Source organism: Diadema antillarum, unplaced genomic scaffold (genome assembly GCF_040938485.1).
Source record: "Diadema antillarum isolate AM-2024a unplaced genomic scaffold, OU_Dant_1.0 scf00000143, whole genome shotgun sequence".
NCBI classification, from domain to species: Eukaryota; Metazoa; Echinodermata; class Echinoidea; order Diadematoida; family Diadematidae; genus Diadema; species Diadema antillarum.
In genome coordinates this window covers 1,104,317-1,221,717 of record NW_027271032.1, presented here as the reverse complement: position 1 = coordinate 1,221,717, position 117,401 = coordinate 1,104,317, and the positions used below count along the sequence as shown (strand labels likewise).

Genomic DNA, 117,401 nt, shown 5'->3' with positions numbered 1-117,401 from the left:
TGCTGAGATGTCGTGAGTTGTTTGAAGTGAAAAGTTCCATTTGAAAGAGTTTTATTTATTTTTATTTACCTTTTTTTATTCATTCTTTTTAAATCAATTTTATCCTCATTGGGATGCGATGACTTCTACAACATGCCTGTTAGCAGGAAATTAGTCCTGAAATTTACACATACTTGTACAAACTAACATCTTGTTATATTTATCTCCCAAGGAAATGTGTGTAGTGTTTTACTCTCAAGAGACTTTTTTTCTTGCAACTGTTTAATATTAAGGTAAGTTTAAATGCAGAATGAGCCTAATACCTATATCTGCTATAGGGAAACCTCCATGTACATGTAACAGTCTGCTTGGGACCACTGCCACTTGAATGTCCTTGTTTATCTGGAATCTTGTAAAAAAAAAAGAAAAAAGAAGAAGAATATTAAAGAAAAGGGACCTGCAAATTTACCTCATTATAGTACATATCTCACTATATCTGACCTCGTTCTAACGGCGTTCAACTGTACCGTCATCTTGTTGGTCTGCAGTTTAAAGGATCTGTACGACAGTGTTAGATACAGTATGTGATTACATCATTACTTTGATTTCTTCATGGCAAGTGCACTGGTTGACTTACGGGGGAAGTTTACTTAAATGTCTAGTACGGATTGAGTAAATGCTGCAATATCGATAGAACACATCAGTGAAGGTTGAAGGAAATTGGACGATCCATTCAGAAGTTTTGAATTTTTAAAGTTTCAGTGCCACCATCACTGGATGAGAATACAGCTTGTGACATCACTGGAGGACGATAATAAAGAAAATATATTGAGAATTCCACAAAGTTTCATATTTTATGAAACATACACATTCCCTCTACTTAATATTAACTGACACATGTTAGGGGCAATATTGTTCCCCTTACTTTCTGAAAGAGAGAAGTTAGGGTTTTTTCACTCTGCTGGAAAAATTAGAATATGTGAAATTCTTTTAATATTTTCTGTATATTGTTCTGCAGTGATGCTGTGAACTGTGTAGTCTTGTCATTCAGCGATGGTGACATGAAAACTTTTAAAAAATTTGTAACCTTTTGAATGGATTGTCTGATTTTCCACAAACTTCACTGGTGTTCCTGTACTAGTATTGCTGCATTAAATCTGTATATATTTGGGTAAACTACCTGTTTACTTTATATGTCTTGTTATTCTGCTGGATTGACTAATTGCCTGATTGAGAATGAAGTATGTTGATTCTTCAAAGAAAAAGAAAAAGTAAACGATAGGAATGTCACTTCTTTCAGCTTTGATAGTGGTCTTTCTTCCCCCCCCCCCCCCCCGAAACAACCAAAAGCTAGCCAAACAAAACAAATAAACAAAGCCAAGAAGTAAGTCAGGAATTTGTAAGGAGAGGGTGCTGAAAGGCAGAGAAATTCCATAATGATGGCATTGTAATGGTTATGGGGAATATATCTTTGGTTAAGCTTGATGTTTCTGATATACAAATGTATATTGACTTAAATGTATGATTTATATATGACTATTGTGCCTTGAAAGCATGTTGTTCTAGGTGGGGTTGAAACAAATTGAATTCTCACTTTTTTATTGATATATTTACTTATTTATTTTTTGCCTCAATGCAGAGTGGCTACATCGACTATCCAAAGATTATCGCAATTTATGGTTTTCACATTTTTATGTATTCTTTTCATAAGAATTTTTCATCTTATAATTTCATGTCAGATACATATGCTTGGAAAATCCTACACATCAGCAAAGTTAGTGTAATGCATAGAGAAATGAACAGATAAAACTATTTATTTTTGTATAAAATAATATTAAAAAATCTGGTGTGTCTGCCAGTTAAGTATGTATTTATTCACTTATTTTTGTCGGTTAGTTTATATTGGATGATTTGACATGGTAAGGATTTTTCCTTCCTGTTTTGAACATGCTATTTGAGCTCATAGTAATATATACTGTTTGCTACTTTTCCCCTTCTTATGTTCTGTACTTGTGTGTAAATCTAGATTTAATTCATTAAAACAAAACCTTGAAAATGAAACCATGCTCTTCAGCAAGTTTTGAAGATGTTTTGTGTGTTGCCCAAACCATAGTCTGATTCAAGTGTATTGGTATTCACACCTTCTCTTTGATCGAAATAGATCTGAGTTTGATAGACTGTATTGTTGCCTCAGAATTGTGTCACCGTGGGGGTGTTACCTTTTGCCAGAAATGAAATTTGTTTCATCGGCTGCTTATGTTTTAGTACCTCCAGGAAAATTTGCTGCATAGTAGCATACCAAGGTACTTGCATACTCTCATAGTAATTTCAGAATATGGGTAAATTAAGTACTGTGTGTGCTATGATCTGTTAGCATATCTTCTATGATTTTTTTTTTTTGTTGAATGGATGTATTTGGAATTCAGAATTATAGCGATGACATGAGAAGTTAAGTATTATCCCTTTAAACAAACAGTTGGCAATACAGCTGTAGTTCCAACTTGAAGACAATAATGTATATATAGCATTTCTGACACAGGAAGCAAGTTTTTTGTGAGTTGTTGATTTCATGCCATTTTTGAAAATAACACTTTGAAATGTCTGTCATACACATACTCTAAATATGTATCTGATGTAGAATTTGACTGGAATGTGTATCAGTGTGAATCCTGACACTTTATGGTTACTGCCAGATGCAGAACATGCTAAGCTGGACTGCGTTCACACAAGTTGAAATTTTGAGACTGCCAAGAACCTGCAAAGTGTATGCCATTCCCCTCCCCCCCCCCCCCCCCCCCAAGTTTCCCATCCTTTATATGACCATGAAAATAAGATCTAATTACAGTGTATGTACTGTTATGGAGCCAAGTGGTGGTGCTCTGCTGATTACAATGGATGTGACTTGTGCATGGTTGACTGTATGAAACATGTTAACATTTGTTTGTGTGTACGTGTGTAGGTTATTATTGTACCATGTTAAGTTTAATTAGCTGTATGGTTTCCTTGTGCCACCTCATGTCAGGTGAAATATGGTCCCTAACATATTTATCTGTGTCCATTTGTGTGAGCATTTGAAGTGTTTCAACAGATATTTACAATGAATTCCAGTGCAAATAACTGTTGAGGAAGTTTGCTGTTGTGTTTTTCATTATGAGGCTTTGAAAAGAGTATATATGTAATTGTAATTTGAATCTAATTAGCATGAAAGAGTTCCTCCTTGTTCTTTAAAAAAAGACAAAAATAATAATATCAAAGGGTCATATTTGATGAAATAGAATGAATACTAGTAGTGCTTCCATTCAATGTTGTGCCCCATTTGTACGACTTGTAGTCAATATTAGATGGCATAGCGGTTAAAAGTATAGAGGGAGGGGGTTGCGTTCCTTTGCTGACACGATAGCAGGCATTTATGGTATGAGAAACAAAAGTGAGCAAGTTAGTGCCGCTGTGATTGCAGTAGAATGATATTCCTGTTCATTAGCTTCTGTTTTTTTGATGATGTACAACTGAAGCTACTCCGAGCCCACATATTTATATATCAAAAAATCTTATTTACTCAATTTTGTGTAAGGCAGAACCACCAAAGACATATGCTATCATTATTTTGCTTACTTTCATTTAGTCAGTTTGTAAACAAAAATAGTTCTATTGAAGTCCAACTGGTGTGTATTCTATTCTGGACATTTATTGGTATTTACAGTGAATGGTTATCATGAATTATATTTTGATAATTGTTTTGAAGTTAAATGTACAATGTATATCAAAAGTGTATCTCTGTGAGAATGTTCAAGCTGTGTATGAATGACCAGCCCAACTGATTTGTCAATATCAAGAATTTCAAGAATTTGACCATACCACATCCATCAGCACTGTAGGTTGGGATGAATTCTTCAAAATCAGCATTTTGACCTGCCAGTGAACAACATAACTTGGCATTCAGTCCTTCAAATTTGACACAATTCACATCCCATATACCACAATTTCATTGCACAAATGGTATTAAATATGAACATGGTTAACTTCTCCTTTTCCTATGGTGGTTCCTTTCAATCGGTATTTTGCAGGGAGTTTTTCTTGGGATATTAGTCGACCACTATAATGTCTACCCATTAATACTCTGTAAAAAATAAAAAGCAATAAACGATGTTAAGCAATGAATGTCATGGATTGTAGACATAAAAATGGAATAAATTTAAGTGAGTGTGTGATGAAAGATATTGTTGAAAAAATTGTTTTCCATCCATGATTTTTACCTTGTGTGTCTGTGTGTGTGTGTGTGTGTGTGTGTGTCTGTCTGTCTGTCTGTGTGTGTCTGTGTGTGTGTGTGGGTATGACAAAGAATATTACTTGCCAGGGAAAGACAAGTTCATTGTTGACAATTTCAAGAGCAAGAACAAAAGAAGAGTCGTGTTCACGTGCTTGTAAGCATCTTATATTCTTCCGCCAGTTTAGTGACATTTGCAATTGATGTAAGATGCAATGATTCTACAGTAGCTACCACAATGAAGTTATTGCTACTTTTAACAAATGCATGACAACTCTTTTCATGACACGATAAAAAAACCCACATTTATGGGCTCACAGTACCATAATACATGTATTTGTTCGTACATGTACAAGAGAAAGACAGAGTACAATAACAGTAATGTTATTCACAGTCCAGATGATAAGTGTATCTACCCCTTTATAAAGAAAATGTTATTTCATAGTTCACAAATGGCCATGACAAAAATGTGTATTTGTGAGAATCATTTTTAAACACTTACCCATTACATTAAAAGGAATTATAAAATGGGTTCAAGAATGTAGCCAATTGGAAGCGCTGAAATGAGTCACGTGTGCGTGCATTAATTTTTACTATCATGCACGGCCTTGCAAAATGCGTAAAGTCACTGCGTCACAATGTTTACACTAGCAGTGCGCACTTAATCAGGTGTTACAAGTGCGTCGCGCGCTACCATACGCGCTGTCAATCCTGTAAACAACTTCTCGTTCGGGCTGCCAGCCGGCCTTTCTTGTGCACAACAATCATGTGGCGTACGTATACGCTTATACATGTACGTACAGTACTTACATGTGCGGGATTTCCGAGTGCGACGTGCGTAAATGTTTGGGACGAACATCCTCGGACGTCTTGACCCACAAAGGTACGTGAAAAACGCTGACAAATGCTGTTAGTTTTCGAATTTTCGACCCATTTTATAAAACAAATGATGCACAGGATTATTTCGTGGCGTTAGTGGAGGCGTAGCTCACTCTCGGGTATTTACAATGTAGTGCAACATGCACTCGGCTTCGCCTCGTGCATGTTTCACAATTGTAAATACCCTCGAGTTCACTATACGCCTACACTAACACACTCTATCCTGTGCATCATTTGTATAACAACAAAGAGCTCATACATGTCATGCACTTCATTTACACTTAACTGTTCTGAATAGAATAATCATGTCTCACACTCAGTTTCTGATATTTTTCATTGAAAGCCATATTTGTTGATGTTAAAGATATTATGTGATCATGACATTTTGTGCAATGTTTTGCTGATCATAAGTATGGTTTTCATACACCCCTATAAAGCAAAGCCAATATAAAAAATTAGAAACTTCAAACATTATATGCGCGGTAATGGTGATTTGAACCAATGATGTATAGAACGTGTCATCACTTCTCACAGAACTTTAACAATAAAAAAGCACACGGATGTTCTAAAGAGTTCTTCGTTTTTCCCCCTCTCTGATTTGAAAGGAATCAGAGGGCTTTCACATTACGTAACTGCAGAGGTGCAATCATCCTTGCAATGATGCACACGTTTCAAGAAAAGTTAACAGTCGCTAGATCACATTGACAAGAAAGGGTTGTTTGAACAGTTTATTTTTGTCAATAATGTACAATCAATGATAAGACTGGAGGTCATGGCATCGCGGCATCATATTGCATGGTACTCCTGTATACATGGTATGTATGTAAGTAGGAATCAAAATCAATGTTTCATTACGACAGGTGAGAAACCACTTTAAGAAACCACTTTAAGTTTTGTGACATCACAATACATGTACAATGCTTATTGCTTTTACTGTATTCATTTATTGTTGATTTATTCATTTTTATGCCTCCGCCACGAAGTGGTGCCGGAGGCATTATGTTTTCGGGTTGTCCGTCCGTCTGTACGTACGTCCGTACATCTGTACGTACGTCCGTCCGCTTTTGTTTACGCGATAACTTGAGTAATATTGACTGGAATTTTACCAAACTTGGTCCAAGTATAAAGTATGATGGGGCAATTATTTGATAAGATTTTGGGTGAAATCGGCCAAAGGTCAAAGGTCAAGGTCAAATCATGAAATTGTATCTGTTTACGTGATAACTCAAGACTGGATCGAGCAAATTTCACCAAACTTTGTGGGAGGATGATGTATGATGGGGCAATTACTTGATAAGTTTTTGAGTGAAATCGGACAGAGGTCAAAGGTCAAAGATCAAGGTCAAATCCTAAAATTTATCTGTTTGCATGATAACTCAAAACTGGATGAAGCAGCTTTCACCAAACTTGGTCCAAGGATGATGTATGATGGGACAATCAGTTGAGTAGATTTTAGTGACATTGGCCAGAGGTCAAAGGTCAAAAGGTCAAGGTCAAATGCAAAAAATGTTGCTATTTCCCCCATATCTATGCAATGCCCAAAGGTATTTTCTTGAAACTTAGTGTAGACATGTACTACTGCATAAAGATTCTCCAAAGAGAGTTTCATGTTATAAGGTCAAAGGTCAAAAGGTCAAAGGTTAGGTGAAAATGTTGCAATATCACTTTTCTCACAAATGGTTCAATGTATCTTCATGAAACTTGGTGCATACGCATGTACTGACTGGCAGGGATTATCTAGGGAATTTAGGGGTCGTGGGTCAATAGTCAGGAAGGTCAAGGTCAACTCAAAATTTTACTATTTTCCTCATATACTAGTATATGCAATGCTTGCATTATTAGTTTTAAAACTTAATACATACATGCGTTACCTAATGGAGATTCTCCAGGAAATTTTCAGCCAGAAGGTCAAAGGTCAAATGTTAAGGGTCAAAGGCCAGGTTTCAATGCCCCCCCCCCCAAAAAAAAAAAAAACCAAACAAACAAACAAAAAACAACAACTATTTTGTACTGTAATTACACTCTTTCTTCATACCTTGGAAATTACTCAATGCATAAACTTATAAAAGGGTCCGTCAGAAGTCAAGTAAAAATTCTCAATTTCCTAAATATGTGTACATGCACTCTTAGACAATTATAGCAAACCCTGTTCAAGGAAAGTGAACATTCAAGATATTTCTGTCAAACCTGTCTTTTCAATATTTTGCCAGTTTTATATGAAACTGTCATCACACATTGTGAAGACATTGTACTATACACCTATTGGGAGAATCATGCATTATGGCGGAGGCATCAGTCGCCATAGCGACATTTCTAGTTTTTTCAGATTTTATCTATTTATATCATACTTATTGATTATTTATTCACTTATTTATTCATCTATTTATGCATTATTTTATTCATTGATTGATACGTTCGTTCGTTCGTTCATTCATTCATTTGCTCGCTTTCATTCTAATTACAGCGTTGCCTGTCGAGCGGTGGCGACGCGTAGTACACGTATTCGGTTCCTGGGGCTGACGTGCTGAGTAACCATCGCCGACGTTTCTCCTTATACGTACCGGTACCGGTAGTTCATTTGATGATTTTCTTAACGTCACATCTTACTGCAATGTGGCTAATCAAGAGGCATCTTAATTTCTAAAGTTTTCTAAGTTACATTAATACAACAAAAATAATGATAGGCCAAGAAATAATATCAATTCTCTCTCCCTGTCTCCTTTTTCACACACATACACATACACACACACACACACACACACACACTTTACTTCGAATTTATCTTTACATAATATACTGTATAAAAAAATGTAGCTCAGATACAATAGTTATTTTCGGTTTGAGATGCAAATCAGATGGCAAGCCGCTGCAATAAATGGCTTGATTACCGCGCTACTATGTATACGTCACAATGGCCACACGTTCACCCACTTTACACTTGTGCTGGTAACGCCGGCGGAACGTTTCCAAAAATGGGGGGGGGGGCGGGGGGGGGGCCACTCCCGGGTTTCATGAGCTAAAGGTCGTGTCACACCTTTCCGGGCAAGCCTTGCTTGCGACTTGCGAAGAACAATTTTTACTACCCGGAGGTCCCCGCAGATGACCCGCATATGACTGTACCTATAGCACGTATCACCCGTAGTCGCCCGGTGGAGATGCGCACGCAAATCTTTTTACCCGCAACCATGTTTAGGCCCTGTCACACCTTTCCGGGCAAGCTACGCGGGCTTGTTGCGTGTAGGGATTTTCCAGCATACCGGACAATTTCTGAGGGCGGACAAGGATTTGGGTGAGTCAGTGGATGTGTCTTACTTGCTGGACGCGTTCTACTTAAATTCTACTTGCGGGTATACTGTGTGAACCTGTGTGCCAGGCGCGTGGGGCTGACAACTCAGTGAAGGAATTCGTCTGAAGGAATGACAGAAGTCCCACAGAATGTCATTATCTTGGCTGCATACGGGAACTGCGAAGTACCTGCGTGGAAGTTGCCTGCGAAGTGCTGCTGCTAAGGGCCTCCTACTGGCGTTCTGCGTGGACCTCTCCGGGCATCCCCGCGGTTCACCCGGAAAAAGTTTTGGTCGTGCTCAAAAACTTGGCTGCGGTTAAATCGGACTTGTGTGCGCACCTTGATAGGCAACTAACTACAAGCGAGATACGCACTAGATACTGTCAGGTGCGGATCAACTGCGGAGAGCTCTGGGTGGCAAATTTGTTTCCCCGCAAGTCAAGCCGCAAAACTTCCCCAGATACGGTATGACAAGGCCTTGAGCATGCTCAAAAACTTGTTCCGAGTGAGTCGTGGGGGTTCGCTCGCAGAGGTACACGCAGAACACCTGTAGGAGACCCTTACCGGCAGCACCTCGCAGGCAATTCCAATGCAGGTACTCTCTCAGTACCCGTAAGTCGCTCGTAACAAGATAACGGATCGGTTTCAAAGTTCTCACGCAGGTCACAAGGAATACACACAAGTAGAAGGTAAGTTGCACGCGTCTAGCAGGTAAGAAACAAGTGCAAACTCGCAAACATTCTTGTCCGCTCGCGGAAAATTCTCCTGCGTGCTGGAAAATCTCTCCTCACAACAAACCCGCGTAGCTTGCCCGGAAATGTGTGACACGGCCTTAACAAGCAAAAAAAAAAAAAAAAAAAAAAAAAAAAAGGCCTTCAGCCCAACTTCTAGTGCCACTTCCAAGTTTCTTCAGCTGACAAGCAAAAAAATAAAAAAATAAGGTCTTCAGCATCTTTCTCATTCCACTTCCTGGTTTCATGAGCTAACAAGCAAAAAAAAAAAAAAAAAAAAAAAAAAGATCTAATTTCAGCGCAAAAACAAAGCTTAAAGGGTGTGTACAGTTCTGGTTGAGGTGAGGATTTAGCTTTTAAACGTTTTGCAAGATATTCAGAAACCACTCTATGAGCTGTTAAGGAGCATGCAATTCCATGGGGTATCAAAAGTTTATTTGATGAAAATTGGTTTTGAAATGGCTGAGATATCCAAAAACAAGGTGAAACAAAGAGATCCTAATAAAGTTGTGGCCTGTCGCCTTTTATTATTATCACTTTTTTGGATATCTCAGCCATTTGAAAACCAATTTCCATCAAATAAACGTTGAACCCTTCTTAAAATAACATGCTCTTTCATATTTCATGACAGGTTTCTCATTATCTCACTTAGGAATGCGCAAAACATGAATCTCCCACCGCAACCAGTACTGTACAGTCCCTTTAACCGCGCTCACACTTCATGGTTTCTATTTTTTTCACTTACGCACTTCTGGGGTAAAAAAAAAGTGTGTGTGTGTGGGGGGCAAAGTGGAGACACCTTATGACATTGTATGCCTTTGTATGGTGAAAAAGGGCCAAACCACGAATTTTACATAATGATAATCATGCCTGTGCCGAGATTTGACACGGATTACTCCAGTTCTCCAATCCCTCCACTGTTTCCCCATATATCAACGTATCGCCTTTAAAATCCTTCTCTTTGTTTGTAAGATATGTAATAATCTAGCCCCATCTTATCTCAAAGACTTGATTTCTCTCCGCTCCTCCACTTCAACCTGTTCTTTCCGTGCTTCCTCCACTCTGTAACTGTCGCATGGTCCCGCACATGTACCCGTTAAGGTGAATGGACTTTTTCTGTTATTTCTCCATCTCTTTGGAACAATAACTCCCTCTTTATATCCGAAATGCTGAAAGTGTTGATAAGTTTAAATCATTGCTGAAAACTCATTTACTCAATCCTATTTTCTTTTGTTATGTAATATTACATAATGCTGTATTTTAACTTGATTTTTTTTTCTGTATTAATGCGCTTTCAATAGAAATGTCAGTATTAAGTGCTATGTAAGTGTTATTCATTACTATTTATTATGATTATTAAACTATACATAGGACGTCAGGGGCCTCATTGCAGTGAACTGTACTGTGTTACCAATTCACTTTGCGTGGCTTGAACGTGGAAACAAATGGAAAATGTAAAAGACTAAATGATTGCGTCCTTAAAGCCAACCAATGTGATCATAAGGACAGTAATCCCACAAACTATTAAATCAATGTCCACAGTAAAATATATAAGGGTATCTGCATCAATATTCACACAAAAATGTTGTATGAAAGAGCGCAATTAACCTTCGGAGTGTCATTTGTTTGTTTGTTTGTGTGTTTGTTTGTTTGTTTTCTCAGCCACTGCGAAGATTTTAATCCCTCGGATGGCAAATTTATTGTCTTCTCTACTACTACTATGCTACTAATTCGAGGGCATGTATTTATAGCTTCAGCCTATGCCAACTCGGGTTCCATAAACAAAGTTGCACCTCCAAACCTGCCTATCTAACATGACCAAGGAGGAGAGTAATACCTCCTTGACATGACTGTCCTTAGTTCATTAATACCATAAAGGCCTGCGTCCTTCTTCAGTAAACTGATCAAAGTGGCCCTACCTCTTCCTCTTTTTGCAATTCCCTGTTTGGACTCCCACAGACAGTACGAGTTGTCTTCTAGAAAAACATCAGCTTGAGTTGACTCCGGCAAAGACTATACTCGGCAGACAAATGAGTCAACCGTAATGTGTGGAGTTTCTGACGATGAGATAAGACATACATACTGTTTGTCATCAGTCCGCCAGGATCACATGAAGAGCCATAAATAATAATCTAACGATTATGTGAACGTGGCACGTTTAAAATTAAATCAATATTCGACTCGACGTCTGTTGTAATGAGCACATTCAATCAATGCAAACGACAAACACTGATAAACGCCTATAATTCACATTGTGTAGGCCCATAAAAGTCACACCACAGGCTGCATTGTATTGAAAGAACAAAACTTCCTTTGTTGTATATTCCCCCACACATCCGGAGAAAACACATTTATTTACCGATAGGAAGGGGAAAAGGGCACTAAATACAAAATCTGCAACGCTTAACGTGTATACGCTACGCAGTAGATAGTACATCATTAGCAAAATTTCTTAATAAGGAATGCATTTGACAGATAAAACAAAAGTTCCCTCCAGTCTTCGCAATAGGAGAGATGTCCCATGAAATTAGATATTAGTAGTTGCAAAACATCAACCGAGAGACTGCCTCATCGGAATGCCTTTTATAGTTTTGACTTATATGACCCTATTTTTCACTCAAGAATCCCATATATTCACGTTGTAATCAACACAGTAATTGGTTGGCCACAATAAAGACTATTGGTGATCAAAATACCATGAGCAAATACAATCATAGAAAAAGATAGCCGTATAGACGAATAGCTACACAATAAAAAGTGATAAACTCAGACAGCGTCAACAAACCATCAGGTTTTAAGTCACTATAGGGATTCGTACTACACATACACCACAACCTATTCACGAGAGCGTTTGCATTGCGATTTACCTGACATGTAATTGCCATGAACTTTGTTTGGGTTGTTTGTTTATTTGTTTGTTTGTTTTGGGGTGGAATTTCCAATAATGTTGCTATAGTGAGAACAATTCATGAGAACGTACGTTTGATTTGGAGTATGGACCATCATAATAATTAATGAAAGACATAAAAACACTGTGTATTAATTATAAATTATGATTATAAATTAATCAATTCAACCACTATAAACACACTATTATTGCTTAACAAACCACATGTATTTGCCGGTAACCATCAATATCCAAAACATAATCATGATAATTTTTATACATGATAATATTACCGATACAAATCTGGAATGTTAAAATATCAGCCACATTTCTGTCGAAGTATACCGCTTCTTTACTAATTATTATGGAGTTATATGGAAGAAACGAAAATTATATTTTAATGTGTATGGAACAAAAGTAATACAGGGCCTCTTCAGATAAACATGAGTTCACATCATGCGACACCACTCCCCCGTCACCGTTGCTAGTGGATTAAAACTCATCGCCACGTCGTGTCCTTCAAAGTTAATTTAAGATATTACAAAAACGAAGGAACACAGTGGAAGAAGTTCTAACACTGCTTACACGGATGAGAGAGTTCTGGAAATTCCGAGTTTCAAATGTTTGAACATAGCATTTGTCTTGGAATAATTGTGCTCGGGTCACTATTGGAAACTTGCGAGGCCATTACGTTATCATCTCTCATTTGCATAATATGGCTGCAACCAATATCACCGTATATCGAGGAAATGATGTGAAAGTTGAGAGTCCCATCCCATCCCGAATGTTTGGCCGATTGTCGTAAAAATCCTTTGAAATTGTTTGCTTGATTTTTCTTTAGGCTTATACTATATTACATTTACTGAACTTGAATATGAAATGGAGTGTCATTCAAGGATCACACACATTTATCCGAAGAACCATCTCAACACAAGATGAATGCAAACCAGAAGTAGAATGTGTTATACTAAAGATTGTAGATTGTCTTGGGATGTACATGATACCCTCAATCGTGAATCACCCGAATCAGCTACATTATAATCAACGATGTGGAGTACAGATACCTCATAATTACCACACTGCTTAAACGTACCAGAATTGCTCAAACAGATGTCAATGGGGTATATAGGTTTTGGTTTGTTTGTTTGTTTGTTTGTTTGTTCGTTTGTTTGTTTTTGCTGTTGTTTTTTTTTTACAGTTGATTCTATCTTTGAAATATGGAGATCTTTCATGACTTTTCGAAAGATTCTATATTTAAATTTCAATCTTACTTTCAGAATATCCAATCTCACTAAGGCTAAGCACAGGCTCCTACGTGAAGTTTGATCACACCGAGATTGTGAAGTTGAACGAGGAGGCTGAACTCTTTGTCCATCGTGTGGTGACTCTTTGCAAAGGCGTTTGAAAGTTTGTCGTAGTAATGGTACGGCACGGGAATTTCCTCATCCTGGTTATAGCGAACGGGAAAGGGCCAGAAACCATAGAGATTCACCTCGTCACACAGCTGAATGGCTAGTGTCACCAGATAAAATCCTGCAATATAAAATAAAATGGATAAGACTCTTTTACAACTCAAAGTGGCTGACTCTATGTAAACAATGTTATTGACCAATCATAAGCCAGTTCGTAATTAGCTCATGTGGACATTATACATACTGTATAAGCTTGCCCGACGTAACAAGTTGTGGAATTCATGTTCAAAGTTCAGATTCAGTTCAGTTCAGTTTATTTTATTTAATCACGGCAATTTGCTTCAGCAAAGCTGTTCTTCTGCAAATCCGTGAACAACATAAAAATAGCAGAAATACATACAAAATGCATGTACAATAATAAAGAAAGGAACAAGTGTCAGGTAACAACAAAAACAATGATACATTGGAAAAGTATACTATACACACACACAAAAAGAAAACGGAACAAATACCTACGGTAACATGTTATTTTAACGATATCAAATAGAGAAAGAGAGAAAAAAAAATACATATATAAACAATCCTGGGCAGTTGCTTAGGCTACAGCAGAGATATATCAAGAGCTCGTTTGAAACTGGTGAGAGAGAGCATACTTTTCAAGTCATAGACTAACTGATTCCAACTCTGGACTCCTCTAAAGGAAAGAGTTCTTTTTCCAACTTCTGTTTTTACCTTATACAATACATATTTTTTCATATTGTTTCTCAGAAAATAATTTGTTACACATTCTTCAAAATATTGCAATACATATTCTGGAAGCATTCCATTAGAAATTTTATGCATAACATGTAGTAATTGTTTATACCTTCGTTTTTCCAAAGTATCTAATGACAAACGATTGTATAGATTGCTAAGGTGGAGTATCTTGGTTCAACCAAAAGGACAGTTTTCAAAACTCTCTTTTGAATGATTTGCAATTTTTCAGAATCCGTTTTTCGCAAATTACCCCATACAACGCTGCCATAATCGAATTTGCTCTGAATAATGGACTTGTAAAATACAAGAGCAGTTTTTTCAGTTATACAAAATCTTATTCTTTTCAATAAATAAAGACTTTTCACTGTGCTTTTTATCACCTTATCCACCTGTTGGCTCCAATCAAGATGTTGGTCAAGATAAACTCCTAAGTATTTACAAGTAACACCTCAGATTCATCAATGCTGACTCTCAATACCTTGTTCCTAATCCTCTTTCTGGAACCTATTGACATCGCTTCACACTTTTTCACATTCAGAGCAAGTTAGTTTACTTCCAACCATTGTGACAAGCACGTCAAGTCTTTATTGAGACCTCTTTGTATTTGACCGAGATCTTTGCCAGGTAAATAAAGGCATGTATCGTCAGTGTATAAATGGACCTTACATTCCTTAATGCAATCAGGCAAATCGTTGATGCAGACATTGAATAACAAGGGCCCTAACGTAGAGCCCTGTGGGATTCCACATGTTACATACCTATAGGCTCGGATATGGAGCCGTCAATAGTAGTACAAGTATATTGAACACGATCACGGAGATAATTACCAAACCATTTACATGCATTACTATTCAATCCAAGGAGAGATAACTTATGAAGAAGTGTCGCATGATTGACTGTGTTGAATGCCTTTTTGAGGTCAATGGAGACCATTCCAACCATTTCACCCTTATCTAAGCTACGAAGCATTTCTTCTGTGACACAAAGTAAAGCAGTCATAGTGGAATGGGCAGGTCTGAAGCCTGATTGATTTGGGTTAATAATATCATTTCTATTCTTCAATAGGCGATGTCTCGGTCGGCTGACCAGTGGTACCTTCCTTCACCCCTGACGACTGGTCAAGCCCCCGGGTGCTCCGCGAACGTGTTTTCGGCACATCGTGCTCATGTACTCTCCGGTTGGCTGACATTCTGTCCAAATTTTGTCTTCAAATTCCACGAAACATTGAGTCAGATATCACGAACAGTATGGTTCAATCAAATCCATGTAGCATTAGCAGCGTCCAGGTGCATAACTTCGTCCTCACAAGTGAATAATAAACGATGAAATTTGGGGTGTTTTTCTGGTGACTCGAAATTAGCTTCTGGCTTCGCGCAAGATTATACAGGATGAAATTGCATAAATCATACAGGTGACCAGAATGATCAGATGCATAACACTTGGGGAAACATCCCCAGTTAGTCCATGGGCCAAGACCCGAAAAATGGGTTATTGGTACCACCTGAGGTGGCAAAACCTTTTTGGGGTCATTTTGTTTGTCGGACATAGATATGCTTATCAAGCTATGATAGCATTTCCAAATGAGTCATAGCTTAGTCATAATAAATTAATTTTTAACCAATTTGGTCTCGTTTTTATATCCCTATACTTCTGAATCGAAACTAAACCGCTATACAAAGAAGAGCACTGCCTTCTGTATGTCCACATGTGTTCTGTTGTAAACGCTGTGCGCTTAGTCTTTATTCAAGGCAGCGAAGGGAATATCCAAAGGGTTATAATGTCCACAGCTGTCACGCGGTGCGCTTAGTCTTTATCTAGACCAATGTACCGTTATCATATCTAAAGTTCCTAATAGAAGGGATTATCTATACTGTTTTTATACCACCCTCTCAACAAATACATCAGTTTTAAACAAAATTCACTCTGTTCATTTACAACATGATTTATTATAATGTATTGTAGTGTACCGGTACATTGTTTTTGCATCATCTTTCATTGTTGGATGGAAATAAAGCGACATTGGAGTGGTATTAGCGTTTTCACCGTAGCGTTCTAACCGGAAAATGATAAATTATTGAAAAATACGGTAAAATTCACGAGGAATTGCTTTTTTGTTGTTGTTGTTTTTAGATAAAGGAATATACACTGTATTATAAGCTTTGGCTATTCCCTTCGCCGTCTTGAATATTAGACTAAGCGCTGTGGACATCATAACCCTTGGATATTCCCTTCGCTGCCTTGAATAAAGACTAAGAGCACCGCGTTTACAACAGAACACCTTTGAATATACAGAAGACAGTGCTCTTCTTTGTATAGTGGTTGGTCTCGATTCAGAAGTATAGGGATATAACAACGAGACCAAATTGGTTTAAAATTCATTTATTATGACTAAGCTACTCATTTGTAAATGCTATCATAGCTTGATAAGCATATCTATGCCCGACAAACAAAATGACACCAAAAAGGTATTGCCACCTCAGGTGGTACCAATATCTGGCCTGGCCCATGGACTAAGTTGAATGCATGAGCAAAAACGGTTTTTTTTCTGTCCAAATTGCGTAATACTAGGCGTTGACAAACACTTTGTTCCTGTCAGGTGGATGTTTTGGCAAGCACTATAAGAATGCATGAATATTCATTGCATCTCAGAAATTTATCTCGGTAAATTTCAGAACCAACGTGCCTGCTGACTTTTGTTTTTTTCTGCTCATTCGCAAAACGGAACTATGAATTGGCTTTTTTTTTCAGTCTTGCAATCTCGTGATTGAAACCGATATCATTGTTTCATGAAACGTGTGACAACATTTTAATGTTTATTTCGTCCGCTCTAAACGAAACTTAACATGTCCTGCATGTGTGATTTTATACTATTCAAATATGGAAAGAATTGTCCTTTCTGGGTCCATCATCGTTACGGAAATGTTAAAGGAAAAATTGACTAATGTAGATTATCATTCATCCAGTCGAAGCGTAACCTCCAAAATTCGTGTAAATCAGGCATGAGTGAACACTTACGATGTGCAACATTTCGGTGATTAACAATCAGCTTTTCCCGACGTCCTTTCAGCGGAAGAATGGTCCTTAGAATCAGAAGAAGATGACTGTTAATCGGCGAAACGTCGCACGTAAAGTTTTTAATCCAGTTTTTTTTTTAGTAAGAATTTTGGATGTTAAAGGAAAACTTCTTTGAGTAGCATGGACTACAACCCCCTAAGCATTTGAAGTTGATTGATTTTTTAATCTACCACTGAACAACAATTCGTGAATACAAGCACTGAATGACTAAAATAATGGAATGAGTACACAAAATATCGTGAGGACACAAAAGTAATAATGAAAAAAAAAAGGCCGGGGTGAAAGAAAAAGGGAAAAAGGTGAAAGAAAAAGGTCCACATCAAATCAAACTGGACCACATGGAAGTCCAGCTAGGCAGCTGATTATGGGCTACCCAGCCATCTATTCAGATAGAACATGAAAGAAAGAAGGAAAGAAAGAAAGAAAGAAAGAAAGAAACAAACAAACATGGAAGCGCGTTGTACCTGAAGAAGTCCATCTGATGTGTGCCCTCTCTGTCCAGAATGTACCAGCATACTTGAAGTGCTCGGGGTGGCCACAGAGTACAGGCGGTTCGTGTCCTTTCATCGCCTCGACTACCTTCGTGAAATAGCCGAAGTTGCCGCCAATGACCAGACAGGGCATCCATATAAACCCGTGATAGGACGATAGGTCACGAAGCAGCTTCTCCTTATTGGTGTCATCCCTCACCTTCTTATACCTGTAATCAAAGGAAAACAATCTTAGAATAGGGAACTTTCGCAAGCAAGACGCGGCCGCTAGTTGAGCGTGCCGCGTACAAAATTTGCTCAGTTCGGCTCAAATCCGAAAAACCTCCCGTCCTGGGGAAAATGAGAACGGTTCTCAGCCAAAATAGCGTCCAGTCCCGATGTTGGGCACGATTGAGTAGTCAGCAAATCAGCTGTCTTGTCGCTATAGATAAATCATCGCCAAAGATAATCAAATCTGAAAACGTTTAATGTTTGTCGTCAACTTATATCGACTAACTGAAGATGTTAATGCCTGTAAGTAATAATGTATCATGTGAAAACTGAAAATCTGGAATTCTTGGGAGTAGCAACTAGTTACAAATCTCATAAATGACAAGTTTGGCGATTATAAACATCTTTAATCTCGCTTATCGAATTTTGCAATCACGATCACAATGTAGTATGGCCTCGCAGTGGATGAAATCACAAAATCGACGATGTTTTGGTGATGTCCAACGTTTATAGGGCAGAGTGTTAGCTCTCTTGTTCTTCTACAGCTCATAATAGTTTTATCGCCGTTTCGATCTATGTTTACTCAAGGAGGTTCTAGAAAATGGAGTCACAACCGTCTTATTTCCTTTAGTCCATGGGCCAAGACCCGAAAAATGGGTTGTTGGTACCACCTGAGGTGGCACAACCTTATTGGTGTCAGTTTCTTTGTCGGGCGTAGATATGCTTATCAAGCTATGATAGCATTTCCAAATGAGTAGCTTAGTCATAATAAATGATTTTTTAACCAATTTGGTCTCGTTTTTATATCCCTATACTTCTGAATCGAGACCAACCGCTATACAAAGAAGAGCACTGTCTTCTGTATGTTCACAGGTGTTCTGTTGTACACGCGGTGCGCTTAGTCTTTATTCAAGGCAGCGAAGGGAATATCCAAAGGGTTATGATGTCCACAGCTGTCACGCGGTGCGTTTAGTCTTTATCTAGACCAATGTACCGTTATCATATCTAAAGTTCCTCATAAAAGGGATTATCTATACTGTTTTTATACTACCCTATCAACAAATACATCAGTTTTAAACAAAAATCACTCTGTTCATTTACAATATTATTCATTATAATGTATCGTAGTGTATGAAATGTATGAATGAATGTATGAAACCTCCTTGGTTTACTCAAACAGGGTCATCAAGGGTCCATCAAGGCAAGCGCCCTGTGGCAGCTTGTTTGAGAGCTCTGCAAAGAACACCTGAATTTGATGCATCTACTGAATATTTCTCTGTCAATTTTATATGGATGGATTTATTATATCCTGGAGACTCTGCTGGGAAAACTTCCATGTGGATTGCTCACCCTGTTTCTTCAAAACTGATGTGAAATATTGGTTGATATTTCACCTTCAACATGAGGTTTGTACATGCACCCATATACAGAGGCATTGGAGCACGACCGCCTTGCTGGGTGAGTGGCCTTGGCATTGTCCTGGTTCTTCTCCTGTTGGTGCTGCCTGAGCACAAAAAGAGTTCAGCTCCACCTGTACCCTACTCTGAACAAACAATGGCATCCTATTCAAGGACTGATCTTCTGGCCATTCAGGACTTGATTCCAGAGAAGAATAGGATCTCTTCGCACCTGATGCATCATTTAAGGACCCTTGGCATTAATAGGATTCCGGCAACAAAGCGGGGATCCAGAGCCGGAAAGAATAGGAACAGGACACTAAAGGACAATCCAGTGGAGTCACCTTTGAGCAAAGAGAAGCATTGTGCCTGCCATAACATCGCTTTTGGTATGCTGAATGCCCGCTCTGTAAGGAACAAAACTGCTGATGTGGTTGACTTCATGATTGATAATACATTGGATGTTCTGGGTATATGCGAAACATGGCTCAACACAGATGACATTGCAGTGGTTGGTCGATTAAAGCAGGATATGTTTAACTTCAAGCATGTGCCGAGACTTACTAGACGGGGAGGAGGAGTAGGTCTTTCGTACAGAAATGAGCTCGACATTCATTTCCAAGACCAGGCTGATAATGACATGAAATTCAAGTCATGTGAATTCATACGAGCTAACATTGCATCTAAATCAAAATCTGTGCAACTTGTCATCATTTATCGCCCACCTGGGACAGCATGTCCATTCCGTACATTTTTAGAGGAATTTTCAGACCTTCTTGATTATTGCCTCTTCCAGCCAGGATCATTGATAATTTGTGGAGATTTTTAACATCCACTTCACTGTTACTTCACCAGATGTTGTGCTATTCAAAGACCTTCTGTCTTCATATGGTCTGCAGCAGCATATTAGTGAGTGTACACATGAACGTGGCCAAACTCTCGACTTGTTCATTTCGCTGGAGACTGATAAACATGTGTTCTCCAACCTCAAAGTTATTGGCGGCCTGTCAGATCACTCTGCAATTGTGTGCAATTTCAGTCTCTCAAAAACACAGCCTTTGACAGAGAAAGTATCATGTAGGAATTTTAGTAAGTTAGACACAACAGCCTTTATGAATGACCTTAAGGATATGTCGCTGATTGAGAAGTGCAGTGTTGACAGTCTTGAATTGGCAGTCGGGAATTACAGCAACATCATTGAGGAGGTCGTAGATCATCATGCCCCGAGAAAAGTGCGAGAAATAAAACTCAGACCAAACACACGTTGGTATAATGATGAGATAACTCGTGAGAAACAACAAAGAAGACAGCTCGAGAAACAATGGCGTGAAACCAAACTGGAAATTCATCGGCAGCTCTTTGTCAAACAAAGGCAGGTTGTCCAATCAGCCATAAGGAAAGCCCAGATTAGCTACTACAATGACCTTGTGGATGACTGTGCGCAGGATTCCAAGAGATTATTTCGTCTAACTGATGAACTTCTGAACAGGAAGGCAGATTCAATCCTTCCTGGATATGAAGATGTCCAGTGTCTTGTTAATGAGTTCAGTCTCTTTTATCAGCAGAGAGTTGAATTGGTTTGTTCAGCTCTGGCTACTAGATCAGGATCTCAAACTGAACGTCCATCCCCAGTTCATATCACAAGTGTCCTGGAATCCCTTCATCCTGTCAGTCCTGATGAAGTGCAATCACTCATTGCAAAGTCAGCCACAAAGTCCTGTAAGTTGGATCCTATGCCTACGCATCTCCTGAAGAAATGTACGCCAGTCATGATTCCAACCATCACGAACATCATCAATTCTAGCTTTGAGAAAGGTGTCGTGCCTGATTCCCTCAAGACTGCCATTGTCAGGCCGGTGCTGAAAAAGGCCGGCTTGGATCGAAACTCGTTGCATAATTACAGACCAGTTTCCAATCTACCATTTCTCTCCAAGGTTATCGAGCGTGCAGTTTTCTGTCGTCTAAATGAGCACTTATCATCCAACAACGTACTCGATAATCGTCAGTCAGCATACAGGAGCCATCATAGTGTCGAAACTCTGATGGCTGGGCTGAGTGACTTTGTCTTACATGAGATGGACAATGGAAACCTGATTGTTGTTGTGATGCTCGACATTTCAGCAGCGTTTGATACTGTCCGCCACACAACGCTCCTTGACTTACTCAGCACTTTTGGAGTGACTGGTAAAGCCCTGAACTGGTTCCGGTCATATCTTTCCAACCGTCAACAGCATGTATCCATAGGGGAAGTTCAGTCAAGTGCAACGAATTTCAAATATGGTGTTCCGCAAGGTTCTGTTTGCGGCCCGCTCCTGTTTTCTGTGTATATCCAGCCACTCGGAGAACTGATCCGCTCTCACAAGGTACATTATCATTGCTATGCTGATGACATCCAACTTTTCATCGCATGTCCACCCAAAGATGAGAACCTCCTTGCTGCTGTCAGTCAGCTGGAAGACTGTGTGACGGACATCCGGGCTTGGATGACAGACAACAACCTGAAACTCAATGGATCCAAGTCTGAGGTCATACTTCTTGGTTCCAGGGGAATGATAAACAAAGTTCATACACCCTCTGTCATCATCGCAGGCACTGTGCAGCAGCCAAAGGAGAGCTGCAGAAATCTTGGTGTCATCTTGGATCGCAACATGACTCTTAATAGTCATGTATCATGTGTCACTAAGTCAGTAAGATATCAACTGCGAAACCTTTCACAAATCCGTAAGTTTCTTTCCCAAAAAGCAACGGAAATGGTTGTGCACTCTCTCATATCGTCAAGACTAGACTTCTGTAATTCAATATTCGCCAACCTCCCTGATTATCAAATCAACCGATTTCAACGCCTTCAAAACTCCGCTGCCAGACTGGTCACGCTAAGCAAGTCATCATCCCACATCTCACCCATCCTCAAGAAGCTCCACTGGCTTCCGGTCAATGCCCGCATCCAATTCAAGATTCTCCTTCTTGTTTACCAAGCACTACATGGCACAGCTCCACAATACATCCAGGACTTAATACAACCCTACACTCCACCAAGACAACTACGCTCCTCAACCTCTCGTCTGCTTCACATTCCACGCATACATCACAGTTGGGGGGCACGGTCTCTCTCATACATTGGACCTTATCTGTGGAACAGTCTCCCACTTAACATCCGTCAGGAAACTTCGTACTCTCACTTCAAGACTCTAGTGAAATCATATTTGTTTGATTGTAGTTTTTGTTAATGTTAATGTATTATCATGTGGACTTGGTTTGGATGGTTGAACACAGTATGTGTTGAAGTACGCAGGCTCTCATGCGCCGAGAGTATCATTAATGATAGATACGGCGCATTATAAATGTACTTTATTATTATTATTATTATTATAGATTCAGAATAATTATGCTGGTTACTAGTATTCTGTATTTTGACGGCAAAAGTATCCTAAACTCATTTTCTTTCTGGCGCATTGCAGGAGAGAATTCCGCATGCATGTAATAGATATAATTTGTCTTCAGACCCATTAAACTGATGATATTGTCATCACAAAATACTATTACACACTGAAATCTGCAATGTGAAATAACCATTCACGAATTACAATTCTGTGAATAGCAACATTTCGAAATCTTTACTATCCAAAAACAATTCACTGCGTAACATAACTGCACCATACACATTCACATGTTTGGATATGTAATCGGTTGGTTTTCTTAATCCCCCCTCTCTTTTTTCTTTTTAGGGATAGATTGAATCACATAGATTTGCTAATCTATGGAAATATAGTGTGTGCGTGTGTGTTCGTGTGTGGGTGTGTTGCTTTCTTTGTAACACTTGTTTCGGATGTTCGGGTTTGTTTCAGATGATCTTGGTTCTTTCTGCAAAAAGAGCACTGAGACATATTCACATTCATTTTGGAAGTGTATTGAAGTGCAGGAATTGTGGCAAATTATTATTCAGAAATTGAACTTAGAAGAACTGGGAAATATGAATTGGGAAGTTGTTTATACAGGTATATCCGGAAACTCGTTAAAGGTCAAAGGATGGAAAACAATTACATTGATGATTAAATATATTTTATATTTTGCGAGATCAGAAGGGGAGGTACCAAAGTTTAATGATGTTATGAAGTATTTTAGGATGTGTAAAGAAGAAGAAAATAAGATAGCGATTAAAAGATGAACAATTGGAATGCATTTGTTAAAGTGGCAATATATGATGTATACCGAGGACGAGATGTGATTTTCTTTTTCTGTCTCGATTTTGCCGTATCTGCGAGTTATTGTCACATCGTTGTCATTTTTTTTCTTTTTTCCCCCTCTCTATTGCTTCTACCATTTCCACATCATTTCCACATTACGATTAGGATGTATTTTACTGTATGAGAAAAAAAGGGCAATTTACACGTCAGAGTAATTCAAGTGTGATTAAAACCTGAAACCTGAGGGCTGAAGGCATAGGGTTGGGGGTGCATGTTGGTTTTTTTTTTTGTGTGTGTATGTGTGTGTGTGTGTGTGTGCATGTGCGTGTGTTTTCTCGCAAATGGCCTCGATTTCTTTTTTTTTCTTTTGAGAAGCAATGGAATATGTCCCTTTGTTTTGAGCAAATTATCTATTATGTCCCCGTTTTGCGGGCTTTTTGCGAGAATATGTGTTTAAAAAAACAAAAAGCGGATTTCGCTTCCCTGGTTAAAAGAGTTACAATATAAGTTTGACATTAGTTTGCACAATGTTTGTGTTACTGCATTTTGTCTTTATATAGTGTAAGATTGACATTATTTTGTATAATGTTTGTGTATAATGCAGTTTGTCTTTGTATAATGTTTTGTTTTTGTTTCTGTGATATGAAATTGAACGAAATTCGAATAAATCTTTATTACAGTGTAGTACCTTAGATTTCAGGTAAGCTATACATTCATAAAAGTCATCACAATTTCAATTAAGAAATATCACATTTAGACTTTCATGTGCAAAAGATAACCAACGAGATTTATTCACGCTGGTTTTGTGAAGATTATTCGGTAATGATATGTCTTGCAAAATTCAATATTATTAACAATGTTTCTACTTTTTGAAAGGAGACTGCATGGAGATGAGGGGATCTGACATATCAGAAGAGAGTATTTACATATATATATATATATATATATATATATATATATATAATTTATATATACATATTAGAAATATATACATTTATATTTTCAGAGACCAGACTATATATTTCATTGTTTTTTAAATACATATATACATGTATACATATATATATATATATATATATATCTTATAAAATCAAAGAAAATATATCATATGTATATATTTTCCATCTAGAAAATATAAATTATATTTATAAAACCAACTGATTTTTCTGAATATGCAAATATATAATATATATATATATATATATATATATATATATACACTGCAAAAAGTACGGTGTTAAATAGTGAACACCGAGCTGGTGTTAAATTTTCGGTGCTCATTTATGGTGTTAAATTAACACCCCCGGGTGTCATTTCCAAATTTTAATCTGTTTTTTGAAGAGTTTCTTAGTAACTGCACTTCTTGTTGATTTTTAATTTAAACAAGACGATCAAGAATTTTACATTAAAATACTAGATTTTTGAAAAAATGTGAAAATAAATTTACACCAAAGTAACACCAGCTGGTGTGGTCTCTTATTGAAGCTGGACGGGTGTTAAACCATTGATATTAACACCAACAAATATCAAATCAACACCATGTGGTGTCATTTTTGAATTAACACCAGCACAGTGTCAAAATAACACCAGGTACAGTGTCAAATCAACACCACGAAGTGTCAGGTGAACACTTTTCAACACCATCACAGTGCATTTCTAACACCTGTGGGTGTGGTCCTTTATTGAAGTTTGATCGGTGTTAGATTTAACACCCGTGGTGTTAAATCTAACACCGATGTTTTTACAGTGTATATAGGCCCTATATTTCAGAAATATATATGCACATATATTTACTTGTTGACTCGGGAAGGAAAGGTTGTCAGTAAAAGGAAAAATATTAGCATATGAAATATACCTATCAATATGGCACTGGATTTGCCACTCGGGTTGGTTTGGGATCTGGGACTATATCTCCTTAATTCCATAGCTCAGCATTGTATCCATGCTATCGAAATGAGCTATTAACAGTGAAATGGAATCTAAATGAGGCTATAAAAAATGACGGAATTGAGTAACTTACACTCTCCCGACCATACTCGGATTCAGCGTTGTTAGATTGCTCCGAACTCCAGCATCATCTTTGAAAGGTTCAAGCTTGGGTAAGTTACACCTGTCAGAATTACGTGTAGGAAATTGAGGATCATTAAAGAAAGGAAAGGGGGGGGGGACATGGGAGGAAGACTTGCCATTAACTCACCCCGTATTCATTAATGAATTGATATGCTTATCAAAACACAAAAACAAAAACGGATACACATAATCCAAATTCAAATCATATCTTGTTTCAAGTATCACATTCTATTTTATTTTCAACACACTTACCAAAAACAAACAAAGAAACACACAATATATTCGAACATGATAATTGGCGTGACACATATAAATCATTTACGCTTTATAAATATTGATACGCTTGTCCAAAAATTGATACATATATTTCAAATTCAAAATCAAATAAACATTTATTTCCAATTTCCCATTTTTCGACACAATTTTTTCGACACAATATTACCACCCCAACCCCAAACAAACATGCAATATGTTTGAACATATTGTTGAAAAAGAAAAAAGACGAAGAATGAAAATAAATGAATTGAATTGAATTGAATTGAATTGAATTGAACATAATATATTTGTATTTGGAACTAAAATCATAATTGACATATCAATCAACGTTTTACATCACAAATCTCCCAAGAAGACATCAAATAATCAAATAATAAATGAATTTAACGAGTTAATGAATAGATAGAAATAGTATTTCAATTTGTAAAGCGCATAAACTACATCCGCATAATAATGTACACGTTCTACGCTACAGGAAAGCCTGATTGAGCGTAATGGTGAACAATCAAATGAAAAGACATGTTTTAAGTCTTGATTTAAATAATACAACAATTGGAAATTGTCAGATTTTTGTAGGTTATTCCACAATTTGGGAGCTGCACATGTAACTCGCTCGGCCGAAAATGTTATCTTTGTTTTACATATTGGAATTTGTATAAAGAAAAAGAAAAAAGATTGTCTTAAGGACTGCGCAGGATTTGAGTACGCCTGTGAGTAATAACAGCAATAACAGAACGATAATCTGTGTACGTGATTGTGACGAATGGGTAATGTTTTTAAGAAAGTGGCATACGTATTTCATTTCATTTCATTTCATTTCCGACGAAAGTATACAATATGACATTGGCAGATAAAACGTGAAGTACAATGTGACTTTTGCATATTCAAATGAGATTTAAATGCACGTCATTTGTTTACAATGAGACAAAACATACTTTAGATGAAGAAATGCATGGACAAGCTGTAAATGAATTGTAACAAAGAGAAAAGTCGGAAATGGAGGGGACTGCTAAAAAGCTGAGCTTGTAGAATGCAGTCCCCTCGTGAGTAGTAAATTGTAGTGATATTAATAATCGAACGAAACAATAACGTATGCTTTCAAGAAGGAAAAGTACAACGTTCTCTTCAAAACTTATAAAAATGTAATCAACAGTCATGCTTTCGTAAATCATGTTGGCAGACACTTAATTTGCCCATACAATACTCCCTCCTGTATAGTGACTTGATGGTATACTCGCCTCATGACAAAATCATTGGAATCAATCTCTTTTCCGCATTTACTTCCCAGAAGAGACCCACTGTTTCCAACCACTGCACACGATCTAAACGTCCTGTTTTCTGAGAATGGACCGGTCTGTTGAATGGCAGAAACACATTGAATTTAAAAAAAAAAATGAACATGACAATTTCACCCTTTATGGTAGAAAAAGTCACCAACTCATGCGAGCTTGAATTTAATAAAGATGAAGAACATCCAAGTAATAATTTTGGGCGAAATATAGAATTATCTCTACCCGATCATAGGACAAAGGTATCAATTTTTGTTCGTCCCATGCAAGTGACTAGCAATAGTCAACAAACGGTAAATCAGGCAAATTGTGCCATTTGAGAAGAAGAAGAAGAAGAAGTCTCCATATGAAAATGTACATTTTTTCATTCCTGAAATTTTGCACATAATATAGAAAAAATAACATCTGATATAACATAATAATATATCATAATACATAGGCCTACATATATTATATGCTATATACACATAATTTATTGTTATGTAATAATTGTTAACATATATGTCAATCCCATCAAGTTTTAATCAAACCTTGACGAAAAGAGCAGTACCCATGAAATTAATTTCATGTGGTGTATGTGTGTATGTGGTGTTTATGTGTGTGTGTATGTGTGTGTGCGCGTGCGTGTGAATCGAAACAAACAGCCTCTTTAATTCTGCACTCGGAAAGCGCAATTTAACGTATTAAATATGTTTTTTTTTTCTTTCTAAGGGCGTTTTGGTCGATAATCAAACAAGTCCATTTATTCATTTCCCTAAGAGTAATTATTACCATAATCATTATTATTCATACACTCTTAAAATAGTTGGGCAAAAAATGCCCAACTTTTAACCAACACTGGGCAACATACTGTCCACACAACTATTGGTTAAAATCTGCCCAACTGATGTTGGGTAATGAGTTTGCTATGTGGTTGGGCAAATTAAATTGCCCGTCAGCTGTTGACCAATCAGACTTTACCCAACTTTGCAATTTCCCAACCGTTGGTTATATTTTGAGTTGGGTAATCATTTGCCCAAACAATTTTACCCAATTAGATATTGTTGACAAAATTAATTTTGTGTTGAATTATTTACCGGAACATGTGTATGTCGTGACATTGGTCATATCTAACTTATCATAATCCTACAGCTAGTCGTAAAGCCTATACCTACAAGTACATCTAGGCTTACCCTACATCCTAGACCTAGTTAGTACCAGGGATATTTCATTCACATACATAAGGCCATTTAGTTGTAATGCTTTAAGACATGGTTACCATGTAGATTACACTTTTATTATAAAAATATGAAAATACCTCATCAAAGGTACAAGTTGAAATTGTGAATATCACGGCAATAATATTCAATAAATTTCTAATACATTTCAGAGTTTATTGAAATCATAAAAAAAACATTGAATTTAACAATATTTCATCTCTTTCACGAAGAGAATTTGAATAGCTTATGAATATTCACGAGAAAAAAAACCCAGTAGAAACCAATAGAATTCAACTGGTATCAACTCGTATCAAAATTTCAATGTTTTAGTTACTGGGTTTTAATCTGGAATGAAGTGGTAAGCAAGTCCAGTCAGGTATATGGGTTTCAAATTGTGTCATCTATTTGCACACAAACCGACACACACACTTTTTTTTCGATAATTCTTTATTCGAATTTCGTTCAGTTTCATATCAGAAAGATCAGAAACGTTCACAGAACAAAAACGAGACATCATACAAAAACAGACTGCATTATACACAAACATAATACAAAATAACATCAACTTACACTATATAAGGACAAAATGCAGTAATACCAACATTGTGCAAACTAATATCATACTTACATTGTAACTCTTTTAACCAAAAAAACAACGAAATCCGCTTTTTGTTTTTTTTTTAACACATATTCTCGCAAGGCCCGCAAAACAGGAATATAAGGGATAATTTGCTTTTTAAAAAAGGGCATATTTCATTGCTTCTCGAAAAGAAAAAGGAAAAAAAAAAGAGAAAAAAAAAGGCCATTTGCGAGAAAACATACACACATGCACACAGACACACCCACCCAACACCAACATGCCCCCCTTCCCCCTGCCTACCCCCACCCTCCCCGTGCCTTCAGCCCTCCGGTTTATAATATTATGTACACTTTAATAACTCTGCCGTGTAAGTTGCCATTTTATTTGTCATACAATAAAATACATCCTATTCATAATATGGAGATGATGTGGAAAGGTAGAAGCAATAATGAAAAAAAAAAAAAAAACCCGACAACGATGTGATAATAACTCGCGGATGCGGCAAAATCAAGACAAAAAAAAAAATCACGTATCATAATCGGTATACATCATATATTCCCACTTTAACAAATGCATTCAAACTGTTCCTCTTTTACTCGCTATCTTATTTTCTTCTTCTTTACACATATTGAAATACTTCATAAAATCATTAAACTTCGGTACCTTCCCTTCTGATCTCGCTAAATATAAAATGTGTTTAACCATCAATATCATTAGAAACAAACCAAAATCTCAACAGATTAACTTTTGTATAAAGTGCACCATGAAGAAGTTTAAACTGAAATTCCCTAAGCTTTGGTATAAGAGTTGTGACTCTGATGGATATGGGTCGGAGAAAAATATCTTGGGTCACTTTTGGGGAGAAGGCGAAACTACTCTGTTGATCTCGTACTTCGAATGTATATAACTGCTGTAAATCAGTTTAAAAATGAGTGTAAATCGTTCTCGAAGATATATCACCAATCCTAATTTCTTTTCCGCGTAATTTTAACCAAATATCATCCACTTGAAAAGGTTTAATACTGATTCATGACAAACTAAACCGTCCACTTTTCAAAATAACATCACAAATCCTCCAAACATATTCAATTTCCACACTGCATAAACCTGCTTTTGAAAATAAAATAATTGGCCGTATACCTTTCCCATCAAAGTAATGACATAATCTATAAATATTTTTCCTAAAAATATTTTCATTATATATAATTTTACCTTTAAATAGAAAGAATCTATTATTAAATACTATTTGATTCATATATCCCTCTTCTAAATTTCTCAAACTTCCCAAATCTTGCCACGCTTGTAAAATCTCTTTATAAAATTTCGGAACTTTCACACGCACGTACACACACACAAAAAAAAAAACACACACAGACACACAAAACACAAATTAGCAATATTGTATGAGTATATCCTGTAGTTTGCTCCCACAGACCGGTGTTGGCGGAATAAAGGGAAACGTAAGAAAATTATGTCAAAATACGTCCACAATGTAGCTCTTGCTTATGGATATTAATTATACAGCACTGTACATATAGACAATACCGTGTTTGTGTGTGTGTGTGTTGTCCCCCCCCCCCCTCATTCCTAAAACGGAGAACACCCTATAAGAATTCTTGGTTCCCCCTACAAAATCGTAAGGTTCTGCCATCCTTCCATACGTAGGCCTATACGACACACACACACCGTCTCATACAATTACAAACACACATACACGCGTACACGCACAGACTTTTTTACTTGTCCATGAAAATTTACCAACTTAGAAAGGAACGTAACAAAATTACCCAAGTACTGGTAAGAAATACCCAGGCTTAATGTGCAAAATAATGTCGGTAAATAAGACGAATTTCTACCCAAGTATCAGTTGCCTAAGAAAAATTAGCCAACCACTCACAGGGAATGCGTCAGTTACACAACAGCGGGCCAAAAAGTACCCAACTCTCCATTACCAATTCTGTTGGCAAATATTCGCCCAATATTTAAGTAAGAATAATTGCCCAATGTTGGTTTAGTCACCTAAAAGCTCAATTGGGCGACACTTGCCCAGACTGATGTTTTTTGGTTTTTTTTTACCAACCAACAATTACCCAACTAAATTTACCCAATATTTTAAGAGTGCAGGGTCAAAGTTCATGTCCTTGATATTTAGATCAGAGTCCGCACGAGAACCTCACTTCAATCACGTATTTATATAAACATAATAACCTTCACATCGTGAAACATGGAGTATCACCGTTTGTGCCCGTAAGCGAAAAAAAAAAATGTCGGTTTGACTTTTCTATAAAAACCAAATCGTTAAAAGACACAGTACATATTATACAGACTCATCTGTATATCAATAATTGTGATGAAATTGAATTTCGTGTAAATATTCTGAATAAAAATTAACTCGCCATTCAAAGCTCAAGTTCTCCTCTCTCTCCCTTCTCTCTCTTAAGTATATAATATCAAGGGCGTACCGAGGGGGGGGGGGGGTGTTTTGGGTGTTCAAACACCCCCCTTTGCCAAAAGGGGGGTGTTTAAGGTGTTCAAACACCCCCTTGGGCAAAAGGGAGGTGCTTGAGCTATTCAACACCCCTCTTCAGCAATGCTTAGATGTTGACAAATGAAACAAAAGCTGTCTTTACCGCTTTTATTTCCGTTTTTAATTCCGCCTTTCCTTTCTTTTGCGTTCATTCTCTCTCTCTCTTTCTCTTCCTTGAATGTTTGTGTGGATGATGATACATTATGGAGTTACATAATATCATACGCACTAAAGAACTCGTGTACAGTACGTGTTCATACTACGTTACTGCACCGCGCGCGAAGTTGACGCGCAAACAGTAGACATGCCCGATCCCTGCTTTGCTTTCTGACCGAATCGCGAAGATACATTGCGCATAATGTTCACCGTTTACCGGTATTATACCGTACGCGGTACCGTAAATTGTGTATGATGTGTGTACAATGCATGCTGCGCTGCAGCCTATTATAGGCACATTGCATGCTAAGTCAGTAGTATCACTAACAACAGTGGCGTATCTGGGGGGGGGGGGGGGGGGCAAGGGGGCACGTGAAAAAAAAGAGAAAAAAGAAGAAGAAGAAGAAAAAAAAAAAAAAAACCTCGCCCGGACGGGGGAAGGAGAATGGGGGGGGGGGGGGGGGGGGGGCAGAAAACCAAATCAAACAAGATAAAAACAAAACATGAATTCCATGAATTCCATGTTTTGTAACGCTGAAATAGAAAAATTTTCGGCTCGCTCGCTGCGCCCGCTCGCCAAAATTTATCAAAAAAAAAAAAAAAATAAGAAGAACAAAACGTAATGATGACGTGGAAATATAACAATTTCGGCTCACTCACTCGTAGAAAGTTAGAGTATTTTTCCAAGTCCTAAATTTGTTGGCACAAATCGTTATCTATGAAGCCGTCACTATATCTTGATTAGAATTGTAAGATTTAATAACCAAAAAGTGACAAGAATTCCATGTTTTGTAAGGTGAAATACAAAAATTGTCGGCTCGCTCGCCAAAATTTATCAAAATTTATCAGATTTTATATCACCCTCAAAAAAAAAACCCTTTTAAGTGCTCGAAAAAGCATATCAAGTGGACTTTTTTAAAGTCCCTACCGGGATGGGATTGGGGTTGAACACTGTTGGTATAAATCGTTATCTATAAGACAGTCACTATATCTTGATTAGAATTGTCATTCGAAGATTTAATAACCAAAAATGACAAGAATTCCATGTTTTGTAAGCTGAAATACAAAAATTTTCGACTCGCTCGCTGCACTCGCTCGCCGAAATTCTTCAATATCTATTACATTTAAAACACCCTCAAAAGACCCCTTCTATAAGTGCTTGAAAAAGCACATCATGTGGACTTTTTAAGTCCCTACCGGGATGGGGTTGGACACTGTTGGTACAAATCGTTATCTATAAGGCCGTCACTATGATTAGAATTGTAATTCGAAGATTTAATAACCAAAAATAACAAGAATTCCATGTTATGTATAAAGCTGAAATATAAAAATTTTCGGCTCGCTTGCTGCGCTCACTCGCCAAAATATATCAAAATTTAGGGTTGCCTATTACATTTAAATCACCCTCAAAAGACCCCTCTTAAGTGCTTCAAAAAGCATATCATGAGGACTTTTTTTAAGTCCCTACCGGGATGGGGTTGGGGTTGAACACTTTTTCAGAAATTAGGGGCGCAATTTTCGCGCTTGCCACGGGCGCCGTTTTCCCTAGATACGCCACTGACTACCAAGTACAGTCAGTATAGTAGCCTACTGGAAGCAGCAAGCTCTGGAAGCTCTGAGAGTAGCAAGTTACTTGCTACTCAATGTAATTAGTAATAGGTCATGGACTTGGTAATCTTTAGTAATAGTAGATATGAATTTTTTCAATGACTGATAGTTAAAACTGAAAGATAACTGAGTGTGAGTCTACAAATTGTGGTTGGATGACTTTATTGCGCCTAAAATTCATTAGATATCTAGGTCTAGGAACAGTGGCGTAACTATAAACGGGGGCATGGGGGGGGGCACGTGCCCCCCCCCCCCCCCCCATCCGCTCGTTAAAAAAAAAGAAAAAAAAGAAAAAAGAAAGAAAAAAAAGGAAATGGTAATTCAAGGGTTAGTAAACTGCTTTTGAAATCGACATGAAAGGATGATCAAGAAAAAAAGATATTTTTCTAAGATTTCTTTTAACCATATAATTAAAGAGGTATAACATTGTTTAAAAAGCCCGGAGACGACAAAAGATTGTGATTCAGCGTGATTCCTGGTTGGCATTTTGAATACAAGCAGGATGTGCGCAGCGTACTCAGAATATCGGAATGGCAAAAAGCTTGATCATTGATTTTGCAGTGTTGCTTTACATACTAGTCTATATTAAAATGCCTTGCATTGCCAATAATAAGACTTGACCTTGGCTATTTCCTAACTTTTCCATCTGTATGAAACACACACACTCACAAACACAAACAAATTAGGGGATGCTCTATATAAAGTGCAGATTTTGGACATCCTTCTCCCGCTTGGTCACTTCGACGCCCCGTCGCTGGTCATACCTCCCCCAATCATAAACATAAACCGACACCCTTGACTACCAGTGGCGGATCCAGGGGGCGCACCGGGCGCCCCCTCCCTCCAATGCGAAAAAATATACATGTAGCTACAAACGACAGTTTTTGGACGGTAAAATGTCAAAATTTTCAAGCTCGCTCGCTTCGCTCGCTCGCATTTAACCGTTATATGCCATTCTCCTGATGTTACTGCCAGTAATTGCCAGCAGTTGCGCCCGGTGCGCCCCCCCCCCCCCCCGAATTTCTAAAGCGAAAAAAATATAGCTTCAAACGGCAGTTTGGGGACTGTAAAATGTCAAAATTTTCAAGCTCGCTCGCTTCGCTCGCTCGCATTCAATCGTTATGCACTTCTCCTGATGTTGCTGTCAGTAATTGCCAGCAGTTGCGCCCGGTGCGCCCCCTCCCCATAATTTCTAAAGCGAAAAAATATAGCTACAAACGGCAGTTTGAGGACTGTAAAATGTCAAAAATTTCAAGCTCGCTCGCTTCGCTCGCTCGCATTTAATCGTTATGCAATTATCCTGATGTTGCTGTCAGTAAATGCCAGCAGTTGCGCCCGGTGCGCCCCCTCCCCTTAATTTCTAAAGCGAAAAAATATAGCTACAAACGGCAGTTTTTGGACGGTAAAATGTCAAAATTTTCAAGCTCGCTCGCTTCGCTCGCTCGCATTTAACCGTTATATGCCATTCTCCTGATGTTACTGCCAGTAATTGCCAGCAGTTGCGCCCGGTGCGCCCCCCCCCCCCCCGAATTTCTAAAGCGAAAAAAATATAGCTTCAAACGGCAGTTTGGGGACTGTAAAATGTCAAAATTTTCAAGCTCGCTCGCTTCGCTCGCTCGCATTCAATCGTTATGCACTTCTCCTGATGTTGCTGTCAGTAATTGCCGGCAGTTGCGCCCGGTGCGCCCCCTCCCCATAATTTCTAAAGCGAAAAAATATAGCTACAAACGGCAGTTTGGTGACTGTAAAATGTCAAAATTTTCAAGCTCGCTCGCTTCGCTCGCTCGCATTTAATCGTTATGCAATTATCCTGATGTTGCTGTCAGTAAATGCCAGCAGTTGCGCCCAGTGCGCCCCCTCCCCTTAATTTCTAAAGCGAAAAATTATAGCTACAAACGGCAGTTTGGGGACTGTAAAATGTCAAAATTTTCAAGCTCGTTCGCTTCGCTCGCTCGCATTTTATCGTTATGCACTTCTCCTGATGTTGCTGTCAGTAATTGCCAGCAGTTGCGCCCGGTGCGCCCCCTCCCTTTAATTTCTAAGGCGAAAAAAATATAGCTACAAACGGCAGTTTGGTGACTGTAAAATGTCAAAATTTTCAAGCTCGCTCGCTTCGCTCGCTCGCATTTAATCGTTATGCCATTCTCCTGATGTTGCTGTCAGTAATTACCAGCAGTTGCGCCCGGTGCGCCCCCTCCCCTTAATTTCTAAAGCGAAAAAATATAGCTGCCAACGGCATTTGGGGACTTAAAATGTCAAAATTTTCAAGCTCGCTCGCTTCGCTCGCTCGCATTTAATCGTTATGCCATTCTCCTGATGTTACTGCCAGCAACTGCCAGCAGTTGCACCCGGTGCAACCCCCTTAATTTCCAAAGCAAATATATATATATATATATATATACATATATTATTATATAGCTACAAACGGCAGTTTAGGGACTGTAAAATGTCAAAATTTTCAAGCTCGCTCGCTCCACTCGCTCGCATTTAATTGTACAGTTATGCAATTCTGATGTTGCTTCCATGAGGTGCGCCCCCCCCCCCCCCCAATGTCTTGACCCACGGTACGCCACTGAACACCCCCCTCTAAAAAATCCTGGGTACGCCTATGTATAATATGTATTTATTTTTCTACCTAGTTTGAAGCTCATACATAAATATTGATTATTTATTTTTCATCATTTGACATGTTCTATATGTTAATCCAAGCTATCTAGTATGTATCATCATATTTTGTAATATTTCATGCATTTTCATTGAGAAATACGAAAATAATAAAGTGATGGTAGAAGAAGAGAAAATCGAACAAAGTCAGAAATTATCTATATTCCCACCTCTGGAAACAGGTCATAGATCTCGGGCTTTAGCTGAAGCTTCATTCCACCTCTTGAGTGTCTGATAACAGTATCAACTTTGATGTTTTGATGATGTAACATTACCATGGAGGTCCCGTTGAGTGATCGATGGTGCGCAGCGAGCTCTGATCTGTAAAGAGAACAAAATTGACAGTTCCATATTGATTTATAAGCTATGCACTTGGCATCTACACACGATCGATTGGTTGATTGACTGATTTATTGATTGCTTGATAAAGATATTCCATTGTTATTATTCCGACTATTTAATTTTGCTATCAGACGAGGAAAAAATTAATCGCATATAGATCTGGTATACGTATCCAAGGGATGATACAGGTTGTGTTGAGAAGGGGGTTTCAGATTTAAAAAAAAAACAACAACTGCGAGATAACTAGAAACCACTTATGAAATGTTAAACAACATATAAGTTTAAGAGTTATTCAGTTTATCTAATGAAAATCAGTTTTGATATGGCTGAGATATCCAATAACAAAGTAAAAGAATGTGGTCCTAATAAAAGGTGGGTCCCACTTTTTATCAGGACCTCTTTGTTCCTGGATATCTTAGCCATTTCAAAACAAATTTTCATTAAACAAACAACTTTGAATTCCTATGCTCTTTCATATTTTACTTTTCTCATTATCCAAAAAAAAAAAATGTTGGAAACCTGAAGCCTCATCTTAACTAAAACAATATATCATCCCTTTAAAGTGCTGCGTTACGATGCCTCTCTTACCTGAATTTTAAGACGTTTTCTATGTTGAAGTGAGATTGTTTTTGTAGAAGGCTTTCGTACAAGTAGATCGCTTGATCCGTGTCTTGTCGGAATTCCCACAATTTCTTGGTCAATGATCCGTTCTTCCTAGAGTGGGCGTGGAGCAAAGCATTTTTTTGATGAATAGCTTATGTACTCTTGTGTACTTTTGGACAAAGAATGTTTGCACAAACTGTGGGCACTGTTCACATAAAGAAAACAGGAAAGAAACCTTCATCCCTTTGGCATACCACACACCACTTTTAACGGAAGAAATGAAGATATCTAATGGAAAGTTAGACATACTGGTGTACCGAATGCAAAAAAGGTTTGAGCTATAGAATATATTAGGTGTTACAAAAAACATTTCCCACTTTTGATCCTTAATAGTTCAAGAACTATATATCAAGTAACACTGACATTGATATGAACAATAGCTGAATAGTGTACAATTTTGTTTGAGGTATATGAAAATGAAAGCATAAATCAGTTTTCTGAAAATTAAGATATATTTCTAAGTTAGGTTTCAGATTCTGCTCTATTTTCAACCCTCTGTACAAAACTTTAATTTTGCACAGGGGTCAATTGGTGTGTATGTAATGGGAGTGTGTGGTTAACACCCAGACAATGGTCCTGAACAATGGCCAGGGTTAGAATGCTCCATTACATATTCATGAGAAATTCCACTATCACAGTTAGTCTTTATTCATCCTGAAATGTAGTGTATCCAAGCATATGAAAACATGTGCTTACTTATCTCATGCGCATGCATTTTACCCTTCACAATGAATTCAGACTAGCATTGCTCAGGGCAATCCATCAGGAATTATTAATAAGGCATTCATGTGCCTTGGAGCAAGAGACCAGAAGCCTAGTCAGCAGAACTCCGAAAAGATGGTATTCGTGTAGTATTCATGTCTATTGTTCAAGGTCATTGTAAGCACACACTCACATACACATCATTGGCTCCTGTGTAAAGTTCAATTTTTTACAGATACAAATTTGACCAAAATCGGGAACTTAACTTTAAAATCAATCATTAAAATCTCATATTCAAATCACCTCCCAATAAATTGTACACTGTTCAGCTACTATTCATATCAATGACAATGTTGTCTGGTGTATAGTTTTCGAATTAAGGATCAAAAGTGGGTAATGTTTTTGTAACACCTAGTACAATGTACTTACAAACACTGTAAAAACATCGGTGTTAGATTTAACACCACGGGTGTTAGATCTAACACCGATCAAACTTCAATAAAGGACCACACCCACAGGTGTTAAAAATGCACTGTGATGGTGTTGAAAAGTGTTCACCTGACACTTCGTGGTGTTAATTTGACACTGTACCTGGTGTTATTTTGACACTGTACTGGTGTTAATTCAAAAATGACACCACATGGTGTTGATTTGATATTTGCTGGTGTTAATATCAATGGTTTAACACCCGTCCAGCTTCAATAAGGGACCACACCAGCTGGTGTTACTTTGGTGTAAATTTATTTTCACATTTTTTCAAAAATCTAGTATTTTAATGTAAAATTCTTGATCGTCTTGTTTAAATTAAAAATCAACAAGAAGTGCAGTTACTAAGGAACTCTTCAAAACACAGTTTAAAATTTGGAAATGACACCCGTAGGTGTTAATTTAACACCATAAATGAGCACCGAAAATTTAACACCAGCTCGGTGTTCACTATTTAACACCGGACTTTTTGCAGTGAAGTATTATAACTATCCACAGATTATTGGCCCATACTTTCAATAAGATTTCAATTCATACATCTATTCTGTAATACAAATCGTTTGGATAAACATACACTAACATTTCATACTGTTACAGTATGAAATATTTACAAAATGTAACACGTACAATTCATCAAAAGCAAAAGGCCTATTAAAATACAATGTATACCTTTAAAAACAATATTGCAATTTTAACCATTAAGATAGTAAATGATCAAAGCCAACGTCAATACAAAAGAAGCACGGAGAAAATAATCAATCATATATAGGCCTACTACATAGACGGGTTAACGAATGTTGTTGAAAGAAATGCGCAGCAGTTTGGAATGAACCACTTTGCAAAGCATACGATTTTGGTAGGTTAATCGTCTGTCATCATGTCCTGTTAGTCGATAAACCAATTGTAAATTATAGTGCTTAACACATACAAACAATGTTTAACGAATAAAATGCGTTTTCTTTATGTTCTTTTTTCATACGTTGCACTTATAGTGTATAGCATGGCGAAGGCCAGTATGTTTGCTTACTTATATGAACCATATAGCTATGGCACTATTATAACAGATACCACAGCTGTCGGTTAATTTCGACCTGGTATTGGGTGGTCGTACAGGTATAGAATCTCAGGCTACCGAGCAAAAAAATACATTAAAAACGAGACAAGAATTAGATCGACCACTATACAGGCTGAATACCAACAAACGGAAAGATGGCGAAAACAGATGTTAAACGAATAAATGGCAACTTATATTATGTATTCGACATGAAAAAATAACATACCTTGGTAAGTAAACACGTTTATACATTATTACGTAATCTGATTGAATTCAGCTATTGTAAGTAAGCTTTCGAGTAGATGTATGTAACTTTAACTTACAGCATGCATTATAGCATGCATTTCCATAACTGTGTGCTTTATCATATTAGCATTTTCAAGTATAGAAGGCAAAGAGGTATACAATGTCTTTGTTGTGGGCGCAGACGAATTTTAATTGGGGTACAGGTATAGGGGTATTAAGGGCGTTTTGACAACAAAACTTACGTCAACTTCTGGCTGTCGTTAAATGATTGAACGCTGTCATTAAATGCATGATCACTGACATTGACGTTTTCCTCGATTTCGCCATCGTAAAGGTCAGAGAGATTCGACAGCAAGCGACTGTTGTCAGCTCTTTCACTGGGCACACATGAGCTGCAAATGGAAATTGCATATATATCGTTAACGTCAGTATAGAGAAGGTAAATGATGCATGGGCATTGACGAATCAACGTATACACACTCACTGTCATGTAGGCTTTCTATAATAATAATACACGCTCGATGTAAGCACGTAAAGCTAATGAGATTATGTGCATTTCCTCAAATATACACAGCACGGTAACACAATACGTACGTAAAAACATACAGTGTTGTTTTGGTTCTTAAAGAACCTAAACAAATACCCTAGAATATCTATTTCCCGGATCTATTTACAAATTTTAATGATTAATTCAAGGAATGCAGAATGTTGTACGCACTGAAAATGACAACCAAGGAAACGAGAGTAAATTCTCTTCTTTTTTTTATTACTTTATCCATTAGAGAGGAAAAAAAAGAAGCATTGTTGTTATCGTAACAAGCCACCGTTCATTATTTTCACAAACTAGCTTCCTTGAGAAATTCTCTCGAATTCTTTTTACCCTATTTTCAGAACAATCTCGTGATACTTGTTCAGAGGCGAATCTATACATGTAAAACACAGTTACAGCAGTGGCGGATCCAGAGGGGGCTCACGGGGTGCGCGCCCCCTCTCTCTATTTTATTTTTTTTTAACGAAAGAAATAAGAAGAAAAAAATGGGGGGTGCGTGCTCCCCCTTTTTAATTTTGTAAAGGCGCCTCTCCTTTACGGAATTCCTGGATCCGCCCCTGTATAATATTATTTACTAGAGAACTAAATACAATATACAATGGAGTTACAGATGGTAGGTCCTAACCAAATCGAACAAAAACACAGGGCACTGGAGGGGAAACCACTCCGTGTGAAAAATGACTTGAGCAGAACGTTGGTAGATTCATTCTATATGGGTGCCGTTCTGTCCCCTCTGTAAGCCTTACTAGCCTACTAGCACGGGGTTAATGAAGACCTTGAATAAATTCGCGGGTCACTTGATTTGGAGACTGCATAGCGACCAAAACCATGTGAATACACATCACGATGCCAAATCCTTCCCCTGAACTTGAGTAAGAAGAGAATGACTAAATATTTCGCTACGCCAACAATGAACACAGAAAAAAATACAAGAAAGTTGCATGAGACGGCATGGACTTTGGACAAAGCAATTACATAGCCACAATCAGCGCTGACAACAGTTTACTCTCGACTCCTGCCTACAGCTGTACAATGACAGTTATTAGTCCATGGGCCAAGACCCGAAAAATGGGTTATTGGTACCACCCGAGGTGGCAAAACCTCTTTGGTGTCATTTTGTTTGCCGGGCATAGATATGCTTATTAAGCTATGATAGCATTTCCAAATGAGTAGCTTAGTCATAATAAATGAATTTTTAACCAATTTGGTCTCGTTTTTAAATGACACCAAAAAGGTTTTGCCACCTCAGGTGGTACCAATATCTGGCCTGGCCCATGGACTATGTTTGCTGGTTGTCGTGAACCTCCAGAAAGAGACAAAAATATCTATTTAAGTTGTACTTCAATAAACACAGTAAAATCAAACAGAGAAAATTGTGGATTTTTTAAAAATCAAAATCGATTATAAGAATTCAAACTATAGGCACATTATAAGACAAGTTCTAGTCACAATCCATTATGCAAATTTGATGACGTCATACCACCAATGCGTAGTAGGTCTTTGAATCGCCTGCATATATACAACACAGGGCCGGCGGAGCGTTTTCAAAAGTGGGGGGGGGGGGGCACTTCCGGGTTTGATGAGTAACAAGCAACAACAACAACAACAACAACAAAAGTCCTCAAGGTACTCAGCTCATTACTTTCTCCCTTCCCACTTCCGGCTTTCGACAAGCAAAAAATAGGGGGGGGGGGGGGGTCTTCAGCGGAAAAACATAACCTTACCGCGATCACAATTCAAGATCTCTGTATGGTGCACAAAAAGTGTGGGGGCTCGAGCCCCCACGGCCCCCACGGTTCCGCCGGCCATGCAACATAACCTCATCAATTTTGATCTGTTAAACCATGGACCTCCATCACATAGGCATGGACCTATAGTAGGTCCATGGTTAAATCAAGATCCATATGGTTAAAACGAAATAAAAAGGAATAAAATATTCATACATCCACGGCTGTAAACATGGCATTATCGTGATATTGTGTCACTCCCTCGTTCCACCTCCATAAGGACTTAGTAAAGACGCACACGCTGAGCAAGAGGCAACTAACGTAACATATTACCATAATAATGGTTTGTTGTATACAACAAACCATGACTATTAACTACATTGTATTCACATTTTCCCCGTGTGGTGATACGATTTGGCGCTATGCGCACTGCAGTGTGTGAAAAAAATCCATGTTTCCTGTAATTTTTAGCTCTTTTGTCTGTACAATGTTCGTCTTTCAGAACTTGGATGATTGCGTGGGAAGCGGGGGCACCCCAGCCGACCAGGTGTTGAGTAAGCAGCAGTCACATTTTGAATGGGACCATAGAAACATGGAGACGTGCAGAGTTTGCCCTTTGTACACACAGACGTAGCATGTTTCGACTTACAGCCTACTGCCAAGCGCTGGTTTGAGCATTGTACGGACAAAAGGACTACGAATTACAGGAAACATGGACTCTTATCTAGAGTTCTATAGACCACTGAGGATTGACCTCTAACCCGCTCTGCACATAGAGATTATCTTCCAAATCCATTTTGTTCTCGGAAATATTTCAGGCAACTAATTGTTCTCTATAATATTATTTTTTTAACCTTCCTATAAATGGGATATAGTCAACCAGACATATTACTTTGGCTAAAGTCAAGGCTGTAAACCCCGACCCAATGGCGGCAATGGCGGCACTTTTGAAGTTTTTGCTCACTGAAGGCTGGATGAGAAGACTACTATAACTTGTGATGTCACATGAGTATAACGATTTAAAGAAAATATAAAGAAAATTCAAAATATTTTCACTTTCCTCGCTTAATAAAAGGTCTTTTGACTTCTCTCTTTCAGAAGGCAAGGAGAATAATATTACCCTTAACATTATGTCCGTGACAAGTTGAGGAAATGTACACTTTTTTCAAAAAGTGAAATTTTTTTAAACTCTCTTTTTATTTTGTTGTTGTACGCATATGACATCATACACTGTAGTAGTCTTCTCATCCAGCAGTAACTGCGCAGATACTTTAAAAATTCATAACTTTTGAACGGATTGTCCTATTTTCCCCAAACTTTCACTGATGTGTTCTATTGATATTGTTGCATTCACTCAGTCTACATGTGCATGAAGGTAAACTTGTCCTTTAATTTCTGAGGGGGTGGGCTTGTTCCCTCAATTTTAAAAGCGTATATAAACTCATCAAATTTGCATGAGATTTAACGATGAGATCATTCAAGTTCGAGTGAATTTGAATGATCACCGAGATCAACATTCACAAAGCTAACTAGTTCATTCAATTTAACTTCATCAGCATTCTATTTCATGAATTTCTCACTTGAACATGTAAAGAGCACGTTCAAAAGTGAAATTGCACACGATTCACGTTCACGCCGTGATGAAAGTTAAGGAATTCAAATTTACGAAAAGGCAAACATTCACAGCATTTGGGCAGTGCTTTTCGTTATTGCTCATTTTCTTTGTAGCAGGTCATCTGTTTGAACAAATAGCGTACAGCTGTACTATGAAATGGAACCTATCATTCCTCTGATAAATCGTCCTCCAAAGCAACAACTTTCATACGCATACATGAATGCATAACAAACATTCATTTTTACGCACGACATTGGAGGCTGCTCGAGGATCAGATTCCATAGATATCTATTCTTGAATATGGACTGAACTGTAGTAGCTGAAGCATTTGACAACCAGCAAGATTATATACAACTGTCGATAAACTCTAGGAAAAAGCAACAGGAAGAGCAATGAATAATATAGATACGAAGAAGGTTAAAAAATCGACGAAGGGGAGGATTCCAAAATGTAAATATGGATCTGGACGTGTAAAAAAAAAGAGAGATATGACAATTCTGTAAGGTTTAGATCCATAATGTTGCTAATGAATAAAGTGAGAGTGGAAGAAAGATTAGAAAATATAGAAATACATACTTATAATTGATACTACTGATTAAATGAAACTGTGAAAAAAAGATGAAATTATACATTACAATCAAATTATTTAAGAGAAAAAAAGAATTTGATGTGTATAAAATGCGGTATGATCCATTATAGCTATAGTTTCTTTATGTTGATTGAATTCGAGTTGTGCGTCTATGAATGAAATTTTGATCGGTACTTGGGACGAAATTGAACGTCTTTCCAGCTGGCGCGAAATTGAATGCCGACTTTTCGTCGTTAAATTGAATGCATTTCTCTCTAAATTGAATGAAATGAAATATAATAGGAATGACATGAAACGAATTTGAATGATCAAAGAATTAAAACAAACAGACGCCAGAGACGATTGTTCATTTATTCCTTCAATGTGAGAAAGTAAAGTCAATTTGGAATGAGGTTATCTGTATTATTAATCAGAAAGAAGGTACAAATAGAATCGTTTCAGAGTTTGAAAAAATGTTCGGTATAAATGAGGATAAATTTTTAACTTATATTTGTCTTCTCGTAAAATATTATATTTATATTTGTAAATTTCAGGGTACCACCCAAGAGTTCATGGGATTGAAAGCTTGTCTTAAGACTAACAAGGATTTAGAGTATTTTTTGGCAAAGAAAAAGGGTACGCTTGCTTTACATTTTCGAAAATGGAGACTGGATTTTTAACTTGTATAGTTGAACCCGGAGTCCCGGAAGTGTCACATATGTTGGTCCCCTTTTATTGTTTTTTTTTGTATCTTGATAGACTACGGACCTGATGAAGTAAGGGGTTAATGGTAAAAATATGTTCCTAAAAACCTCGTTATAACACTGTTTTACTTGATAGAATGTATATTGTTTAGTAATTCATAATTGACATGATTGGTTTTTGTATGCTGCTTTTTCTTCTTTTTTTCTTTTCTTGTTTATTTCTATTTGTATAATCATGTTTTTGATTTCTGTTTCTGTAATTTTGTTTGATGTTGTTTAATAAAAAAAATTGAAAGATAAAAAAAAAAGAATTAAAACAAACTGTGAGAGCAAAGCATCGACGAAAATCGCTTGAATATGAGAGCTCTCTCATTAATTCGAATGCAAATTGGGCGATAACACCTAATTCTTATTTTCATATGCATTTGGACATTCCTAAGTCCGGTGTTAAAAATGAAACACCGAGCTTGTGTTCAATTTCCGGTGCTCACATACATGGTGTAAGATCACCTCCGGGTACCATTTCAAAAAATAAAAATGCTTTTTGAATAGTTTCTTACTTACTGTTCTTCTTGTTGATTTTGAACTTCAACAAGAGGATCAAGAATTTTCCGATAAAATACTTGATTTTTTGAAGAAAAAAAAAGGTGTAAACACATGCATTTACACCACAGTAACGCCAGTTGTGTGGTCTTCTATTGAAACTGGACGGGTGTTATACCATTGACCTTGGGCCGAATGCATAAACGCTAGCAATTGCTTGTGCTAGCCTTTTACTCGAATCCGTATGCATAAAAACAAGCAATTGCTTGCAAGCAGAAGCTTTTGCTAGCAAGCACAAGCTATTGCTTGTTGCCCGCAAGCAATTGCTTTGAGACCAAGCATTTGCTTTAAAAGTATGCATAAAACATACCATTTGCTAGTTCTTGCTAGCAATTGCTTAAGATTTTCGAAGCTCTGTAAAATGAGCTTGAGCTTTTGCTTAACCGGAACGTTCCCTTTAAAGTATCATTTTCATCTTTATGAAAGAAAGACCACACTTGTGAAGGAGTGGTATAAATCTACAAGAAATTACTCATAAGTATAGTGTAAGACACTTTTTCATTTCAACAACGGGAATGTCCAGTGGTTAGCACGCAAAATGTGACGAAAAACAGGTAGGATGTCTGACTTCAGTGGAGAGCGAGGAGACCTCTCTCCACGTGCGATCTGGCAGATCCGGGCTGCTGTAAGCTGCAGTGATGGGAATCAGCCAGTAATACGTGTGTGTGTATAGATGTGTGTGTATGTGTCTGTGTGTGCATTTCATAGCTCTTCTGCTATGTCAGGAAACGTTTCCACACACACACATGCCCTTTCAAATACATGCTGCCACACTCGCCTTCGCACAGGCGTGACATCCCTTTTGTTGAAATCTCAAGCTTGTGCGGGACAAGCAAAAGGTATTGGCATAAGCAAAATATTATGCATATGGATTTAAGCAATTGCTTGAGCTAGACCTTCTGCTAGACGAGCTTGTGCTTTTGCTTGAAGCAATTGCTTACAAGCAATTGCTTGTTTTATGCATTCGGCCCATGAACACAAGCAATATCAAATCAACACCATGCGGTGCCATTGTTGAATTAACACCAGCGCAATGTCAAAAATATACGATCTACAGTGTCAAATTAACACCATCAAGTGCCAGGTGAGCACTTTTCAACACCATCACAACATACTTTCTACACCTGTGGGTGTGGTTCTCCATTGACACTTAGATGTTAGGTGCTAGATTTAACACCTATGGTGTTGAGTGTAACACCGATGTTTTTGCAGTGTAGCGCCAGTGATTTGATGGAAATATTATCATTTTACTTCCACCCTTTCTACTGTGGACGTTAGAGTAGAAGTATGCTAGCACTTTTCAATGTGATTCAACAAAAATACAAAGTCAATTAGTACCCACGTGGCCAACGGGTGAATGGATAGAATGATTATGGTTTGTGTTTTTTTTTTCATATTCGTGTTTTCTTCTATTTCTTTTAAATAATTTGACATGGTACGTTGTGTTCCAACTTATAGGGTAGGAAACAACAAAAGAATCAAAGTTGTGTGTTAACCGATGAATCTGCCTCGTGTTCGGTGGCCTCTTATTATTGCACGGTCGGAAATACGGTCGGCCCCTCACTGGATCAAACGTATCATACCACCGAACAAGATACCAATTTATGACACATATTATCACTATACATCGGGTGATGATATGCTCGAAATCAATTGTATTCGTTTGCTGCTATTAGTATAGAATTATATCGTAGCGGAGGGTTGCCTTGGATACATTCTCAAATGGATTGGCAGTCCCGTTAATATAACAGGCTGGCTACACTGGATCCATTTCATGCATACATGTAAGCATCTTACCGTAATTGCGGATATGGATCTGAGAGGTCGACGCACACAAGAAAATCGTCCATTTGATTTGATTTGATTTGATTTGGTTTGGTTTATTCATTCTCTGTATGATTTACCATTCCTTTTTAGCAATATAATCAAACATAATATAAACAAATGTGATAATCGATCATTATAGCTACTAAACGGTTTCTACAATTTCAACAATTTTCATTACACACACATCTGTGACATAATATTACAGTACATGTGTTATGAATGACCACACAGAACCGTCGCCAATAATAAGCTATATACAAAAGCTTGACCCTTTGGCAACCGATAATACAACACGTTAATGCAATAAGAGAAGGGGGTCCAACATGATGCTCGTGGATAAGAGGGATAATAAGAAGAGAGACAGAAAGAGTAAGAAAGAGAGGAAGGTGATAGAAACCTTCCGATAGCAGTCTTGCCAGATCAATTCACAATACAATACTCTAAACACGATGAAAGCAAATGAAATACACATGCATTGACGTCCTTATATTATACACCTCTGTGTTTCACGAAAGGTACACACATGTACTGGTATAGGTCCCTTGTATTTTTTTACCGAGAGTACAATGTATTTCGTTGTCATTTGTGACCGCTCAGCCCGAAAACATAAAAAAAGTCGCAGATTAAGATTGTCTGTAATGGGCCAAAATGATATATCATTTGGGATGGCCAAGTAGTATTTTTAAGCTTTTCTTGTCTGTGGGAGTAATTTCTCTACCGGCTTTCAAAATTTCGTGGCTTAAAGGGGCTGTACAGTACTGGTTGAGGTGGGGATTCACGTTGTTTGAATTTCTAAGTGAGATAATGAGAAACCTCTTATAAAATATGAAAGAGCATGTAATTTTAAGAAGGATTAAACGTTTATTTGATGAAAATTGGTTTTCAAACAGCTGAGATATCAAAAAAAAAAGAAAATAAAAGACTACAGGCCACGCCTTTTATTAGGATCTCTTTGTTTCACGTTGTTTTTGAATATCTCAGCCATTTCAAAACCGATTTTCATCAAATAAACTTTTGATACCCCTTAGAATTGCATGCTCTTTGACATCTCATCGATAGAGTGGTTTCTGAATATCTCGCTAAATCCTCACCTTGACCAGAACTGTACACACCCTTTAAAGCAAAAAAGAAAAAAAAAAGAGAAATAAAACTTGATTTCACTGATACTTCTGCGCATTTAGCCTGAGTAACCCTGATCTTTAAATCAACTTCTATGAAACTCTTTCTTATTTCAAACACTTTTTGAATGGGTTACAATGGTCCAATTTTAACAATAATTTTAAAGCTAGAGCTTACTCGTTTTAAACTATATAGAACAGTGGAAATTCATTTTTACCTATTTTTTCTTTAAGGGGGGGGGGGGGCTGGGGTTGAGCTGGCCTGTGGCATTTGCTATAATTGTAATGACATATTATGTATTGATTTCCTCTTCTGCTGAACATGAAATTTACAATTACAGTATTCTATTCGGATTCGTTATCGTCATCTTTATTGAATTCATTTTATTAATTTTACTTTCATGACAAGTTTTATTTCCGTTACTCTAATTTTCAGTCATATATCAAAGTATGTTTTTTTTTTTCCTACAAAATTACACATAATTCTGAATAACAGCCTGTGAGTATAGCCTACTAACTTCCTCATGAAACAGAATCCCTTATACGAAATTATTCACACTGTTCTATCTAAAAATGATAAACACACACACACACACACACACACACACATTCATCGCGATGTATAATGACTACTTTGTTGCTATCATCACACAAAGTTCTCATCTTAACGCCAATGTCACCATGTCACTCGTTTCATTTGTGGTTTAATCGAAATGAAGTCATGGGTATATGCATATTGATCAGGAAATCCCGTGCATAAGAGATCAACAGTATACCCTGCTTTTAACACTATAGATTAAAGGGATGGTATAGTTTATGCTGAAATGGGGATTCAGGTTTTAACTTTTTGTGAAATAATTAGAAACCACCTATCATCTAAAAATGATAAACACACACACACACACACACACACACACACATTCATCGCAATGTATAATGACTACTTTGTTGCTATCATCACCCAAAGTTCTCATCTTAACGCCAATGTCACCATGTCACTCGTTTCATTTGTGCTTTAATCAAAATGAAGTCATGGGTATATGCATATTGATCAGGAAATCCAGTGCGTAAGAGATCAATAGCATACCCTGCTTTTAACACTATAGATTAAAGGGATGGTATATTTATGCTGAAATGGGGATTCAGGTTTTAACTTTTTGTGAAATAATTAGAAACCACCTATATGAAATATTAAAGAGCATATTACAATTCTTAGAGGAATGAAAAGTTTCTATAGAATAAAATCGGTTCTATAAGATGGCTGAAATATCAAAAAACAAAGAGGTCTTCATAAAAGTTGCATGGGTTACACCTTAAATGCTTTGTTTTATTTTGGGGTTCTTTTATATCTCAGTCAATTCAAAAGTGATTTTCGTCAATTAATAAACTTTTAATTCATTTTGGAATAGGTGCTCTTTAATGTTTTACATAAGTGGTTTCTAATTATCTCACAAAAACTTAAAACCTGAATCACTATCTCAACAAAAACTATGCTATCTCTTTAATCCTTTGTTTCGCTGTGTAAACAGAGGTGTGCATGGCACCAAAGCTTGGTTGCATTTCATCTTGTTTACTGTATATTCTGTTTCACATGATCGCTGTGATATTGTAGAAAATGTGCGACTGACATGAATCAGTCTATGAAAAAAAAACCCGTTGAAATGAGCTACATAGCAGCCAGCAACAAGCACGTTGCTTTGAGTAATATTTTCATATGCCTGCAATGCATAGGGCATACATCATACCATTATATTATATATATTACATATATATATATATATATATATATATATATATATATATATATATTGAAACCAGGAAGGAAAAACTGACCAGAATCAGTTTTTCCTTCCTTGTTTCACAATATATTACAAAAAAGCTGCATCGCTTCGGCGATCCCTCACATTTATTCCAAAGTTGATTTACATCATTTGGGTTTATGTCAGGTTAATGTGTGTGCGTGTGGCACACATACACACACTATAGCTTCTGACCATGTTAAGGGTTTGGGACAAACACCGATCTAGGGCTTTCAATAGCTCAGTCGGTAGAGCACCGGTCTAGTAATCCGGAGGTCTCGGGTTCGAATCCCGATGAAAACCCATTTTCTTTGCTCAAAGTTTTCGCTATATATATATATATATATATATATATATATATATATATATAATTATATATGTATATACATATAAAACCCACTTGTAATGCACTACAAAGATCTTTCAGCATAAAAGGTGCTGTTAACCATTGGGAGCAGTCATTTAAAAAATGTCCGTTAGTTTTATTTGATGCATAGGTGTTGGTCAGTTGTATCACAAAACATCTCGACCATATAAAAATTTTGCAATAAAGCCAAAACTATGACCAACTGTTTATAGACAATTTATTCTAGAAACAATTTCATCATAACTATTGTTGACATTTTGTATATTTGAAAATACATAACACTGATTATACTGAATAACATTTTTACATTGGTTGTTTCGATCCCTATCTCACATTTTGGAACAATTTTGAAGTACTAAAGCTGAGTTTTTGTTTCACCTGCAAATGGTAAATAATGCCTTTAATATGGCCCGCTGAATAGGTTTTGTTTGTTTGTTTGTTTTTTTTTTTGTTTCATTTCCCAAGAAGATGACTGGATAGGCCATATTCAGCTGCCATAGCTGGTCTTCTATGGGGTGCAGCTGGATGTAAGGCGGGACCACTTCACCGGCGGGTTAAACATCCTGCTCTTTGCGATGAATAACAGAAGCGGAATCTTTCACGTGGATGAGTTGTGATACTCTCACCATGGAGGTCACCTCCCTGCTCTCACACATGGAACCTCCATTTTATGTGCTATCCGAGGGACAGAGTGTTTTGCCTCTTACTATGTAAAGAGCGACTATTACATACCATTACTAGCATCGTTACTTTTCATTAGTTACGCCTGTCATCCGGAACACTTCGCGATAGCTCCCTTCCAACGATCGTGCATTTTAAAAGCTTTTTTTTTTTGCTAATTGAGATAGCGATCAACCAAAAGAGGATGGTATTTTTCATGAGACACTACCACTTGCACAGCGTTTTGTTTGTTTGTTTTTTATCACAGAGCGTGACTCTTTCAACGGTTTGCATGGTTGTAAAGTGGTGAGTTTGACTTGACCGAGATGTGCAGACAACCTTACGATTTTTCGGCATCGATGCTAGGAGTGCCCATAAATGAAACAACGTCGAACTCACCGTCACGATCGTATGGCGACACAGCGGCTACAATTTGTTTTTTTCTTTAACGAAGGAACATCATTCTGGTTACAATATTTCAGCTACAAAAGCATGGGAATGGAAATGCACAAATTTGATATCATCGGATTATGTTTTCTATTATTGACTACTATATTCTATTTGATATCCTAAATTAATTAGTGCCTTCCTTTTGTTGGAGGGCTTGCAGGCCCTGTGTTTGTATGGGGGTACAGAGTATACGTGTTGTGAGTCTCGCGTATGAGATTGTGTACAGGGACGGATCCAACGGGAATTCCGTAAAGAGGGGGCGCCTTAACAGAATGAAAGGGGGAGGGGGGGGGGGGCGCACGCGCCCCCTCCATTTTTCCTTTTATTTCTTTTGTTTTAACAAAAGAATAAAGGGGGGGCGCACCCGGTGCGCCCCACCTGGGGGGATACATTATGAACAGTTGGGAAAACATCCATACGCTGTGCCGAGGGGGGAGAAGTAGGTGTTTGTAGCTTTCATATTTCTGTGCAGAATGCATTTATCACACCTGCTGACCTGGAGGCGATTTTTTTTTTCTTCCCCGTAACCCGTCGAAATTGCCTATTGCGTCACTTGAGCAAAGACTATCAGTGTACTAGATCTGGCTCACCGATAACATGGTGGAAACTTCCAAGTTACTAGAATATAAAAATAGTATAGGGAAAGCCCCAGACTGGTGCTTCTTCAGATGACCTCGAAATAAAAATTCAGAAAATATGCCCCAATGTTCTCCTATTTACAACGGGTGACGCAACGAACAGCTGTTGCGGCACATTTTGGTAAATTGCACATTTAGGTAAATTACCAAAATGTGCAGTTACCAAAATGTGCCGTGACTATGTTACGGCACATTTTGGTAACTGCACATTTTAGTAAATTTACCAAAATGTGCAGGACATTGACGGCACATTTTGGTAACTTTCTGCTCCTCCAAAATCATCACAAAAACAAATTGTGCAGTTGGTTTTTGTCCCCATGCACCGAATGAGTTCGGAAGCCTCAAGGCCGTGTCACACCTTTCCGGGCAAGCTACGCGGGCTTGTTGCGAGTAAGGTTTTCCCAGCACGCAGGAAAATTATGTCGCACGTAGTTGCCCAGAGTTGCGCACGGAAGTCCGATTTACCCGCAGCCAAATTTTGAGCAGCACCTCGCAGGCAACTCCCACGCAGGTACTTGGCAGTCCCCTATGCGGTCAGCGCGGCCAAGATAATGACATTCTGTCATTTCTGTTGGACTTCTGCCATTCCTTCAGATGAATTTCTGAGTTGTCAGCCCCCACGCGCCTGACACGCACGTCACACAGAATACCCGCAAGAAGACGCATCCAGCAAGTAAGACACATATGCATAATGCGCGCAAATCCTTGTCCGTCCTCAGAAATTGTCCGGTATGCTGGAAAATCCTCACACGCAACACGTAACTTGCCCGGAAAGGTGTGACAAGGTTACGGGTAAAAAGCATTTGCGTGCGCACCTTCGGGCGACTACGGGTGAGATACGTGCTAGGTACTGTTACGTGCAGGTCATCTGCGGGGACCTCTGGGTAGTAAAAATTGTTCTTCGCAAGTCGCACGCAAGGCTTACCCGGAAAGATGTGACACGGCCTGTAAGGCCTGTAAGGCCGTGTCACACCTTTCCGGGCAAGCTACGCGGGCTTGTTGCGAGAAGTGATTTTTTTTTCAGCACTCAGAAAAATTTTCTGTGGGCGGACAAGAATGTTTACGAGTTTCGCACTTGTGTCTTATTTGCTAGACGCGTGCTACTTACCTTCTACTTGCGTGTATTCCGTTAGACCTGCGTGAGAACTTTGAAACTGATCCGTTTTCTGTTACGAGCGACTTACGGGTACTGCAAAGTACCTGCATTGGGGTTGTCTGCAAGGTGCTGCCGGTAAGGTCTCCTACTGGTGTTCTGCGTGTACCCTCGCAACTCACTCGGAACATATTTTGAACATGCTCAAAGCCTTGTCATACCGTATCTGGGGAAGTTTGACTTGCGGGGAAGCAAAATTTGCTACCCGGAGGTCTCCGCAGTTGGTCCGCACCTGACAGGCAACGCAGGCAACCCCCATGCATGTATTTCGCAGTCCCCGTACGCGGCCAAATGAATGACATTCTGTGGTACTTCTGCCATTCCTTCAGAGGAATTCCGTTACTGAGTTGTCAGCCCACGCACCTGGCACGCAGGTCACACAGCATACCCACACGAAAAGTAATCGCAATTACTCGAGCTTTCAGCTCGGGTGAGCTAAATAAGTATCTTGCCTGTCTTCACTGCTGCAGTAGGACCATATCACCTTAACTCCTTGACCGTATTATAAATCTCAAGCCCATCCATGGGTTTTTTATTTCAGTTACCAAAATGTGAAAATTGTCCAAAATGTGCAGGCAAATCCACTTTTAACTGCACATTTTGGTAACAGTTGATCCCGTCAGGTATAGGTGCACTATCGGCACATTTTGGTAAATTACCAAAATGTGCAGTTACCAAAATGTGCAGTCACATAGTGACGGCACATTTTGGTAACTTACACATTAATGTGCAGTTACCAAAATGTGCAGTCACATATATAGTGACGGCACATTTTGGTAACTTACACATTTTGGTAATTTACAAAAATGTACCGCTTTACCAAAATGTGCCGCAACAAACAGCTTTATAATGTTCTACTTCCAGCGCACAGCGTTGCATGTCTACTGTGTCTCTTTCTCGTATCTCGGGAATACATTAGATGTCATTATGTATGAAACTGGAGAAAGCATGGAGTTATGCATAGCTTCCTGGTGTATTACAGCATCGTGTCAAGCTCACCGTGTATGATCCCATCTATGAAAGTTGCCAATGTTAGCCACACGCGAGAGCGGAGCGATGCCGTTGATCACGCCTACATAAATAACACCAACAATGACGATTGCAAGCACCAGGTAGCCACGTGCAGACAGCCTTCGGACGTTCCTCATGCTCACTCGCCAGTAGGCAGACTCACTCTGCGCCTGGGGTCAAAACGAAATGATACGTTTGCAATTAACCGATTATCATGCAAGTTCAACGAGCATCCCATGAGTTTTTCTTGTCGGTTGTATTAATTCAAAACCCGCGGAAATGACATGCAAGATCGGGGAAGCCCTCCACTTCCCCAATGCTTTCGGTAGCTGAGGAATACGCCACAAAAGATTTGATTTTTCATCGTCTTCATTGTAGCGTAACTCCACTCCGCGATAGCTGAGACGTACGTCGTGTGTACGCTCTTTGGTGTGCACCCATACCTGCCATAGCCAAGCTGGCAAATTTTTGTCTAGTCGTGTAACTATAGGAACCATGGGCATAAATCCCGGGGGGATGGGGGATATATCCCCCCCCCCCCCCCGAAATGGAGGAGGGGGATGGCCTGTACAATCACCCCCCCCCCCCCCTGAAATTTGAGAATAAATGGAGGAAGCAGAAATGTGATTGTATCAATTTTGGCATATTGCATGACATTCGATCGTACGCCCGCCTTCAGACAGGTAACAGAGTAGTCTAGCTTCTGGACTCTTTTTACTCGTAGCAGTGATCGTGTACACGTCAAGCCGTATGAGGGCGTGACACCCGAGGATTGCGATACGCCGAGAACTGCGATACCCGAGAAAACCCGTTGGGCGCGCAGTCTCTCGAATATCGCAATCAGAAAGTTTGCGCCCTCTCTTGGCACCAAGGAAAAGGGGACGGAGCCCAGACTAGTAACAGAGCTGAACAGTATTCTACATCTTGTAGGATAATATATACATAATTTTTCTGAAGCGCTCGCTCGCGAAGAAAGTAATATCGACACATGGTATGGTCCAGACGTTGACAACGTCAAATAGCATAGGCTTAGGTGTAAACATGCTATGACGCGAGCAACTCGGGACCAGCTCCAAATTATGTACGAAAACAAACAAACAATAACAAAAACTATTCCGCCATAATTGAAACCCGCCCCCCCCCCTCCATTTCAATCATTCCTGAAACAATGATGACTCTGATACAAAGTCATCTATGGGCATATACCCAGGGATGATCAGGGGCATCGAATCTATCTCGGGGGGCAAAGGGGCATTTGCCCCGCCCCTAAGGAAATGTTGGGGGTAGACAAATCATTTGTCCCCCAAGCAATTCCCGAGATGAGGACAAATCTCGAACTTTCTTCATGGAAAATTGTCCAACTATATACCGCCAGAACTATGCACCGGATCGTTGAATTGCAATGAGAAATATGCAAAAGCTCCTGTACCGGGTTCCTTTCGATAGACTTTGCACACTTTTGAGATTGACGTATTTCATTGAATTTTATCAAAGAGTGTGCAGCAGATGTTTCACTTAAAGAGGCGTCGATGGAGGGGATGGAGGGGGATGGTTCCCCCATAAAAGTATTGGGGACAAACATATCATTTTGCTCCTTCTCGTAACTCCCGAGATGTGGAAATGTTTTAACTTTTTTGATAGAAAATTATTTAAATGTTTCACCCAAAGATGGCTGAATTTCAATTCTGAAAATAGGGGCACGTGCCCCCCCCCCCTCCCCCTCAAAAAAAAAAAAAATCGGTGGTAAAAAGAAAAAAAAAACTTACCAAAATGGTAATTCAAGAGTTAATAAACAGCTTTTGAAATCGACATGAAAGGGTGATTATGAAAATAAAAATGAGATTTTCTTTTTCTAAAATCTCTTTTAACCATTAAAAATTCAGGAGGATGGGGGGGATGAATCCCTCCCCCCTGAAATGGAGGAAGGGGGATGGCCTGTACAATCATCCCCCCTGAAATTTGAGGATAAAATGGAGGCATATTGCATGACGTTCGTACGCCCGCCTTCAGACAGGTGACAGAGCTGAACGGTATTCTATCTTGTAGGATAATGTATACATAATTTTCTGAAGCGCTGCAATCAGATGCAAGGATTTCAGAAGCTTGTAACAGTTTGTCAGAAAAATATCTGACCAAAACGCTTCATGAAGTGGCACCAGCAATATAAACTGCGCTTCCCTCCCCCTTTTTTTTTTCTTTTACGAAATTCCTGGATCCGCCCCTGATTCCTTCCACTTTGCTGATTTGTTTTTGTTACTTTGTGACGCTTTTTTGCACTTGTCGTGCAAAAATAAAGTGCATCTACACCGAAAAGGGAATCAAAAGAGGGAATTTTTGTTCTAAGTGTGAGGGCAAGCGTGAGCCCAGCCTCAATGGATAGTGGGTATTATTTTTGTCGACCTTTCATGAAGTTTGTTTAGATTGCAAGCTGACAATATTCATGTATACATATTCTTTTTCTCTTTATAACGTTCTTGTTAGGCGCTGGCGTGTCAAGGCCGGTGCATGACTGGTCTCGCGTAACAACCTTCTACCAGGGAGGTGAGATTTCTCTCTCGTAACAACCTTCTATGCCCAAGGAGGTGAGATTTCTTCTCACCTCCATGCCTCGGCAATCAGGGGGGCATTTCATGAAGCATTTTGTCCGACAAAGTTGTCGGACAAATTTGCTCTCAGCCAATCAGATGCAAGGATTTCAGAAGCTTGTAACAGTTTGTCAGAAAAATATCTGACCAAAACGCTTCATGAAATCCCCCCCCCCCCCGTGTACTATTCCTCGCGCATATCGAACAGCGCAAACAAAGCTGATCGGAGGGCGCCCTCTACCGACTAGAAAAGATTACGCCATCATGTTTTATGAACTACTAGTACTTAGTATCCACTCTGTTCCGTTTCTCCACTTGTGTGGAAGAAATCAATACGACAAAATCAAAAATGTTCACATGAAAGTGTAAACGAGTACTCATAAGGAATATGAATCATAAATGATATACGTACATGATTATATTTCATGGTATACCGGCGGTGCATGGAGACCGTTATCGATAAGCATTTGAGTTTGTTACCATAAATTTTCTCTTATTTTCAACTGAAGGAACAAAATACATACACACAGAAAGAAATAACGTGAACTTCCGAGTATATTCAAGGCCATTTTTGCCTGGGGATGGGGAGGACAATACAATTGGGGATATAACGAGACAAAAACTAAATTAATGGACAAAAAGGGGATAACCCGAATATAGGAAAAGTTGAAAGAAGAGAAGAGAAGAGAAGAGGAGCGATAACACAGAGTGTTCAGGAGTTAGAGTTGTATACATTAAGAAAACAAGATCAACTAATTTTACATTGACCAAATAACACGTGCAGATGAAACCAGACAGCCATTGAATTGCTACTATGAATACGTAATGATCCATAAACCATCTGGCTTTGAAAACTGTTCACAGTGGCACTTTCTCTGTCGTGATGCTTCCATTTCCACTCATGGTTCATGTTTTAATTATCTTTTTCTTTTTCTTTTTTTTGCTCACGATAAAAGAATTAATTCATGAGCAAAAACAATCAGTTTAATTTAGACCTTCGAATATGATTATTGTGCAATTAGAATGTTTAGAGTTTTGTTGAATTTTTCATATTTTGTAATTGTTGACACATATAATGTCATGTACTTATGTTTTATGTGAGAAAAAAAAATCAAGTTCAAGTTCAAGTTTATTTAACCAATTCATTAAACATTTGACATTTTACAAAAGGATACAGCATTAAGAATAATGAATGGTTTGGGACCCCAAAAGAAGCAGAGCTTGTAAAAAAAGGGGTCCCGGATAAACATATAAAACAAAACATACTAAAGTTTTAAACATATTAACAAGAAGTATAATAGTAACATATTTACATAGAACAGATGCAACACAAGCACACACACACACACACACACACACACATTCAATCACACAAACACGTGTCACAAAAACGCTCATGCACATACATGTAATTCACATGAAATTGCCGAAAGATACTTTATATTTTACTATACTTTTAAATTCAGCTTCCCTGATCAATTCTTGTTTTACAAATTCCCCTCAAGATAAATGCGACATGTACGTTTAAAGGTGGATAGTGTTGAGGCTGACCTAATTCTCAATGGCAAATTATTCCATTCTCTAATACAAACATATACAAATGAATTTTGGGCAGTTTGAGTTCTTACAAAGGGTTGATGAATGAAATTACTTTTACGCGTATTATAAGCATGAACGGTAGAATTTAACACAAACGCATCCTTCATGAAAGATTTCGGATCACCTTGTGTCTTAAACATAAAAATCAAGCAACTCAAGATCACTAATTTTTCAAATGGCAAAATATGAAGTTGAATAAACAATGGCAAACTTGGACTTCTATAGTTTGAATTTGTAATATACCTTACAGCTTTTTTCTGAAGAACAATCAACTTATCTATATGAGTCTTATAAGTATTTCCCCAAGCTACATTACAGTGCATTAAATGAGGCATAACTATGGCATTATACAGAGTAATTAAGGTTTCTTTTGGTAAGAGACGTAACTTGGATAAGATACAAAAAAAAATGTATTTACAAGTTCTGTTGGAGATGAAAAAATAAATGAATGAATGAATGAATGAATGAATGAATGAATGAATGAATGAATGCTATATATTCAGTCTACAGTCAACTATTGGTACAAAATATAAAGTGATCACAACCAAACTGATCATCCATGACGTGCGCATTTCCTTATCGCAAGTCTGTTACTAAGTAACTACTAAGCAATTTGATTGATTTTTATCAAATTTCCGTGACAATATTGAATATACAGCTCCTGTGTTCACCGCTTTGACACGTCTATAACCTGGACTATTTATGTTGCATAAATCATTTGTTGAAATCAAACATATTGAGAATAAAACCTACACACAGGCTCAAACATAAATCGAGTTGAGTACTCCCCTCGATAAAATCAAACCCAAGTTAAGTTCAAATTTGAGCCCATGGAAATACATGGACGAGCTTCAGCGTCTACTTTGATTCTGATTGGTAGAAAGCAAATTAAGTTTTGATTGAATGTTCAAGATCAAACAACATTTTAAAAGCATTTTTCATGTCTCAGTGCATGTTGTGTACAGGGCTGTGATTAATTGCGTCTAGTTCTATAGCTCAGACGAAAGACTAACGGTGATATATAGTATCTGGTAAGATATTCCATATAGTACGTGAAATACTGTTATAGAATGAAATTTGATTATTACTTCGTTGAGTATTGTATGCAATTCTACTTTCGTGTTAGATAAACAAGTGTCAAGAAAATTCGGCAAGATAATAATGTACAAATAAATTGCAAATTTGTTAAATGCGTACACTAACAACAATTTTAGTCTTTTAAACAAGGGCCCCCTTTGGGTTTGGAGCTGTGGGTGGTTAATAATTTTTATGGCACATCTTTGTAGAATGTAAATAGGTTTAAAAGAGATTTAGCACAGTTCCCCCAGATGACATTGCAATACATGATACAATATGGCAAGTTCATATAGTGAAACATAAACTTAGGAGTACATAATAGGGAACTATTGCACTTACGCTATAGGTATTTATTGCTCCAATCGCCCTAAATACTTTTATAATACCTCCACATGTTTTTTTCCATGTCAGGTTGTCGCCAAGTGTTTCTCTTAAAAATGTTGTTCTATGTATTACTGGAAGGCTGACACCTGCTATGCTAGACAAAATTCTGAAATTGTTGACATCTATAATCACTTTATATCTTGCTTTGAAAATCACATGATGTCTCATCAACAGCAGCTTCAGTTTATTTGCTAAAAACCTCAATCTTGAACTTTGGCTTATTTTATCATTCAATGTTGCACATGACCGGTCATGGTGTACACCATACATTTTTTTTTTTAAAGATAGCTTTTATAGTGTCCCTTCTGATGCCAAATGAGATTGATTTGTGTTAAAGAATAATCATGGCTGATGCTTTAGAAAGGTCTAAAAATACACAATGACAAACTCTCAAACGCCTTCACAAGTTTATCACAAAAATCAAGTACTAGTATAGAGAGCCATAAGTTGAGTGGGTGCTGTTCGTTATTCCGAAGGTTCGATATTCCGAAGGTGCGTTATTCCGAAGGTTCGTTAATCCGAAACACACAAATTCCCTATACCTAGAGGTTCGTTAATCCGAAAATGAAAAAGGATTCGTTAATCCGAACATTTGTGGCGTTATTCCGAAGGTTCGTTATTCCGAAGATTTGTTCATCCGAAAATGAAATTCGTAAAAACGAACCTTCGGAATAACGAATCTTCGGACTGAAGAGCCTTCGGAATTACGAACCTTCGGAATAACGAGCTGTAACCAGTTGAGTAACTATGAGGTCGTAATCCAAATTGTTTGGCACATAATCTTTATGTGACATAGAAAGAAGCCGCTTTTGAACAAGTTTTTCGAATAGCTTGGAAAAGTCAGTATAGCAATAGGTCTCTGGGCCCTGTTTTATTAAAAGATAAAATCAATCTTAGATTTCCTTAACACACAGGCTGCCATAGACTTATCATAGAAATCAACTTTATAATCAATTTTAACTCTTCATAAAACAGGGCCCAGATTTTATGGAATAGAAATATAACCGTTGTCATGAATTGGTATTATGACTGTGCCAACTTTCATTTATCTATAATTGCTTCTTTTTTCTTTTTCTTTTTTTACCCAGAGAGCTTGATATAATGTAGTATCGAGGAGTCTATTAACATTGTCCTTCATTCCAGATGTGCATTACTGTAATATAAACAAGCGAAATGCAAGTTAGCACTTTGAGTTGAATACCAAGAATAATAATCAGTTTATATCAATAACCAAATATTGTATACCACTGGTGAAAGCAGAGGGAAATATATTTGGACGCTCCTTGACGAAAACGAGTGCTTCTGATTTAATTAAGGGATATTTTTGTGGAAACTGGTAGCTAGATTGTAGATTGGTAATATAAATAACCAGAACTAGATTTTGAATGACACCTTGAAAATCATACCAGCCCAAATCGCGTCTTTTAAGTAAAAAAAAAAAAAGGATGACCATATCATGAAACTGAGCGGAAAACCGTTATGTTCTCTACCCTTGGGGTAGGCACGGATATACCGTATACAAACATGTCTGGTATAGTAACTGCTCTGCATGACCCCTGTCAAAATTCACTCCCCCAATACCACCCTCCTTCCCCCCCCCCCCCCCCCCAAGCCCTGCCTGATTTACACCTGGCTGAAGAAGGAATTATTATAGGTTTCGAAACAAAAACTAACAACAGCGAGAATTGTAAGTGGGAATGCTCATTAGTTTGCACAAGCGAGATTTACTGTATTACGCACGCACGCACACACACACACACACACACACACACACACACACACACACACACACACACAAGTAAGATACTCACCATACACATAAGGCTATATAGTGAAGACCATGGCCCAAAAACTTACGATAAGTATCGCCCGCAGCTTAATCATGTTCCGTTCCTAATTGAAGAGACTTGTGTTCGATTTTCAACAGAATGTCTGGATGTGTTTATCAACGTTCCCTCTAACTCAAAAAGCTTGTCATATCTGTTTGAAACGGCACTCCTTTGTAGATATGAGATATGGAAATAACCAACACGGTTGCAGCTATACTGGTGTCATGAGTAAAGAGACTGATGTAGATAGTGATTAAACGCCATCATCATTGACAAGCATAAACAAAGGAAAGATAACAGCACCACAAGTCCACACTTAGTCAGTTATACGTATACTACTTGGTGACATAATATACAACGCCAAAGATTTCGATTATTATTGTTTATCTAAAGATCGTTTTAATCTTCAAGAGCACCGGGATCGCTTGTTCGTTTGTTTGTTTGTTTGTTTGTTTGTTTGTTTGTTGCGTTGGGGATCGTTGGTTATAGTTACAGCACTGACGATGATATTGAGAAGAAAGAGTATTGATGTATCATAATGACTGACATTGATCAATTAATTTGCAGAAATCTTAGGCGGCCAGAATGTGAAGACAACCACAATTTAAAGCACTTCGCAACCCTTTAGCAACTGAAGATTCCGTAAATAATGGCTCATTGTTTCCTCTATATATATATATATATATATATATATATATAGAAAGTACAAAAAAATGTGATTATTTGTACCATGCAGAAACAATAAAATGAAAGTAAAATGAAATGAAATGAAATGATATTTAACAACTTTCTAAATTATGCAAACTAGCTCACATGTTTATTTTGTCTATTATAGGTTATGTTTATTTGAGAACCTATTAAGACTTTACCAAAAGACTGGTGTGTCACAGAAATAATTCTGACATACTTTGACCTCTTTCAAATCACGTAATTATATATTCTATAATATGAAAACAATAAAGATAATAAAGCATAAAACTATACAAAAGCGTATAAGGGCGATTTCGGGCGTTTTAGGGAGTAAGACGGGCGGTTTCGGGCGGTTCAGTTACTAATGGGTTAATATTGTAGGAGGTATACAGCTAAAGCTCGCCAGTCGTATACGTTACCTCCTTGGTTGTACTATAAAAGGCAAGAGGTTCTCCTCCGTTTAGCAGTCAGGTCATAATACCCCTTCCTCTTCAAACTTCCATCAAGTTTATAACTGGATGGTCACGTGAAAATTGCCTGTCAGTCTCTCGACATTTCACTCCCGGCCACTTTATTCTGTATGGAAAGACTAACTGCGACCAGCCCCAAGGAGCGCCCCGAGGTTATTATGAAAAGACATTACCTGTTCCGAGGGATGAAATCCTCCATGTTGCACCCTACAAGTACATGTTATCTTCAATTATTATAGCTCTAGTTTTGTCTTTATAGACTTGCCCCCTCATTCCTTAATTATCAAACGCCCTATTTTCATCTAACCGCGCGCAACAGCATGTTTTGGTATTTCGCATGCCTTTTGCAAGTTTCTGATACTTACGTAGGTTCACTTCCCTGTATGCTTAAATGGCACTTATGTCGATAATACAAGTAAGGTATGTAAATGCGTGTCTACCCATAATGAAACTGGGAGTACATGTATTGTATAGTTTCAATGTTACAATGAATAACAATGAAGTGAATGAAATGAATGCATCTGGTCTACATGCACCTTCGATTAAAGGTTGTTTGATAAAAGAAAGAAAAAGAAAACAATCTTTACTCAATGATTGACACATCGTTATCATTCATTCATCAATAGCAACCACAAAAGATTTACAGCAATTCACAGCGACCTTCGAACAAGTTGAGAGGAACAATTTTAAGTGTTTGAACAATACATGCTTGACAGTGTTCTGTGTGATCTGTACAAGACGATGGATAGTATCAATAGAAGAAAAAAATATAGATATTATAATATCTGATACGCATTCCTATTCCTGTATACTCAGGAAATTGAGAAGGAAATTAATGGATTTCAGGGGCGGATCCGGAATTCCGTAAGGGAGGTGGTGCCCGGAGGCGTGTTTTTTTTTAGACGGCGCAGATTGGGGACCCTAAAAATCTATTGGGGACCCTATCCCTAACCTAACCCTAATCCTAACCCTAACCCTAACCCTAACCCCAACCCTATAACCCTAACCCTATAACCCTAACCCTAACCCTAACCCTAACCAAAAACCCTAACCCAACGTTTTTCCCATAGGTTTAACACGTGCCATGCCCCAATCTGTGCCGTCTTAAAAAAAAACGCTGCCCGGAGGGGGCGCACGCGCCGCCTTGCTTCCATTTTTCTTTTTATTTCTTTCGGTGCGTTCCCCGCTAGATCCACCACTGGATTTAGCCCAAACGACAAAGTGTGTCGACGTTCTTGTCTTATGTTTGTAATGAGCATTGTAAAAGATATCGGAAGACTGAATTGGAGCTGAAATACGCGATAGAACAATAAGTGAACGTTGGGTATAAACAATTATTGCATGATGGTGGAGGGGACATAGATTCTCATTAGTCCCATTCACTGCATTTGCGCTCTGATTTGTATCCCGCTATTTTGTTTCGTGTCCGTGTGAATCCCACTATTAGTAGGCCTAATCTGTTTTTTCGTGTTTTATCATCGCTGTCTGTGTATTCGTTCTCTGTACTCCTCTAAAATTTGAAGCTAAAATCCAGTTCATGTTAAACGAGATTTGATCAGTATAGAGATAAAACCGTGCGGTAAGAGTAGTATGGTATAATGGTCGCAGTCACAATCTATCTATGAGATGAGGTAATTATCATGTCACGATGGTCAAACACATCTTTGCATGCATGAACAGTTTTGTTTCAATATCGCTTCCTCTTTGGACACGGCTTCAAAAGAAACGTTATTCAGCCCATTAAATTGATAGATTCAACAATTCACTGCAGCTATGTGGTGATATAGAGAAAAAGGGGGTCACCTTTGATTGATTATTAATAAATAGAAAACAAAAAAAAATCGGATATTTTTTGTGGACAAATTGCAGGGAGAGCATGAAGCAGTCACATCAGGTGGCTTGAATCATTTGTGCAGAATGACTGTGTGATTTTTTTTTTCTCCCCCGATATCATGTAGTTTCGCAAATGGAAATTGTACATCTATTGTTTAGGCCTATACTTTGTTCGATTTTCACGACAGATTTTAGTTATTTTCTTTGCATTCATTTTTGAGAGGGGGGGGGGGGTAGCTTCTAGAGGTTGAGTTGCCCAGAAGAGCATTGAAATATAAATGAACCATTGCGCGGAGAGCTGCCTTAGCAGGCCTTACATTAATGCTCATACAATTGTTTTCCTATAAAAAACTACAAAGAACATTGGAGAAGAAAAAGAACTTATCATTACATTGATCAAATATTTAGCTAATACAGCAGTATAAAATATCTTGAAACAAACCTACAACATTTATACATTTATCTTACTTGTACGTTTACTTATTTTACATTAATTTTTACTACAATTATTTACCGTCGATATACATACATGTATTTCAAAACCAATTCGATTGACAGACTTCTTATATTGCTCTTATGAGACTATGATAGTATATGTAAAAGCTCAAATTTTATCATATAAGTGCAGAACGTCATCAGTGTATCGGTTGACCATAGTGTACAATGCGCACATAACAAATCTCAATAACTTCAAGTCTCAATTCATTTCATATACTTCTCATTATTACATTAAGAATAATAGCACAAATTTTCATACTTGTCAATAACATACAAATGAAAGAATGTACACAAACAATACCCAGATGCAGTAATTATGAATACAAATGGTCGAAATAGAAATCGGGTTCGAAATCTGACGGGACCTTCATAAAAGCAAGCTAGTTTGGCTGTAAGCCCCGAATAATCAAATGTTTGTGAGAAACAGAAAGCGGAAGAAGTTAAGACCAGACCAGAAAATAATTCCGTTTCGTCGAATTGTTTTCATTGCAACTGATTGAAAAAAAACCCACTGATTTGTCAATCAGTTGTAGTAAAAACAACTCCACGGAAGAATTTCATGAAGTTGAATTATTACGCAGTACTCGCTGCATGCTATAAGGAATTATTCCCTTTATACCTATAAAATAATATCTCCAAATGTATATCAAAACACTTTCATCTATGCATATTCTTAATATTGTAAGCAGTGTAACATTAGCAATGAATAATTAAGCAGTAATGTTCCAAAAAAAGTAAGAATTAAGATGACTTACATCAAATTTTCTAGAAGAGACGTTCGATTGCATCTTCCCATCCTATCGTACCTCCCATAAAAATGATGTAATGCTCTAGAAACCTCAAAACTTTTTTGTTTGCTTCCCAACGCTTTTCTCCCCTTCCATGATATGCCCCACGTACATGACGTATCACTCCACCTCTATATACCCTAAAATGTTAACTTTATACTATTTTATACCCTTCTATTTCATATTTTTGTAAATGATATTCCCCAAACCAATCTCTGATCATGATCATTTCCTCAAATACCTCAATAAATCACCAATTCTAACTGCACTATATGTTCTACAAGGCGTATGAACACCAGTCCTCATGTGGTTAAAAAAAAAAAATAATCTAAAGATCCGCCATACATCACTTGGAGTGACTACATGCTCGCCCACAGCTGTGACTTAGGAAACTACGAATTGATTTCTCTCCCCCCCCCCCCCCCCTTCTCTCTCGAACAAGCTTTATCAACATTCAGATATTCTGTACTCTCAACAAATATTCCCCCATCACACTCTGATTTTGGTCTCCCCGCGTGGTCGTGCATGCAATATTATTTATTTTTCGCATCGCGTTGCAACAATCGATTTTCAAAAACGGTTTGTGTGAACAGGTGTGCGTAAACAGTCCTTTATAGTGTACATAAACATTCCCTGACAATGATTATTGACATAAGTTTGAGTTTTGATGAGATTTTTTTTTAGTATGAAATTCAATTCAGTCAATTTATAGAGTTTCTGTAATAAAAAAATAATATCCAGCAAACGACTGATCATCCAGAACATGAACGCATTATGGTCAGCAATAAATGTATATATATATATATATATATATATATATATATATATATATATATATATATATATATAAATACATGTATATATATATATATATATATATATATATATATATATATATATATATATATATACATATATATACATAGGCCTATATACATATACATATCGATTTTCTTACTATATTAAAAGAATCATGATTTACCTGTATACAGCATGTTATAGTTCTGATTCCGATTCTGGTTCTGTCGATTATTCAGGAATAGCATTTTGCAGGTCTTGCCCCCTCCCCCATACCCACTCCATAATTCCAGAGATGTGGGGGAAAACATGTCAAGACTGCTAAAACATGTAAATATTACAATACTATATTGTGTACACGCAAACGTTGGATTTAGCTATTAAAACTTTATAAAATGCTTCATAATTCGGTTTCCAAAGGTTATGCTGCTCAACGTGTAGTTAGACTTAACCGCTTCTGATCATGGCACAACAGATGCTACTGCTATAAATTGAAGATTTGATACCATCTAAAAGGACTCTCTGACTTCTTCCATGGAGAAAGCTTTGAATCCCATGAATTCCCCATGATACCCGCATAGAAGTCCAATTTCAGTAAAAGCCGTTTATGTCCAACCTTTTCAAAGGCTTTCGAAAAGTCCATGACTATGACATCCGTTTGACGCCCTTCATCCATGTAGGTCGCTTGTGAATCCAACTGATTGTTGTTCACATGATGTGTTCTTATACGAAAACCATATTGGAAGGGGAAGACAGTGTTATTTTCGTCCCTTTATGATTTATAATATTGCTAGCTAGGACTTTTCCCATTGGGTTGTGAGCAGGATACCAGGAAGCGAAATAGGACGGTAGTTGTTTTGTTTTTGTTTTTGTTTTCGTTTTTAATACGGGAGTGGATCTATTTCGTTTCTTGTGGACTGACACAACATTTGCCTCTAGCCAATAATTTTGTATGTTTGGTATTTCACTCAATTCATATGACAAGCGGTATACATTACACACACAAAAATGGGAGCCAGAGTTTACTCAGCTGCTTCAAGACCCGTGGAATTATACAATCTGGCATGGTAAAGGAGTTTTGTATATCTTCAAGCCACAAAGCAACTTTTCTTCATAACCTTTAGGTGTGAACAATAATCCTTCATTATTTTCTTTAAAATCTGATTTTGCGGGTAGTATCCTCAGGCCATGGGATGGCCTTTACTTGCATGGTGAAAGCACTTTTGAACTGTCGATTCGGCGCTTCATCGTGTGCCATCGGATCAGTGACTGTAGTGTTATACACCATCAGTTTTCAGTTCTGTTATTCCTGTGTTATCAGTCCTTTTATACTTGATGAAACTCCAACATGTCCAAAATCTCTTCATATTCCGTGAGATTCCATGTACTAAGTAATGCATCAATTTCAATATGCCCTCCTTTAGGGGTGCAATGGCGCTACGTTTTTCAAAGTGAGGTGCCGATTTTATGATGGCAACAGGGACGTCCATTCATTTTTAAAGGCATACATTTTTGCAGATGAAACAAAAACCCAGCAGTAGTGCTTGAAAATAGTTTTAAAATGTGAGTGAGGGATAGAAACCACTGTAAAAACTTTATCCGTAAAATCAATGTTAATTAAGTGTTGTTAAAATCACAAAATGTGAACAATAGTTATAATAAAAATGTTTCCAGACTAAACCGTCTACAGTTATGGTTTATTGAGAAAAACACTGATATCTCCTCATATTTTAGGCTTTATTGCGAAAATTTTATATGGTAGGATGTTTTGTGATACAACAGACCTACACATATGCATTAAATGTCATATCTTGACATTTTTTAAAAATCACTGTTCCCAAAGGTAAACAGGACCTTTAAGGATGGAAGGGGGACATTTTGCTGCCATTTCTGTACCAGAATCAGCTGACAAACAAAAAGAAGAAGATTAAAAAAGTCTTCACAGCTTTGCTGCCACTTCTCTACCAACTCAACCATATTTCACAAAGTTTATTTGAAAACAAAAACAAAAACTTGTATTCCATATTCCATATTTTACCGTATCTCAATGACGGTATACATTACACTATTACCTAGGGGAATCATTGAGCAAAATTACACATTGAGAAAATTTTCAAAATACAACACGGGCTATATTCGCTTAGCCAACCTAGCTGGTTTTAAAATTATCCTCACGACTTGTTTCTTCTTTGAAAACAGCTTCCTTAAGGTTGTTGATTTGTTACTCCCTGAGTATCAATACATATAAAAAATAAGACATTGGCTGGTTTTAAGGTTATTGTTTGGGTGTAAGGTTGAAATGGAGATAATTATGAAATATATTTGAAGGATAAAGATATATATAACTTGATGTGAATACTCAGTATTATGTTATGAATGGACCGGGGGTGGCGTGGGAGAGGTTAAACTTTTTGTGTTTTGTTTTTTGTGTTTTGTTTTGTTTTGGTTTTTTTTTTTTTTTGGGGGGGGGGGGTATATACTTTCTTGTATTAGTGTGCATTTTTGTTATTTTAATCAATGTATTGTATTTTGTTTTGTTTGTTTGATCTGCTCGTTGTTGTACAATGCATGATGATTGTATACTCTAGTATGTGATTTTCATATCAGGCACGGACCAGCTGAAGAACAGCCATTGGCTGAAGCAGGTTCCGTGCTGAAATAAAATAAACTGAACTGAACTGAACTGTTTTTATACCTCACGAATTGTTTCTTCTTTGAAAATAGATTCCTCAAGGTTGTTGATTTGTTTTTTTATACAACTTAGGGACATTCATGTATCAGTTATCAGCCAACGACTTGCCTGACATATTTACTCATCTATATGTTTCAGAAAAAAAAATGCAGTCCATGCTTACCCCACAAGACAAAGAGCTTATCGTTTCATCTTTCACGTAAATGAGCATAGCACACTCTTGGAAGACACGATGAATGTGAACATAATATATGTCACTCTCTGGAAGGGTGGGTCACTATTATGACATCCCCTATTATACATTCCCCTCTTTCTCTTCTGCATCTATGAGTCGAGAACCGCAAGTGTCCAAGATGATAGGCCCAAAGTATCATTACCCATATCTGGCGTCATACTTAAGCCTATGCATTCCGGTCGCACTTAGTATATACAAATCCACAGGAGCCTATTGATTCTCTAGCTCTATATGTTCATGAAAGTTTAGATTGATATAGTGCGGATGAAAATTATAAGTGGCAGTTGGGCCTCACACCAGATAACTCCTGTTTTCCCTGCCACACCTTTCGTTCCTAACAATTCATTTTATTTTCATTCTTTTTTTTCAACAAAACATATAGAATAAATCAGTAATATTGTTTCATAGGCAGTAGGCATACATTCGACTGTGTGAGAAAGAAACGATAGCCAACTAATAAAGATAATACATACATACAAAGTACTAAGATATGTTTCCACATACGCCACGTGTATAGTAGATCTTTGACTTTCCCCCAACTGTTAGTGGCTAGTTATGAATAATTACAGTTGCTACAAAGGCCTGCACATGAAGAGAATATCGGAGATATCTTACTTGATGCATCCATGCAGGCTTGACTTGTGATAAAAATGGTGATATATAAATTCGCAAACCACGATCAAAATACAACCAGTGAAATTTACAATCAAACTAAACCTAAAACCTTACCACCACCCTAAACCTAACCCTACAAGTCCTTGGAAAAAATGGAAGACCGGCGGAGCAATATTGTTCCAGGAACAAATGTCGTGTCCAAACTTCTTCGAGGCGTGGAGTGAAGGAAGAAAGAGATTGGTGGAAAAAGATGTCCATGATCGCGTTGCTACGGTGACAGGAGGAGTGACCGGTTGTGAATATGTTCTTCGCGAAAGATGAATGTTCGCGATATAGTTGACAGAGCAGTACTAGTATCGTAAATTCCTTCCATCTTTTCCAACAATAGGGCCTATAATAGGCCTAAGCCGGTGAGGACGGCCAAAAACAGTAAAGTGTTAACAAATGAGAAAATGAAAGGATGACTCACATAGTCCTGCCACATCCAGAAGCTACAATAATATATAGTGCATGATGACGAACACTTGTAATTCATGGTCAACCATAAAACAGTGTGATAGCCTTATATGTAGTCCTCTGTTTGTATAGGGCCTACACACAAAGGTATGTCTTTATATTAGCGGGGTGCATGTATGCTAAATATTTCCTTATTTTTCAATTTTTGCATGTTTAAATGGGGATGCGTCCCCCACTCCATGGAACAAACTAGTCAGGGGTGCTGTACAGCATCCGAACACCTCCAGCACCCACGGATTTCATCGATGCAGCTGCAGGGATCTGCTTGGGTCTTGACAATTTCGACCATTATGTAATTTCAATTCTGATCGATGAAAAGGCTCTGACTATCTGATCTACAGCATCGTTCCGGAAAAGTGAAGTAAAATAAGTATACGGTAAGTAAAGTAATGTTTTACCTATTCACTTATGTACAGGGGCCGCGGAACCGGGGGGGGGGGGTGCAGCCCGACCCCCCCCCCACACACACACACACACACATTTGGTTCGTTAAAAAAAAGGACAGAAAAAAGAGGAAAAATTGGGGAAAATCACAAGACCCACTTGAATTGAATTTCCAAAGATTCCGCCCTTACATAAAGTTCCCGTCTAAACACCGGCGTAGCAAAAGGGGGCGGGGGCGATGGGGGCGGTCGATCCCTTAAGATTCTGAATAATTCTGAGTGCACAAGACTTTCCATTATCACTTACATTCCAAAAAATCAATAGTTTCCTCATGTACAAAGGGAATATCCCCTTTCAATCAATCCTTTCCTCTCTTAGTTCCCCCGATCATTTTTTTTTTTTTTTTTTGGTTAAGTTCCCAAATATTCCATCAATGCGTATGCGAGATATCTCAATTTCAACTTTAAAAAAAGGCAAAAGCTCCCTCGTACGGGAAGGATGGGAATAGCACTATCCCACGCTTTCTCCCTGTTTGCCCCCCCCCCCCCCCCCGTGTTATCAACTTAATAGACTACAGTATATGGCTACAATTTGAGGTTTCCAAATATATGCCACAAAATGTGTGCACCAAAACGTTTAACTGCTATATACGGCTTATCCCCTCCCGCATCCGCCTGCTATGTCTCCTTCCACGGACTTGCACTTAAATTTCCAGATATTCCAACAGAAAAGTGCCCATAACAAGTTGAATTTCAGTTCTAAAAAGCTCCCTCGAATATGGGAGGGATATCTTGCCACCCTCCCATCGATTGGTCCCCTCTATAGACTTAGTACACTTTGGGGAATTACAATTTCCGAAGGGGGGGGGGGGGGGGGGGGGGGCTGCAGGCCACGCACGTGAAAGGTGATGGACGAAAGGGTGCGATGATTACTAGTAGTAAAAAATGATACAGTGTACATGGAGCACATCAGCTAGCCGCAACCGCGGTATACCGCCTGGCTAGCTGGCTGGACGATGACGAAGAGCGTTGCTGTCTACTCATCAGCATGAAGTTCAAGGCGACGAGGTGGGCGTGGAGCTCTAGCACAGAAATCCCTGTCATGTTCCAACGATCGAAAGTCCGTGATGTCTAATGTTAAATTGTTCTGGCTAGAGCGTTTTCGTGACGACAGGTACAGGTCGCAAATGCAATGGTGCAATGACAGTGGTGATTCACCGTAGGTTACGGTTGAAAATTGATGATTTCCAAAGGCCTAAAACGTCAGTAGTGCAGAGCTCTCATACACAGTGCATGCGGCTAGCCGGCTCCAGGCAGGCAGGAACAAAATTGATGTCGGCATATACAAGCAGTATCTTGCTGGAGCTGTGTCGGTGAAACACGATTGAGACTCAGCGTTTGTTAGACAGAGACCTAATCGGTGTTACAGTGCATGCCGCACTTGGTGCAGTGGCAGAACTCTATACCGGTAATTTGGTAAGACTGAGTTTCCAGTCACCAACACCAGAAAGTATTTTGTAGTACAATGTAGGTACATGTACATTGGATTAGCTGGGCCAGGGCATCCGGGCAGGGGTTGACTTGACCATCTGCAGATTGTAAACATAAATTCAATTTGTGCCAGACTAGAGAGAAATCACTTGTGTGTGTATGTTTACTCAATGTTAATACTTTTGAAAGTTGAATACTGCAATTCAAGATGCTTACACTTGTCTCCACTGCCTGCAGGTAGCCTACTGCTAAGTGCTAACTATACACAGCCCAGTCACTACGCCTTGCTTTGCATGGCGTCTGGTTGGGCTAATGTACCCGGTACATACTGCATGTCCACCATATCTCATAATCTGTAATACCCGGTACTAGTAAAGGGGGTTATGGGTAGCTGTACTGGTCAGGCCATTAAAGGGGTCTTCGTCAAATTCCAGGTAGAGTAGATACTAGACTAGATGTTGGCTGACTGGTGAGGAATCCTATCTGCATTTGTGTGAACAACTAGAAAAGCATTATCAATACATGTATTTGCAGAGTGCGGACCTCTGCCTTAACTAATAGTATCTGTCCGTCGGGGAATGTTCCGCGGAGACTACGTCTGGCTTCACGGATCCCCTCCGTATGGAGGACAGCGTTAATGGCAAATTATAAAAGAGTCCTCCGGACAGATGGATCTTTCTGTCTTTAACCTCTGCCAAGAGGTCATTTACACCCTTTTTTACACATACCAGTAATCAGTATGCTAGAAATTGCTCAATTCCCAAGGCAATGATATAGAGTCAGTTCCTATAGTGTCTGTGTATCATTTTGCTGTGCGTTCAACATCCATGTGAATCAGTGAATGATCACATACATGCACACCTCAAATACATACAGCCTAAATTCCCTCCTTTTCAACTTAAGTTATTTCCCAATGATAAAAATCCTCCATTTTTTTTTTTTTTAAAGTCCTGGATGCAGCCGATGATCTGGATCACTACCAACATTTATTCATCTGTTTCTTATTGTGTCAATATCAACTTTTCCTGAAAATTAATTTTCCAAATCAATCAAAAAACAAACAAACAAACAAACAGCATTGCTAACAAATACAATCTCCTTTTCTGAGGTATGTACGGTATGTGGAAAATGTTAAACGAAGTGATAGATGACTGTAATGCAGATCAGCATTTTTAAAGAGCAATCTATTTTCTGAGTAGAAAAATGCTCCTTGAAATAAACAACAATTCTGTAGGACTTTGTATCTGTACTTGCAGCACTTGGCATCCCCAGAGGGGATACATGATCTATGACAATTGCCTCTCCAATCCCTAGGGCCTAGTGGTTTAACCTTCAAGAAGTAGTTATAGTATATCAAGCATTCTGTCCATTGCACAGAAGAGTGGGATAACGTCAAGGAGGTATTTCCTGTAGTTTTAAATAGTAATATTAGTAATAGTACTTTGGTAAAGATGATCTCACTGGTGCAGTGTCGTGTTACACATTGCGTGAAGTAGGTTCACCTATAATCGCTTGCGTAAATTTAGCTAACCTGGTCTTCACAATCTGTAAGTATAGATGATCATGATTGTAGCAGCTATGCATGCCGGATATGATGTACATCAGTGTACATCAATTTTGTTTTTGTGTGAAAAATGAATGCTTTTTCTTCCCCTGATTTATGTTTGTTTGTATATCTTATTTTCTTAATTGGAAAATCATGAATAATGTCATCAAACCTCAATATTGATATGTGGGTAAATTAAAGGGATAGTACAGTATTGGTGGAGATGAAAATTGGGCTTTCAACTTTTTGTGAGATACCAAGAAAACACTTATGATATAGTACAGAGCATACCATTTTAAGAGGAATTCAAAGTTTATTTGATGAAAATCGGGTTTGGAATGACTGAAACATCCTAAAACAAAGTAAAACAAAGCGATCGTAATAAAGTGTGGGTCCCACACTTTATTAGAATCTCCCTTTTTTGGATATCTCAGCCATTTCAAAACCAATTTTCATGAAATAAACATTGAATTCCTCATAGAGTTAAATGCTCTTTCATATTTCATAAGAGGTTTCTCATTATCTCACCAAAAATGTTAGAAACTTGAAATTAGGTCTCAACCAAAACTATACCATCCCTTTAAGGTATCCTGTCAGTGTCATTCCTGGATCATACTTAAAGAAACAACTGATTTTACTTCTTGGTCTACTCTGCATTGCATCTTAGCATCAAAACTCCATAGATGTCAGAATTTCAGTTATGGAAGAGATGATTCAAAGACTCATTTATCTGGGTTTTCTAATATATCATTAGCGAGTTATTGTTACCTCACTTTCTTTCTTCTGGAATGAAGCAATGTGCCACTGTGGTGCCACAGAATTTGACTTGAATATTTGCCAAAAAGTTTGTATGAGTACTATGATTTTAGATTAGTGAGTTATGCTGGAGATTTCGAGGAAAATTGGATGCTTGTTTGCTTGAATTGTTTTTACAACTATAGATGATATCATAAGTCAGGGAAAACATGAATAGTTACATACATATGTAGTAAAAGTACAGTGTATAGTAATTTGTCTGCACATTCAAATACAAGAACACTCTGAAGAGTTTCTTCCCCCCCCCTTTTTTTTTAATGATTGCCTGATATAGCAGTTTGATTTTGGTAATTTTTCTATTTCCGAGACATAACCATTGACACCAAGAAATACTAATACCACTGCCTATGATGCAAATATATTGATTTTATATGGAGAGAAATACCTTGTGAGTAACTTCAGTTTTGAGTACCTGTACTATTACACCATTGTCTCTCTCACTGTCACTCTCTTTCTCTGTCTGTCTGTCTGTCTCTCTCTCTCTTTGTAAAATCTACATTATTTTCATCCATCATAATGTCATCTGTCAATTGTTCTGATATCATTGATGATTCATGAAAATAACTGTTCTTAGCTTCGCCCCCCCCCCCCACACTTTTTATGCCTCCGCCACGAAGTGGTGCCGGAGGCATTATGTTTTCGGGTTGTCCGTCCGTCCGTACGTCCGTACGTACGTCTGTACGTCCGTACGTACGTCCGTCCGCTTTCGTTTACGCGATAACTTGAGTAATATTTACTGGAATTTTACCAAACTAGGTCCAAGTATTAAGTATGATAGGGCAATGATTTGATTAGATTTTGGGTGAAATCGGCTAAAGGTCAAAGGTCAAAGGTCAAGGTCAAATCATGAAATTGCATCCGTTTACGCGATAACTCAAGACTGGTTAGAGCAAATTTCACCAAACTTTGTTGGAGGATGATGTATGATGGGACAATTACTTGATTAGTTTTTCAGTGAAATCGGACAGAGGTCAAAGGTCAAATATCAAGGTCAAATCCTAGAATTTATCTGGTTACGTGATAACTCAAAACTGGATGAAGCAGCTTTCACCAAATTTGGTCCAAGAATGATGTATGATGGGACAATTAGTTGAGTAGATTTTAGTGACATTGGCAAGAGGTCAAAGGTCAAAAGGTCAAGGTCAAATGCTAAAAATGTTGCTATTTCCCCATATCTATGCAATGTCCGCAGTTATTTTCTTGAAACTTAGCATAGACATGTACTACTGCGTAAAGACTCTCCAGAGAGAGTTTCATGTCATAAGGTCAAAGGTCAAAAGGTCAAAGGTTAGGTGAAAATGTTGCAATATCACTTTTCTCGCAAATGGTTCAATGTATCTTCATGGAACTTGGTACATATGCATGTACTGACTGGCAGGGATTATCTAGGGAATTTAGGGGTCATGGGTCAATAGTCAGGGGGTCAGAGGTCAAGGTCAACTCCTCAAAATGTTACTATTTCCCTCATATACTCGTTTATGCAATGATTGCATTATTAGTTTTAAAATTCAATGTATGTACATGTATTAGTTAATGGAGATTCTCTTGGAGATTTCCAGCCAGAAGGTCAAAGGTCAAAGGTTAAGGGTCAAAGGTCAGGTTTAAATGAAAAAAATATATATATTTTGTGCTGTAATTACACTCTTTCTTCATACCTTGAAAATTATACTCAATGCATTTAAACTTATAATAAGGTCGGTCAGAAGTCCAGTAAAAATTTTCAATTCCCCAAATATGTGTACCTGCACTCTTTAATAGACAATTATAGCAAACTCAGATCATGGAAAGTGAACATTCAAGATATTTCTGACAAACCTGTCATTTCGATATTTTGCCAGTTATGTGAAACTGTCATCACACATTGTAAAGACATTGTACTATACACCTATTGGGAGAATCATGCATTATGGCGGAGGCATCAGTCGCCATAGCGACATTTCTAGTTTTTAATCTAAAGTTTAATTACTGTGAAACGAGGAATGGTTGCGTGCATTTTAATTTCGTGAATTTCGCGAGAGCCAAGATTTTCGAAATTAAAATGCACATGAAAGTTTATGTCTACACTATATATGCATAGAATGTTAGAGGCTACTCGCGAAAATTTCATGCCGTGAAAAATATCGTGTTTACAGTACTATCACAACCGACTCACTGTACTGTCATCAGAGGTGATGCATGGCCATGCAAGAGCAATGCTTTTCCTGAATACAATGTACATGCTTATCTATTTACAGGTTGTTGAGGTTTAACTGGCCCAGGCAGGAGCAGAAATGAGGCACCAACTCAGCCTGTGGGATTTTGGCCTGACTGCCTGGCTGTGCATACTGCTCACCAGGACCATGGGTCAAACAGGTGACCAATATTATTTGTTGTTGAGTTTCCACTTTTTTTTCTTTTTTCTTTAATATCTCAGCTCATTAAAATTCTAGGACCTGATGAAATGAATGATAAATTCACCTGTTCCTGCTTTATGCATTTCAATGTGTGAATTCCACTTTCCATGCATAATTGGTGTATATAGTTCCTGTCTTGCTCAAAACTTGAGGTAAGCTTTCTAGTCAAGAGGAGTAACCATCGTGACATTTGTTCAGACCAACCATAATCTACTCGTATCTAGCAGCACACATTATTTGCCAAATAGGTGTACTGACAGTCTAATCTGCATACATTGTACCTTTGCAAGCTAATGAATGTTATTCCTGACAATGAGAAAGGACTTGCCTGGGGATTGACGTATATAGCATGGAAAGTGGATTTCAAACGTTGAATTGTCCGCAACAGCATGAGGTGACTTTGATGGAGGGAAATTTGTCAATCAGTTGCACTAAAGCAACAGATGAATTAGATGGTCATGTTTACTTCTTGGGTCCTCCTTGCACAAAGCTTTTTTTCCCCATGAATTAATATGCCAGCAAACCTGCACTCTCCTACCTTTATGTAATTTCCCTTTTAATAGCATAAAGTGGTGGGGTTTTATTTGCAAATCCTGCATTTAGTAATGGTGCAATACTAGCGTAAAAGTGAAGAGGACTGTTGAAATGAAGTACAAATTCCATTACTTTTTATCTCTCTTTTATCTTTAGTATTTCTGTATGTTTTCTCACTGTATAAACTGTTATTTTCGCGAGGGTTTAATTTTCGTGAATTTCATGAATCACTGTTGGACCGCGAATTTAGCAACATGCATAAATGTTGCCATGCGCTAGGGCAATAGCACACTTATGATAGCATTGGTGTCAATTTGTGAAAACAACATCTCGTGAAAATGTCCAATGTCTCCTCATTTGCGAAAATATCTGTATGTGAAAATAACAGCTTATAGTATTGGAAGAGTTTAGTATGGACTACAAATAGATTTGTGAGATCCCCATGGTAATCTGAAGGTGACAGAAGATTGAAATGAAGGGGGGGGGGGGGCTCTTCTCCAGTTTTCTGAAAAAGGTTTCCACTGCACAGTGTCTTTGCAATTATACAAAACAGTTCAGTTTCCTGCATATCAGCTCTTCTCATGCACCTCATCCCTTGCCTTTGATCGAGATTATATCGATGGAGATTATAATCTAAGTCTTTGCCTTCACTTCTTCTTTGTATAGAATTCGATACACAACTCACTGGTGCTAAAGCTGAGTTCAACAAGGGCATTGTCAGCGTGTTCTACAACGGGTCGTGGACAAACTTGTGCGGGGAATCTTTCGGACAGAATGAGGCCGAAGTGATCTGCCGGTGAGTACATTGTACACTGACAGAATGGCTGTGCCAATACAGTTTGAGAAGACAGACTTTGGGTGATTCAGTGCTAGTGCTGGTATTGGAGCTATCTTAACACTTAGCAATTTTAATAATCCATGACTGGAAATCATTTGGTGTTAACAGGTTGACCTCAAGATCATGACTTAGTTCTGGGAGCTCATGTTGGTGATTCATGTGCTTTGTCCCCATTGAGTTACACCAGCTACTATATGGATTATGAAAATTGTCCCCATTGAATTACACCACCTACTATATGGATTATGAAAATTTTCCCTGTAAATTTAGTAATCGTATTAGCATTAATACGAAACGCTTGTTCACATCAATGGGTGTAGGTCATTTCTCCTCACATCAAGTACTTGCACAATGTATGCTAGTGCAATAGTTGCCTGTTGAAAGACACCTCTAGACATGGCCTCATACGCTAAATCTGTGCCTTGAAGCAAAAGTTTTGAGAGTTCGTTAAAGTATGTGGCATTTTAGTCCTTTATCCTCATCAGTTGTCTGAAACAAAGCGTTGTGGCATCTTTTTTTATATGACTTGAATCATTATATAATCACTTTAACCATCATGCAATTCCAATGCAATTCCTACAGACTGTGCAACAGTGTGAAGATTACATTAGTGTTACATTAGCCCCATTGGGGATCAAAAGTTATAAGCAGTATTTTATTGCTTGTATTAATCTAACTTCTGGTGCTTGTTACAACCCTATTCAGTTGTTTCGGAGAAAACACCAACACCAGTACTAGCACCAAACTTGAAATGAGCCAGTGTGTCTACTGAACTGTATCTGTGAATCTAGTCAACTGGACTTACTTGTAATTTAGAGTAGCGGCGTTTCACGTCCTCTCCGGGACCTTTCATCAGGCCGACTGATCTTTAGCGGCAATTGGTTGTTGACCCGTAACAGGGTCGGGGATTCTTCTGAACTGCCGGGTTGTAGGCTCCGGCCAGGTCCGCGGTGCAACATCCAAGTGAAGACAACGCAGGTTGAACCGAAGATGATTCCTGTAGTCGGCTAATTTCCTCAACACTCTCTCATAATTCCTTACCAAATTAGGCAATCTTTGCCAAATTGGTTCAAGATATGTCTGTGAATGTTCTCAGTCATCCAGGTAAAGTATCTCATGAACTGAGAACATTCGCAGACATACCAGTGTGTCTACCTTACTTCAAGGATGCATTTACACATATTTCCTAAACAGGGCTTATTAATGGCAACCTTCCAAGCTTACTGTGGATTTCCTCAACCTTAAAACAACACTGTAATGCAGTCACAGGAACAATGTATCAGACAAGAAGGCTTAATTACAGTTACACAAACAGCCACTGACTTTGACTTTCAGGATAAATTTCTGTTATGTTTCTTTATTTCAGCCGTGTGATACAATAAAGTCAATCTCAAACTTTATCAGGCAAGTTTCTTGTTACTTGTGGGGTGGTTTCTGTGTACACCGTATTTTGAAGGCCATTCTTGAGGCAACGATCTCTCCATTGTTTCCTTCGCTTCTAGTATTTCTGTTAATGGAAGAAGTTAGTGTTATCATTTGATGTGCATTAGATGGAGTCAGTTTTGGCTAACCTCTGAGCACTAGCACCGAACTTTCTATCTTCTTCCTCAATGTAGTGCCTCAATTTAGTGCCTCTATAGTATACGCGAACCTGAAATAGTGGAAAGTATACAGATCAGAGGAGGAAAGCATTTCCAGTTGGAAAAGAAAATCTCTGGTATCCAGATGAAGCAAAATGACCAAGTAAAGTGTCTGACGGAACCAGAGTGTCTACACAGATCTCCTACGCATCAGACCGTATGTAGTCCCATGCGTAAGGAAGTGAGGACACGCAAACTCTCATCACCACTGACAAAATGAGGTAACATTGATACTGGTATTACACTCATCTCCGTGAATGCGATGTTTTAAATTGATAAACCTACACTCATGGAATGTGTCGGTGTGCAGTATTTGTGAGGTGCCTTCTGTCTTTTACTGAAACAGAATAGATGTCATGACATTCATTCGTAACTATTGCCTTGACATGTGATCGGCAACAGACGAATATGACTAAGCTTATAAACTAAACTACATTATCTATAGTCATGCGTGCGTGATACAAATTGAGCTCCCACGAACCTTGCAATTTGCACTTCTTTCGAAACTGTGTTGAATTTGGAATATTTTTGTGTCTCTGCCATAGTCGTGAAACGAACTGGTGACTAATTTTCAAAATGTCGGCCAAAGCGAAAGCTACCGCGGAAGCAGCAGCCATTCAAGCGGTTGAGGACTACCTCAAAAGTGGAGATTTTCTAGATGCCATCGAGAGCGCAGTTGAAAGGGCTTTTGACAAACATATCGCGAAGTTCACTCTGCGAATAAATGAGCTTGAGAAAGCCAATACCACCATAATGGAACGATTAGAACACATCGATGGGAAATCATTGGAGCTTGAGTCGTCTCAGAATGCCAAGGCAGCTGAGATAAAGAGGCTAACCGGCATTGTCGATGCCCAGGCAACGTCTATCAATAATCTGACACTCGCCATGAACGAAGCCGAACAATACTCGCGGCGCAATTGTCTGAAGTTCTATGGTGTGAAAGAGAGTGACGGCGAGAACACCGATCAGGTCATCTGCAAATTAGCCTCCGAACGCCTTGGCATCCCCCTGACAATGGCCGATCTTGACCGATCGCATCGCATCGCTCCAAGGAACAACACGACGGACTCACGCGCGGGATCAGCCAACTCAAATATCAGGAAGCCTCGCGCAATCATTGCCAAGTTCTGCTCATACCGCATGCGCAGTGCGGTGCTTCGCGCTCGGAGGAAGCTGAAAGGGACTGGCATGGGCATAGATGAGGCTCTGACGAGCACCAATCAGGAACTCTTGCGGGCCGCAAAGGGTCATCACAAGGTGAAGGAAGCGTGGTCCACTGATGGAAGAATCGTTGTTCTGTTACCTGCCACGAATGGAAAAACGATCAGAAGAACAATACACAGCAAAAAAGACTTGGACAAACTCTGACGTCACTAGAAACCATGCATATCACTACTGACGCATTCCAAAAATGTATACGTTATAACTTTACTATTTTTTCCCTCTCTTTTCTCATTAATTTTCCTCCTTGATACTTTTTGATCATAGGCGGGAAATATATATTTGTATTTTTTTTTCATCTTCACTTTTCCTTCCAGTGCATTACTGTTTTGTCATTTTCTTTGTTTCATAATTGTCCTGTTATTCATTTTCGTTTTGTGTTTTCACTCTTTAGAAATGTCAAACGACTTTGCGGTAAAAGAAGACCTACGTATTAAACAAAATGAAAATATGAAGATGTACAATGTAACTGATACAATCTTATGCTCAAATCTGAACGATGAAAGTTATCATTTGACTTGTTTATCTTTTGGAAAAATTGGAGACTCAGAATTCAAGTCTTTATTTTCGCCGATAAAAAAATCCAAACATGAATTATTGAATTTTCTAAATTTAGATTCTGATCAGTACCAAGATGAAGATGAAAATTTTAATCCCATCCCAATTGAATATTATTTGACTTCTGAATTTAATGAAGCCGTAGCAAAATACTCAATGGCTAAAAACTTCAGTATGATCCATTTCAATGCAAGGAGCATGTCTCAGAACTTTGATAGGATTCATACTTACCTTTCATGCATTAAGATTAAGTTTTCAGTGATAGGTATATCTGAAACTTGGATAAATTCAGCAACACATGCTCCTTTTACTCTTGAAGGATACAAATTCATCCATGTTGACCGACCAACTGGTCGTGGAGGTGGAGTTGGCCTCTTCATCCGAGAAGGATTGAACTTTACACTCTACGAGCCTACGGAGTATTGTGAAGGAGTTGATCATTTATTCATAAAAATTAATTGTAAATTATTTCGAAATATTATAGTCGGAGTGATATATCGTCAACCAAACTATTCAGTTTCTGCATTCACTCCTTATTTTGAAAAGATAATAAGTGAAATCAATATAAAACATAATTGTGTATATTTGATGGGAGATTATAATATTGACTTGATTAAAAAAGATGTAAGTTCACCCATATTGGAGTTTTTGAACACAATCATTTCTTCTGGATTTCACCCATTGATAGATAGACCAACTCGTATCAGTGCTACGTCAGCCACAATTATTGACAATGTATTTACAAATGATAACACCGCCCCTAGCCTGTCAGGCATCCTGATGACAGATATTTCTGATCACTTACCAATATTTCATATTTCATTATATCCAGAGGAGAAACATAATAGAAAGAAGTTAAAAACAATAAGAAAAATTACCAAAGACAACTTAGCTACCCTTACCGCCGACCTAGCACTCACGGATTGGTCAAGAGTGTATGAAGATAATGATCCGGAGAGGGCGTATAATGTGTTTTGTGATATATTTATGAATCTTTATGATGTGCATTTACCCCAAAGAGAAATTAAGGACAAAAGGAATCAAGAAATTAGAAAACCATGGGTCACACGTGAACTTTTAAAACATATCAAAAAGAAAAATAAATATTATAAGATTTATGTTAATTTTCCCTCAGAACTTAATAATAGAAGGTATAAAAAGATACGGAATAAAACTACTCTTTGTTTACGCAAAGCAAAGAAAGAATATTATTTGAAGAATTGTGATTTGATTAAAAGTAATACAAAAGAGACATGGAAATTCATCAATGCTGTTTTGGGGAAAAAAAAGATTGACACCAATGACCAACAAACGTTTTCGTATGACGGGACTGATATTGATGATGCCAGTGAAATTGCTGAACATTTTAATGAGTACTTCATCAATATTGGATCAAATATATCCGCTGGTTATACAACTGATACAAATAATGACGAATTTCTTACTTATATGAATGAACCTGTCACTAATACTTTGTTTTTTAAACCAGTTACAGTAGATGAAATTTTAGATATTGGAAAGGCACTGAAATCTGGAAAAAGCTGTGGTTTTGATGATATTGATTCAATTGTGGTCAAACATGTTTTGCCTTTTATTGTTGAACCTTTTTTGTATATATGTAACTCTTCGTTAAGTACTGGTATTGTACCATCTAAAATGAAAGTATCAAAAGTTATACCTGTTTTTAAAAAAGATGATCCCAAAATATTTACAAATTACCGTCCGATATCCATTCTGCCTTGTTTTTCAAAAATATTAGAAAAAATAGTTTTTACTCGTTTTTATGGTTTTCTGCTCCAGCATGATTTATTATATGAAAGTCAATATGGATTTCGGCAAAACCTGTCTACAGATATGGCAGTCATAGAAATACAGGACAGAATAATTCAAGAAATTAATGGTGGTAAAAATGTTTTAGCAGTATTTATGGATCTCTCTAAAGCCTTCGACTGTCTTTCTCACAAAGTTTTATTACAAAAATTACAATATTATGGTGTTAGAGGTGTGTGTTTTAATTGGTTTAGATCTTATTTATATGGAAGAAAACAATTTACTGTGTATGATTCTTTTAGCTCGTCTCTTAAGAATATTGAAACGGGTGTGCCACAAGGATCCATTCTTGGACCTTTACTGTTTTTAATTTATATAAATGACATTGTAAGCTCTTGCCATGAATCTCATTTCATTTTATATGCAGACGACACCTCACTTCTTGCCTCACATAATGATATTAACGTTTTGACTGAATCTGTAAATAAAAGTCTTTTTCAAGTACATAACTGGTTCAAGTGCAATATGCTTACTTTAAATATAAGTAAAACGCAATGTGTATTTTTCAAACGCGGAGATGTGCAATGTAACACTGACGATATAATTTTGAAAATTGGTGAAACTCGTTTGAAATTTTATGAATCTGTAAATTTTTTAGGTATTGTACTGAACAGTAAGTTGAGTTGGAATGATCATATTGATTTTGTATGTACAAAAATTTCTCGTTTTATTGGCATCTTAAATCGACTGAAATATGATGTGCCAGGTTATATTTTGTTCACTCTTTATAATGCTTATATTTTATCCGTTCTATCTTACTGTAATTCTATCTGGGGAAATACGTATTCTTGCCAAACACAAAGACTTCTCTTACTTCAAAAGAAAGCAATTCGAATTTGTACAAAATCAGATTATAGAGCTCCAACATCTAAACTTTTTAAACTATTATACACCCTTAAATTGCAAGATGTGAATAAAATGCAAATATGTTCTTTTATGCAACGTTATCATGCAAAAACTCTTTTGCCTTATATACAAAATATGTTTTCTTTGAACTCTGATGTACATAATTATTATACGAGATCCTCAACTCATTTTCATCGATGGCGTTTTTTAAATGACAAATGTAAATACTCGTTACGTCATACTGGTCCTGTTCTTTGGAACACGCTAGATTTGAGCAAACTTAATGTGCAATTTAATAATACTTTTAAAAGACAGTATAAGAAGATGTTGATTAGTAAGTATTGATTTTTGGATATGGATAATTAGTCTTCTTTTTATTTGTATGTTGTAGAAAGTATATCCATTGCTGTTTTTGATTTTAGGTACATATCATAATAGCATTCGAGTTAGTTTTTATAACGATTATATTACGGGGTATGTGCAACATAACAAGCCTATTCTGGCTTTCTACGCGCATACCATTTTCTGGTTAACCACATACACAGTGTCAATGAGCTTTTGTTCTTATTGTACCTATATTCTATCTGTTTTCCTTATTTTTTCATAATACTTTCCTGTTTTGTCAATGTTTTCGTTGTTTTTGTTTGTATTTCTGCACCTTTGCACAATGTGCTCATATTTACATGTATTTTTTATCTATACTGTACATTGAATCGGAAATAAAGATTGAATTGAATTAGTTCTATCAAACTGTATGGTTTTCACAAGGTGGTCCCACCACATTAGTGTCATTTCTACAGAAATGATTTGCAGTGGAGTACCAACCATTGTGTGAATTATCTCTGTTGCAACTATGATCCAATGCCTTCATTGGAGAATTTTTTTTATTTGTTTTTTGTTTGTTTTTTTCAATCCAAATCCAACATTTAGGTCTGAATTTGGGTTTCATTTTACATTACAGTTTGGATTGATTTGGTAGAATTAGTTTTTACAACTTGTACTTGCTTAGATGGAACTCTTTCTCTTTTTCTCCCCCTGCATTTTGTATTTTAAATAGAGAATGCATCTTTTGTGTCTTTGCTTTTCCAGTCAATTAGGCTATTCTGGAGTGACAACCATAACATCTCAATTGGAAACGATACGAGAGTTTGGCGTTCCATCCGTGAATACGTACCTATACGGACTGACGTGCTCGGGGTCGGAGGCATCGCTGTCTGGCTGTGTCTTCGGCACGGAGTACAACACCTGTATCATCAATGCTGCTGGTGTGCTGTGTGCAGGTCCAATGCCAGGTACCTCGTAGTGTGGAAGCCTAATAAATCTCAGCGACATGTCAGTTGCATGGGTTCATCATACATTCTTCAACCTGCTCTAGATAAAGAGTAAATGAGTTGGAGAGTATTCATTGTCTGTTTAAATCAATATACTGAAATTCACCCTAAACTGGCATATGTGATATAAATGATATCAAATTGTACAGGGTATAATAATACATTAATAGAGTATAAAAAGAAAGAGTATGTATGAATGTTTACATTCAGAACATAACAGTATAGGTAAAAATAGATATGTCAAATAATTTGTCATATTCTTCTTCCCAGCATCTACCTCCGTCCATGCAGTCTCCTAGATAGGATACGGTAAGCTGTAAAAGAAAGAGGAGAAATCTAAATAGAAATTGGGGGATGGGGGGGGGGGGTCCATTGAGAAAGAGAATGAGACAAAGGAGGAGAAGAAGGTAGAAAGAGGGGTGGGAACAGAGAGGGGATCAGTTGATTGTATATACCATCATTTTCCAGACAGAAAACCTGTTAAGCTAGGTACAGGTGCAAAATTTATTAAATATTGCTTTATTTTAGCGAAAGCCCAATTTAAGAGTGAGGTTCAGAAAAGATGCTGAAGAGACTTTGTTTAGCGAAGCCAAGCCTTCCCTGAAGCATTTTCACTGTCACACATGGAGCTAGAAAGGTAGCGAGAAGAGGATGAGCTAAAAAAAGAAAAGAAAGAGAAAGATGAGTAGGAAGGAAGAGTGATTTAACTGAGTGAAAGTGATATCAAAGGGAAGGAGTGGAACTAATAGTATCAATCAAAACAAATGACGGCTCACAGCTGGCAGTTATTACCCAAATCCAATATCAGTAACGAACATCTAACATTCCCTTTGGCTTCCTTCCTGTCTCATTAGGCCAGTATGGCAAAAGCCTTGTGTGTGTGTGTGTATGTGTGTAAGCTAGAGAGGTTTGTACTTTTTGCATGCTTGAAGACATACATGTATGGCATGCGGTTTGTTGAAGTTACAAACCTCTTTTCTTTTTCCTTATCTTTTTTTAAAGTTTAACAAACACAGCATCCACCTAGATCTTGTGGATGGTTAGATACCAGACAAATCCAATCCAGGAAAAAAAATGAGGAAAAAGAGAACACTAAAAATTCAGAACACAAAACTGTCAATGGTGGTTGCCACATTGCAACACCCTTAACCCATTCTGTGCCAGTAAGTCAAATGTGCAGAAATCTCACACACAAACCTATGGACAGGAGATAAATGTGACACGTGGAGGGTTAATAAGACCTGGTATATATTCATCATTGAAACCCTCCGCGATCATTAAGTACAGCAGTTTTTTTTTTCTTTTTTTTTCTTTTAGCGTCAGTAGCATACATTCAAACAGTATATTTCAACATGTTTTGACTTTTGGAAATGTATTTCGAGTCAACTGATCTTTTCAAAATTTAAATTGAAGTTGGAATTTCTGAATTCAACTTGCAAAAAAAAATATCGCTGTCCATAATAGGAATACACTATATATCATCCTTAAAGGCGCATAGTCCCGGTAGTGTAGAGGGTGTTGTTGATGATACTGCCGATCACCGTTAGCATTGATACGAAGATTGCTGAAGTTGAGCTGTCATCAAGAGTAAAACGCGTAGGTGTTGCTAGGTAACGTTGCCTTCATAGTGATGCCAGGGTGCGTGCATATGTGCTTGTTATTATGACATCACAAAAGAAGTTTGCTAAGCTGTCATCCCCCTCAGCCGAATCATGAGCTGAACTGTGATCGGACCACTGACTACAGTGGATCGGACTTCTTCTGACTCGGAGAAATGGGTCCCAGCGTAAGCGCCAAAGAGGAGTCGATAGCGTAGGTCTCTATAGGAAACTTGCGCCGTGCACCCGCATACGCATTTGACTAAACCACCGGGACCATGTGCCTTTAAGGTAGCAAATCACTCATTGTTCTCCTGAATCGGGATAAACTGCATATTTCTCATTCTTTCACTGCATCTCTCGTTCATGAATTTAATGATTCCAAAAATTGTTTTACTTGTCCCAACTCGCAAGTACTATACTTGCAAAATATATGGTATATGCAGTAACTCACAATTATGCTGTGTGTATTACCCAAAAAAAAAAAAAAATTAATTGTGCTTGGGGATAATGGCAAGTCTATGGTACTATAGCCAGCAGTTTTCCCCTCTGTATTGGTGCTTAGATACGATGTACATCTCTTTTTATCAGAGGCATTATGTTTTCGGGTTGTCCCTCCGTCCGTTCGTCCGTCCGTCCCCATTCGTTTACATGATAACTTGAGTAATATTGAGTGGAATTTTACCAAACTTGGTACAAGTATAAAGTATGATGGGCCAATTTTTGATCAGTTTTTGAGTGAAATCGGACAGTGGCCAAAGGTCAAAGGTCAAGGTCAAATCATAAAATTGTATCCGTTTATGCGATAACTCGGACTGGATTAAGCAAATTTCTCCAAACTCTGTGGATGACATGTGATGGGGCAATTACTTAATTAGTTTTTGAGTGAAATCTGGCAGAGGTCAAAGGTCAAAGATCAAGGTCAAATGCTAAGAATTTATCTCTTTACGCGATAACTCAAGACTGGATGAAGCAACTTTCACCAAACTTGGTCCAAGGATGACGTATGATGGGACAATTAATTAAGTAGTTTTTTAGTAAAATAGGCAAGAGGTCAAAAGGTCAAGGTCAAATGCTAGAAATTTTTCTTTGTCCCCTATATCTATGCTATGCCTGAAGGTATTTTCTTGAAACTTAGTGTAGACGTGTACTACTAAATAAAGATTCTCCAGAGAGAGTTTCAGGTCATGAGGTCAAAGGTCAGGTGAAAATGTTAAAATTTCACTTTTATATCTTGCAAATGGGTCAAGGTATCTTCATGGAACTTGAATTGGTACATATGCATGTACTGACTGGCAGGGATTATTTAGGGGTCATGGGTCAAAGGTCAGGGGTCAAAGGTCGAGGTCAACTTCTAAAAATTTCACTATTTCCCTCATATATATATATGCAATGCTTGCAGGATTTTTCTTGAAACTTTATATACATGTATACATGTATTACCTAATTAATGGAGATTCTCTGGGAAATTTCCTTTATATATACTGTACATGTATACATGTATTACCTAATAGAGATTCTCTGGGAAATTTCCTGCTAAAAGGTCAAAAGGTTAAGGTTAAGGGTCAAAGGCCAGGCTTAAATGCAAAAATTTTTCTATTTTCTGAAATTACATGTTTTCTTCATACCTTGAAAATTGCTCAATGCATAAACTTATAAAAGGGTCAAAAGTCAAGTAAAAATCTTCAAATCCCCAAATACATGTACCTGCACTCTTAGACAATAGCAAACCCAGTTCAAGGAAAGTGAACATTCAAGACATCTGACAAACCTGTCATTTCAATATTTTGCCAGTTATGTGAAACTCTCATCACACATGTGAAGACATTGTACTATACACATTACAAGAACCATGCATTATGGCGGAGGCATACCAGTCGCCGCGACATTTTTAGTTTCACATATCATTCCCATGGTGACTGCAGTGAAACTAACACCTTCAATTCTTTTACTCCACTTCCTGATTAGCATTCTGGCCTCCATGTTCAGTGCACTCACCCAGAAGCTCCAGATAATACAGTACTCACCGCGTAATCGGGTATCGCTTAAACGGATACTCCGTGTAATTGGGTAGTAATGTCAAGATCAGTTCCAATGCACATTAAAATTACCTGATAATCGGGTTGCCTCTCCGCATAAATGGGTAAATAATTTTCTTCTTATCTCATTTCTACCCACATTTTATCGCAGATATAACACTTTAAGAAATCATGAATATCAAATTTTCCACGGCTAATCGCATTTTCTGCTTAATTTGCAAAGAAGACTGATCATTTGGGGAGTGATTAAACATGAAAACACATGTACCAGTACCAACTTGACACACGTAAATGAACATTACACATGTAGCTGGCACTCACAACTGCATAGACAGACACGAATTGAACACACTTGCGCTCCACCCGTGCTCTGCAACAATATTCACAATATGAGAAGTTTGCAACGAAAATCAGGTCATGCACCAGCTCCATAATTTTGCTTTTCCCCAGTCACTTCTCGAAAAGTAACCCGACGTTCTACTTGACTAGTTCACGCAAAGAGACGTGTTCATTTCGGAAAACACCTGCGTGATGACGAGGAGTCTATAGTCAAATGGCAAAGTTTTCTGAAGACATATTTGTCCATAAAAAGAGTGTAAATTATTGCTCGTGACTGAGCAAGTGTAAGGTATGTATAATGTGCCGTGCAAGCACGCATGTTAAACATGCAGTGTAGGTAGTTGGTGCAGTGTACAATGTATGTGCATACACATTGTGTGTGTCAATTTTGAATGAGACGTGCTCTTCTGTTAATCGGGTACTCCGCTTAATCGGGTAAGAAACGCTCTGCCCGAGCCTACCCGATTATGCGGAGAGTACTGTATAGGCAAAAAAAAAAGTGTCTTCATAAGACTAAGAGAAGAATGAATATGGATTAGCAGTGATGCAATAAAACATTGGTATCAGATTTCTGTATATTGTTTAAGTCATTGGTAGGTTTATTTTTCAATGTTGGCTACTGCAGTAGATGTACAAATGTTATTACAAAAGAATATACTTCAAAACCAATTTCAAATTCATGAGAGAGATTTCCTCAAAATACAGCACTTTCTAGCATGTCATGCTAAGGGGTATAGCCATATTACCAACTTACTAATATTATGATTATCTGCATGGCATTGTCATGTTTCATACTTCATATGATACAGAAATAAAATGAAATTATCATTTGCACCATAAAAAGGAATACATAAGGTGTCATTACTTTAGGCCCCCCACTTTTTAACCCGGAAGTACGTAAATGGCTCTAAAAACAAATAGATACAGATTTTGAAGTGTGAGCACGGTAAGGTTATGTTTTTGCGCCGAAGACCCTTTTTTTTCTTTCTTTCTTTTTTTGCTTGTCAACTGAAGAAACCCGGAAGTGGAAGGGGAGAGATAAGATGAAGACCTTTTTTTTTCTTTTTTTTTACTTGTTAGCTCATTAAACCTTTTTGAAAACACTCCGCCGGCCCTGATTATACAAATGTACATAGGGTATCTCTTCATGTTCCGTCATGTATTGTTTGTTTGATTACAAGATAATGAGGTCGATATTAGGACTCATTGAATTTTGCTGCAGTATTGTACTGTAATCACTGCTATGCACTCAGTGCCAGAAACAAGGGCAGCACCAGCCATTAACATCGTCTCACAAACTGACTTACAAGTTACAGTCCGCCCCGATGATTGAAGTATGTCCTGTCATGTATTCACACGATAATGGTTGAACATGTGTTTGTTTTTTTGTGAGAATTGGGACTGAAAATATATGACAACTTTAAAGAAAAAGATGCCTGCCATTCGACGTCTGGATAACAGATGGCCGGATAACTAAAGTGATATCTGACTGTATCAGGTTTCTCATTATATCGGGATATAAACAAAAACGAAAAACAAAGAATCTATGAAAAGTTGGGACCTTATAAGAGAGTTTTGTTGTGTTTAACCTCTTTATAACGCAGTTCAACTGTACACAAGTGGATAAAGAGAAGGCAATTCTGAATGTGATTTATTGCTGTTTTTGTCTTTCCCTCAGCTCTCACACTCACAGGGAGCTCTGAACCTCAAGTAGGCATCGTCCAGGTGACACAAAATGGCCGCCCATTCACCTTGTGCACCTCAGACTGGACCGTGGCAGATGCTCACACGACTTGCAGGACTCTGGGCTTTGACTACGCCTTTGGCATTCCCGGCATTGATGACTTCGATGTCGATGCCCCGTCTGATGGACTTCTTGTGTCTACGGAATGTACTGGCTATGAAGGTAAGGCAAGGTTTTGACAAAGAGAATAATTGAGTGCAGTGTGTTGCCCACCAACTAATTTTGAAGAAGATTTGATTTTTGCGTTTGGAGGAACAGCCAGGAGGAACAATACTAAAATGATAATTATGCTGTGCCACTGCTGTGGTAGATGAGAATCTATGAGATCTTTGACTGCAGCTGTGCGTTGTTAAGCTCTGTTTTTATTTGGATTGCTGAGAACACACCCTGTTCTGACCCACATTGGAGAAAAACTTACAAGGAGGAAATTGGCATGAAATATGTGTTTACTGGTGTATTGAATGTATGCCCACAGTCAATAGTCAAGTGTAAAATCTTCTCATTTGTTTAGTGAGCGTGTTGATGGTAATATTCCTCCCTTTTGCATGGCAAAATTGCTCTGTTTGTACCGTAATGGTATTCTTCCAATCCAGTGGTTGAAAGAGTTTCAGTCTTTGGAGTGAATGGTATCAAACTGTGGCTTCATAGTGTGTTCATCTGTCTCCACAAATTTGATACCAACTTTTTGTGGGGGTTCGGACATATGGTTCATGAGTCGAATTACAATAACGGATCACATGCCCATCATAACTTGGATCTTTAGCATCTAAATGTGTGATATCCTGTGGGAAAACTGCTTATATTCATAAATCAGTGCCATGAATGGGAAGAGGACATATGTGACCCGCTACAACAAAATGATCCTAAAGTCGGGCGAGGTCGATTATTTGAAAATTGCATGACATAATTCCCTAATCTTTCTGCTTTAAATTGATATATAACATTAATTATAAAAATAATCGGCTGCGGAGATATCGATGTTTAAAAGAGAGCATGTCGAGACGTCTGGGAAATCACTGTTTCGAGAAAAGCGCCCTAAAAGTTTTCCTTTCGACGCAATCGCAATCAAGGGACACGCAAGTCAGTTTTCAGCTCCGGACAATAGAAGGTAAGCCCTAGCAACCCCCGAAAAGTTCATTCAAGCACAGCTCTGCGGTCTCCTCACCGACCAATCAGTGACCAGGATGAGAGAAGCGGCTGAGCATAGAGCAACCCGCCTGCACGCACCAGTCGACTGGGCAGTGTGCGAGCTTCACGCTTCGGTTAGCAGCAAGCAGCAAACCGACCAATGAGATCACTCTGGTCGGTGTTAGGGGCGGAGCCTATCTGTGGCGCTCAATCCAAATTTTCCAACCAGTTTCTGCTTCGCTGAAACGCCAAAAAACATGGCTCAGAAAAACGCTATTTTTTGGTCTTTCCTTTCATCATTTTGCGTCAAAATTTCGACAAATGATAGAAGACATGTCAGACTCCAATAATATGTCAAAATCAGAAAATCGTAAGTTTTGACAAATTTTAATGCTCTGACTTCAAACTCGATTTTCACGGCTTCGACCGTGCGCGACTTTAGGACCTTTTTGTTGTAGCGGGTCACATATGGTTCAGGAGTCAGATTACAGTACCTGATCTCATACCCATCAGACAAGCATGCTTTTAGCTTTTGCAGGTGTTTTTTTTTTTTTTTGTATGTCAAAACAACATTTATCTTCATAAATCAGCACTGTTCCCATTTATAATGCATACTTTTGTTGCAAATTTTGGTGTGAATCTACTATCAGTTTGTGAAAAAAAAACAACAACAAAAATTGGACATCAAATATTATGGAATACCTAAGGAAAGTACAGAAAGACATCAACAACAAATGAAAAAGAAGACATTACAAAATGGGACTTTAGCACACATAAACACACACAAAAACAGCCTTTTTTTTACCCATAAAGGACTCCTATTTGCCTAGGACTGGCCAAATTCCAAGCTGCTGTGCTTTTTCTGTTGACTAAAATCAGATACATTTTGAGATATTGCAATGAAAAAAAAATGAATATTTTGTCATACAAATTGATAGAAATTCCTGATATGTACTATTCCTACAAAAAAAACACATACACCACAGACACACACACACGCACACACACGCACACACACACACAAGAAGAAAAAAATACATCATAATCTACTTTCTCCCTTATCAAGTCATGTAATATATGTGTATATGTATTTATATATCATACAAAAATCATTTGAATTTGTTGCTGCCAAATTTGATCTAAACTCTGAAATATGTTTATGAACTTCCAAATGTGATTTCATCCCATAGTTTACTGAAGAATATGTCCAGTTAGGTAGCTGCCTATTGTAATGATGTGAGCAGATATAGATAGGAAGAGAACAAATACCAGAAGAAACCTTTTTATCTGTGATAATTTGCTGCTATAACAATATGGCTAAATGAGAAGAGAAGAGAAGATTTATCAGTTTTGTTACTCCCACTCCCCTTTCTCTCCACGTGTTTCTAATTTACAGATGACCTCCTGGACTGTTCTCTTTCCTTGGTCAACTTCAAGAATTATTCCCTCTGCGGGGCTGGTAACAGTGTTGCAACTGTGAACTGCACTTCACAGCCCAGGACAAGATTGGGTGAGTTTGTGGAGGATTTGAAACTACCAAATATATTAACACATATTCTTTCGTGTATAACCTCCAAAAACTATGAGAAAATCGGTTGAGACAACACAAATATCAACAAATGTAAACAAGGGAATTGATTAAATAATCAATTATGTTCTTTTATTATTTGAAATATGAAATATTAAATTCTTCAGTGAATTTCTTAACTGAAACTTGAAATTATATCTGTTTGAAACCGATGACAAAAATGAGGACTTGACAATTGTATTGGGATCCGAAATAAATCTAATATAAGTAATAGACCACGTTCTACACTCTCTTGGATTATAAACAACTTCAATATACACTCATTAAGTTAGATTACTTTGAACTGTACGAATTATAACCAAAATAAGGCAATTAAATTAGAGTAACATGTTACTGTGACAATTGAGAATATTATTAAATAGGTCTATATACGAACAGTCAGGTGTGAAGTCTGTGAAGTCTTAAGATGATGAATACAAAGGGATAGATCCTATACTGGTAACAGGAAGCCAAGAACGTTGAAGTTCTGGTATCGTTGAAAAAGGCAGGAGAGATCGCTGAGATGATGGAGTTCTGGTAGCGATACAACAGTCTGGAGAATTCGCGGAGATGATGAAGATCTGGTAGCGATATAACAGTCCGGAGAATTCGCGGATATGATGACGATCTGGTAGCGATGAAATAGTCCAGAGAGTTTGCGGAGATGATGAAGTTCAGAGAGTTCGGGTCGCGACGAGGCAGTCAGGAGAGCTCGGGTAATGATGAAACAGTCAAGAGAATTCGAGTAACGATGAAACAGTCAAGAGAGTTCAGGAAGCGATGAAACAGTCAAGAGAGTTCAGGAAGCGATGAAACAGTCTGGAGAGCTCGGGTAGCGAGACAGTGAGACAGTCAAGAGAGTTCGGGTAGCGATGAGACAGTCAAGAGAGCTCGGGTAGCGATGAGACAGTCAGGAGAGTTCGGGTAGCGATGAGACAGTGAAGAGAGCTCGGGTAGCGATGAGACAGTCAGGAGAGCTTGGGTAGCGATGAGACAGTCAACAGAGTTCGGGTAGTGGTGAGAGAGTCAAGAGAGTTCGGGTAGCGATGAGACAGTCAAGAGAGCTCGGGTAGCGATGAGACAGTCAGGAGAGCTCGGGTAGCGATGAGACAGTCAGGAGAGTTCGGGTAGCGATGAGACAGTGAAGAGAGTTCGGGTAGCGATGAGACAGTCAAGAGAGTTCGGGTAGCGATGAGACAGTGAAGAGAGCTCGGGTAGCGATGAGACAGTCAGGAGAGTTCGGGTAGCGATGAGACAGTCAGGAGAGTTCGGGTAGCGATGAGACAGTCAAGAGAGTTCGGGTAGCGATGAGACAGTCAGGAGAATTCGAGTAACGATGAAACAGTCAAGAGAGTTCAGGAAGCGATGAGACAGTCAGGAGAGTTCGGGTAGCGATGAGACAGTCAAGAGAGCTCGGGTAGCGATGAGACAGTCAGGAGAGCTCGGGTAGCGATGAGACAGTCAACAGAGTTCGGGTAGTGGTGAGAGAGTCAAGAGAGTTCGGGTAGCGATGAGACAGTCAAGAGAGCTCGGGTAGCGATGAGACAGTCAGGAGAGCTCGGGTAGCGATGAGACAGTCAGGAGAGTTCGGGTAGCGATGAGACAGTCAGGAGAGTTCGGGTAGCGATGAGACAGTCAGGAGAGTTCGGGTAGCGATGAGACAGTCAGGAGAATTCGAGTAACGATGAAACAGTCAAGAGAGTTCAGGAAGCGATGAGACAGTCAGGAGAGTTCGGGTAGCGATGAGACAGTCAGGAGAGTTCGGGTAGCGATGAGACAGTCAAGAGAGCTCGGGTAGCGATGAGACAGTCAAGAGAGTTCGGGTAGCGATGAGACAGTGAAGAGAGCTCGGGTAGCGATGAGACAGTCAGGAGAGTTCGGGTAGCGATGAGACAGTGAAGAGAGTTCGGGTAGCGATGAGACAGTGAAGAGAGCTTGGGTAGCGATGAGACAGTCAGGAGAGTTCGGGTAGCGATGAGACAGTCAGGAGAGTTCGGGTAGCGATGAGACAGTGAAGAGAATTCGAGTAACGATGAAACAGTCAAGAGAGTTCAGGAAGCGATGAGACAGTCAGGAGAGTTCGGGTAGCGATGAGACAGTCAGGAGAGATCGGGTAGCGATGAGACAGTCAAGAGAGCTCGGGTAGCGATGAGACAGTCAAGAGAGTTCGGGTAGCGATGAGACAGTCAAGAGAGCTCGGGTAGCGATGAGACAGTCAAGAGAGTTGGGGTAGCGATGAGACAGTCAGGAGAGTTCGGGTAGCGATGAGACAGTCAGGAGAGTTCGGGTAGCGATGAGACAGTCAAGAGAGCTCGGGTAGCGATGAGACAGTCAAGAGAGTTCGGGTAGCGATGAGACAGTCAAGAGAGCTCGGGTAGCGATGAGACAGTCAAGAGAGTTGGGGTAGCGATGAGACAGTCAGGAGAGTTCGGGTAGCGATGAGACAGTCAGGAGAGTTCGGGTAGCGATGAGACAGTCAAGAGAGTTCTGGTAGTGATTAAACTGAGTGTAACAACAAAGTCCGAACGGAAAGTGTAACAACTGTCTTTGAAGAAAAATGGTGTCGAGTTCTCTCCATAAAAATTTATCGGGCAATTATCTGGTTGTCTCCTGTCTTGTGAATTGTCTAGTAAGTACATAAGTAAGTAAGTAAGTATCTATCTCTTACAAATGTCTGCAAACCAAAGCATTGGTAGAATCCCACATCTTGGCAACGAGACAACAATGCTAAAAAATGAGCGCATCGCGCTCAGAAAACACACAAAGAAGCGCGCCTCAAATAGCGCAGCGCCCATTATTACTCAATAATAGAATACGCATATAACTTATTTACACGCACATACAGTGTACGTCATAATCAATACATTAAATGTACATAGACTGTGGCTAAGACAAAGGCCACAATAAGAACATGCTACAAGTTCATTGTTGACCAATGTCACACTTATAATTCCACATGGACTTCCCTCAATAATTATTTTTATCCTATGTAGTGCAGTCTGTATACCAAAGCAAATATCCAGTGTTTTTGTATTGATATGATGGTACCGTAATTATGTTCCAGGTCCATTACTTCTCTTAGACTGAACACTGCAAACTACTGTATACGCCGAATATTTCGCGAGGTTTTTATTTTCGCGAATTTCGCGAGTTGGGTGCTATTCGCGAAATTAAAAACACACGAAAATATTGACTCTGATCCCGATGTGGATGTAACATTCGCGTGTACATTTCTCCGTTCAGTGCAGGACTCCATGATCGCGAATTTAACCACTCGCGAAATCATCGGGAATTCCCGATTCGCGAAAATTTAGACTCGCGAAATATATGGCGTATACAGTACATACACCAGTACTGCAAGACATTGTATTGTGTTTGATTCAAAGGTTCTTAAAATAACTGGAGGAGTACATGATAGAAATGAAATCAAATTTTGTTCAAGGACAAACTATAACCGCCACAGCTCTTTTGATTGAATCTAGGATAGTTCTCTTGAAGGAATCAAAAAGAAAAAATATTGTCTCAACAATTCTGGGTTACATGTTCAAAAGGTACATGTAAGAAGCAAAGATTTTGTAAATCAAGTTCTAGGAAATGCAGTTTCTATGAAATCAATGTGAATGAAATTATTATCTGGCTTGTTGAATATGAAATTGTCTGATCTTCTCTCCCAAAGGTTACAGGTCGAAGGTCACAACGAAGGTCATGACCATCGTCATAATTCACTGAAAGAATTTGATGAAACAAAGTGAGAGATAAACTGATATACATGTACAAGCAATTGATAATTTACTATAATGATTATCGTTGAGGACGGACTGGTTTTGCTATAACACACATTTCCCATAGACACCTGCCCGAGTATTCTTGGGACCCGTCTTCAGCGGGTTAATACAAGTCATTGGAGATCAAGAAGTGTTTGTAAAGCAGAATTAGTCTACTGCTATAGAAATGGTGACATTGCACTTTTCGTGGTTACCTTCACACTCCACAGGAGACACGGTCAGACTGGTGGAGGGGGAGTTCCCTGGTGAGGGTTTGGCGGAGGTCTCCTTCCATGGCCAGTGGTGGCGCCTGACCTGCAGCTACCAAGTTGCTGAGGAGGTAGCCACAGTGATCTGCCATCAGCTAGGCTACCGCCATCTTCTGATGAGAGACGATAGACTGTCCAGAAGGAAGGGCATCACCCCAATCTATGAGTTAGTTGATTTGATGTTTCAAATTTCTGTTTGTTTGTTTAGTTGTCCCCGCCGAACGAGTTCGAGCAGGGGACTATGAAACGGGCTCCGTACGTGTGTGTGTCCGTGTGTCCGTCCGTCCGTCCGTCCGTGTGTCCGTGTGTGCGTCCGTGTGTGATCAAAATCTTCAATTTGCTACTTCTCTGTCATTTATGAGCCAATTTTGATTCTGTTTGCTTTATATGATAGCACTACATGGGAGCTTTGAAACTTCTACACAGAATTTCAGTCGTGACCTTTGACCTTGACCTTTGACCTATATTGTACATTTTGCTACAAAATGCTACTCCTTTGCCATTTCTAACCCGATTTCGATTCCGTTTGCTTTATGTGATGGCACTAGGTGAGGGCTTCAAAACTTCTACACAGAATTTTGACCTTTGACTTCTTTGACCTTTAACCTTGATTTTTTGACCTATATTGTACATTTTGCTACAAAATGCTACTCCTTCGCCATTTCTAACCCGATTTCGATTCCGTTTGCTTTATGTGATGGCACTAGGTGAGGGCTTCAAAACTTCTACACAGAATTTTGACCTTTGACTTCTTTGACCTTTGACCTTGATTTTTGACCTATATTGTACATTTTGCTACGAAATGCTACTCCTTCGCCATTTTTAACCCGATTTCGATTCCGTTTGCTTTATATGATGGCACTAGTTGAGGGCTTCAAAACTTCTACACAGAATTTTGACCTTTGACTTCTTTGACCTTTGACCTTGATTTTTGACCTATATTGTGCATTTTGCTACAGAATGCTACTCCTTAGCCATTTCTAACCCGATTTCGATTCCGTTTGCTTTATGTGATAGCACTAGGTGAGGGCTTCAAAAGTTCTACACAGAATTTTGACCTTTGTCTTCTTTGACCTTTGACCTTGATTTTTGACCTATATTGTACATTGGCTACAAAATGCTACTCCTTCGCCATTTCTAACCCAATTTCGATTCCATTTGCTTTATGTGATGGCACTAGGTGAGGGCTTCAAAACTTCTACACAGAATTTTGACCTTTGACCTTGACCTTTTTTTTTTTACCTATATTGCACATTTTGTTACAAAATGCTACTTCCGGCGGGGACATATGTTACGCACCGCGTAATTTCTACTTTTCCTTGTTTGTTTTTGTATGTGTGTGTGTGTGTGTGTGTTCCGCTGAACACAGCTGATCTGTATTGTAGTCTTGGTATCCTTTCTAGCGCCTTTCTGCACCTAAATCAGGGCCCTGTTTCATAAAACTTGTCATCAATAACAAGTTACGATAGTTGTTACAAGCTACTGAAATCCTTGCATCTGATTGGCTGAGAGCAAATTTGTTTGTAGAGATGTGGCAGTTGTCATCACACTGAAAACAAGATTTATGAAACAGGATCCAGGCCTTGCTGTCCTACTGTCAGATGTTTTCTAATCATTGGTGCTAGGCCTGGACCAGAAGTGATGACAGATGAGTAATTTTTATCTTGACACTATTAACTCCTTATGTGTCATGATGTAAACTCACTGTGTGCTGCCACATTATTCTTAAACCTCGGCACATAAGTGCTATTGGAAAATATTATGTTTTTCAAAGCCATTTTACTCTTTATAGAGGCACTTGTGCTAGAAATGCATTGCAGCAAAGTTATCGCAAAAATTGCGGGCTTGCTGTGATGTTAATCTTATGACAAAGCTATGGCTGTGACGTTAGTAATGTACTGACGCATATTGTGATTAATCTATAGGCTTGTGCACTGTTTGTTCTTGAGCAAAATATGCGAAATGGTAAGCTGTCGAGTGAGTGAGGTGTGCGAACATGGCACGCAAAGAGTTAGAGAAGCTTGATTACTGGTACATTGATATGATTATTATTGTCTCCCAGTGATATTACCTGCTTGGGGAATGAAACCAGCCTTGCTGACTGTGACTACGAGGTACGGGAATTCTCATGTTACTTCGGTGACTATGATATCACTATCATATGCACCAATGAGACACTTGTACCGTTAGGTGAGTACAGTCTGACCACTCCCATGCCACCTGTATGGTAGTCTTAAAAAGATAACCTATTTGGAAAACCTACAAGTTTGCTGGCCCTAGATAGGTATGCTGTGTGCAAGCAAGTAGGAAGTGAGTATGGAGACCAATGATCTCCACAGATTACTAAACTTATATACCACCAGACATGGTATAACATAAAATCATTCAGCCTTTTGTAAAGACTACCTGACAATCATGATCATTTAATCAGAATATGGACGTCAAGTATGTACTGTGAAACCAGAAATATTCACAGCATGAAATTTTAATGAATTGCCACCGGCATTCATTGCAGACTAGTGCAGGCAAGAACATTTTGTGTGTATTTTAAGTTTGCGAATCTTGGCTTCTCGCAAAATTCACGATGCACATGAAATTTTTTTTTTTTCAGAGTATGCACTATGGGACATGCTTGTAGAGGTTCCATTTTCATCCTTGCTGCTGTATATGGTTGTCTCATGAGTTAGCAATTTTGCCTTCGTTTGAATATATATGCAAAGGAATAGTTGCATATGAATAGCACTTTGAAATTTGATTTACTGAAATGCTGAGCCGTTTGTTCTATCCAAACTTTCTTACAATCTCTCTCTCTCTCTCTCTCTTAGGTTCTGATGTGCGCTTGGTTCAGGGAACGACAGAGTATGAGGGAAGGGTAGAGGTTGCTGTTGGCAATCGATATGGAGCTGTGTGTTCGAGTAGTACCTGGGACTTGAAAGCGGGTAATGTGCTGTGTCGCCAGCTTGGCTTTGAACCGGCCGTGGCAGCTCCCAGATTGGCCTACTTTGGATCGGATATGCGGACGTCATACATGTCCAACGTTGTCTGCTACGGGAATGAGAGTGCTCTCAGTGACTGCAGCTTTACTGGTCCCGAAGGTGTGAGGTGTTCGTCGGGCGAGACTGCCAGCGTCATCTGCGGCAATGATTACCGAGCGCCCGAAGGTGAATGAAATGACGACTTGAATTTTACAGAGTCGGAGCAGTCAGTGGCTGTGTCTCATAAAGAAATAAAACTGAGCTATGTTCATCAACTTGGCCTACTATTTGTTTCAACCCTTAAGGATAAAGAAGCCAGGTTTTAATAAATCACTCTGATTTATTGCTTTACATTATAAGTCTGTGGCGGCCATTTTAGGATTGTGTTTTCTGAATGGTAGTCTTTTATGGCTTACGGTTTTAGAACTAAGATTTTCTTTTTGTTTTTTGTTTTTGTAGCAAATTGGTCAAAACTAAATGACGGTAATCTTTTTTCGAATGTTGAAGTCATTTGTAAAGTGATAGTTGAATAACTGTTGCCTAATAGCTTGTGACAAGATGCAGATCTATCAATGGGTGAGTTTTATGCATGGCATGCATGACATGTGGCACAAGTGTTTTTTTTTCTGTCTTGTTTATCATTTTCATGAGCAGATTATCAAGTTCGTCTTGTTGGCTCACCCGAGAAGTATGAAGGAAGAGTCGAGGTTGGGTACGATGGACAGTGGGGAGGGATCTGCCGGACTGGCTTTACTCATGAAGATGCGGCTGTAGTCTGCCGTATGCTGGGCAAGTGGGGCGGCATCGAGTGGGCCGGCGACTACGGCAGCTCCGAGGGTCCCGTGGTGATGTCGGGAGTGGCATGCACAGAGAGGGAGAGCCACATTGCAGACTGCCTGCACCAGGGCCCGCCGGGATCTTGCCCATCCGGAGAACTGGCTGGCGTGTACTGCTCCGGGTCGGTGCAGAACTATCAAGGTTTGCCAATTATTGTTGCTTCAGGATTGTAGGGTAGTAATGCATATTGTAAAACCAGAAACATTTGTGGCACAAAAGTTTAGCAAATTGGAGCCAGCCGCTTTTTTCATGGCATGCAACTTTCATGAATTGTTGCAGATCTTGGCTCCTTGCGAAAATTGCAAACGTTTCATGCATGCGAAAATTCAGGTTTTGTAGTCCACTGTATTAATTTTGTTGTCACCGTCATTGTTGTCTTTTCGATTGTGTTATGGTGGGAGTCATTCTGGTCTTCATTTTGGTGGTAGTGTCTTTATTGCAGAATGTCAACTTCTACTTCGTGATCTAGTCTAGGGGTGATATGTTTTCATGATAGATTCTAGAACTGGGCTGGACATGAGTTTGAAGTAGATGCACTGCTCTGCATTATGTATTCTGATTCAACTTCTCAAGAACATAATCACAAAGCAGTGTTGATGGTTAGTGACAAGAAAGACTTTTACTAATCAAGAATGCTGAAGTAAATTTAAAAATGTATTCTAGTGGATATGATGCCTGTCTAGTAATCAGTCCAACCTGAATATGAATGCCCATGGTTTTTATCATAGCTTCTACTGAAACATTGAATAATTGGTGTTTACTTGCATATGTTTACCAGTGAAGGGCAAATTTGTTTATCAGTTGCAACTTCTCCTGTCACATTGCCATCAGACTTCAATGCACGTATTGCCGGCGGAGAATCGTCCTCATTCGGTAGGCCAGAGGTGTTCTACAACGGCTCGTGGGGCTACCTCTGTCTCTCCTCGTTGGGTAGCCACAGCGGCGAGGCGTTCTGCGAGAAGCTTGGACACGACCCCGCGAACACCAATCTGACGGCGGGAGGGCCCGCCACTTTGCTGAGTGCCTCACCGCTGGTCTTCAACTGCAGCCAGAGTGTGAGGGGCAAACTGTCTGAGTGCAAGTTTGTTCTGAATGAGAAGCTTCCGTTGGAGGGGTGTGACAAGCAAGGTATCGCTCTACTGGACTGTGAGGCAGTTGTTCCCAAGGGTGAGTATTTAGGAAAGGTTTTAATAGCAAGGCGCAAGTTCAGTGTGTATCAGCTTGCCAACAGGCAAGAAGCTTTTTTGCAAATGGAGTAGAGTCCTTGAGAACTTTGCTGTAGTCCAGATGATGCTGTGCTTATTCTGTTGTATGTTGTATGTTGTCTGTCCAGACATTTGATGTGCTGTTTACATATGTTTCTGTCTGTTTAAATGTTTTGTGTACATGTATGGAATGTATTCAGCCTGACAAAATTTTATTGTTTTATTCACTTGAAGAAAGATAAGCCAGATGTGCACAATATATACACAAAACTATTTAACTATACTTGATTATAAGATCACATATTTCGAGTAAATGTATGAAAATCCATTGATTTAATGTTTCTTAGAGTGTCAGCTTAACCCTTGGTGTGCTTTGAGGAATGATTCCCCCCCCCCCCCCAAAAAAAAAAAAAAAAAAAAAGAAGGAAAAAAAAAAAAAAAGGAAGGATTCTGAAGAAAGAAACCCCAAAGTGTGGAACACACTGTCCAAAGTGTGTGACACAGAAAGGACAAATATCATTGTGCAATATTTCACTATGTGGAAAGTTTGTGAAACATTTTCCTGAGCTGGAGCTAAAGCGAAATGTAACAGAGCACAAACATTTTTGGAGCTACTTGATTTTGTGCTGCAATACTTCCAACAATCAAAGCAAAGTTCATTGAAATTAGCCCCTCACCATTAAAAAAAAAGAAAGAGAAAAATCAACTTTTACAATTCTTTCTGCTTATATTGTCTTCACTTGCAGAGGAAAAACCGAAGAAAAACGTTCGCTTCATAGTTCAGATGGTGTTCATTGGTCTTACTGTTTTACTGGCCCTGGTATCAATAACCTCGTTAATTGTGCGATGTTGCTTGTCGGGCTCAGACAGTCCGGACCAATCCAACAGTGCCAACTACAACGCCGTGGCTCAGTCAGACGGTGGAACAGAGGGAACAAAGCAGTCCAGCACAGCCATTTGAATGTTTGCATTAACCACATGGATGAGGGTGTTGTAAGGTTGCCTTGAAATGGCTGAAGTGGCTTGTAACTCCATGTTTATGTTATACTTTGATCGAGCATAATGGATGATAACCTTCCATTAAAATCAGGCAAAATGAAAAAAGAAAACGTTGTAGAATGTAAAAGTTTCACATGTTTTTATGAAATTTGATAATGGTCGTGACCTCTTATGTTAATTAGATGAAGCAAATAAGTCATTTACTAACTCTTCCATTGGTTCGCAAGTGTCTTCAGAATCATGCACTTGATGGACATTAATTTAGTAACTGCAAACCTATCCTGCCTCATTCTTCTGATCTTGAATTCTCTTCTTACTCTCTTTTAGAAGATGAAATTCAGTGACTCGTGTATTGTTACGCCTTGTTAACATAGAGGCAATATCCTAGTGTGCAAGATTTAGTGACTGCCTCTGTTTGTAGATGCATAAAATATGCATCCCCTAGATATAGATTGATAATCAAATAGCGTTCGGTGCCTGATGGCAACCAGACATGTGTGGTTTTTCAGGAGTATTAAAGTGACAGGGTAGGTTAAACATATGATGGGTATGCAGTGAAGGCGAGTCATTGCTTTTGAGCAGTGCTCTGAATATATGAGAAATGTTGACTTGTTAATACAATTTGTTGTGCTTGTACACGAACAAAGAACCCCATTGCGGTGAAAAATGTCCATTCTATATCGATGGTATACTTATTTTTGACACTCAGCATAATTCTTTTTAGACATGGTTGTGTGGCCTGAAGTAGAAATTCTAGTTGTACTGTTGATATAAAATGTGGCATAGGAAGTGTCTTCGTGTGCCAGTTCATCTGATGAAACAGTGCAGTGTGTGAGGTGCAGAATGCCTTGTGTGTTTGAACAAATAAAGATCATGTGATGAAATTATATTTCATAGATATTAGTTGAAGGGTAAAGATATATGCATACCTTTCATGGGTTGTTGATTGTAAACTAAAATGAAATGTTAATCATCCTTGATATGATATTTTGCTAGTTCTTGTCTGCAAATTTTGAAATATTTTGCGTAAACTGAAATTGATCAATTTGTTCACCATCTTGAGCAGTTCTTCTATGTGACTAGTCTTCCCCATTTTGTGTAAGTCATGATTTAATTTGTCTTGAACCTGTTCTTCGTTGTCACTATTTTGATGTGATGCAATGATTTTCAGGGATTAAATACAAAATGTACAACTGTATGTTGAAACCATTAACAAGTGCATCCCCCCCCCCCAAAAAAAAAAATAGCACAAAAAAAAAAACAAACAAAAACAAAATAGATGATAACCAAGTTCCCTCTCAAGAGGGATACATGCCAATTTGTTGTCAATTTTGTCAAACTTTCAAAAATCAGATTTTACAGGAGTGAAAATTCATGAAATGCGTTCAATTTTCACTGCCAATGCAATGTGCCTGCCCATTCTTGATGGATGCCATTCTGGTTGTAAAGATACATGGAACGCATTTGCTATGTGATGACAGAAGCAACTGATACTGATAGTGTGATTTCTGTAAGTAATTGTCATTGATATATGGCCAATCAGATGTGTGTGTATTTAGTGCTTATTAGTGAATCTATGTTGAAGTCTTTTTGTGTGTATTTGATAGCCCTTAGATTAATAGTGATTATACATCTCGTACAATGAGCAATTTATTTCATTTCGTGGTATTAAATGTGTTTGTCATTTTGAAATTTGCAGGACTTTTCCGGAGATCTTGTTCCAAAAGATTTTTTCCTCGAATATCTGTACTCCTTAAGCATAGCCAGTATGTTTGACACTGCCTTCCTCAGTGTATGATTGTTTTATTTTTAAGCATGTTCCATGAGGGTGGTCCATGAGGGTTTGAATATTTTGCTGCAACATGCTCGAATTCTTATGCAATATCCTCAGAAGCCAGCACTGTACATGTTATGCAACATCCTCAAGAATTGGTAACATACTCAAAATAAGATGTATTCAAACGTGTGAAAAATGTGTGCAAAACTTGAGAAACATCAAACTACTTTGAAAATTTGTGCACAGAACGTGAGACAGAAAATCAAATGTAAGCAGCACAACGGGAAATCAGTCGCAAAATACTGTGCGCACTCGTGAGATACTCTCCGTGCACATACAATTTCTGCAACATCCTCACATGCGGAGCTTGCAACTTGCTCAAATTTCATGTTGTGGATCACCCTTTGAATCCATGATATGTGGTGGCATGTATAGGAATCATAATGGCTGGTACCTGGAGAGTTGAATGATCACGGTTCAACCTGCGCTTTGGAGATTCCCCAGATATTATCTATCTTTTGAAATCCTCATATTATTTCTTGGCTCCAACAAAATTTCTGTGTGCCGAGTTGCTTGCCCTAGAGAGTGTGTGTAAATTGTGATCTTATCCTGTAGAGAAGTGAATAGAATACTGTATGGCTGACTATGCAGTAGCTAGAAATTTGCGCTATATATCTTTAATGAACCGTGTTATGTGTTACAGACAGGTACACAAACGCAGAGCTTTAAAAAGTGTGTGTTGTTTGACCCAGTCTGTTGGGTTTCATGGTGTGTGTTTACGTCGACTTTGCCTCTTTCCCAGAGCATGGTGAATCTTGTTTTTGCAATTGTCTATACTTTTCCGAATTGCATACCTAATTTCATGAGAATCAAAGGTGCTGTTTGTTTGGAAGGAACCAGTGGGCAATTAGGGTTTTTTTTTTTTTTTATAAATATGAATGGCCAGGGTAGAAGCGTGTATTACCTCATTCGCAAAGAGTGCAAATCATCATGCTTGCCCATTTCTAACACAAAACACCAACACCAAATGTGTTTCTAATTGGTTTTAGCAAATATGTGTGTCAAACACAGAAATAGTAGTCCAGTAACTGAAAGTGTGAAGTGACTTCTTTTGTTTGTCATGACGCTAGAAGTGTCTCTAAATTCTTGTGTGGTGCGCACAATAGTTTAAAGGAACCAATCTGTATTTATTACCATTTAATCAATGAACCTACAGCTTTATGAGCTAGATGTCTGTGCGCTGTTATAAAAGTCTTGTTTATGTGAATTCTAGTGCAATACCCTTTGTTTCACAAATTCTGGATGAATTGGAAGAAGCATCGTGTCGAGCAACTCACTCCATTATCTTAATTTTCTCTTTCACTTTAAACGGTGTTGTTTCCATCATCTATAAATGTAGAAGATTGGGGTTTTTTATGTTCCTTTGGAGAAGGGAGCAGAATTTGACAAGTTTTTGTTAAGTCTGTTATGTTTTTTGCTTATTTGTTTTTCTGTTGTGGATATGCTGAAAATGTTCACTTTAAGACTTACATACAGTTCTGTATATGGTGATGTTGGTTATCATTTTAAAAACATCAGAGATTATTGACAATCACATGGTTGCTTATTTTAAAACTATGTTGAATTCAACACTCCATCACCTGGAACTATTCTAAAGTCAATACCAGTATGTGGGAATGTTTCCTCCCCCCCCCCCCCCCCCCCCCAAGAAAAACAACAACAACAAACCACCACTAACATAAAACAGGTGTACAAAGTGTGTGATATTCAGTTTATGGTGGAAAGCAAATGTGTATCCAGGGAGGTATCGCAACTTCATGTGCATGTACATGTTGAAATTGCATTTTGTTTAGTAATATTCAGTAGTGAATTTATGTGAATGAGTGAATGTGTAATATTTATGCATCAACAGTCTAAAGAAAAAACTACTTGAAGCTGAAGTAATATTACCGGTATTTAGTGTGAATCTGTAGTCACTGTGCATATGTAATCAATAGGTGAATTACTCAACATTCCTCACACTGCATACAGGAAGCAACTACTGTGTATTTAATTTGTTGTATTTAATTCCTTTGATATACAGTCAAACCTGTCTATAGCGGCCACCCAAGGGAAACGAAAAGAGTGGCCGTTATAGACAGGTGGCCGTTATAGACAGGTTATCCAACTTTGTGTACATTGCCTACATACGTGTGTACATGTATACGTATGCACACATGTGTTTCATGCATTGAACAATGCCGGTGTTTATGAAAATTGTTGCACACTATAGCATATGTAGCCTACGGTCGTGAAGAAAGCTTAACACTAGTGCATCATTATGACTGAATGAGTGATGAATGCAGCGGTGGCTATCACTGAACATTGCCCATGAATGACTAGCACGGCTACTAAGCAGAAAAACATGCTGAATTATCAGCTCGGTTCAGGCTCCATCGGGTCTGTGGCCGCTATAGACAGGTTAAAATCTACCACGGGAAACAAAATTTGTGGCCGCTGGCCGCGTTAGACAGGTGGTCGCTATACACAGGGTCTTTAACACGACTTTTCTCTCGGGGGGGATTTTTCAGTGACCGCTATAGACAGGTGCCCGCTAAGGCAGGTTTGACTGTATTAGACTACAAGAGCAGAGATGTGTCCTTGTGTGTCCAGCTTACATGTGGGCATTAAATCCATACCCCTTCCTGAAAACAAGAGAAAACCAACAACAAACAAACAATGAAAACTCTGTGACTCATGCATACTCTAATAGAAAAGCCTGTGTAAACCAAATCAGATTTTTATGTCACTGATGATTTGTTTTGTGCATCAACATCTTTGTGTAAGATCTAAACTCCTTTTCAAGTGCATGTGTATGTGTGTATGTACATATTTTGTACATGAATGCATAAACTATGCACGGGAATAGTGTATAGCAAGGCATAAGTGTGTTCATGAACATACAGTTGATATAAAATGAAAATAAAATGCAATCTAAAGCAGCTGAATATTGGGGAGAAAATTTGATGGCAGTCTCTTCTTAATAGGCTGAAAGTAACATTATTTCATCAGTGCTATACAATGTAGGTGAACAATCCACAGATCATTGCTATTTCAATCTTTCCCTTTGTTGGTGTTGTTTCTGATGTGAACATGTGTACTTCAGACACTTCTTGTTAGTACTGTTAACTAATGTGCCTTCTTTTCTCTTATATTCTTAACTCTCAAGCTTTGATTACTTGCACATGAAACTCCTCTAGACAACAAGGTTTTTAAACTAATGACATGTAATGAATGGTGTGTAATAATTCAATTGATTCACATTTGTGTGAAAGAAGAAACACTTCCAGTTCCTACAAATCGTATGTATCCTTGTACTCAGGAACTCTAAGTATGTGTATCTGCAACATTATCAATCAAACAATCATGTGTGAAAGAGTATGGTTAACCTGTTCAAGACTAGTCCTGATTATACTCGGGCAGGTGTCTATGGGAAATGCATGTAATAGCAAAATCAGCCCGTCCTTAACGGGTAAGTGTTACGCTGAATTATGATCAAAGCCAGAAGTGGTGTAATTATAAAGGAAGCTGTCTTGTCACATAGAACAAAAGGAGTACTTCTACAGTGCACGTCCGTGAGAACGAACACGGTTATAACAAAATTCCGGTTCCAAGGAAGTAAAAATTCGGGCCAGAAAATTATCTGCTCTGTGTTCTTCAGTGTGTATTTGTTCAGTTGTAAAAAAAAATCGATATAATAACGAAAGAAAACCAGCGGTCCCGAGGACTTCATTATAACGGGAGTCCACTGTATTTGTATACATGGGAACCTTATTGTAACGAGGACCCCCAAAAATCAAGACAATTACCCTGTGATATCGGGTTTCTCACTACATATCAGGATACAATTAAAAAGCAAGAAATGTAGAGTTAGGACCTGCAAAATGACCTAGCCAAAGGAGAGTTTTCTTGTATCCAACATCTTCATACACATTAGGTTCCATTGCACAAATTTTATTTAAAATGATCCACATGGCATTGATCTTTCCCAGTGCAATGTCAGTACTCCTGCATACTATGAATTGGAATGTTCGACTACCATTAGGGTTATTTCAGTGTTTGCTTTTTTAACTAACCTTGTATTTTCATAACTGCATGAGAACTTGATAAATCAGGGAATCATATCATATTTTTTTTTTCATAATGTAATAGGCTGACAGAATAAATACATGTATATGAATAAATGAGCTATCAGTGTGCTCTGTCTTTGAAGTCTATCGAGTGGGAAATCTGTGGAAATGCATGTTTGTATATGTACAGCACTCATGTGGTTTTGCTTTGGATTTTTTTCCCAAAAATGTGTAACCCAGCCAATTTTCAGGTCCTCATGTGCCTCAAAATATTACATATGTTCATGTAGTCAAAGGATCCCAATTTGTTTTTATAAAGAAATATCTTGTACATGTACACCATCAATATTACAGTTTATATAACACCTAAATAGATCCTTGCCATTTAATTGGTTGTTTGATATTGATCATTCGTCCCACTTTACTACTACATCATCATTCGTGCAATTGTGGCTCCATTCACGGTGCAATCTTGGATCCATACAATTTGCTCCATTGCACACACAAGAAGAAAACCAAGGAAGTAAAATGCTTGTGTTTGCAGTGTGCATGCAAACAAGCATAATACATGTATTAACAGACAGTGCGCTAGCATATAGCACTCGGTGAGCACTCTCTCAATCTCAGATCTCGAACATTCTCTCCTTTGTAAATTCATAAAAAATCAAATGGGAAGGATCTATTTTTAGGTGTTATAAAACAAATAATAAATGTTTTTCATTCCTGCAATGGACAGAATGTTTCATTCGGTGAAAGATTGAATTATTGATCCATTCAACTCAACTACGCTTTGTTGAATGGATCATTTAATCTTCCACCTCGTGAAATATTCTGTCCATTGCATCCACAAACATTATTAGTACAATGTATAACATTTGACCATAGATAACCAAAGCTGTAGCCATGGATACTAAATACACAACATCTGCAATATCCAACACAGCCCTATTATCATTGTCAAAAATTTCAACTTTCAACAACTGATGCTACCATGACAACAGATGAGTAACTACAGAATAGCCTGCTGCAGATACACTTACACAAGGATTTGATGACCTCTCACCTTAACCCGTTGAGGACGAGTCCCGAGTATACTCGGGCAAGTGTCTATGGGAAATGCGTGTTGTAGCAAAATCAAACCGTCCTCAACGGGTTAAGAAAAATTAACTATGACATGACTTCAGATAAGAAAATCAGTGCATGGCAAATTTGAGCATATTTGAGCATACTTGGGTACTTTTCCCCATAAACTCACCGGTTTCTCCTACTTCACAAAGAGAGAAAAGCATAGCAAACATATTCTACAATTTTTAAAAGGTAGCTTTATTGATTGATCTTTATTACCAATCTGGAAAAAAAAATCTTGTTTTATGTATCTCACAGATGATTCACCACCATGAGATATAATACGTTGACCACTCAAAACTTCAAGTCAACCGACACTCCAATATATGCTGTACAAATACAATGTACAGTACAAAATCAAATTATTTATGTGAAATCATATCACAGCTGTAAGAAGACAAATAATCTGTCGAGCTATTATGAGTCTATGTTTACAACATAAAAGTGTGGAGCTCCCACAAAATAGGACCCCCTCCCCTTATTAAGTTTTGAAGCAATTATTTTATTATGTAATTAGGCCAAACACATGTTGAGAGCGACGAGTGGAAACATAACCGAGCATAAAGTCCCCCTACAGCGTTTCAACTATCCCCTAAACAATGGAGCAGCCCCTCCAAGGAAGTACGTTTTCCTACCCCCCAGCAAGAGAGTGAACCATCCCAGCCTTATGGGGGTGCCAGATGAATCCATGTGATGCGGTATTGGTGGAGGTCAGCAGTTGTGCTCATCATCACAATTCAAGCATCACGTGGATTCTTTCTTCTTCTGATAGATAGATATGCCCCCCCCCCCCACACACACACGAGTCCGAGTACCTTCAGGAGGAAAGATGGCAAAACTTCAGAATGTTACCAGCAGTGTGCTAGGGGGCCTCATCCAGCTTGAAAAAAAGCAGGTCCTAGAAATAGTTGTCTTGTGTGACCTCCCTGCAAAGAAGTTACAGAAGGCAAGGAGTAAAGGATGCTTCAGAGTTCTGTGACTGGTAACATTGTACTTGACCGGGGAAGAGTTAGAAGGGGAGACAGATGGGGGAATGGAGTTGCTGAGTAAGACTATGGAGAAGGTGGATGAGTGGGCCAAAGTGAGGGAAAACAAAGAAGGGAAGAGCAGAGAAAGCTCACCAATACCAGCCTCAAAACCTTCACCCATGAACACAATTCCTCCTCATCATGCACATAAGGAGTTCAAAATAAGAGGACAGAGAGGAGACCCCAGTCAAAGAGACAAACTTCCTTTCTCGAGCCTGGTGCATCAAATCGACCGTGCCATCTCAAGAGGGTATCCAGAGGAGGACATAGTGGATGCCATCATCGACGCAATGATCCCTGGTCTTCCTCTCCATAGGTACTTGGAAACTAAACCCGACCTTAACTTGCCTGTCTTGAGATGCCTACTCCATAGCCATTATTGAGAAAAAGAGGCTACGGAGTTGTACTACGATTTGACGCGTGCCGTACAAGATCCCAAGGAGAGCCCTCAGGAGTTCCTGCTACAGATGTTGGCACTCCATCAGAAAATCGTCTTCGCATCAAAGGAAGCTGACGCAAATGTCACTTACGACTCCACTCTTGTTCAGGGAATGTTCATGCATTCCCCAATTACAGGAATCATCAATGAAAATGTCAGAAGGGAGACCTGAAACCATTGTTGCAGGATATGTCAACAAGTGACAAGGCCATCCTGGAAAGAATAAACATCGCTGCCAACAACAAAAATGAATGACAGCAGAAGCAGGCCACAACAAAGAAGCTAAATGTCCAAGAAATAAATGTCCAAGCCCCAAAGAAGAAAGGCCAAAAAGAGAAGCACCAATGCAGATCAATTAACAGCAGACAAAAGAGGACATCTAGCGTGTTCTGAGTTGGCAGCCGTAACACATAAAGTCACTATCCCAATGCCTCAAATGGTGCCAGCAAGTGCACCTCCAAACAGAGGACCGGACTGGGGATGCCAAAACTGCTGCTCAGCTGTGAGAGGATAGAGTTGCCAGCATTGCTTCATATGTGGAATCAGTGACCACTTCCTGAGGCATTGTCAGTAACAGAGAGTGGGAAACTTTGGAGGGGCATCTAAGAGGGGCAAGAGATTCCCCAGAAACAGCCTCAGGCCAGTCTCATTAGTAGGTAGAAAATGTACAGTTAGTTGTCTCCTTAATCGGGCATTGTGGGATATGGTGCACACGTCACTATCTCTGGAAGATAGAGACAGATTTTTTGCCAGATATGACACCAAGACAAATTGACAAATTACTCAGCAGAGATCTGTTCCTCAAGGCTGCTAATGGTGTTGACAGCCCTTTTCTTGGATGGACCAATGTTAAATTCAACATTGTTGGACAGTGTGATGCCATCAAGGTAACCACCCTGGTCAGCCCAGGTCCTCTGGTAACCCAAATCATTGGATACAATGTCATAGCAGAAATTGCAAAGTCCCACTCAGGAGCAGATGCAGATAGCGGGTTCACCATGGCCTATTGTTTTCTTTGAGAGCCCAGCCCCAAGACATCCCCGTCTCATCAACCTTCTTTCCCAGGAGCAAGACGATGAGATGGGACTGTTAAGAAATGGATGGAAAAGCATCATGATTCCCAGCATGAAGACAGTAGGTATGGTAAAATATGCTGAGTGCATATGGGTCCTGTAAATCAGCCCACTGATGTCCTATTTCACCCTAGCAGTAGCAAAACTGATAATGGAAGACCATCAAGTGGCTGAAAGCCTGGCTCAACTTAAGCAGGGATCCAGATAGTAATCTGTGTCTAAAACTCTACCCACCCCATGACGTTACACTACAGGGATGCAACGTCTTGAGCCGACTCGACCTCATCCAGTCAGTCACCCCAAGTCAACCATCCACAGAGACCAAACAATGACTGTTTACAACCACCCAAAGCAGTTGAAGTGATATTTGTAGCCATGGACAATGCACAGCTCACCCTGTTAAAGAAAGTTTGTGTCCGACAGATCCTTCAGGGGGAGAAGAATGCCTTTACCCAGGATGACCCTGACATGGGTTGTATTCCGGAGCTACGGAATCACATTCCTCTTACAGATGATGCCCCAATAAGTTGGATATACATGTCCATCCATAGACCTTACAGTATTTTACAAGACCTGATACAGTGAGTTTGGATTTAAGGAAATCTGCCTCACCTCACAAATTGTCCATGTACAAAAGAAAGAGGGCTGAACAAAGACAGAAGGCTGAACAAAAAGACCATATACGATAGACAGCCTACCTAATCCGAGATGTCTAGGATGGACTTGGTGGGAGCACCTGGTTTACCACTCTCGACCAAGGAAAGGCTTACCATCGAGGCTTCCTCCATCTAGACAGTAAACACTAACAGCCTTTGTGACCCCAAAGGGTTTATGAGTGGCAACAAATCCTATTCAGCCTAAAGAATGCCCACACAGTATATTAACATCACATGGAGGGATGCCTGGGAAGACACCTTGCTGAGCAAGCTGGGAAATCTCACCACCACTGAATGCTCCTATTGTTTGGACCATCTCCCAAGGGTTACACATGCATATACTGTAACTGCACAAAGCAAGCATCCACAGGATACTCTCCTTTCCTCCTTCTCTTTGGCAGTCTTCACAGCTACTGGTTAATGTGGCCTTTGGTCTAAAGGTGACCGAAGATGGAAAGGCAGCTCTTAGTCATGAAGAGTAGGCAGAGAAATGGAGCAAGCCAATGAGCTGGCATCCCAAAACTTGGAACAAACAACACAAAGAAGAAAGAGGTATTACAACCAGAGAGTTCACAGTACTGTTTTGAGTCCAGGACACCTTGCCCCACAAGGAGGCACTGCCAGAGATACTGCAGTCCTACTAGGAAGACACCATCTACTATCAAACCCAGAAAGTTGGCCACAAGAGCATACTCTACGAAAAATATGCCTCCAGAAAGAACGGAAAGAGTCAATAAGATGAGTCCCTACCCCCAGAAAGTGATGATACCAGCTCAGGAGAGGAGAGCTACTACTGGTCTGCATAAAATAGTACAGTACAGATGACATTTCTCAGACGTGGAAATAACAAGGGTACACCTCTCCAAGTAAGAATGCAACTTCGGAATACCAAACCTAACCACATGTGGTCCAGAATGCACCATGGAGAAAGGAGAGAGAAAGAGAAATGGCCACCAGCCACCTTGTGTTTGTAATGAGGACTCCAGTGAGCCTGGAAGGAACCCTGCTAAAATCACCCTGGTGCTTGTATACAACAGCGAAAACCAGATCAATCGACCCATCTGTCCTTTCTCTGGCCATCAAACCTATGCATATCCGTGGGATTCACACCCATCCCACATCTCGCTGAAATACCAGTATGAGCTGCAGTTCATTGTACAGATTTGTTCTGGATTTGATGTTATAGACTTAGGCAGTTGGTCCTACACTGGTAACATGAGCATAATGCTGGTAGGGGTACATGTTTGCTGTACAGATACATGTGTATGTCTGAGATTCCTTCTGGCAGAGCGCAAAGCAGACTGCACCAATATACCCAAATTGTTCTGCAAACTGGTCAAGAGGCACTTAAAAGCTTTTGATATTTTTGATATTTGTAATAACATGTACACTGAAAGCAATATTACCACTACCGCACCATAATTATCTGCTTACAAGTCAGAGTTTATGTCAAATGAATTGTCATTCAGTAAAATGTTATCTCAAATAAATGTACCTAGGTTTCGGACTGAGAATTACAAACATCTCACTTCGTCTAGATGAATGATATACATGTACATCAATACACGTATACACTTGCTGTATAAACCAAGTGGCACTGTTACAGTGTTAGCATCAGGACCGCATAAATGTTCCACATCAGAAACTGCAGGAAATACCTAATGTCATTTAGAAATACGCAGTGCAAAATTCCACATTGGGTACTCCCAAGTGCCAAAATACTGTAAAACCAGAAATATTCATGGCATGAAATTTTTGCAAATTACCACTGGCATTCAATGCACAGTAGACAAGAACTTTTGTGTGCATCATAATTTTCTGAATCTTGGCTCCCTGCAAAATTTGCAAAAATTTCATGAACACAAAAATGTCTGGTTTTACAATACTGTAGGGTTGCTCTCTAAGTCTTGAACAAGCACCACATTAATCAATATTCCTATGTTCCATTGTATCGTATTCATACTGCTGCATTTCACACTACAATTGGATTAAGATGTACTGGCAGTGCTTTATACTCAGAACTACATGTACTATCATTCACATGAGGCACCTTCAGTAGTAACCAAACTTGTGTGTCAACAAACCCCTATCCCCACTTGGATAAATTATTTGCGGGCCAGATAGTGTTCATGCTGCCCTACTACACAAACTACAAATTCTACCTTTCTTCCTGGAACACCTCCCCCCCCCCCCTTTTTATCACACAAATAGACTATTGGGCCATGATTTTCGTATTCTTTATCTTAATGACACTTTATAGGTGTTGCTATTTCACTGTATGATGACACAACAAATTCCTTTGAGTAATGAATAAACTATACATACACACTGCATGACTCAGTATCAATACTCTGTTTGTACAATTGTATTCACTTATATGCAGTTCATTGTTGGCACTACTAACATTCCAAATGAATAATCTGCTGGAATTCCATGGGATGAATAATTTGGATGCTTGAATAGAGATGTTAACACGGGTTAGTCATTT

At 38.5% G+C, this 117,401-nt stretch overlaps 2 protein-coding genes across 2 annotated transcripts; one reads left to right on the top strand and one right to left on the bottom strand.

The window, feature by feature from the left end:
• Nucleotides 1–12,676: 12,676 nt before the first annotated feature.
• LOC139721415 (alpha-2,8-sialyltransferase 8F-like) lies at nt 12,677–72,299 on the bottom strand. The gene is made up of 9 exons (XM_071632731.1): nt 72,174–72,299; nt 54,192–54,373; nt 39,656–39,805; nt 36,851–36,976; nt 36,091–36,241; nt 27,136–27,251; nt 25,572–25,661; nt 17,734–17,969; nt 12,677–13,559 (listed from the first exon to the last, which is right to left on the bottom strand). The coding sequence occupies exons 1-9, from the start codon at nt 72,297–72,299 to the stop codon at nt 13,324–13,326; spliced, it is 1,413 nt and encodes a 470-aa protein (XP_071488832.1). The 3' UTR covers nt 12,677–13,323.
• On the top strand, nt 72,249–105,370 carry LOC139721414 (scavenger receptor cysteine-rich domain superfamily protein-like). The gene is made up of 12 exons (XM_071632730.1): nt 72,249–72,671; nt 77,283–77,400; nt 78,642–78,771; nt 86,001–86,203; nt 91,897–92,124; nt 94,487–94,600; nt 98,652–98,856; nt 100,753–100,880; nt 101,516–101,851; nt 102,320–102,643; nt 103,334–103,669; nt 104,454–105,370. Exons 2-12 carry the CDS (start codon nt 77,319–77,321, stop codon nt 104,666–104,668), a joined length of 2,301 nt encoding a protein of 766 aa, XP_071488831.1. The 5' UTR covers nt 72,249–72,671; nt 77,283–77,318; the 3' UTR covers nt 104,669–105,370.
• Nucleotides 105,371–117,401: the final 12,031 nt, after the last annotated feature.

Coding starts and splice junctions, on each gene's coding strand:
- LOC139721414 (XM_071632730.1), top strand. CDS start 77,319: ATGAGGCACCAACTCAGCCTGTGGGATTTTGGCCTGACTGCCTGGCTG. Junction 94,601..98,651: donor ACAGCCCAGGACAAGATTGG/GTGAGTTTGTGG, acceptor CACACTCCACAG/GAGACACGGTCAGACTGGTG. Junction 100,881..101,515: donor TGAGACACTTGTACCGTTAG/GTGAGTACAGTC, acceptor TCTCTCTCTTAG/GTTCTGATGTGCGCTTGGTT.
- LOC139721415 (XM_071632731.1), bottom strand. CDS start 72,299: ATGACAGGGATTTCTGTGCTAGAGCTCCACGCCCACCTCGTCGCCTTG. Junction 36,242..36,850: donor GAAAACGTCTTAAAATTCAG/GTAAGAGAGGCA, acceptor TTCTCTTTACAG/ATCAGAGCTCGCTGCGCACC. Junction 25,662..27,135: donor TCCAATGATTTTGTCATGAG/GCGAGTATACCA, acceptor TAATTCTGACAG/GTGTAACTTACCCAAGCTTG.